Source organism: Pelecanus crispus, chromosome Z, assembly GCF_030463565.1.
Source record: "Pelecanus crispus isolate bPelCri1 chromosome Z, bPelCri1.pri, whole genome shotgun sequence".
Taxonomy (NCBI): Eukaryota; Metazoa; Chordata; class Aves; order Pelecaniformes; family Pelecanidae; genus Pelecanus; species Pelecanus crispus.
Window position 1 is genome coordinate 30,172,670 of NC_134676.1, and position 121,896 is coordinate 30,294,565.

General features: G+C 41.1%; 2 protein-coding genes across 2 annotated transcripts; one reads left to right on the forward strand and one right to left on the reverse strand.

Annotated features, from left to right (window-relative positions):
• The first annotated feature begins 15,498 nt into the window (after window positions 1-15,498).
• Window positions 15,499-17,315, forward strand: TMEM252 (transmembrane protein 252). Its single transcript, XM_009483874.2, has 2 exons — window positions 15,499-15,848; window positions 16,958-17,315. Exons 1-2 carry the CDS (start codon window positions 15,499-15,501, stop codon window positions 17,313-17,315), a joined length of 708 nt encoding a protein of 235 aa, XP_009482149.2.
• A 9,410-nt stretch (window positions 17,316-26,725) lies between these two features.
• On the reverse strand, window positions 26,726-102,090 carry PGM5 (phosphoglucomutase 5). Its single transcript, XM_075726602.1, has 11 exons — window positions 101,830-102,090; window positions 93,467-93,629; window positions 90,817-90,963; window positions 88,210-88,335; window positions 85,492-85,682; window positions 84,439-84,593; window positions 53,716-53,831; window positions 43,692-43,827; window positions 42,522-42,705; window positions 35,870-36,004; window positions 26,726-26,815 (listed from the first exon to the last, which is right to left on the reverse strand). Exons 1-11 carry the CDS (start codon window positions 102,088-102,090, stop codon window positions 26,726-26,728), a joined length of 1,704 nt encoding a protein of 567 aa, XP_075582717.1.
• Window positions 102,091-121,896: the final 19,806 nt, after the last annotated feature.

The following is a 121,896-nucleotide window of genomic DNA, read 5'->3' on the forward strand; positions in this document are numbered from 1 at the left end:
CTCCACCTACTCATTTCCACCTGCTCAGTCAGTGTCAGCATGAGCCAGAGGTGGTAACACATTTGGCTGAACAATTATTCAAGGTAAAATGTTATTATGAGTGGGATCCATTCCCCTACCTGCCCCAGGGAAGAGCTGCATGAGTGCTGGTGCTGGCACTGCTGTGGGCAGCACAGATCAGTGGTGGTGACAGCTTATGCCCGCATTGCCACTGGAAAGCTGTTTGTGAAACCAGACCATCACACTTGGCAGTAAAGCTGCTTCACTAGTTATTTTTTAGCTGGCTCAGCTCACTAATTAGATTTTTTTTTTTTTTTTCATGAATACGTGTGCTGGCATGCTGGAGAGGACGATGGGGGTGGAAGCAGCAATGGGCAGCCAGAGACATGGGAAGCAGCAGCTCCTCAAGATGCCTCTGCAACCACAGAAATAAAAAAAATCTTTCCAAAAAATCTTCCCAAATCTTGGCTGAAGTGCAGATTTTTTTCATAGCTTGTAATTCAACTCCCAAATGCCTAAGTATTATCAACCCCCAAATGAGTATCCATATTTAACTTTTACATCATAGAGATCTCTGTGTTAAAATATTTTTTAGTATCTTTTATTCCACATGGAAGGGCATTTTTCCTTTGTTTGGAATGCAAATGTTATCTGCTACTTGTTCAAAGTTGAACAGTATTTTATCACTTTTGCTCACAAGTCTTAAATATCTAAGAACAGAAAGCTTTCAAATTTTTTGGCAGAACCAGGAGAAATAGAAAAGTAGTCTTTAAAAACTCCCAAATTTACCACATGGTTGTGACTTCAAAATCTAGATTATTAGGTGGACCCTTAGTGCTGTACTGTACTAAGGGCTTTACCTCTTCACTCCGATATTGTAATTCACACAATAAATTTAACAGTTGTTTTACGTTATTGGCTGTGATGATGGCAAGCTTCTCTGGTGGGTTTAGCTATTTTAAAAAATGCTAAATAACTTATTTGTTTTAATGCATTTTGTGTTTGGGTTAGTTTGATATGTATTTCTGTATTTAAGTGTCATGGTTTGATCTCCTTGCACTGTGGATGGAGGGTTTACAAACATGTGTCCATATCATTGCTGTCAAATTTAGCATTACATAAAACAGGATTTTAGAGAACACTGGCACATAGAACCTAAGCAATTACTGGATGACAACAATCTTCTGCAGGTATGCTTTAGATAGTAAAGACAGATACTGATCTGGTCTTCTGCAATGAACAAAAGTATTGACCAATGGCATGATTGAGGGGAGTGAAATATTAATAAAAAGCAGAAATTTTAATAAAATCTTATGCCTTTCATAGAATCATAGAATTGTTTAGGTTGGAAAACACCTTTAAGATCATCCAGTCCAACCATTAACCTACATTACCAAGTCAACACTAAACCAACCAAGGGTAGAATAGACTAAACCATGTCCCAGAGTACCACGTCTACCCATTTTTTGAACACTTCCAGGGATGGTGACTCCACCACCTCTCTGGACAGCCTGTTCCAATGTTTGACTACCCTTTCCATGAAGAAATTTTTCCTAATATCCAACCTAAACATCCCCTGGCGCAGCTTGAGCCCATTTCCTCTTGTCCTATCACTAACTACTTGGGAGAAGAGACCAACACCCACCTCACTACTACCTCCTTTCAGGTAGTTGTAGAGAGTGATAAGGTCTCCCCTCAGCCTCCTCTTCTCTAGGCTAAACAACCCCAGTTCCTTCAGCTGCTCCTCATAAGGCCTGTGCTCCAGACCCTTCACCAACTTTCTTGCCCTTCTCTGGACACGCTCCAGCACCTCAATGTCTTTCTTGTATTGAGGGGCCCAAAACTGGACACAGTATTCCAGGTGTGGCCTCACCAGTGCCGGGTACAGGGCAACAATCACCTCCCTGCTCCTGCTGGCCACACTTTCCCTGATACAAGCCAGGATGCTGTTGGCCTTCTTGGCCACCTGGGCACATTGCTGGCTCATGTTCAGCCATCTGTCAACCAGCACCCCCAGGTCCTTTTCGGCCAGGCAGCTTTCCAGCCACTCTTCCCCAAGCCTGTAGCGTTGCATGGGGTTGTTGTGACCCAAGTGCAGGACCTGGCACTTGGCCTTGTTGTACCTCATACAGTTAGCCTCGGCCCGTGGGTCCAGCCTGTCCAGGTCCCTCTGCAGGGCCATCCTACCCTCGAGCAGATCGACACTCCCACCCAACTTGGTGTCATCTGCCAACTTACTAAGGGTGCACTCAATCCCTTCATCCAGGTCATTGATAAAGTTATTAAACAAGGCTGGCCCCAAAACGGAGCCCTGGGGAACACCACTTGTGACCGGCCACCAACTCCATTCACCACAACTCTCTGGGCTTGGCCACCCAACCAGCTTTTACCCAGCGAAGAGTATGCCCATCCAAGCCATGAGCTGCCAGCTTCCCAAGGAGAAAGCTATGGGACACTGTGTCAAAGGCTTTGCTGAAGTCCAGGTAGATGATGTCCGCAGCCTTTCCTTCATCCACCAGGCGGGTCACCAGGTCATAAAAGGAGATCAGGTTAGTCAAGCAGGACCTGCCTTTCATGAACCCATGCTGGCTGGGCCCAATGCCCTGGTTGGCCTGCACTTGCCTGTTGAGTTCACTCAGTATGAACCGCTCCATAATCTTTCCCAGCACCGAGGTCAGGCTGACAGGCCTGTAGTTCCCCGGGTCCTCCTTCCTGCCCTTCTTGTAGATGGGCATCACATTGGCAAGTCTCCAGTCATCAGGGACCTCCCCTGTTAACCAGGACCGCTGATAGATGATGGAAAGTGGCTTGGCAAGCTCCTCTGCCAGCTCCATCAGTACTCTCGGGTGGATCCCATCTGGCCCCATAGACTTGTGAGCGTCCAGGTGGCGTAGCAGGTCGTTAACTGCTTCCTCATGGACTATGAGGGCTCCATTCTGCTCCCTGTTCCTGTCCTGCAGCTCAGGGGGCTGAGTACCCTGGGGATGACTGGTCTGGCTATTAAACACAGAGGCAAAGAAGGCGTTAAGTACCTCAGCCTTTTCCTCACCCTTGGTGAAAATGTTCCCCCCCACATCCAGCAAAGGATGGAGATTCTCCTTGGTTCTCCTTTTATTGTTGATGTACTTATAAAAACTTTTTTTATTATCTTCCCTCCCCTCCCCCCGAAACTAAGATCTATACAGGAGTCTTCCAGTTTATGTGCAGACATTCTGCATTTTAGGATAACAAGTAATTTCCAAGAGCTCTCATTTTCCTCTTAAAAACACTGATGCTTGTTTTCAGGAAAACATTACCATTTGCTGAACATCAGAAGTCTGAAGAATAAGAGCAGAGTTAAAATGCTGTTTAACAGAAAAGAACTCATTACATGATGAGGTGTTTTGTACCTGAGTATTCAAATAAAAGAGCAAAGTTTCCAACAGCCAAACCCTGTAAAGGTTGTAGGTGTACTTTCTTGTGAGAACATGTTCTCTGTCATGCTTTTCATTACATTGATAATTTGTAGATTGTCTTTGCTGGCCTCAGCATTTCCAGAGAAAATGATCCAGAAGAAAGTCAGAAAATGAGATTAAATGAAGCTGAAGGCAAAAGAAATTACAAAGGAAGGAAGTACCAAAGGATAAGTCAAGAACAGGAGACCATACCAACTTTTGGCAATATGCAGAGTCAAGGGTTAGGGATAAAAGGAAGCAGGATTCCCTTTTCAGTAAGCATGAACAGGACCTGTATAATTCAGGAAAGTGGATTGCAAGCAGACAGGATGGAGTCAAGTAGAAAGGTGAAAAATAGTAAAAAATGTTGAAAAAATACAAGTACTGGATACTCTCTCCCTCTAACATGTAGCTACTTCATTAAGCAAATAACATACTATAAAGGAGGGATAGTCTGCAATGTTTCCAAAGTGAGGTGTCTCATAATAAACTTGCTGATCAGCTTAAAAATAATAAACCTACTTACACATACTGCTTGATACTAATGGAAATGTTACAGAACATACATAACATGTCTAAGATTTGTTTAAATTATTTTTGAAGGATACACATCCCTGAAAAATCCAGTGGCAGAGTCTGGGCGGAAGAACCAGTTCTGGCTACATGCTGCAAGGAAATACAAAGACAGTGCTCAGCAGCTGCATTTTTAGAAGAGAAACTTCTGAAGTTGTACTTTTAATAGCTTTTGGTGGGCTTCAGGCAAATTAACAGATTCAATGATTGGGATGTGATAGTAAAGGCAACAGATATCAGGAGCGTGGAACATCCTACTTATAAGACCTAGCATGGATCAGGTGGATGGAAACAGTGATCTGTGATGGACATGGGTGCTAGGTGGGATTGTCATCTGGGAAGAGGGAGCTGGGGAGGCAGGTCCTAAGAAGTTAGTTGGGAAAATGAAGCATTAGCCATCAAGCTAGCACAAAGTGTCCTGCAGGTGTATGGCTACAGGCTCACATTTTTTCTTTCTGCAGAGAACAAAAAATCAACAGCAGAAGTAAATTAAACTGCTCACACAATGAATTGGATACCAGCTTCACCTTAAACTTTGCAGGTAAAATACCCCTAAAAAGTCTTTCATGCCTTCCTGCTTTGGAGACAAGATGCTGGGAAGGAAAAAGGAAGATGGACATTATTTGTCTCAAAGACAGCACCTTTGTTTTAGTTAGAGTATGTTATATGAGTTCACAAGACAGTAAACTGTGGTTCAGGTTCATCTCTTAACATCAGTAAGTGGACTTCATAATCCTTACAGGGTTTATATCCCCCTCTTATGGAAGCCTATTTATGCAAAGTGTCTTGGGAATACAGGACAGGGAAACTAGCCACTGTGGATATGCAGTCACTGGCATTTGGTTCCTTTCTACTAAGCTATTTTAATAGCTGTTACATTTTTCCCCTCCTGACTGTGAAGTGAATCAAGAATTTCCCTCTTCTAAGCCTACTCACTTCCAGGCTAAATTTCTCCTGGCTATTTTGAATAATTTTTTTTCTTGTGCTTCCATTGCTAATAATTTTTAAAGTTCTTTTTTTTTTCCCTCTTGGCGTTCACTTGTTGATATGTTTGTAGACAATAACCATACTGCCTCTCAGCTTTCATTTTGCCAAGTACAGCATGTCCAGCACTTTCAGTTGCTTCCTGTACAAGAGGCTGTTGAGTCACCTGTTTACTTAATAGCGCTTCTGCACATCTGCTACAGGCTCAAAGGATCCTCAACCAGGATAATGTAAGTTGTTCATAGCATCATTGCCTTTGAGTATGGATATTAACATTTCTCCATCCCTGCAGAAGAGATCTTTCCTGATGCCTCCTACGGTCATATCTGTCTGTATGATGGTTGCGTCACCAAGCTGTGATTGTCATCAGCAGTACTGCAGATATATTCCCTCCTCTCTTGTGAAGACATAAATGTTCTCTGTGAAGTGTTCATCTTTCTCTGTGTAGTGCTGTTGGTTCCTAGGAACTTGAGTCATTCTGGTACACCTCCTGCCTCTTCTGCTCCTTACTAAGAACATATTAGATATTGTTTGCATTTACTCTTCAACTCCTCTTAAGTCCTAAGTTCAAGGTGATCCTGCTGTTTGACTCATCCACACTTTGCTTTCAGTTGAGCTGTCTTCCAAAGAAAAAGTTCCTTTTCCTTATTCCCCCTTTTTTTCCAATTTTCTGTTAACTTGCTACTTTTTTCCCTGTGCCTTCCCTTCCTTGTGTTTTCAATCAAAAGCATTGGCTTTCTTAGCTTCTCTTTGAATGTCATCATATCATCCTCCAGATCAGCATCAAATACCTTAATGATCTGTCCAAAACAAAAAATCTGTGTTACACCCTGTGGTCTCACTAGCACTGACTCTGCCTCCAGCATCACCACCAGCTCTGGTTCTACTCAGCCTTTCTAGTACCAGCCCCATCAGCTGTACCACTTAAAATCTCCATAAACTTTATAAGAATAAAGGTGGCCTTTGCTATCTTTTTCCACTGTGGCTATAGATCCCAGCAAGGGGTAAGTAGTGTGGTGCTGGACCATGAACACAGTTTCTGCCTCCTCTATGAAGCCATCAAAGCCAAACTGATAGCAAGTAAAGCTGTTGATGCATTTGGACCTCCATGCTGTTGCAGACCAGGTTGTATCTTAGGTATGTATGGATCAGTCTGTACCATCTCCTTGACCAGAAATAGTGTTCACTCTGCTTCTCTGCACCTGATGGAAGGGCTCAGCCAATGACTTCAAAAGAGGCCCACCCCTTTCCTGCAGACCATTGGTGACCATCCTAATAGATGCCTCTTCTGAGGTGGGAAGTGCCCATTAGTCTTCTCTAAGTGTGGGGCCGGTGATCTACAAAGGAAGCAGAGTTTGCCCGTGCACTCTGTGGAGCTAGAGATGTTCCTGTATAATATATGGGAGGGCATCAACAAATCATGACAAGCAATGCCAGTACAGTATTCTTTATCAGCCTGAAAGGAGAACAGAGATCCTTCCCAAAGGTGTGAAGTTAGTCAGCTTTTGCAATTGACTGTCCACCTCTACATGCGCCTGCTGATGGTGCATTTCAGATCCTGCAGTCCTAACAGACATTTCCCCTTGAATCATCAGGGGAATATTGCCCCCCTGCGCTCCATTTTTCCATACAGCAGCCATCAATATGTAGGGCTCCTTGCTTCACGCATTAATGAGCAGTGTTGTGTAGGTACTGCCTGTCAGTATCCTCAGTTCTGGTTTTTGAACTGAAAATTAAAGAGCACTAGGACTGTGCTGATACTCTGCTGATGTTCCTAGGTCCACTCACCAAAATGCAGACCTTCATCTCTAACCTCCACCTGCTAGGACTCTCCCTATTATTCTGGCCTCTCTTTCTTTTTTTGTTGAGTATTGCCGAAATATTATCCCTTAGTCATGCCTGTTCATTTGCACAAAAGTGTGAAAACTTTACACAGTGCAAGCTTTATACATGCTACAGGCTGTAGCTTTTTTCCACGTTTCCCCAGCCACTGCATAATTGTGCTAACTGCTGCTTAGGCAGCTGTGCTTATCTCCTCTTTTTTTTTTTTTTTTTTTTCCCTTTTCTCTATTTTCTTGTGATTTCCACCTCCCTCATTTGCTTTGGCAAATCAGGTATGCTGTAAGTGCTGAAAACCTGCTTCATTATAAACCTGACTGCATGAATGATGGACTGTCGACGTTTCCTCAGTTCTGAATAAGTCATTCGGTACAAATGAGAGATGGGTAAACCATTGCAAACAAAAGCACATACCAAAGCATATACTGCAGTTACAGAAACAAATACAGATATTTGTAATTTCTAACATGAGAATCACTCTTGAAAATAATTGATAAAAATTATTTGAAGGTTTTGCTGCCTGGGACCATTAGTTGGTTTTGTGTAAAACCGTCACAGGATATTTCCTCTAAACTATAGCAGTGCTTTTGCATCTTTCCCACTTAAAATTCTGAAAAGTTACACCTATAGCAATTAAAATCTAACTACTTGTTAGTATCTGATATTTGATTGTAGAGCTTAGCCAACCTACTGGAATGACGTCAAATAAGAAGAGTTTCAGGAGGTTCAATCCAATTATGTTATAATATTTAACCATATTTGAAAGCAAATAGGCATTCTTGTTTTAATATTAAACCTTCCAGCACAGACAAACAGCTAGCTGTAAGCTCTTTGTGCTTTGTTGGAACAAGAGCTATCAGCAGTTCCTTCAAAGTTCACTTTTAATCTGCTTTTGACAAAACTGACAAAGCCTGAAGCCAAGTCTGAAGACCTGATTTTGCTCCTGCTGCCAATGGCAAATAGGCATCGGTGCCAACAGGACTGTGCTTCAGTGCCTTCCTCACTGTAAAATTAAAAATAGATTAAACAAGTGCCCAGGCTAGTCCTCACCTTTCCTAGAGGAGGGCAGCACAGTTCACATGGGCAATGTCATATGTCATATGTTTGCATGCTTATCTGAGCCCTGTGTGGAAGTATCTATAGAAGGTATATGTCTTGACTTGATTCCTTGATACAACTGTCCTTGAGGCACCACTGTGTAGCAAACGGTTGGTGAAGAGGAAAATGGAAATGACCGCCCTACATACACTGTAAATCACACTGTGCAGTCAGACAGACACCCTGTTTTACCTATGGCTCTAATTCTTATGCCTAAACAGATAGCAAAGCCCTTTGTTTGGTGATTTTTGGGGGTTTTAAAAGCTTTCTATTTCACTGTACACAAGACAATTTTTAACCCTTAATTCTACAGAAAGAACCATAATGTCTGGCTCAATAGGAATGCATATGCTTTCATAGCTTTCCCAGGCTCTTGAATATCATGTGAGATGTGACATTTTTAAAGATGCGAGTGTGTGACAAATACAGCATGCCTGTATTTCCACTGGAAGAGCCTTCCTTTATAAATTTTTGCAAACAGAACAACAACATCGTCTACTGATATCTTTTTTGACACAGGGAGCTAGCATTCTGTAGAAAGAAATCAAAAAGAAAACCATCGCATCTGCTGAGAATCCCTCATGTTCATTTCAATTTTTTCAAAAAATATACAAGTTCAACAGCCTGGTAGGCCAAAGGTATTTCCATTTTATTTAGAGAACTGTCCCATTTTGTGTGTGATTTTTTTATGACTAGCCAGTCCATAACATCACTCTAAACTATTCAAATGTTATCACAATTACTGTATTTCATTCCTTTAGTAAATAAATAAAACAATATAATTTTGAAAGAATACCTGGAAAACATGAATGTGTAGTTACCAAAAAGCAAATTTAAGTATTTGTTAAAATATTATTTCTTAAAACTCAAGATTTTAACAGTGATTTTAAAACCTAGTGTCTGACTTATCCTTATTTTAAGTATTAGTGTTTATTGCTTCTTTGTTCTGCCCACTGCTGGGGTAGACTATTCTCAACCATTTGAGGAAATTTCTCAGTAAAAACCCTGTAGCTTACTATTTTCAATGAAATTATTTCATCCCTGCTCCTTTCAACTATTTGTAGAATAAATTGAACTCAGTTTCCTCTATGCAGTTTAACCATTCATTCAAATAGCAGCTAGACCTCATAACACCACAAGGTCTTCAAGGAGAAAAAGTAGCCCTAACTGTGTTCACACACCTAGGTTTGCATAGGAATCATCAAATTCACTGGCTGGGAACTGGTCTGTGAAATACAATTTTGATGTTCATATTGCTTCTACTCTCATTTACTCTTAAACTCTCCTATGCTCTCAAAACCATTGTAATTAATTCAGGTATGATATGGAGAAGCAACCATATCTGCAGAGCTTAAAATCATTTTCCATGCCCTCAAGTGCAAATTTTTGATGAATACTAGAATTGCTAAAGAGAGATCCATTGGTAAAACTGCACTGAATTATTGACAACAATGTAAAATACCCTTTGAGTCATTTATTACCAATAAATCATGTCAGTAAGGGTGCTATAAGGTGAAAGAAGAGAAAACCAAAACTGGTTTAAATTCTGAGTTTTCATTTCATTAAAAATAATACATTTCAGATGAGAGCAAAAGAGATAATCTTGAAATTTCTGGTAAAATATCACTTTTAATTTGCAGCAGCACATGATCTGTAATATGGTATTATCTTGTATCATGTACTATCGTATGATATGCAGGTTACACTGCTACATCCTCCATATTTCCATTAAAATGTCTATTTTTTTAAATTTTCTGATTTTAAAGCTTTCCATTTTATTAGTATTGTTTTAAATATGTTTGTGTTTCACAGCTTTCATAAAAATGTGTATTATTTCACAAATTTCTTTTTGAGTAGCATAATTCTAACAACTGGTTTGTGAGAAAACTGCCTTACAGGTTTCAACAGGATACAGGATAAACAATGACCTTTTGAAGTGCAATGCAAATTGCAAAACAATTGCAGTCTTCAAATCGTCCAGTGGAACATCCATTAAGTCCACCTTCAGTCAGACTTCCTAAGAAGTGCTTTTTGTGCATCTGGACTGCTACCTTTTGACCTTGGTCTGCAGCCAGTTCTACTCGGCAACCTTTACACCATGTTAGCTATTCCATTTTCCCACCTGATCTTCATTAGAAGAAACTTTCTTCCTGTTTTGTAAGAGAAATAGGAAATCTGCTAATCCAGTCTGATGCAGTCCAAGACACTCACTGCCAATAAAACAGTCTAGCTGCAAAATGTTATGCGAGTTGAAAAAGGCCAAGAACAACAGTACACAAAATCTTAAGTGACTGAAAATAAGAAAAATAATGGAACCTTGAAAATTAAACTGTGTAATGGGGCCATTTCAGCTTGTCATCTTCTCTTTCTTTACATACCTACTATATGAGATGCAGTAATTTGAAATCAAGTGCTATTTTCAAGGATAAGAACCCATAGCCTGTTGTCATAGACTTAACTGACCTCTTGCAGAAAGCACCGAACCTCTGCAGCTTGGAAAAGTAGGAAGACCTGCAAATGTGAAACAACTGGCACATATATAACTTCCCCATAAAAAGAGCTCCTTTATTTCTTCTTCTCCTGCAGCACTACAAGGGACTAACCCCTCATTCCCCAGTCACCCCTCCATCCACAGCTTTCATGCAATGTTGAGCAGTCCTCTGTTCACCACACCTTGCAGTTGCACTTCAAGCCTGCTGCCTCCCGGGGGTTGCAGGTTCTGCCTTTGCCAAGCTGTGGAACCAGCAGCTGCCACTGACAGGTCTCACTTGCTTCCCCTGAATTTTTTAGAGCTGCTAGGGAACTGGCTGGGAAAGAAAATTAATTTATTTTTCTGAGGCTGAAGTTTATCATGCAAACCAATTCTTCCCCCCATGTGATCAGGCATAGCCTAGTCACTGGTTTCTGATCCTTCTGAGAGTTATAAAAATAATTTAATATTTGTAACTTCTTCATTTAAGGTTTTTCAGAATATCTCTTTTTATCTCTTTTCCTAGTATAGAAAGGAATGTATCTGAATTCTTAATTTTTTTCACATAGCCAGAATATAAGTCCCTGTGCAGCTTTTCCTGTAGCAATTAGCTTAGCCTGCATCACCACAGATATGATGCTGTCATGTTCCAGCTATAAAATTAAAACAAGCAGATCAGTGAGCACAGGTCAATAAATAGAAAGCAAGGAGTAAAAGTTGTTTTCATCAACATAATTATTTTAGTAAATACTGTGTGGTAGCAGAAGGACAAGTGCTACAGAATATGTGAATTACTGTAATTACCTGAACTTTCGATAGCAGTCTGAATAACTCAGTATTTCTATTTGTGTGTGTGGGTAGTCTGTAAGATATGAAAAGATATCAAAAGATATCAAAAAACCAAAGGTAATAAAAATTATTTTGTAAAGTAAAGTATGTTTAACAGATAGGGAAGAAGTACAAATTATACAGGAAAGATGTTATTGTAAATTAAGCTGGATCTGTTAGCCCATGGGGAAAACAAATTGCAGGAAGAGCATTCATGAATATTTGAAACAATGAAGCATGAAACAAAGGTGGTCTGGGAGACAGTCTTGCGCTGCAGGGAGATGAACTGGTAGACTCCATATTAGGCAAGACAGATGTAAATTACATGCCTATTTAAACAGTTTATTTTAATGTGTTTCTGTCACATGCTTACACTTCTGCAGTTAATTTTCCGGAAGAGCAGCTGTTGCTCGTGAGTGGGCACACAACACCACGGACTCTGCCACAGCTCTGAGGGGTCCCACTGTGCCCCACCTGCCTTTCATGCCCCCAGCTTCCACTCTGATCTCCCCTGCATGAACTCCCAGCCCCAACACATGGCTTTACCCCTCCTGGTCACCTCTTTCTTCTGTCACAATTGGGCCACTTCCTTTAAAGACCTGAATTTTGTGAAACCAGTGGCTAAACTAACAGTTTTCCATGATCCCCTGGTCCCTGACGAACCTGCACTTCCACACGTGCTAAGTGGCAGCTCATGGTAGTGTGAATTTGCTCTACTTTATGCCTTCTCCAGTGAAGCAGCTTTTTTAAGGGAAGGGATCTGTTTGTGGTGCTCACCAGCTGCTTTTGCAGCTGAATTTTTACTGTATTTTGCAGCTTGAACCTTACTAAGCAGAATAGGGAGGTGTGAGCTGTATGTTGTAATACCCATCAGTCCCAGGTTAAGCAGCCAGGGGGCAACCTATGAGTGGTATTCAGAGCCCAGCATGGCTTTGGGGTAGCTTCACACCTAGGAAACCAACTCACTAAGAGATGTATGGCCTCCTGCTGCCCCTTCTGGGAGGTCCCAGGCACCCCTCAAGGCCACTCTGGGTCCCAGTCCATGTCATTTGACTCCTTATGGACTGTGTGGGGCCCACAGGTGCTTAACATCAGCTTCCTAGGCTCACTGCCCCAAGGTTATGGATGGAAACACCTAGTGCTTAGATGTGTAAATCCTTTGTTGAATCTAGTCTGATACCTGTCAGACACTGATATTCTTCAGTGCTGCCCTATCTTGTCAAGACAGAGGGAAAAAGTGAGTTGATATCCCTTCTCAGAGAGCAGCAGCTATTATCTATGTATGCCCATTTCCCTCCTGTGTCAACGTCTGTATGTATGCATATGTATAGATAAGGATCTATCATACATACCTCTGTATGTCCATCCTGGCTCAGCCTCAAGGGCTGCTGGAACATGTCTTCTAGAAAATGTGCAAGCTCACACAGTGGAGGATTAACGACTGGTAGGCATCCCCATGAAAGCAGCCTGCAGCCTGCCTGCAGTGCAAGCACGTGAACTGAGCACATGGAAAATGAACTTGTCACACTTACAACCAGTTTCAGAGCAGTACAGGTATCACATGAGGTTGTGCCTTTACTGTGGGATGACAAGAGCAAAATTCATCTTCTTTGTAGGGGGCATTTGTTATAAAAGAACTAAAACCCATCGAAAGTACTAATACACAACATTCACCCTCATTTGACTAAGAAGGAAATACAGTACAGGAGACCTTACTGAGAACAAGATTGACTGTAAACTTCTGCATCACAAAGATAAAAATTTTATAGCTCATTACAAAATATGCACCTGCAAGATTCAGGGGAACATCTATCTAGCGGAGTTTTTTCTTACCATAGGGATCAGAAAATTAACTTGGCATTCAGTTAAGTGTCAGTCTTAGTTCAAATTCCAAGGTAATATTTTTAAATTTTTATTCCAAAAGAAATAGCATAGACCCCACTGCCACATAGTGCCAAACTCCTCAGACAAATAAACAGGTTCAGCTCCTCTGTGTATCTACACTCTGCTAAAATGCTGAACAATGCAGTGGTCTTACCTGCAGCATTAACTCAACATGATGTTTTACTGGATTGTTCCCCCTCAACCTCTTCTGTGAAGGGTGCAGTAAAAGCAGCCACCCTGAGAAATAATACCGCATTGCCTGCACCCACACCGGACTTGTGTGCAGCAGTTCAGCTGCAGGGGAAGCACCCCACGCTGTCAGTGCAGCAGTGGTCTGAGCCTCTGCAAACTACTTCACAGTGAGGTGGAGGATAATCAGTTTGCACTCTCCCAGGCAAAAATGGTGGTACCCCAGGAATGTGTTAAACTTACCAAACTCCAGCCCAGGGTGAGAGCTGCAGCCTTTCTGCCATATGGTGACAGGGGCCAGATCCAGCCTGGAAGTGCCTATCCAGTGTAGGCATCAGTCAAACTATTATTTTGCAACAGGAGAAGAAGCAGGGCTCAAGACTCAGTGACAGGTTTTTTAGCTCTAGTTCTGCATGATGGGAAGTCAGCATGGTTCTTTGCATGGCCGATGCAGATTTTTAAGGGCAGGTGAAACCCTGTCGAGCAGGCCAGCAATTTTGAAGCAGGAGCAGAGGTCCTGACTAACACTGTTACACAGTCCTGGATCTGTGACAGATGGATGAGAAAAAGCGCACTCCTGGAGAGGCAATGTGAGCTTGTTTTGACCTTTCAGGGACATGCAGGTGAGAGGCATGCAGCACTGAGAATCAGGTTACTACCGCTATCCAAAATTTGCTAACCACCTTCCCAGCTGAACTGCATGACTGGAAACCTGTAGCCGTGGTACTGAACAAGCCACAAGCTCCCAAGGGGAAGATTTGCTGAGCAATTTTCATTTCTATTCATCCATGAGCAGGGAGGACAATATATTTCGCAAAACTATTAGCAGGTTTTCTGTGAGTAAGTAGCCCAAACCATAGAGATAAGCATGTAATTATTACCTGCTTCCCCAGCTACATCATATGAAAATATAAGGAGGAGAGATTCTCCATTTTACAGGCCACAATCAAGGGTTAAAGGCATCCAAGTGGAACGTGTACAACAGTTTTGTGCATCCAAGGCATGTGGAGATTTGGTGTATTTAAATATGTCTGTGAATTACTGTTGTTTATAATGATCCTAAGATATCAGTCTGTCATGTCCTTATGCCAGATAGTCACAAGAATACTGACACCCTAATAAGTTACCGGTAAGATGATTTCCTTCTTGTCATAGTTGAGCCTACTTTTTGAATGGTCCCTCTTCTGATTTTCTCACTGTGTGTAATGGACATTTTACAACAAACCTAGGCAAGGTCTGGTTAATTACTCCATTGCTGAAAATATTCAGAAACGTTTTTAGTAATGTTTCAAATAAGGTAGCATTAATAGACAAGTCAAATTCTGATTATAGAGTTTGCTATGCCCTGTCAAGAACTAGTGTGTATACTCTCCAAGAGAAAATCCATAGGTTAATTCTAAAAATTATTTTTTGCATTGGACATAGCAATATTTAGGCCTAAAATCTGTTGGTAGCAAGAATCTCTGAATTTCAGATGTCTAAATATGTTTGGAAAAGTGAGTACAGGTGTTCCTGCATAGCTTGGAACACTGACCCTTTTGAAAATCAGTCAATAAAAATTGCTGGAAGAGAGAAGAGACTAACTAAAAGAATCAAAGTACAATTGAAGCTGCAGACAAAGAAGGAGGTTTCTTGTATGCCTATGTCCTTTTTCAACATTACACAATTTTGATTTCTTTCATTTTATATACTAAATTCACTGATTATATCACATTGCAAGCTAGAAATATATCCATTTTCAAAGGACTAGTAAAAATATCAAGGCAGTTGATAACGTGTTAAAGACAGAAGGAGACCAAAATCCAATAAAGGATGAAAATGTGTGATTAAGAAAGAAGTATATTTTTCCTTCAAACTTTTAACAGGGAGTTATGAACAGTGTTTTTGTTGTTTGCTGCTTTTTTTTTAAGACAAACAAATACAGGTCTCATACATAAACCAACAAAGTGTGTAAACCATTGCAAATTGTGACAAGCAATTAATGCAGCAGTTCAGTACAAACTGCAGAGATTACAGTGGCAAAGCAATGGTGCAGGAAGTTTCTGTTTCCTTCCTTAAAGCTAGTTGAAGATTACAAATTAATCTCAAAAGAGATTATGAGTATCTCAAAGAGTTAATGAGTATCTTAAAACTGACTGTTTCTCTTAATTGTTCAAAGGCCAGTTGGTCCTGAAGTGTATAAAATACCAGTGCATGAAGATGAGAAGCACAGCTGAGACAGTCAGAAAACAAACAGCAGACAGGAACCAAGTGCTGTGCCTGCTAGGAAAAATGCCAAAAGCTCTTTTTACCTTCTTTCGTCTTTTTGTGCTCTTACTCAGTTTCTCCATTATTTGTCTGGGAGTCCTTTGCGTTTCCACAAGTTTCTCCACATGCAGATGTGGAAATAATGAGCTGGCGTTTTATTGCCTGCTAGCGTTGGGGTTCATTGTCCTTGTGACTGGCCTTTTCTGGAGCACTTTCCATGAAGTCCGCAAATACAGAGGCCTCAGCAGCATCTTCATTCAAAATCCCAGCCGCAGAGAGCTGTGTATCAGCACCATAGACAGGTATGTGTTGCACTACTGCTGATGATGAATTGGGAGGGAAGGGTGCTGTTTTGTAAACATACAATGAGAAGAAAGAAACAATACAAGGTGTTTTCAAAATAATAAAAAAAATGTAGCCTTTTTATTATATTTCTATGGAGAGAACAGTAGTCTGAAATTTTATTTGCTAGAGCAGGCAGCAATGTGCAAACAGTAAGTTGTGCTAACAGTACATAAGGTAAGGTATACTACAGGAAAGATAGGAGGTTGCACAGAGTGGTCCAAAGCCATGCATGGAGGGAACAGGTGCAGCTACGCCGACTTCATGGAGCTCTTGCAGGAGCATCATTAGCTCCATCTCAACAGACAATACCAGGTGGGCTGCTGTGAGATACATGCTGCTGTGGGATATGTACTTACATTACTTATTACCAATGAGGTATGCAGGGAGCTTCAGCTCTCTGTATGGTCCCTGCTAAAGTTTTCTTGTGTGATCGTCCTCGCTATTCCTGAGCCAAGTCTCATGCTTTGAGAGAGAGTTTCTTAAACTGATTGGCGCTAGGCCTGACAAAAGTCTTTAACAGGGTCACTGGATACAAATTACTTTCCCCAGACTGTTGTGGAAACAGCACCAGAAACACCAACAATGGGTGCTCTAAAAGCACTATAAAAACAACATTCAGCAAATTTTGGTTACATAAGCAGAAACATGCAAAATGTATTTTAAAACTGTGGAAAACAATTATTAGTTTAATAATAAATAACTCACTAATTTAACCTACTTTGGACAGTTATGCCATTCGTCTTCCAAATTAAACTTTTGTCAAGCACTTGCTGAAATACTCATAAGCATGAGTGTTTGTATGGCATGGGTGGGAACTCTCACAGGGAAGGCTCAGTCTTTTGAGAATGCTGTATTTTAATAAAACATTTTACAGAAAGACACAGGTAATGATCCAAGCTATATCAGCTGTTTTATGTTAATATATTCCATTCATCTAAACCTACTTAGGTTTCCATTTACAGTTTAAGCCTCATCTAAACTTTGGAAACCTAACAGACAAAGCAAGCTCTCTGAGATAAATCACATTTCTCCATGATGTGTTTCTTTTTGGTTTGCTTTTTTTCAGGCCTGACTTCTATCCCCCCTCCTATGAAGACAGCACAGATCCTGAAAAACAGACTTTCCCACTGCCAGTTGCCTCCACATTAAAACAGCAAGAAGTCATCAATATCCCTCCGCCTCTGTATACCAAAAGCAGCACAGAGTTCATCAGTGAAACTAATGAGCAGGAACAGCCACCACCATATGAATTACCTATGCAGCAGCTACGGCAGGAGCAAACAGCTGACCAAGACTCAAACGCCAGGAGGGAGTCAAATTCTCATCCATCCATACAAGAAAACAGTTACCAACAGGATACAGACTGCCAGGGGACCTCAGAAAGAGCAATGCCTGTCAGAATATCTGAGACAGGCAGTGGGTAAAATCTTGCATCTGTGGAGTGGGGAAAACTGGAAGAAGACATGTGTCAGTGATCCCTAATAGTACACCACTTAGGGTGAAACTGCACAGGAAAAGCATTGACCATTTGTATGTCTGAGTGGAGTTGGAGGGGATATATATATAAAGGTGCTCAGTATTTCAAAGCAGAATGCATCTCCATAGAGATAGGTTGTATCTTATAAAAGTCAATATCACTGGCAATAGGAGTTTCTTATGCTGCAAGATAAAGAGGCATCATGCTGTTATCAATCTTAAATGTCTTGTGCCTCATAAGGAGTTTTGGCTGAAATTCCTCATTTGTGGTTTTGTAACATTAGCTGATTTGGGAAACTCAGCTTTTGTTTGGAATTCGTAAATTATTTGTTGTATCTGATTATTTTTGTATCATATGCCTTTCAAGTTACTTGTTTTATTTTGGGGTACTAATAGCTGGTATTTTACTATTGAATTTGTGAATAAATTTTGTATTTAAAACAAATGCCAAGTATTTGTTTATATGATACAAGATGTCCATGATTCAGGATAAGTACACAGTACAATACACACAATACACTCCCCAGCTGCTAAACAGACAACCCTGGTTATGCACACAGCTCCTCAAAGGGAACTAGCAATTGCAGGAGGAAAAACCTTCTCTGACTTACTCCTCTGAGCTGTCTCTAAAAGCAGTTACTTCCACTGCAGCTTACTCAAGACTGTGGGAACTAAAAAAGGGGTCCTGTATCCTGTTTCTGACAAGTGGCCTTGTGGTAGGGAACAAGTACCAGAAAGAAGACAGGCTTGGACTCATCCTTCCTCTGTTAGATGTTTCCTTCCTCCCACAAAATCAATGAGGCAAATTTGCATCCAGGACACTATCATCTATAATTCCAGATGACAAGAAAAATTTCATGGAGGTTGACTCAGATTTAGACCTGCATGGCTGACTATAGTTGGAGTTTTGCTTTTTGTTGCAGAACCAGTGAGACAGAAAAGTTGTCACACTTTCCATACGCCCACATACCCTAAGAGAACAACTTCGGCATTATGGCTGCATATACACTAGAAATGCAAGCCATGGTGGTGATGGTAACAATGGCTAAGGCCAGGGAAGGGAAAATCACGTCAGTTCTTTCTTCCAAAGAATTTCATCTTTTATGGGAAGGACCTGTAAACCTTCAGTTGATGTAAGGAAGAAGAAAAGCAGGATAAAATTGGGGTGAAAAAATTACAGAAAAAGGAAAATCAATTCAAGACAAGTTGAGGAAAAGAAATATATTAAAACAATCACTGGCTAAAAAAAGGTTCCCTGAGAAAGATAGAAGCTGATAGAGGATGCCATCAGCATATAAAGATTTTTCAAAGTGACTGAGAAGTGGAACAGCACAGAGGAGAACAGTAAAAGCCAGAGGAACACTACATTATTTCCAAAACAACTGAAGCAAGGATCTCCTGTGTCAAGTGTCCTTGTTACAGTCTTATCTCCTAGCACTACCATATCCACACCCTGAAATCCCTTGCTTCTTTACTCCATGGCCCCAGATCCCGAAGGCTGCAGGCACTGCACAAGTATTGGTGCAGGGATCAATTACAGCAGATGAGACTGGTTAGCCAGGAGATCTTCCATGGCAAAATGCTTGTCCTGTGCAAGTTCAACCTTATTTTTTTTGCTGTGGGAATCTAACTTTTCCACCAGCTAATTTTCAAAGCAAGTCCACATGAATGGGAAATAATTGAGACTACAGGTAGCTCTGAGAGCAAGCACTGCCAGAACTTTACAGTGATCCCATGCTTTTGTTTAATGACTCACTGACTTTCAGTATGGAGGAAGCATTTTGCATATATGGAAATTGTTTTTTTCTTGCTGGATCATATGTCTGATTAGGAAGCTGAAAGACACTTTCTGCTCTAATATACCCCACTGCATAGACCTAAATTCAGAGGTATAGGATGCAAGGTATGGGATGATTTCTTTCATGTAAAAACACGTAAGTCATTGTCCTGGTTTCAGCTGGGATAGAGTTAATTTTCTTCGTAGTAGCTGGCATAGTGCTGTGTTTGGGATTTAGAATAAGAATGTTGATAACACACTGATGTTTTAGTTGTTGCTAAGTACTGCTTATGCTAGTCAAGGGCTTTTCAGCTTCCCATGCTCTGCCAGGTGCACAAGAAACTGGGAGGGGGCACAGCCAAGATAGCTGATCCAAACTGACCAAAGAGGTATACCATACTGTATGACATCATGCTCAGTATATAAACTGGGGGGAGTTGTCTGGGGGGCAGCAATTGCTGCTTGGGGACTGGCTCAACATCAGTCAGTGGGTGGTGAGCAGTTGCATCACTTGTTTTTCCTGTGGTTTTTTCCTCTTCTTGTTGTTTTCCTTTTCACCATTTTTTAATTATTATTATTATAATTGTTGTTTTTTTGTTTTATTTTTATTTTATTTCAATTATTAAACTGTTCTTATCTCAATCCACGAGTTTTCTTACTTCTACCCTTCTGATTCTCTCCCCCATCCCACCAGTGGGGGGAGGGTAAGCGAGCAGCTGCATGGTACTTAGTTGCCCGCTGGGGTTAAACCATGACAGTCATATAAACCCTCTGCATAAATATGGCCTCCTTCTCTAGTCCCTTTAGTACAGGGAGGGTACAGCACCTAGCGATTTCTTATGTGCTTTCTCGCATTTACTTAAGGTGAATAGAAAGTTGCTCTTTGATCAGTTTGCTATAGGAAATGAGATTCAGATTCTTTCCACATATTTTATGGACAATCAGGTAGAGCTAAACCTCTCTTCCTTTCCCCCAATGCCAGGGTAGTCCTGCAGTGCCCATTTTTATCTCCAGCCTTCTGCAGATGTTTTCAGGTCTCAGTGGATCAAGAAATGTGAAACTGAAGATAACTGCGTCTTCAACCTGCAGTACGGAAGAAAGTATTTGAGACATGAAGGTTATTGAGATAAGGAGAAACTTAAGGTTAGTACCTAATATTTTATTTCAAACAATCTGTTTTTCAGTTTGTCTTTTCAGCTAATGAACTATTTGGCTGTGAACTTAATGGACAATGGTGTGGGCAATTAGCTGAAAAATGTCAACAATCTTAAAGCAGCAAAAGCTTTTAAACTGTTTGCTTTTCATCAAACTTACTAGCATGAAGTCATCTTTGCCAAGAATAGCAGCTGGAAGTTTTAGATTAAAAGGAATTTTCTTTGGACTAAAGGATATGAACTGGTAAAACTAAGCCTTCAGAACAGAACAGGTTCTTTCAGTGTATTGGCAACAACTTCCTGACACAGGTGACTCAGGGGCCAACAAGAATGTGCATGACTGTCCTGATACTTAAAACAGCAGAAAAAATGGGTTGGCATGTGAAGGCCTTTGCTGCAGTGACTGTGAGATGGTGGAGTTCAGGGTCTTGAGAGGAGGGAGAAGGGCAAAAAGTGGGACCAAAGTTTGCAGAGCAGTCTTTAACCTCTTCAGGGATCTACTTAGATGAACCCCATGGGTTATGGCCCTGGAGAAAAGGCGAGTCCAGGACAGCTGTTTAATTTTCAAGGATCGCCTCCTTCGAGCTCATGAATGGTTCATCCTGGCATACAGAAATCAAACAAAGGCAGCAGAAGGCCTTCACGGATGACCAGGGAGCTCCTGACTAAACTCAGATATGAACAGGATGTGTATGGTAAGTGGCAGCAGGGACAGGTGACCCAGGATGAATATATACTGTCCAATCATGCAGGGATGAGATCTGAAAAGCCAAAGCCCACCTGGAATTGAATCTGGTGAAGAAGATGAAGGGCAACAAGAAAAGTTTTTACAGGCATTTGTTCAAAAAACGGGTGGATGTGGCACTTTGGGACATGGTTTAGTGGGCATGGTGGTGTTGGGTTGATGGTTGGACTGATGATCTTAGAGATCTTTTCTAACCTTATCTTAATGAGTCCTAGTTTTACTTCCATTAAAAAATAATCCAGTCACCAAGCCAGGAAACATTAAATTATTACTCTATCCTTAACTGGTTTAGTAGTGGACTTGGTAGTGTTAGGTTAATGGTTGGATTGGATGATCTTAAAGGTCTTTTCCAACCTAAATGATTCTATGATTCTAGGCACATTAGGTGAAAGAGGACATAGAAAAGGCTGAGGTGCTCAATGCTTTCTTTGCCTCCATCTTTACTGGTAAAATCAGCCTTCAGGAATCCCCTGCCCTTGAGACCAGAGGAAAAGTCTGGAGCAAGGAAGACTTACCCTGGGTGGAGCAGGATCAGGTTAGGGAGCACTTAAACAAACCGGACATATGCAAGTCCATGGGATGACTTGGAATGCATGCACGGTGCAGAAGAAGCTGGGCCATGCCATTGCAAGGCCACCCTCCATTATCTTTGAAAGACTGTGGTGACCGGGAGAGTTCCTGAGGACTGGAAAAGAGCAAATGTCACTCCTGTCTTTAAGAGAAGAAGGAGGATCTGGGGAGTTACAGGCTGGTCAGCCTCACCCAGTTCCCTGGAGAGGTGATAGAGCAACTAACCCTAGAAACCCTTGCCAAACCCATGAAAGATGAGAAGGCTGCTGGGAGTAGTCAGCATGGATTTATGAAAGGCAAGTGATACTTTACCAACTTGATGGCCTTCTACAATGAGATGACTGGCTTGGAGGATGAGGGGAGACCAGTGGATATTGTTTGCCTCAATTTTAGTGTTTCAACACCATCTCCCGTAACATCTTCATAGACAAGCTGACAAAATATGGTCTAGATAAGTGGACAGTGAAGTGGATTGAAAAGTGGCTGAACAGCTGGGCCCAGAGGGTTGTGATCGCTGCCACAAAGTCCATCTGGAGGCCAGTCACCAGCAGTGTGCCTCAGGGGTCAATATTGGAGCCAATACTGTTTAACATCATCTTTAACGATCTGGATGATGGGACAGAGTGCACCGTCAGCAGTTTTGCAGATGATACAACACTAGAAGGAGCAGCTGACACACCAGAGGTATTTTCTGCCATTCAGAGGGACCTGGATGGGCTGGAGAAATGGGCCGACAGGAACCTCATGAAGTTCAGCAAAGGAAAATGCAAAGTCCTGCCCTTGGGGAGGAATAAACCCAGGCACCAATACTTGCTGGGACCAGTGGGCTGTAAAGCAGCTCCACAGAGAAGGACCTAGGGGTTACACGCTGGACAACAAGTTGACCACCCACCAGCAACTCACCTTCACAGCAAAGACAGCCAATGATGTACATCCTGGGCTGCGTTAGGAAAAGCATGACCAGCAAGGTGGAGGGAGGTGATCCTGTCCCTCTGCTCAGCACTAAGATGTATCTGGAGTACTGGGTCCAGGTCTCAGCTCCCCAGTGCGAAAGAGACATGGACATACTGCAGTACTTCCAGCAAAGGGTCACAAAGATCACAGGACTGGAGCATTTGTTGTATGACGAGAGGCTGAGAGAAATGGGAGTGTTTAGCCTGGAGAAGAGAAGGCTCAGGAGGGATCTTACTGATTTCTATAAATACCTGATGGGAGAGTAAAAAGAGGATGGAGCCAGGCTCTTCTCAGCGGTGTCCAGTGACAGGAAAAGAGGCAATGGGCACAAACTGAAACAGATGAAATTCCATCTGAACAGTTAAGAAAGTTGGGTTTTTTTTTTAATATGGGAGTGGTCAAACACTGGAACAGTTTGCCCAAGAGTTTGTGGAGTCTCCACCCTTGGAGATAATCAAAACCTAATTGGACATGGTCCTGGGCAACCTCCTCTGCCTGACCCTGCTCCGAGCTGGGGGATGGACTGGGTGACTCTAGTCCTGATAGACTAGATGGTCCCTTCCAACCTCAAGGATTCTGTGATCCCATGGTTCCAGTGAGTACTGCTGCCTTCTAAATCATCTCGGAACACAATGTGCTCCTCATCCTCCCACTAACTCTCTCACAGAAGGGCACTTTTCCCAAGGTAAAATGTAATAACCATTTAGCTTTGCTGGCAGGTGAATTTGCTGGAATTTTATGACTTAGCTCAAATCACATGATGCTAACGAGCAGATGCTAGAAGCCTATGTGGTAAAAAGCCACAACCATCCTCCCCAATGAGACTACACCAAAAAATTTGTTGCTCCTAGTCACATTGGCACCACACTCTTCTACCATTTTCAGTAATTCAGTCTCAGCTATTGTGTTTCTGTAAACTGTTAGTTAGAGTCACCAATTCATACTGCTCCAAATTCGCCCTTATTTCCCCTAGTGTAGACTATTATTTATCTTAGATTGTGAGAGCAGTTACAATGCACTGTCATTAAACAGATGAGATTATACAGGGTTTTTTTAATAAATACTATTAAATCATTCTTAGACTGTTCCCTTCCCACCTTTACTTCCTTTTTCTCTTTTCCTCTCTCTCAAATCTGTTGTTGTGCTATTAATATTCTTTTATCACATCTCTCTTTTTCCTGTTGAATGCAGCAATTTGTCCTCTCCACCACCTGCCACCTCTTTCTCTGCTCCTGGGACCCAACCAAGCCCTGTCTTGGTCAGCCCTCTGCTAATATACCTTGAAATTGTTCTCTGTCTTACTGGTCTCTCTGAATTCCTCTTTCTCCTTTTCCTCCAGCATGCTGGGATTATATCTTTGTATTGCTGGGTACAGAAAAATCTGAGGTTTTGGGAAACATTAGTGCAATCACAGCTGAACAACACAGGAATGTTGCAATCTCCAGACTTGATAAAACTGCTAATCCAACAATAGCCACAGAAGGGTCTGGGTCACTGTCATAGCACCTAGACACTATGATAAGACAAACAGTATTACTAATAGTTTTCACTCTGCTAGATGTATGGTCTGTTTTTAGAAGCCTTGCCTCTTTGTGTAAGTGCGTATATCTTGCTCTTTTCTAATCATTCATCTCTCACATTAATAAGACCTCAGGAAATGCAGCACACTTCATGAGATTATGGCTACGGTCCTTCCTCAAACACATCAGATATAAAGACATACACTGTACTTCAGCCTTACAAAGTTTTATTCACCTTCTTGCAGAGAAAAGCAATTAACTGGTGGAAAATACCCATTGTTACATTTTTTCAATATCACCTGTCTTCATAAAAAAGGAATGGTGAGTTAGGGGTAGGCAAGTTCTGGAAGCCTGCTGTTCGACAGCTATTCAAAACCACACACAAACAGCCCTTTTCTCCATTCCAGTACAGAGGCACAACTATTGTTTCTGAAGCCCAGGACAAAGTCAGTACTGAGATTTTGAAATATATCCTTTGTTCACGAAGTCTGCCTTCATGAAAGCAGACTGCCATCTACTGCAGCTAGTGCTCTAGGGACTTTCTGATAAAAGCACAAGTATGCTTCTTCACAGTCATGATTCGTCCCTCATGAGTCTTCCCACCGCATCTTGAAAGACGCCTGGCTTCAGCACATATTAATTTTCAAAGTGCAAGCCCCAGTCCCAGAAGCTTGGCAAATGGGATACTTGGTACTATAACTAGCTAGTTCACCATGCGATCAAAAATTATTTCATTGTCAGAGAACATGTAAGAGATTTTAGAACCTTCAGAATGTTCTTTCACGCAGTCCAGTAATTTGAACTAGAGTGTCATAATCCATAGTATGTCTACACTTGACCATGTGTGATCCACTAGTTAGGAGCTGACTATCCTTCACTTAGAGGAGTTTGATCTATAAGAAAATGAAAGATTAGATAAACAAGGTTTCTGTAAAGATGAATATTCTTACATTCAAAAGTAGATGACCAAACTGTGTGAGGATGCCATGGTCATCTCCAAAAAAAACTTTATAAAAAGAACTAAAGCCTTAAAATCTCTTTTGGTTTATGGGAATACTTAATGGTAAGGTAGAATACTATGTGAGAACATCAGTACCTCACTTGTTTAGAGTCAATTAAGTAGATAATGTAATTGTATTAAAGGCAGTTTTATTAGGATGCTTGAAAGTGCAGTGTGTCTTGTCCACAATTATGTATTGACAGAAATACAGCATTATTCTTTATTGTGTACTAAGTGACATAGCAATTTTTTGACAGAAGTGTTGAAAGAAATCAAAACAATTTCCTTTGCTGCAATATTATATAAATTGCACTAAAATTTGACAACCACAATGAATTGAAACACACTGCAAAGAGGCAAGTTGCACGAAGTCACCTTGACAAATGATACAAGTGACCACACTGTTCCCAAGGAAGCCAAGCTTTCAAACAAGTCACATGCATAAAGTGTTTGTGTTATGCTTCAGAGCCCAGTATTGTAGCTAGAACTGCAGTATCATTTCACAAGCAGAAAAATGCTGATGTCCATATCCCCAGTATCCTTCTCAGATCTATGCCGGGACATCTCTTCTCCCTTTGCACTCCCCAAATTTTTATTCCATGACCCACTGTTACAAAGAATCCAACAGAAACTGCGTCCAGCTGGTGAATCAGACAAGTACTTCTACTTAATGTATTAGCATTTGTTTTCATCTCCTCTTCACTACACGCTTCATGTACCACTTTGTGGTAAGTGGAGCATGAGTATTCCAATGACTGAAAAAACTTTCATAATAACTCCTTCATGAAAAGTTGCTGAACTTGCAGTGATTACCTTTCAAACACAGTAAGCACCAATATCATCTACTGACATGAGGAATATTGCAAAAGAGCCACATTCCACACCCGACATTGCTGGAAGGACACAATCAGCTTCTATAGCACAAATGCCTCCTTTTGGAGGAAAAAAACCCAAAGAGTCAAAAATTCAGGAAAATCTAAAGGCACTAGTCACATTGATAGCTTTAAAAGCAGGGGTAAAAAAAAAAAATATGGGATAACCCCTTCTTTGGGAGTATGTGCAAGTGTGTATATAACACCACTGCCAGTGTGCATCTGTGAGCAATGGGAGACAGGAGAGGAGGAGTGGTGTCAGCTGAGGAAATAACACCCTTTGCAAAGCCTAGTATACAGCCCCTATGCCTCAGACATGCGCTGTATACCTCTTTGTTAACCAACAAGAAGGTGACAAGGATCCCAAACAATATTCACCAAGTACATCTTTGCTTTGCAACTCCTCCCCCTCTCTCCCTAACTGAAATTTCCCCAACCTTTATCACAGCATTCAAAAACAAGCAGTTTTCCTTTTCTGTCACATTGCTGACAACATTTGAAGGTTAAGGCCTCTTTCTTTGGTTATATTGGTATCTGAAATTAAGATATTGCAGGTAAAACAAAGAATTCAATACACTATTGTATTTGAAGATCAATGCAAATGAATATGCTCGATATTATATTGAATTTTTCTTCCCACCCTACCTCTATCCCCAAGAAAACTTTTAAAATCATACAAGGCACAAATGGCTAACATGTTTCAGCAAGGTCCTCTCTCTTCCTTGCTGTTCCTCTTTTGGCCCTGGTTTAACAATCTTCCGTGGCTTCAGGTGATGACAGTGGGTCCCTTTCGCCCTGTCCTCTCATGAATCTGAGATATTTTTAGCGCGATTGCTATAAGAGGACTCAGCACAGCCTAAAGAGAAAGAAATACATTGAATTACATAAAGCAGAAATATCAACAGACATCATATTTATAAATCCCCCTTTTAACTGTAGTATTATATAATAATAGTAAATAATTTAATAATAATAAACACAGACACACTTATGGTGTGTATATTGTCATACTTGATATAATGAAGTATCATGCTGAGCACGTTTTGTCAAGTATTACACTGACTATACCTAAGCTATGCAGAAAAGAGAAACCAGTAAATACGCTACACTGATAAAGTCTCTATGTAACAGGGACTGTGGAGCTCTTGTGAAACCTGCTGTACAAAACAACCTAGAAATCACAGAAGTAGAATTATTTCTATTCTGATGAGTGGAAGCCATGTAGATGAAATTTTCTTCCTATACATACCTAATCTGTGATGCTTAGGGTCAGAAGGCACTGTAACAATTACCTTAACAGAAATCATAAAAGTGTATTTTGTGTAATACCACCTGTAATTGTATTAAATAGGATAAATTTCATCAGAGGCAGCATGAACTCTCAAGTTTCAAGCTACAGACCTTATTAAATGGCCATATGTATGAAACTGCCCAGATGGGTGAGTGCAGATAATCACTATGATAATACTGAAACCATGACGCATATGAAAACCAAGTAAATTACAATTCTTCAAATGGCAACTGAATCTTCTCTCAGATAATTAAATGATATGCAAAGATAAACTGGAAGAGCTGAGTTTTGTGTGAAAACCTTCTTTTCAGAGAATCATCTATTTGATTACCAAACTAGTAAGGCAATTTTCTGACCCTCAAAGATTTCCCCCTGCTGCCTCTTTCAAATAAATTACATTCTGGCTTTAAACCTGTCAGGTTTAAGAATCAAATCAAACAAAACAGTAATTCTGGAGAGCTTAAATTTACAGATATCTTTTTTAGAAGCTTAATATAATCAATACTTTGAATCTGTTTCAGCCACCTAACAGTTTCTGACAGTATGAAGTGTTTGCTTTATTTATGCAATGGTCAGATGGTTAAATCAAAAGAATGAGAAGACAGACTAACTGTGCAAGCAGAGTCATGGAATAGCACCATGAATGCCACTGGTGTCAAGTGAGTTTATGATCAAACTTAGTTATGCACAAGTGTGAGCAGTCTCAAAAGTTATTCAAAAAGCTCCATATTTGTAGACACCTATCTACTGAATAATCATTGAAGCAGAACACAAGTCCATTAAAGTCAAACATGCTTAGAGAAGATTAATATGCAGAGTACAAATTTGCACCTGTGGGCAAATGCTGCAAAAGTAAATATTAAAATGTGCCAATTTATAAGGTCTGGGCAATATCATTCCTTCCTTCCAGCAACATGGATTAAGGAGAACTGAAAGGAGACCAAAGCATCTGAAGTCCCTCTGGCTCTCTCCTAAGAAACCTCTTTCTTATTTAACCTAAAATGCACAGGAAAATTTAAAAAGCAACCTACTGACAGCTTTACTTGACCCTGCTTTCTTAAGCTACAAATGCACTCTGAAGAAAAAAACCAAAACCAAACAAAACTCTACACAATGCTTTAAAGAAAACATAAAATCAAATGAGTTTATGTGACACCCATTTACATAAACAATTTAGCTGCTGCTCTTTTGCCAAGTCATTCCAATTACTGCTAAATATTCTGCTTGTTACAATCACACTTCTCAACAGAGAAAGTCCTATTTTAGTTCTGTCCTCTCACACTTCAATTTAACTACATTTTCTTCATCCTGCAGATGTAAAAAACCCAAAAGTGCATTCTCTTTGGAACGGCAAGAGCGGGGCAGAATAACAAGGAACTAGAGTTGTATACGCCTTTTAAAAACTCCTTTATCTCTGCAATGAATAGTTTACATTTCAGTTGCAAAAGACAAATCCCAGCCAGAAATCATTTACAGTTTATATGACTCTAGAAAGACTATATAACTTAAAGATATCTTGATTTAAAAATATTTTTCAAATGGGTCTTTCTACCTAAGAAATCATAAAACTTTACTATTGACATGTCAACCCAAAATGGCAATTGCAATTGCTCTGTATGTTAATAACATATTTATCTCTCGGAAACTGTTTGGGAGATACCGCACGTTATCCTTTAGATAAAATTTAAGAACTGAAAATGAACAGAACTGACTTAAATCAGAATTTTGCTTTAGTAATAACAGATAGAAGTTATACCTCTAAAAAAAAACCTAGTAGGAATGATTATTGATACCAGAAAATACATCAAACAAGCAGATATCTAACATAAGGCAAATTAAGATCAAAAGCCCTTTGCTTAGGAATAATCTGTACCAGAGCTGTCAGAGGTGTATCATTCCTGCTTGGCTCATGTAGCATTTTTTTCTCTCTGATATCTTGCAAGCAAATTCCATACAACTCCCTTTCTTCTAGTCAAGTTCTCAGGTAAGATTTGCCCCATGATGCATCCGGTTTATCAAAGGCTCAGGCAGGGGTGAAATGTACCTGCTTGCAGGTTAAAAGCTCAGCGTGTGTCTGGACTTTGGCTTTAGAAAATATTTTTCTCAGAATAGGTGGACAAATACCATCTATATGTCAAGAAACACCTTGTGAAAAAGTACTATGTGTAGCACTTGTACTAAAACTCGCCAACTTTCATCAAAAATTCATGCAGTTCTGATGTAAAATCATCTGTCCAGACTTTGCCTGGAAAGCTCATGAATCTTTTCTCTTCAGTCTCTCCCTGCATCTGCACTGAATTTCAACCTTGTTAGGAAAACCAAATTTAGGTGAGTTTTACACAGTCTAGGCACAGACATTTTCCATAGGTCTCAGATTCACTTTTCCCAGTCCAATATAAGTCTCAAAAACAAGGTGCCCCATCAGGCTAATCACTGAAAAGAATTCTGCAGAATTTATCTGGGAAAAATAAAGCAAAAAAAAGCTCAGACAATGGTAATACCCTCAAATAGGATCCAAACATTTTAGTGAACACCAGCTAACTACAACTCTCTTTTACAGTTCTCAAACTTTGCTCTGTCTTCTCTTACTGTACTGATCTGCATTTTGCATTCAGCATCATGTCCACCAGTGTTATTTTGGGATCTCTCAGCTTTACATATACCCAAGTGAATGTACAGGGTAGAACACTAGGAACACAGGGTCAATCATTTGTATATATGTCAGTATTTGTAAAATATTAAACACTAGACCATTTGCTCCCTGTATCCTAGGATCACAGGGAGAGCCAATGGAAGGCCACCCGAACTGGCCAGTCTTAAAAGAATGGCTACTGGGGACAAAGATCCAGCATCAATCAGCTAAACCTTGTGTGCCTATTACATAGCCATTTTGGCACATGAATTAGTAATAATCAAAATGACACTTCAGACAGTAATTATTTGAGAACAAATGTTCATACCTTGCGACAGATTTCTAAGCAGAGCTGGCTTAGTACTATGTGTTCCAGAATAATTCACTTCCCTGCCCCAATTATTAATGACTCAAAATTAAAGAGACATAAACAAGTGGGTTGGTACAGCATGAAGTCATCAAAGAAGGGCTATAGTTTAACTTCTGGAGCTGTGTAAAGATAGAATATGTGCTAAGTGTTTTCTATCTCTGCATTTTCTGTCTCTAAAACCTGCTGTCAAACCCCAAATTCTACCTCTTCAGCTGCTTGTCTATCAGATTTAGTATCAGTTAAAGTTGTTTTCCAGTTCATAAAGGTAGGCTTGAGAAAAACATGCTTGCAGAATGTTTTGAAGTCACCAAAAGCTATAATTGCTAGTTGGTGTTATTATTATTGTATAAATTATGATAAGCCTTGATGTCTCAGGCATGGGCTAGAAATCCTTTTCCCTCCTAACACTTAAATTCATTCTCAGTGCTTCTCTTTTTATCATTTAAATATTACACAGAAGGTTGCTCTGAGAGGTCAGGGTAACTGAGACAGCTCTAGGTCCTGGAACAAGGACGCAGAGGAATTGAGAAATAACTCCTTCCTTTCTTACCTCTTCCTGCTCCCACATGATTTTCCCTTGCCTCATGTGACTACTTAAAGCTTCTGTTAGCCCTTTGTAACCTGTGTAACAGAATCACTATCACATGAACTAAGGGAAAGAAAAAGAAAAGCAGGAGAGAGGGGCAAATCCCCCAAAGCATGTTTTGATGGCCTTACCCATTAGGAGGAGCTTTTCCTTTGGCTGTAATATACTTTAAAAGTCAAACCAACACACTTTCAAAGGAACACTAAAGTGATGGAAGAGACATGAAGAATGGACTGAAACGTCTACAAAGTGAGCTCAGCAGTAAGATCACACAGTCTGGCACCACAGCTGTACCTCCTGCAGAGCATCTGCCATAAGGGCTCAACACACAGCTCAGCTCAGCTCAGCATGCCTGCTTGGATCTTTCTTGGGTCTTTGGAAAGGTTTATGCTACAGCCACCTATCCTAGAAGATATAAGCAATGTAGATAGCCTGGTTCATCATGGAAAAAACTGGTCTGGCTCTGTAACATCCACGGCACTAGCGGTGTTCACTTTATTAACATGAAGCAGCACACTCTGTATGGGAAAAAGGAAACTGACCTCTCTACTCTTCTGCATGGTCTGCCTGCTAACTCAAATAAAATCACAATAAAGGTCAGGAGGCCAGCTGTTCTGCCCCTAGCAATAGAGGAGGTCAGGCATGAGGGGTGAAAAAGACAGGAGGAAAATGTAAACTGAGTGGTGCATGGAAACATCTATGTTTGCAACAAATTAGCTCTTTTCAAGTATATCCAAAGAGCTTTGAGTGAAGATTAGGTTTAATGAACTCATTTCCTTGATTCATGAAATATAATTAGTCACATAAACTATTTTTCCTATGTAATAGGAAAACAGACTTTCCTTTCCAGTTCCAGCTGATTTAAAATTTGTTCATTGTACAGCTTTGGGCAGAATCAGAAGCTAAATTACCTGAATAGCACAAACACGCTCTGTTACCTAAGAGTGTGGTCAAACAAATGGAAATCTCCATATCCCACCTCCCCTCAAAGAAAATCTTAGGAATTTTAATAGTAAAGTCAAAACTTTATATGATTTCTCTGGACCGTACTGTATGTTTTAATAGCCAACCAGAGCCATGCTAAAAGACCCATTGCTTCAAAAATAAATGAAGAGGCAATAATTCTCTAGTGAACTGCACTTGTGCTTAGGGTTGCAAGAGCCTCTTGACAGAACCATATAGAAACCTTTAATTTTATCCCTGTTAAGTGATACTGGACACAAGGACTCCTGGGTTATTGATTTCAGTTCCCTGCTCTTGGACAAACTCAAACCATGAGCAATCGCTTTATATAATCCCTATATATACACAATCATATATAATCATAATCCTTTCACATACTGACCAAGGTCCACCTGAAAATCAGTTTCTTTTTTCCTCTGCTACTTGCCATTCAAAAATTGTTTCAAAAATTCAGTCTTTGATGATCAAGACACTTTTTATCCCAGTGATTTTTCTTTTAATTGCGTGCCTTTTTGGACAAAAACACAAAGAAACAATTCCTGCCCCAAAATCTTTGCTTGGATGCTGCTAATCTAATGATTCTGTAGCTAACTATCATGTAATTCAGTAGTCTTTGGCAAAAGCAATTGCAGCATTTGTGATTGACTGCATCCGGTTTAAAGAGTGTCTGATATAGACTGCATAGGTGTACGACAGCACCTATTTATTGCTGTTGCAATTCACATAATCAATAATAACATACTGTAAACAGAGCTAGTTAGTCCATATTCAGAACAATCTAGATTATTCACTACACTATTCCCAGAGCACTTATCCTGCAACAGCAGCACAGCTATGTTGTTGAAAGACACATTGGATTTACAAATAAAACAATTCAAAACAACTTTGCATAATGAGTCATTTCTTTCTTGGTCTTCATATATGAAAATTCCTGTTTGAATCTTATCCAAGTTCGATAATATATCCAGGTGGCTAGACAAAGGACAAGAAGATATTAACCATGTGTCAAGATCTGCAAATAACAATGAGTTGATCTATAAAATGAGGCTATAAATGAGATTAAACATCAATAAACTCTTATTTTAGTATTTCATGGCCGTTGAACATATCTCTAGATTTTCCATGTGTTAAATTTAGCACAGCCAATAATTCTATTAACTTTAGAAAAAGATACATGCCAATGCATAAAGGTCTGAGACTTCAGACTGTCGTTTGTTATAATGAACTGAGCTTCCTGAAATTGCTAGTTGGATGCCTGTCTGACTGGTTAAAACCAAAGAAATTGTCTTTTTAAGAAAATCTTCCAAGTCAGCTGGGAAGCAATTTTCTCAGGAATGCACAGTGGTGAGAGGCATCACCAGTGACAAGGAGCATCAACAGAGTGGTATTCCATTCTAAGGGGAACATTCCAGTTTTAGCAAAACACTGGGCATCGTTTTCAAGACTTCCTTTTAGAACTCAATTGCATCACCACTATAAATTATGTAATTTTAAAATGCTTACATTGAATTGTTTTTAATATACTTTGCACAGAGCATGATGGTGATTTTTCTTTATTGGTCCTGATTTTCACTCCTGTTGACACTGGCTTATAGGAAGAACGGAACAACTCATGCAAAAAAAGTAGCCACTCCTTATGTCCCAGGTGACCATGAAGCTGCTTCTGCCAATTCCCTTCAACAGATCGTTCAACAGCCAGAAACCACTGCTATTCACATTTATCTATTACCTCGGACTTCTAATCATTGGCATATTTTACTACTTGCCCTTGGATTCAGTTGTTGATCAGGCAGTTGTCTATGCTTAATTTATTCTAGGTGGAAAGTATTACCAATTAGTTGTATGAAAGATGCTACTAAATTAAGATTTGGGTGACCCTTACATTCATTAATAGCTCTGATGCTGCCAGAGGGATCTATGGTGCTACTGTTTGGCCTACATATAAATTGGAAAAAAAGGTCCTTAAGAGCCTTGCTTCTGTCTGGTTACTAGAATGCTCTTATGGAAGCTGTAACGTTTCTGAAGAAAAATATACACTTAAAGGCAACAAGGCCTGAAAATCAGCTCTTCCTGTAAGATTCATGCAGCATTACACAGTACTGAAGCACAAAGTATGAGGAGAGCTTCACTTGAGCACCACTCCCTTGAATGGTTCCCTGGAGCCAAAATTAAAAGGCACAGCTTTGAGCAGCTCCAATAGCGCTTCACAATAAGTCAGGCTTTCTGTTGGATATCAAAGGTTTAGCTAGATGAATGTTACAAGTATATGCTCTATTGTTTTCTAGTACTTTTTGTTGGGATTCCTTAGACAGGAAACATGTTCAGATCACGCTTTTTGTGTCACATATCACAAGGTTACTCTAAGTCCACTACAAACCTCTAAAACGAACTCTTAGTCTGTCTCTTACCATGACTTGTTTTCATTTCATCTATGCGTTGTCTACATAGCACAAAGAGCCATATTCAAAATGGTCAGCTTAATTGCAACTGGTAAACAATTTGTGCTGTAACAAAATTTGACATAGCTGTGGTGCATTGACATTGGCTGGCTGCCAGGTGCCCACCAAGCTGCTCTATCACTCCACCTCCATTCTTCACTGACCTTGGTGTCTACATAGCTGTTTCTCCCACATATTCTCACTCCTCCCTCCCTGCTACTGTTGCACAACAGTTTTTACTCTTCGTAAATATGTTATCACAGAGGTGCTACCAACATTGCTGCTGGCTCAGCTCTGGCCAGTGGTGGGTCCATCTAGGAGCCAGCACGAACTCGCTCTGCTCGACATGGGGGCAGCTTCTGGTGTCTTCTCACAGAAGCAACCCCTGCAGCCCCACCACCCCCAAAATCTTGCCACATAAACCCAATACAGTAGCAAGTGCAAATGGGGTTGTAGCAGTGTTCTTCCTTCTTCAAAATGTATTTATGACCCTACTAGCTGGATAAACCTGGATGTACAGAACACCAGTAAAATTGCTAAAAAATGGTTGTTTACTCTGTTGAAAGCTTAACATTGTAAGTATTCTATCCAAGCAGTTACTGAGGAGGCAAATTGTTACTTTAAGAAAAAGCAAATAAAATTAATAAATCACATGTGCAGGAATGGAGTCTGCAACATTTCTGGATAAACTGAAGCACTTTTCATGACTGATAGGCAATTGCTGAATAGCGTAAGAAGAAACTCGCTAAATTTATGGTGGGAACCTGGTGAAAAAACAATGACAAACATTTACTTAGGGTTTAAATGCATTTGACAGCTTTTAGGTTTTGGGAAATTTGCATTCCAGTCATGAATATACAACTACATGGGACTTCAAACTACAGGGTTTTGATTTACTACAAGCCAAATGCTTATCCTCTCTTCCATGAAACATCCTTGGTCCTCTCTTGTTGTATATCACAGCGTGAAGGTGTTTTACTGGGAAAAATCTGAGAGTTCAAAATGTGATTTATATTATGAATTGTTTTAGGCATCTGCTGGACTGTACTACAACTTGCTCTCAACCTTCACTCTTCCTAGGAAAGAATCTGGTTATGATATGAGGTAATTCTCAGACAGCTGCAAGTCTTTCCCTTACAAGGAATCCCTACATTGTTTAGACTCTGGCATCCATATTTCCTAACTGTATACTCATTGTGAGGAATCCCTGGGCTGCCACAACTAAGTGATCCCCCTATAACCTGCTTGAAAAATAATTATCTTTTTTTTAATATTGTTGTATAACTCAGATTATAACACTTGCAAAAAAATGAGTGAGAAATTAAAAGTGAAAAGTTAAAAGCAGCGTGGCTTCTCTTAACAGACTAAAAGTCATTGCCCAGCATTTATCACCAGGCTTTCTCAGCTCTTGACATTCCTGTTGTGTTAGATATTACACAAACATATATTAAAACTGCTGGTCCTGCCTCAAAATGTGTACAGTCACACGATCAGGAAAATCATCCATAAACAGAGTAAAAAGGGGTCAAAGTGCTGAGTGTTCCTTCTGATTAAAGATGAAAACTTGTAGCCATTGCTATTACAAAGGAAGTGCATTACTTACTGACTTATTACAATGCTATTACATTACCTGTGGTTCCTTGTTGTGCTGGCTAGGATCCTTTTCATAACTCTCTGCATAGATCCGGAGAGTAGCTCTCACATGGCTAGAAGCACTCATTCTGAAGATGAGCCTGGAAGCATCTGAAAAAATAATCCGCAGCCCCTATGGGAGAAGAAGGAGTAGTATATATGTAAGGTGGCAGTACCTTTACAAATCACAGTTCCCTGATTTAAAATAAAAAGTGAAAGGGAGAGTCATTTGGATGCAATTCCTCTTTCCCTGTAACTTTGGACAACTCACATATTACTCTTTTTCCCCCCCTAAAGAGTAGAAATTATTCTGTGTATTCCCTCCCACTCCTTATAACAAGGACGCTCTTACTGCTGTTTTTATTTTCTTTAGCTGATTTGTTCTTGCTCTGTGTGGCAGAGCACAGCATCCATGGCCTAAGAAATAGTTATAAGATCAGCAAGGATCAGTGGCCTAAGAAATAGCTACAGGATCACAGGATCAAAAACCAGTTGTCAGTAGTGAATACAGTTGCTACCCTTCAAAGACCATGCATCAATATCTGATTACAAGAATTTCAACTAGAGTCTGTAGTACAACTTGGAAAACTTAACTGAAGGTATTAATTAATTTCAAGTACACAAATTAATGCACATTAACTGTATGTAGAATAAAAAGGATTTATTATTAATCAACTGTGAATTTGCTCTTTGCTCCCATCTTCACCTCTTTTTTTTCTTTCCTCCTCTGCCCCTTTCGTACCGTATATATGAACACATTCTTCTACAGACCACAGACCATATACTTGGATCCACAGTAGACAGACTTTCTGTACAGGAAGGCCATTAAGGCCAAAGGACTAAACTGCACAGTTAAATAGTTGTAGTGTTTCAGTACTCCACGAATTCTGCACCAACATGCAGAATGGTGCCCTTAGGCTAAGTGTCACCTCTGCTATGCCACTAAACTTTATTTCCCCTTTTAGTCCTGCTGTTGGCAAATGCCTAGTGCATAAACTAAGATTGTTGCTACTTTTAAGGGGCAATGAACTATTCAAAAATGAGAGAAGATAATTAAGAGAGAAGCATTTTATTCTTCCAGTTTTATCAGCAGCTTGAGAAGACACTGATGTTAGCAACACAGTGCTCCAATATTCTAAAGTATAAGTAGAAACCTTTGTTTCCTCAGGTGTATGCCAAAACATCTTCAGCACCATGTAAAGCATTGTTTGGTTGATAATGACAGAATCACAGAATGGTTTGGGTTGGAAAGGACCTTTAAAGGTCTAGTCCAACGCTCCTGCAATGAGCAGGGACATCGTCAACTAGATCAGATTGCTCAGAGCCCCATCCAACCTGACCTTGAATGGTTCCAGGGATGGGGCATCTACAACTTCTCTGGGCAACCTGTGCCAGTGTTTCACCACCCTCATCGTAAACAAATTCTTCCTTATATCTAGTCTAAAGCTACCCTCCCTTAGTTTAAAACCATTACCTCTTGTCCTATCACAACAGGCCCTGCTAAAAAGTTTGTCTCCGTCTTTCATATAGGCCCCCTTTAAGTACTGATAGACTGCAACAAGGTCTCCCCGCAGCATTCTCTGGGCTGAACAACCCCAGCTCTCTCAGCCTGTCCTCATACGAGAGGTGTTCCTGCCCTCTGACCATTTTTGTGGCCCCCCTCTGGACCCACTCCAACAGGTCCATGTCTTTCCTGTGTAATGCCCATTAACACTAGAAAATATACAACAGGAAAATATCCTTCATGGATAAAGGGTTGGATTAGATGGCCTAAGAGATATTTTCCATCTCTAGCTTTGGTGATACCATGAAACTCTTTTAGCTGTTAGTATGGTATTATATATTAATTTTAACATGTATTGGCAACAGAAATTTATCTAGTAGTCTCAATATGTACAGCATAAGTGACAAACAGAAATAGTTTACATTCAGAAGATTGAGCTTTACAGCCTGTTTTTCTGATATTTACTATTAAGCCAACTTTGTAATGAGATGGTTCAGTTGATGCTGATGGGAGTTTTGCCATTGATTTCAATGGAATCAAGACTTCACCTTGGATGCCTAGAATTACCCTGGCAGTTTGTTGTGATCTGATCCTGTGAGCAAGGGGTTGTCTCTTGCTGATTGCTCATTACACTTAACTTTATGACAGTGAAAAGAAAGAAGATAAATTGAAGAGTTTCACAGTTCTGTGTACAGTTTGTTTCAAATGGTTGTCAAACCCAGGACCAGCAGCTCAAAGTACAGAAAATGGTCAATCAGCTTTAAGAGAGAAGGAAAGGAGTCTAACATATTTGCACAAAATGAAAGCGTGAACATGAGAGCATGTGAGTGTCTCCCTCTCCAAAGACTGAACGGGCATTTTACATGCTCCTGCCAGGCCTAGCAACTCCCACAAAGACATGACTGGCAAGACCACTTGAATACTCTTCCACATACTCCATGTTTATCTGGCAATAACAACAATAACACATTGTTACTTGGTTTAGCACATCTGAAGTCTCTCCACTCATTAAATTATGGTCTTTGGAATAAAAAGGATTTATAAACACTACCCATAACTCTTCCCATAACTTTATGATGCAAAAATGCTCCACCAAACTACTGCATCTGTAGCCAGTTTGATGATACAGATAACGGCACTAGGGATGTTTACGCAACATATACAGACACACAACTAGCATCCAGACAGTTCACTGTACTATTTCTGAGCTTATTATTTTATTCATTTTGCATTTCTCAGGGACACACAACTGACAGTATTGATTTTTACACACGCATGATGACAACTGGTATTTGTCTGTAAGACTAGGATTCCTGTCATACAGCTGAAAATACTCTGTAAAAGGGAATTACAGACACCATGGCTGTACTCCTTAAAAACAATAATCCTAAGTATCAGGGCAAAATCACATGCTGGGGAAACAATGGCCTTTAGAGATGGACTGTCAAAGTCAACTTTTAAAGTCATGGTATTTGTACCTGGAGATTTAGGTTAACTTATTTTTCAGAGAGCTCATCAGCAAAAAATCTGACTTTCGACTCTCCCTTGGAAACAGTGATTTAAGCACTAGCAAAGCTTTTCACTCAGGAAAGCCACAGAAATTAATAGCAGCTATTAAATTTTTACATTCCTCACTTTTTTCTGGAAATTATACCTAAAAGCCATGAGTTACAAACATTTGTTAAAGCAAAAAAATCCAGCCAGGAACACTGTGTTTGTTTTCTGAACCTGCTGTTAATTAACACTGATCAACTACCAAATAAATATGAAAAAGCATTGCCTGGAGAATAACCTGTGACTCTGCATCTTGTGTAAAGAAAAGAAAAAAAAAAACCAGGTTTTCCTCACTTGCTACAGAATACTGAGTCTAACATATGAAAGTTTTCCTTTTTGACATTTTTGAGCTTTTATGGTCAGCAAGGTCAAAGCAAGCTGGTGAAATTGTAAGCAGCCTACTTACTGTTTGTCATGATGGTATTTTGTTCACCTGACATAAGCTCTGTTAATTTAAAGCCACATTATTTTCTATTTCTTATATAGAAGGTGGCAGCTCCATGAAACATAAAACTTTATATGCAGAACTTACAAACCAATGCAAGAGGAAAAGAAAGAAGAGTAACACACTAAAAAGCCCACAGGACAGAATAACTTCCAGTTTTAATAAAATAGGACAACATTTGTCACTAACAAGAATAATGTTTTCTTATGGGAACAGATAATTTTTTCTCTGGAAGGAAGCAGATGAAAAGGTTCAGTACAGCTCCCACACTGAACATCTGCAGATATTTATTTTAGGCAAATTGGGCCTGCTAATGGATATTAATGAGATGTGTGGAAGCTCCAAAACAAAATTACATTCCATAGTTAACCCACTAGCTTTGAAGCCGATGTGATAGAGATAGAGCTTCACAGGGATTTCTCTTTTTTACATTACAATGCAGTTAAACAGCCTACTGATGTATTAGTATCTATGAAGCACTCAGAAAACTAAACCTACTACATACTGTACTATGTAGTTTCATTTCCAGTGGTTTGGGGTTTTTTCAGTTACCAATTTCATAATTAAATAAATAATAATAAATTAGCATAGTAAGTTAGCATGAACAAGACTAAGCAGCAAACTTAAAGCAATTTCGAAAAACATTATTCAAGTATATCACCAGTAAAAAACCTAGCCTAGCAGCAATATATTTGACACAGAGATGTATACATAAATTAGGAACATGTAAAATGGCTATACTTTTACTTCAAAATACTGTGGTTATTATAATTTCTATTTGCCCCTCTACAGACCCTTGACTGTCCCCTAGGCATAGCAGGCCACACTCACTACTCTGACAGGAAATACCTTATCACTGACACACAACTGAAATGTAATTCTGAACAGAGAAGAATTTTTGCCTTATCTCTGGAGAGTTATCTGAAATAACTTTTTTCCAACTCTTCCAATGCCTGTTTCCCGACTCTTGCTCAAACTGAAATGCAAAAAAACCAATACTGAATGCAGAGTCCATTGCAACCCAAATCTAACAAAGAAGTGAGAAAACATTCATGAACTTCTAATAACAAAGCTCCAGAGTTTTATTCTGTGAATCTCAGAATGTAAGAATGCTTCATTAAAGAGATCAAAGTTAACCATTATAATGGGCAACTTGAACTTCTCATCCTTCTAATTCAAATTTCACACAAAACTGCAGCTGGTCCCATTTCTGGCTTTCAGGATCCTCAGAAGCAGCACTGTTATGTCCTCATATGTGCAAAGGCTAGCACAACAGGAAATGAAAAATGAAAAAATGAAAAATGAAAACATTAAAAGTCTTCAAATCATAGAATCATAGAATGGTTTAGGTTGGAAAAGACCTTTAAGATCATCCAGTCCAACCATTAACCTAACATTAACCTAACATTAATTACCAAGTCTTCATGAACAGCAGGATGTTTCGTTTAGTTTTATGCCTTATTATTGCACTGTGATAGACAATATTCATGGGTTTCAATATTCAGAATGAATTAGAAACTACAGTCTGTGTGTATGGTTTGCTGGCTATGTTGTTGCTGTGTTTGTTTTCTGAACCTGCTGTTAATTAACACTGATCAATTACCACATAGCCAGCTTCTCATTCATGAGGCACAGTGCAGTTACACTGAATATAAATCTCTCTCCCCTACCTGCTGGGGAACAAAACTTTGAACAGGCTCCTGGAAACATAGCTGGAAAATCTACATGAAGCTCATGACAGTCAGAAAGAGGCATCTGCATTTACATGAAGAGCAAGCTACCTGAGGAAAATGGCAGCAGTGAACTGTTGTTTCATTTGCATGGATCAATGTCCTCTCTTATTTTATTGTGCTTTGAGAATCCCACTGAGGCTGCAGACACATGGAGCTAGGAATGTGCCCTTGCCAAAAGACAAACTGGTTGAACTGTACTCTCAATAAATATGTGCTTCTCCCTGTGAAAAGACATGCTTTCTGGTCTTACGGGCTCACTTGCAGAGCCCATCTGAAAACAGGCCAAGTCATGTTTTCTCTGTTTGTGTTACATGGTGATATGATCAGCAATTATATTGCAGTTTAGGACAAGGGCTTTGGATGAAAACTAAGGGAAAGAAAAGTGCACTGAAAATTCACAAGCCATTTTTTAAAAGTACAAGGACCACAAGTCTGCTGTGCCTGTAATTTTCCAGCGGACTTGGATAGGACAATATCCTCATATCTTGTTTCAGCAGTAATATGCACAAAGAGAGTAGCTCAGTGGCAGGTGGGCTGCTTATATTTTCTGGATGCAGTGATGAATGTAAACTATAAAGACTCTGAGCGCAATGGCATGACTATTTTTAATGGCTTGTAATATCATTTGCTAGGGTCTGGTGAGGTCAAGTAATTTACAAACCAGAGAAACTAGGACAGTAAAAATAAAAAACAGCATAAAATCAAACACATTTCAATACAAGTCATAGCTCATATTCAAGATGTTTGAATATATATTTACACCTGGCAAAAGTACATAGTCAGTTTTGAGCACATCATGAATTTCAAAACACTGAAGGCTCAGTTTGAACTGCAGTTCTTGATAGCTAAGGAATCTCATTATGGACACAGCCCAGAAGGAACACAGAACTGGTCATTTGGGCTAGAGAAGTCAAACATGCCCACATATGGTACAATCCACTAAAGTCTTCTGCATGCTGTTGGCTACAACAGATATTGTGCCTTAATCATGCAAACCCTGTGGGTCACCAAGAGCAAGAAAATTTTAACTTTTTTTGGTAATGTATAGCAAGTGGAGATTTCAGAGAGAAAACAGAAAAAGGAAAGACTGCCTTTCTACATGACACTTTGCATTTTTCAGGAAAGGGAACCCTCCCTGTATATGCATTGCTGTCAACAGGGACTCCATCCCCTCCTACATTCTCTGTGACATTACTACCTCCAGTTATTCACAGCAAGTGCAAGCTAAACCAGAGCTGGTTTATCTTATCCAGACCGAGCTACTCTTTTAATAGGAAATGCAGGATCTACCAGAGTGAAGAAAACACTATCCTATAAATAAATTGAGAGGTTTGCCAGCTGAACATTAGAAAGAACACTGTTAGAGACAATACGACAGTTGCAAAACTTTGTTACTCCATCACTATAGCCGTACCTGTCTTTTGGTCACACTGCCATCCACAGGATCTATGTACTCAAAGCTGTCTGTTCTTTCCACACTGTAGATATTGTTACCCACAGCAAACTGCTGATGGCTGAACGATTTGTCAGTGATCAAAGCTTCCAGGTCTCTCATTATGAAATATGCTGTTCTGGGTTCCAGTGCTTCATAATCAAACCTTGCACATATATAAAGAAAGTAAAACCAAGAAGTAAGTCCCCTACAGCTGAGAAAACGGTTCTGCTTTCACAGAACTCAATATACCCACAATTAGCAATTTACTGCTTACTTCAAAAATCAGAGGTGGACCGCTGAAGTACTGACTGCAAATTAAACCAGCACACACCTGCAAGTCCTCGTGTAATCTGACCATTATATGTGTGCACCACAGTTCTACACTGGCCACCTGAGTCTGAGTCAACAGAAATCATTTAAAAAATGCACGTTTTCTAAAGTACCACAGAAAACATCACTGACACACAGCTAGCTTTCAAAGATTAAGGACGCAATCAGTGCAGTGCTCAACAGCCAAGTGAAGTAGAGAAAACTTTGCTACAAGTTTTAAGGAACAACTGTGTGCAAAAGACCTTATAGATATGTGAACTCCTCTGGATTAAGTCTATTCTGAGAGAAAGACAGAGACAGAAGCTAAGATGTAAATGGCAGTTAGAAATCACCCTTTTGAGACCTCAATAAAAATGGGTAAATGTTTGGATCTTTGGAGTTCTCCTGAATTAAAAGTAGGTATAGTTCCAGTGATCACTAAAACACTGTCACATGGAAGCACACACAGAAACAAATGCAGGAGTAAATCTTTCTGGGATTTTGATTTTTTTTCAACACCATGTAACGAGCTGTACCTACAGATTCCACAAGTAAATAATTCAAATCTTTCTGCCATTCAATATCAGAAAAGTCAATTACTCATATACTAGAAGTGACATATACATGCTGCTCCTTCAGTAAGTAAATAACTTCTGCTGCTACTTACTCATCAGAAAAAAACTGCCTACAGAACAGTGGCAATGTGTGTCAGATTTTCATTCTGTGGACACAGAAGATGCACACCTAAATGCAGCTGAGCACAGCTAAACAAGCCATGGTTGTAGCAGAATTGTCCTATCAACTGCATAAAGTCCTGTGCCTTTTCCTTATTCTGCTCACCTGCAGTAGTAGTGCCGGCCAAATTTTGTCCAGTGATCCCTGACAATTTCCTCCACACTCTGCTTTCGAGCCGCTAGGATTGACAGCCAAACTAGCACAGCCCATAGTCCATCTTTCTCTCGAAGGTGATCGGACCCTGAAGAGACATACATAAAGCATGTTATTTGGTATCACTGCAAGTCAGAAAACAAGGTAAAGAGGCTGGGCAAATGTCTCATTTAACTTCGCATGTCACATAACAGTAATCAACAGTACTAACCTTGGCAACTCTGATATCTTCCAGACAGACAACCAGAACTAATGTTTAAAATGTGATTTATTTATATATGACAAAGTCCATACTCCTAAGGTTAAATAAAAAGAGGTACAAGTATTTGAATAGAAATGGTAGTAGTGGAAAAATATTTTCAGTCATGGTTCCTGCTCACTGACACACAGGGTGTTCTCACACCTCTGGTACTGTTTCACAGAACCGGGCTAGATATGCAAACCCCTGGGCATGAACCAGAATGTTCTGAATTATGTGAGTCAAGTTCAACAGCATCTCCTTGTCTCTGCAGATGTTCACCTGTCAAGCTGCAGAGAATTAATTTTCCCATTCACAGAATCACAGAATCATAGAATCATTTAAGTTGGAAAAGACCTTTAAGATCATCCAGTCCAACCATTAACCTAACATTACCAAGTCCACCACTAAAACCAATTAAGGGTAGAGTAGCAACCCCACACCTCCTGGCTTGGTGACTGCATCATTTCTAATGAAAGTAAAAACGAGGAATCATTAAGATTGGAAAGGATCTCTAAGATCATCATTCCAATCATCAACCCAACACCACCATGCCCACTAAACCATGTCACAAAGGGCCACATCTACATGTTTTTTGAACTATTCCAGGGATGGGGACTCCACCACCTCTCTGGGCAGCCTGTTCCAATGCTTGACTACTCTTTCCGTGAAGAAATTTTTCCTAGTATCCAATCTAAACATCCCCTGGCGCAGCTTGAGCCATTTCTTCTCATCCTATCGTTATCTACTTGGGAGAAGAGACCAACACCCACCTCGCTACAACCTCCTTTCAGGTAGTTGTAGAGAGCAATAAGGTCACCCCTCAGCCTCCTCTTCTCCAGGCTAAACAACCCCAGTTCCCTCAGCCACTCCTCATAAGGCCTGTGCTCCAGACCCTTCACCAGCTTCGTTGCCCTTCTCTGAACACACTCCAGCACCTCAATGTCTTTCTTGTATTGAGGGGCCCAAAACTGGACGCAGTATACCAGGGGCGGCCTCACCAGCGCTGAGTACAGGGGCATAATCACCTCCCTGCTCCTGCTGGTCGCACTATTCCTGATACAAGCCAGGATGCTGTTGGCCTTCTTGGTCACTTGGGCACACTGCTGGCTCATGTTCATCCGGCTGTCAACCAGCCTTTGTGGCCCTTTTTCATTCCATGAAAAATGAAGATTTCCAGAATATTCATGACCTCCCATCAGGGCAAAAAACAAGACCCTGAAAAAATGCTTCTGGAAAAAAAACCCTAAACCAAAGAATAGCACTTCTTCCCCTTTCTATATTTCTCCATACCTCTCAGTGGTAAAGATGTTTGGATGCTCTAGATCTAAATCCCCTCCACTGATCCAACAGTGGAGACTAAAAACAATTTTGGAATACCCCACAGGATTTAGCACATACTCTTCAGATATAGGAGGCACAAGTTCAAGTCTATTATCTGAATTCAAAAGAGCATAGACTTGATCTTGCACTTCCCATGTCCAAAACCAGAATGCCAACTTGGAGTAATAGGTTGCTCTACAACAGATGTGTAACGTATCTCAACCAGAAATAATCTCTCTGAAGCTAAGCTTTGCCTGTTAAAACGAATGCATCAATCAGCAGAAAGTTTAAATCAAATCAGTATTTTCTAACAAAAGATTGTTTCATGGAAAGGTTCTTGGTCATCTCAGCAAGTGCCCTCTCCTTTTGGACAATTTAGAACAAGCTTCTGTGACAATATGTATCTAACCCAGACTTCCAAAAAATCACAAAGAAATATGCATGAGAATCAACACAAAGCAAGATCCAAGACATCTGATGCTCAGTAGGTACTGATGACAACTATATAAGCTAAGAGACTCAAGAAACTTGAAGAGACATCAAATATGTGGCCATTGCTCTGGCATAGTAATACTAGATTTGTTTGACGTTTGTTAGCTGCAACCTTATCATTTTCTGTCTAGTCACACATTATTGAAACCCTGAGTCCAAAGCAAGTACAGTAATTCACAAGTTTTGTTTCTTCCATGAATTACCTACTGATCAGGGAGGCAACCAGTTGGACTATCTGCGCCCTTAGAATATACTTAGCAAAATCCTCCAGAAACGAATCTAAGAAGTGTGAGGTTGAAAACCTGTTTTATGAAATACCCTCCTTCCTCAAACACAAAAATCCTGAGGCAGCAAGAGTGCTTTGCAGTGCTGTGGTTTTACATAACAGCCTGCAAGGTCTACACAGTCATCTGTCAAAACGGCTGGCTGTGTTTTGCTACTGGCAGAGGACATGGTTCCTGTAATATAAATTGATGCACTGAAGCAGTTAATCCCATGAAAAACTGTCAACAGAAAATTACAGACATATAAGGAAAACAGCAAGACGTGCAGAGAGCCACCGTGATTCCTAGGGCTCGGTCTTGACGTCCATCTTCCAGTCACTGCTGCTGCCTTGGACTTGCAGTCCCTCTTCTTGGGAGAGAGCAACAGTCGCGGTAGCAGCTGCTACTCATAGACATTTGCTAAGAGCCCGTCGTCCTGGGCCTGCCACAGCTTTGCCTCCGACTTCGTCTTCTTGCATTACATTCAGCCCTGGAGGGTGTAGACCTCCAACACCCTGAATCTAACATTAAGGTAGTTAACTACCACAGAGTTAAGTAAATGCAAATTACTATTTCAGCACAATAACAGAGTTGTATAGGAAAGATAACTGAAGACTTGTGAAGAGGAAAAAGACTTACATGAAGATTACATTTGTGTCTTTGAGTTAGATAATGCAGAAAACAAGGACACTGAATATTGTAGATGGATTTAAGAGCTGAGACAGATGGTAATGTTCCTTTGCATTTGCAAAGTAGCTGTCAGGACAGTAGGAATACTTTCTTTCTGCCACTTTTTATCTGCCTTGATCTGTAATCTGTGAGCAAGAGCAGTCGCCCACCACAAAGGCCAGAGCTATGGGCAGGTCCTCGAGGAGCTTCTGTAGGAAGAGCGACAGCTCACTGTTCCCTGCTCCCGAGTCCTGGGTCCTCTGAAAGCATGGAGTACCAACTAATCAGAAGAAAAAGGGCAGGGTTATTTATGAGCTCTCATAGCTTTGCAAATAGCCTTAGATAAGAAAGGAAAACAAATGTCCCTCCACACGAAGTCAGCCCCAGACAATGAGGTCCTCACCTTTTCTACTCCCTTGTTGTGATAACACTCTAGATCAGCTGAAGGATGCCTTCCACAGAAACACCAGCAATATGGCCTATGGATAATAAAGTCGGCTTACTCGTAGGCAAAGCAGACAGCATGGTCACAATCATTGTTATTGTAGCCAAGAGTCTGTCCCCAGATAACGGTGCAGGTTTCTGCCACTGCCACCAAGAGAGTCCTAGAATAGAGCTGTCGCTTCCCACCAGTGCCCATCATTCCTCTGGTAGCAGCAGGAAAAGTCACCAGGTCACCACCGGAGCTGGGGGCTCCCTGGGGACTGGGAGCCCTGGGGTCTCGCCCAGGGCGGCAGGGCAGGGCCCACCCCACTGCCCCAGCCCGGGGCAGCCCAGCCACAGGGCACCAGGGCAGCCGCAGACCCGGGCACCAGGCACCTCCCTGGGACAGGGGTGGGCTGAGGCCAGGCCAGGATGTGGGACCACGCATAGGCCTGGCACTGGGGCCCCACGGCCGGGCAGGGCAGGGCTGTGGGGAGCAGGAGACCGGCCCTGCTGCAGCATCACTGGGGCTGATGTGGGGTTCTGGGCCGTGGGCAGGTGGGGGAGCCCCAGAGGGTTGGGCAGGGCCCTGGTAACAGCAAGCTCACCCCACCATGGTTCTTCCTTTCCTTCTTAACCTGCTTGCCTCTCCTTTCAGCCATTCATCCTGAGTACTGAGAAATTCAATTTCACCTAAAAAGTCATCTTTTGCTAATAGTACCAGCAACTTAAACACCTTAAGTGTCTCAACAGACACCAGCAAGCAGTGGAGACACGGTACTGAGCTAAACACCTCAGCAATTTGTTCCAGTCTAAACAATCATTTATTCTCCTGTTGTGTAACACTCTGCAGACTGCAGGCCAACAAATTGCACAGTGAAAGGCATAGCATTCATTCAGCAAAATGGTCTATACATCATGACATCTGTGCAACGGTCTGAACTGAGCACCAAAGAAGAGATGAGTTTTGATTTAACAAATCCTTCAAGGATGTTTCATTGAACCAAAATGGTCCAGTGAAACATGGACAGAAGAATTTTTGGAAAGCTCTCTGTTGCGCTCTGAGCCTTGTTCTGGCATGGCTTAAGCTCATAAATCTCTATGAAGAGGGATGAGTGTATACACGTATCATTCTTCTGATCCATTTAGCAGCTTTAGCATGTGCTGTGTCCTTGTGTGTCCTTCAGGAGGACATACAGATTGTTGCTTCTCTGCAAAGAGAAAGCATTGGAGGAAAGTAATCCAGAAGCAAAAGTCTGGATGGAAAAGCTGGACACAACCCAATTGTTCCAGAATCAAAAGTCACTGATTAAAAATTCTAGCCTGATCTGAGTAGACAGACCTGTGCCCAAGCAGTGTCTCAGTTCATTATTCTTAATAGGAAGAAAACTGACAACTGAGATTTCTCAGAACTTGTTTACTCCACCTGTTTTATTTCACCAGCATAGCCATCAACTGGGTTACTATATGCACATATGTCATTCTGTTTCTTGCCCTTCTTTCTTTTAGCAAATTAAAATGTATTACTGAAACTCTGTTAGTCAACTCTGTTTTTCACCTACTGTACCATTGTCTGTAGGTGTCTTTGCTCTCTCTCTCTGTCTTATTCCTACTGCCCAGCTGACATGGTAGAAACTCTAGGGAGGGAGCTTGTCCTGCTGCCTCAGTTCAGCTAACACCATTCTTCCTTGCTTTATAAATCCAGTATCTACTGCTGTGGATCTGCAGAGGCAGAGCTGCCCTGTGCAAAGGGATCAAGTAAAAGGTGCCTCGCAACTATGCGTTCCTGAGATTGCAATACTAACAGTCCTCCTGGCTTGCTCAGCACTCTCACCAATAATTCTCACTGATACTTTCAATTGAAATATCCAAGGCATTAATGAATTCCAAACTCTGTTTAAGGAGCTGAAGCAGAAAGAGACAACAGAACAGCAGAGTCAACAAATATTTTTCTGATTATCCCATTATATTTAATTTGCCATCGGTAGGAGAAATTATAATAACTGCAACTACTTCAACAACTTATTTTTAAGTTAATTTGTCATACATTTCTCCACATAACAGTAACAAAAGTTATTTTTTTACTACTGCAACAGTCAATTGCTATGGCCGGACTCCGAGCAAACAATCTGGAAAAAACTGTTTAGAGCATGTTCCCATTCATAAAGAAGTACTTAGCTTAAGCAGGCTTAAACTGAAGTAAAGTCTTGAGAGGCAGCAGCCTAAGAAATAAAGTAAGATTAAGCAAAAATGTTCATATTATGATTTTTCTGATACTGGAAAGCTGTTGGGCATTCAGGCTGTCTTTTACATGTCTAACTCATTCTGTATCTGAGATTTCCAATTCTCATAGAGACAGTGAGCCCTGAGGGTCATATGCATGAACAAAATGTAATTGCTTTTCCCTAAATTAGTCATCTATGTCTAGTGTACTGCGTTCTGTAAATGTGATTTTAAAACAAAAACCTGACTGAAGCAAGTATACAAAATCACAGTAAATAGTTTTGCTTGCACACACTTTGAGTCTTACAAATTTATCATCCAGCAGTCTGAAACTTGATGATATTTTAGGCAAATGGAGATTTAGGGACAATCTGATCTGTTCTTTTATTCAAGTTAATGAGGTTATGCTGGATTTGTGTTACTGTAACAGATAACACCAAACAACTCTTTTAAGGCTTTCATTCATTTCAGCAGCAGCACATTTTTACATTATCCACTAGTTCTTCTTCTACATAATCTTGCAGGAAAAGGCAGCTGATGTTAATAGCATCTGGAAATTCGGAGATAATGCATGCAAATTTATGAAAGATGTGGCGATTACTGAAGTGGCTTAAACTGCAGAAAGATAAATCAGCCACACAGCTCTCCTAATCCTGATTAATAGTTTGCTGATGAAATTTAGAAACTAATTGCTGCTGCTGACGCCCTTCTCTGAACTGTGTCCTGGGCATTAGTCATAGAACAAGAAAGCTACTAACCTCATCTGACAAGCTCCTCATACTGCTACAAAAATGGAAGAAGTTTTTAAAGCATTGGTTGAGGTCCAAGATCAGCTGCCAGAAAACAAGTCTGGGAAACACAGCCCTACGGGATGTTTTTGAAATCTTTTGTCCTTTTATAGCAGAAAATTTGCTTTTATTTACTTGCCAGAGCAAAATCCCTTACATTATAAAATCAGGGCTCTGTATTATTTGGAAATTTCAGCTGGGCTGGATTACCTGGGTACACAAGCAATTGGTCTCCTGTGCTGTTCAGTTAGTTTGATGACAGAATGTGGATCTGTAAAACCCCTTTCTCTAGCACAGAACAGCAAGTTTCTTACTCTGATCAGCTGAATGGTACATTTCTTTAAATATTCCACACTGAAAGCTAAAGAAGTGCCAAGCTTCAGCTCCCTAAATAGATATGATTGAGGGGAAAGCTGTAAAATTGACTCAAATGCCCAATACTGGCAGAAACTGGTGAGGGTCACGCAGCTTAGGACATTACTAAAAGATTTGCAATAAGGTAAATATTTATTGCTAAAAACAGCTCGCATCACTGAAGTATTGGTCATCTACAGACCAGACTGCATTTTACAAGTAAATGTCCTGGCATATGAGATATTTTCAGACAGCTGCATTGAATTGAAAGATGATAAGGAAACTGAGGCAGGGAGAAAAACAAACTTGAGGCATCATAGTCATTGCATAATCACCCTGTAGGCACTGTCACGATTCATTTACACAGTAACTACACATGCACTGAGGAATTTAAATGAAGTGCTCAAGTTGTCTGGATGCCCATGGGATTGAATCTTGAGGGTTCAGATTAGCCTTTAGATGGCGTTGGCTTAAATGGGAGGTCAGGAGGCTTTCTGCACTGATGCTGCAGGTACAACAAAGCTCACCTGACCAGAACATGCCAGGATGCACAGATTAAATATTGCTATAAGGCAGCTCTCCATGATGGCCAGCGATACATTGTTCAAGCACCCTTAGAATTCACAAGAGACAGAATTTATCAGGAAGCTGAAAAATTAACAATAGGATAGGAGAACCTCATTAAGACAGGAACACAGAGAGTCCTAGGAATGCAGAGACTGGTCTGAGGTCCGGAGACAGGAGCTGCAAAATTGGGAAAGAGGCTATAATACAAAATGCAATTGGTTTAGGGCCCTACAGAAGGATACAAGTGAAGGAAAAAAAGACACAGGTAAGAACAGAGAGAAGTTAGAGGAATTATCTTGCCTACCTAGAAGAACAGACAAACTCCAGAGGCCCTTCCTGGACCTCTGTGAGACACCTGTCCCTCTTTCCCAACTTCAGCAAGCACCTGATAGGGCAATAAAGTGAGGCCAACACAGATCACAATGCCCTCAGTGTTTCAGTAGATCAAGCCCTGAAACCATTTCTCTTGATTCCTATATAACTGATCTGCAGGGATAAAGTGCACCAACGCTTGGGACAGCCTGCTTAGCAAGACCTGAACATGCCTTTTCAATGTGCTAGGGAAATCTGATGTTTGGCTTTTTTTATAACTGCACCGTGAAATTTTAATGACAAGTCTCCTTAAAGGAGGCAAGGCTTCCACCAAGCAACTAAAGATTCTTCCCTTCTCCCTGAGACAGAAAGCATCTGCAAGAGTTCTACTCAATGTCACCAGATGAAGATGGTCTAGGAGCCTTACTTCCCATGCAGAAACAGGCCTGAGGCAGTGGTTGTTATGCCATATGGCACATAGAGGCCACCCTGATTGACTTACATACCTCTACAGATAAAACTGCATGCAGCAGGAGATACTGCACTCTGTGGGCTAAGGTACCCAAGATGTACTTCAGCCTATGGGAACTCACCATCAAACTCCTACAAGCTCCTTCCAATAAAAATACACACTTCCCTTTCTTCAGCATGATGATGAAGGCAGGAGTTTTTTCAAAATCATTTGGGTGCTAATGAGGACATACTGATGTCTCAAGACCTCCCAAGTTTCATGGAAGTATTTGGTTTTGGATGAGCAGGAGGAACTTCAGTATTTAGAGGGAAGGGTTACAGAACTGGCCTGGTGAAACAGCATCAAAAAGCAGTGAGAGCTGAAAACTCCCCAGCCCAGACCTCTCATGGGCAAATGGAGATGCAGTCTAACAATGCACCACAACGAATGGCAGTACATTTGAAAGGTACAAGATCTTCCTGCCCCTCTCTCCAAGTTAGAACTCACTCGGTGACCTTGCAGAACACCCTTTCAAAATATCTATTCAAAAGATACATTCAAGGCAATACAAATCTGTGCCAGTCACAGCAATTAAGTCAAGGCATCCAGGTTGCTAATTCAGGTTCCTATGCACAGCAGAAAGAAAGTAAAAATTAATTATTAATTTAAATTATCTTACTTTTTACAGATGGACACCCAAAGAAATGTAACACATTTTTGGTTCTTCCATCATAGTCCATTCAGATACTTACAGACAGTTAACGACAGGCTAACACATAAAATGGCATGTCTATGGCTTAAAGGTATCCTCATTTTAGAAAAGCAGCATTCTGCCCTAGTCGACCTTAACCAACAAACTTAATCTTAGACTTAACTCAGTCAAAGCAAAATGAAATTTGTAACCAGGTTTAACTGCATGATAAATTATTTTCTATGAAAACCTGTAGCCAATGAATTATACACCAAAATGAAGAGCTCCATGGAACCTACATCAAAATATAGAAGAAATTACTAGCCAGGCAAAAGGTTAAGTTATTCGGATATGTGCTCATTCAAAAACACTTGTTACATAACCTTACTAATAAATAAAAAGAAAAATAATTTTTCTGCTAGAATCCAAGAAATAAAAAAAGAAACACTGTGAAATTTATTCAGTTTTTCTTATAAACCAAAACCATGTTCGTGCAAATTTACAGACAACATATTTTAATTGTTTGCTCTAATGCTTTCTGTCAGTACTGAATTCAGAAGGGCCCAAATTTGTCTTTCATTCTGCATTCTTTTGTCTGACTGGTTCTTGGGACAGATAAGGCAGAAATACTTAGGGAAAACACAGATGCTGACATGTAACTGAATTTCTTCTAATGATGGTTTTATCTGAATTTTGGTAATTGTGATGTTCCAAAAAGGGACACCTGCAACAGGCTGGGTTAGACATACCATTAGACATACCAATCCTCATACTTTGTACACTGAATCACATCAGGAAAAAACATGTGATTTTTCCATACAGGCAAAATCCCTCCAAATGCTGTTGCAGTCTGTGAAAAGACTATTATAGGGGAACCAGTGAGACCTTTCTGCATTATGTTCAAGTCAGAAGACTGAGTGCCAGGCACCTTCAAAAGCTGTGTGGGCAGTGATTAAGATTGCCTATGGCTTCTGAATGTCCATCTTCCACATTCTTCATACCTCAAGGTACTAGACACCAGAGTTGCAAGAAGACCCTCAAGATGTGAACAACTGGCAGTTCTCTGTTTCAGCACAAGACACAGTTAATTTGCTGATTCTTTTGTCTTTGACTTGAGACACCCAGGAAAATTAAAAGTTGTCATTAAAAGTCTGTAGAAATTTTTGATTACATATTACTTACCAGTGCCAAAGCTTTCCTCTCCACAAAGTGAGCAACGTCCAGAGTCCATGAGATTGGAAAAATATCGCCATCCTGCTGGTGTCTCATACACAGGAATCTTCATTACTTTTGCCACTCTGGAAAAGACACAATAAAACATCACAGGATTAAGACACTGGTTTTTTTACATATGGCCTGAGATCAGCTGAGGAATATTCTAGGTCTTGCTACATGTCCTGACAGCTGGGCTATAAGTAATAAAAAAAACAAAACAGATCAATGGCATCATTCAAAACCGATCCTTGTCTCAGAACCTGACTTCAACCAGAGCCCAGGTATGTTTACACACTAAGTGTAGTATTTCGGAAAATGTAGGACCTCAGCTCAATAGGATTTACCAGTATCTTTCTCTTGTTATTGAGCAAGAAACAGTTACATCTAGAGATACACAGTTTTGTTACACTAGTATTTTAATGAAAGTTAAAGCACCATGTTGAAGTACCTTCCTTTACAAAACACAGGTGGCCAACATCGATATGCTTGAAAGACACTTTTACTTCTGTTCATGTGTTCAAAGCCAGGACAATACAGGAATGTTTCCATGATGCAGCATCTCTGAAAAAGCCTTCCCAGTCTCAACCTGAGTCTGAACTTTCCCTGTCTCCTCTGATGCACCTATATAAAATACTCCTAGCTGGCTGACCTGCCAGTATTTCCAAGAACCAAATAAACCACTATATAAGCTGGATGTGCTTTCCCTTCCCCAGGCTGTTAACTGGTAATTAAACCTGTCATAAACTATAATGAAAAAATCTTTTCTTGGACTAAAAAACAAGAAAGAAGAAAAAAACAAATCCTCTAAGGAACCCACTACAAAGCTGTGATTTATGCAGAATGAATATTACCATTATTTTTGTTTCTAATTATATTTGCTTGTTTTCATTGTGTGCATAGGATTTTCAGAGCCAACTGGTTTTTAATACAAAAAATATTAATTGAGATAAAGTCAAGAAATTTGACTGACTAAAAAGGACCCTACAATCTTCCTAGGACTGCTGCAGCAATCACACCTAACAAACGTTTCCTGAATTCCACCCCCACAGAAGAACACTTGATGTGAGACAACTTAAATTTTAACTGCAGTCAAGCACAGGCAAAGCAGATCAATCAAAGCGGGATTCAATACACAACACAATCCACCTAAAAGTTACATGTCAAGGTGAAAGCAGTCACCTCCCTGATCAACAGAGACACCTGTTTTCAGACAGTCCATCACACTGTCTTAAAGTAGGTGTGTAAGGTAGATGGGATGAACTCTCCAAATACGCAAATACTGACCCTTTCAAAAGCTGGTACATAAGTGTACCTAAACGACAGTGCAGCCCTTAAGTATTCTCTCTGAAATTGTTAAATTGCTAATCAGCACTGGTATTAAGTCTCCAAATCCACATTTTTTTGTGTGTGTGTAACAAATATCCATTGCTATCTAAGTCTCGTCCTATTCAGCCTAGATGTTCATTTTTATACTTATATATTACATCTAAAAAGAGTGTTTTTAAAATGAGATAGAGTAAGAATTGCTGATACTTATTTTAAAAGAGCTAAAGAGGTACCTGGAGAAAAAAATATTATCAAAATGTTTAATCTTAAACTCAGTTTTCATGTCTCTAGTTTAGAGGTAGAGGCAAGTGTATACCTCCTTGTGTTTATACAGCACTAGCTTTATTATTGGCCCTTAGAAATGCTGCTGTATAAGGGAGGTCATTCAGTGCAGAGATGAACAGGTTTCTGGCTGGCTCTGAAAAAAATCAAGAACATAAAATGATTTAATCTCTGAGTGACAGTAACTGCAGGCTGGGAACAGGACTGTACTGCCAAAAACTAGAAAACAATCAACCAGAAAACAATGGCTAACACGCTGGAAGAGCAAAACCAATTCTCTTGAGGTAGCCTAACAATACAGCAGGAATATTTCTGCTTGCAGAAATGTTCCCATATCCTGGTCCTGTTTTGGAGAAGGAAATCCTTTCCCTTTCACTTTTCTGTATTCCTCTAGTCTGGGGACAAACAGCCTTGGACGGACCCATCTTGAGCAGCACCAAAGATTTCCAGGGACTGTAATGGTTTTCAAAGACTTCTACGCACTAGGCTAGCACCGAAAATACAGATGTTGATTCTGTTGGCATTGGGCTTACTTTAAACTAAGCCTTTCAAAGAAACAAACAAATAAACATAATATGCATACAAACATATACATACAAAGCTTATAGTGAAATATGACATATTGTTCCTTGCAATATTTTTTTGTTCTTGACTCTTAAGATTTTAACAGAGTAAATAAGCAGAAGCACACTAAAAAGTAAGCATACTCTTTTTTTAATTGCCATTTTACTGAACTAAAGAATCGTCACTGGAAGTCTCAATAAATGCAGATTGTGCCTTTATGCAACCTATAGACATTTAAGGTGAATGATCACCCCAGGAAACATGAGAGGTGTTCCCGTAGGAAGATGCAAAAAACTCTCAAAGCTGCAGACTCAGAGAAATAATGTGTTGCATCAGATCAAACAAATAACAATGCAAACTACAGAGAAATACCCTCAGAGGAAGGAAACTTCCTTAACTGGGAAATTGCTAGATCTTCAAAGCCAGGGATGGGGAATGGATTTTTAATGCTCCTACATCTACATCTTTCTTATCAAGAAATACGACTGGTATGACTTCAGTGCACAGAAAGTTTAAAAAAAACCAAACCAAAACAAAACAAAACAATCTTCATTTACAAAAACTTTTTGCTTTACATTCACCAAACTGCTGTCTTGAGACAAAATGACAAAATCAGAGCTTTCAGTCACTGGTACACCAAGTAGCTAGATTTTTTTTAAAAAAAGTGCCAGCTGAGACAAAAGGGTAGCATCTCTTCTGGACCAAAATTTGAAAATTAGTTTACGTACCACTGAAGATTTCTAGCACTACCTAATGCAGCATATGACTTCATGACAAGCTTGAAAGATACTAAGGAAATATTTTATTCTACTAGGCAACAAAATGCTTAGGATGAGGGTTTCTGGAACTTGTAATTCTGCAAGAACAATTGCTGGTGAGTGACAGTAAGGTTTTTGTTTTATCTATAACAAATCACAGATCCATTAAGTACAATCCATAATGTTTTTAGCAATATATCTTCACAGGACAGTTCAAATAAATCTATATATACACAGCTTTTTAAGTTTCTCTTCTTTCTGTACATTTACACTGGAGTCCCACAATCTAGGAGTTAGAAATGGAAAGTCAAGTGGTTACCATAAAGATTTTGGTTTTTATATGAGATCTCTTGGTCAGACAGGATACTACTTCTCTCAGAAAGGGAGTCTTGGAACTGGTGCTGCAAAGGGTTTATATCTTGCAGAGGTCTCACTCATCAGAGTAAATTTTATATGTCCTTATACATATGAGAGATACATATATATAAAGAGATGTATCATCAACAAGATACTGATGCAGTAGTGCTCCTGTAAGGGCAATACCTCAGTCTCTGAGTTCTCTGGATGAACATGTTAGCTGTCAAAAGGCCCAACCTGACAGATGGAATATACTTCCAGAGCAATTCAAAATAAAAAACTGGAAGAAAATACTCCACATGAATAGGTTCATTTTCCTAGTCTATTTGAAGTAAGAGTATTTATGTCTAACCACACAGTTGATATACCTGTGTTTATATGTTCCATGAGTATGACCTATGAAGAAGGAATACAACAAACCATGGACATTCTGGTTCTTGTCACCTCAGACATTTAATGGGACTGACTTCAAACACTATTCTTGCTTGCCTTCTTTCAGCATAAGTGCTCACTACATCAATGAGATTTTACAATACAGTTTCTTCTGTCTGTGTGTAGAACTAATTAGCTCTTGCTAGACTGGGAAACAGGGTATTTACACTTGGACCTAAACTGAAGGGCAATCACCTTAGTTATTCTGCCCATATCAGAGTTAAAGGTATTTCTGTTCCCAGTCTGCTGAAATACTAATTGAAGAGGAAAAAAAAAATCAAAGAAGATGCACATCTGAATATCCCAGATCTTCTTCCTTATACTTCATAGCCATATGCATGTCACCTAACTAGGAAAACAGAGGGTACAGGACCCTTGATAGCCCAAATTATTTTCTTTGGAATTACAGTGAAAATATTATCCTGCCTAAACTGTGTAAAAATATAACTTTCCATTGGAAAAAAAAAAAGTTCTCTTATTTAAAAGGGTTAAAGGAATATCCTTGTGATACCTTTATTTCAGTTTTCCACCCAGTGGAGACAACAGACTATTTTTCACAGATGGGCTAATAAAGCAAAGTGGTCCTTGAGGGTATCTCCCAGTCACTGTGGTTTTGCACTAGCAAAACACCACTGACTTCAGCAGAATTATCCTGACTTACAGTAACGAAAGTCAGAGGGAAGTTTGCTCCAACCTGTTCTCTACAATGCCACAAAAAGTCCTGATGAATACACATCATTCAGATACAACAAATGGCCTGCGGCAAGCTGACTTTCTTGTGCCCAGTGAAAGTTTTATAACTTCTGAGAATAGATCAGTCAATCAAACAAAATTATCCTGCCAATGTCGTGACACCTGTTCACCACAAAGATAAAGGTCACAACACTGGGGGAAGGGCTTTCTTTGACAGGTCTCAGAAACTGTGTAAATGACTGGCTAGAGTCTTGCATTGTAGGTGAAATGCTGGCTAGCGTAAAGTGCCACATCGCATTCATTCTGGAGTCTTAACTTGGAGGAAGAAAGAGATATTTATGAAAGAATCACTAAAGAAGCAGCTATTGCATGTCCTTGCCCCTCTTGTCTTCCACCACCTGTAGGTATCAGCTGCATGTGTGAAAGATGCTCACAGATACTTAGGTGAGCAAGCTTCAAAACACAGACTGGTGTTTCATGGACACATTTTTTTCCAATCCTACTCCCCTCTGTGGAGCCAGCACTGAGGTAAACAAGGTGCTGTAATTTAGAGAGCAACAAGCATGATCCTGCAGAAGGCTAAGCACTCTTGGGCCCTAACAAACAGGAACTGAAGGAATTTGTGGGACAGACATGTGGGCCACTGAAATATAGTGTGTGGTAGCAGCATTTTGTAAGAGATCAAACCTCTGTAATGGCTTCTTTCAGAGTTACTGTCTACAGAAGAAAAAGGTTTCATACTGTGTCTTCTAAATCTCTACTTAGCCACTCAAGTAGACTGTGTTATCTAATCTCCAGCTGATAAAAGCCTCATTTGATTCAAGGCCTGAAGCATATTTTATTTTAAAGACAAGACTATGGTTTGACTGAAACTAAGAAAACCAGTTTTTCTTCCCACTTCTGTAGTCTTTCTTCACACAAAGAATGAAAAATATCTCAAGTAAGGATCTGCATCTGATTTATCAAGAAAATAATTTCTCTAGCTGAAGATAACAGTCTTCACACAGTCTAACCTTGCCATTTGTATTTTATTGTGTTTTATTTGATATTTTACTGCCTGAAATGCTTTAAAATTTTTGTAACACTCTGGATGCTTCTGAAATCAAAACAATTGACATATGTTTGCCTACGTCAATTTTTCCATCCCTTTATTAGAGATCCTGCTTTTGCTATTCTCTAACCAGATAGTACAGTCTTTGCCTTGGTGGACTTACTTATGTGTACTTGCAACCAGACCTAAAATTTCATGGGTTAATTCTTTTTGAGTACTACGACGACATCCAGGATTGAACTCCTATCATGCTGCCACAGTTTCTCTTCTATCTGATCTTTTGCATTACCCCATTCTCTCTCCAACACTCAAATTTCTTTTGCAAATAATTTTTTTTAAACTTTATTGAAAATGTATACACAATATTCATTGCCTTTTTAGTCACCAAGTCGCTACCCCATTCTCACTGCATGATGTTTCCACTTGTTCTTTCTGCAGTCTCTTCCTGTTGATGCTAAAAAGCTCTTTGCTATTTCATTTCTCAACTTTGGAAGGCTAATTCAGCTCACCTTTGGTCAGTTTCCTCTTCATTCTTATTATTTCTCAAGATGCAAGAGCCATGAACTAAACGGTTTTAATTTTTTTCTTCAGTCTCATCTGTAAGTCTCTCCTTCTGCAACTCCAACAGCCTGTGAGGAATTCACAGCAGTAGCAATGACAGCACCAGCACTGGCACCAACTATGATGTGAAATGGATGTTCTGCTTCTGGATGTTTTCACTCTGTCTGCACCACCTTCCCTTAAAAGGCTTCAACTGCATATCGTGCAAGGAGCAGAACTAAAACAACAGTAAGCCCCCTTATATGGTCAAGTATTACAATGTTACTCCTTCCCAGTCTTTAATTTATTAAGCAAAGAGCAATGGAATGCTAAGCCCCTGCACACAACACAGATAACCAGGACATATCACTAAGATAAGATGTAAACTGCCATGGCTGGCAGAGGCTGTCAGGAGCACAAGGCAGAAGAAAAACAGTAGAAAACAAGTTCCTTTTCCTTCTGCTTTCTAGTATGCTACATCTCACGGAGAAAGATCATAGAAACAGAAATCAATAAACAAAAAGCATCTGAAGACACTTCAGCTAAAAAGGATCTAAAAACATTTGGGTTTTTTGGTTTTGCTTCCTCCCCACCCCTGCAAAGCTTTAACTCTAAAATGCTTCTGCAGGTGGACTAAAGGTACACTGAATCAAGCTCTGATGTTCAGGGGTAGTTTGTGTCTTGAAAACTGGTAACTTCAGGTGGATGTTTTTTGCTGACGATAGTTCTGAGGATGGTTATGGTTTGCTAATAACTGCAGAAATCATCTTCTTGTTAAATTCTATTCAGGACAATTTGAATTCCCTTTCTATCACTGGAGCCTCTTGGCACTCATGCAGTATAACTGCAGTGCCAACTGTTAGAATATTCTCTCCTGCCTCTCAGTCTCACATTGGCCTTTCCCTGTGTTCGAAATCTTTCAAGAGTAAAAACTAAAAATTATCCCAGCAGAAAGGCAAAGTCCTATCAGCACATCCTACCCTGCTCATGCCTTGTAACGCAGAGCAACCATCCACACTAGAAACTTATTTGAGCTACATGGAACACACTCATGTTCAGCACAATCACCACTATATTCCAAGGACATGAACTATTGTGTGGAAGGTCAGCCCTCTGGCTTTAAATTCCTAAAACAAATTAATTTAAAACTTACTATCTCCCTTTGGGTCCTTCAGGTTCATTGGACTTTTTCTGTCTCCTGTAGGAGCAGACTTGAAAAGGCTTGCACCATCACAAGGACAGTCAAAACAATCATCATGGAACTTGGGCTCCCAAACATACACACAGTGGGGCCCTGCAGTTATTTACACTCCTTGTTGCCACCTATAGGCCATGGTGCAAAGACACAGCTCAAGTGTTTCATACTATCAAGTTTTCCTGCACGCAGACTCTGTAATACCTCAGTCAAATGTTACAAGCACCTTGTGCAACATACCGAAAAGACGGCATTTTTTAAAGTACTTGAGACACTTTACAAAATAATGGTAAATTAATTTATGTCCCAATCCCAACAGGCAACTTTCTGATTCAATCCCAGCGGGTAAAAGTAAATTCACATGCCTAACTTCATAGCCAGCTACAGAGCCGGGGAGCACTGCAGAACCAAAATGCATTTGTAAGTAGGCCAACAGCTGCAGCACAGCTCTGCTTCAAATCTCTGAGCAAGGGCTGCAGAATGCCTCTGCCTCTTCCCTGCTCTTCAGGGAGTAAGCGCTCAAAGTAAAAATAGCCAGCGCAGCTCCTTGCTGAGTCTGCCTTTGCCTTCAAAACTAACATGATAATCCTGTCCACTATGGGCAAGAGGTGCAAGGATACTTTTTGTGGACACTGGACTTTAGCCTAGTCTCCCTAATTTGCTGTGGAGTGAACTGTCACTGATGCAGAATTCACTGGTGAATGGGGACAGTAAATGCACCTTTAACAAATACACGAAGCAGATGGCATGCCAAGATGGAATTTTTCACCCCATATTTGCAAGCGCTGCAAGTAGGTTATTGTCATAGTGATCAAGATACAAAATTACTGCCAATGTTAAAACTATCAGTAGCATGCAAGTTACATCTGTATTATCACAGTAAGATTGTTACCATCCCCAATTTGTGGGCTCTATAAGGCATGAAAGAACCTTTTCCTGACAAGTTAAATCACTTCTTAGAAGTTGCACTGGAGGAGACCTCATACACAGGCTTAGGTGTTAAGGCCTTGAGTACAGCTTTGGCTTATAAGTTCCTCTCTGAAGTCTGGATAACACAGAGTCCTAGCAATGAGATTCCATGGGAGAAAAAAGTTCTCTGAAGAGCTAAGTGCTTCATTCAATTTAATTGAAATTTGTGTGTATGGAAACTAAGAATTTTCCTTCTTTTCAAGGAAACACAGCATTAAAGAAATCCCACCATGACAAACTGGACTTTATCAGAAGCCTCTCCTTCAGACAGTAAACTGGCCAATGAGCCTACAACATCTGTTTCTGCTCAGCCAGACTATCATGGTACGAACAGTGCTGTCAGCATGAAAGCACTGTAACTCAGACTACAAAACACACAATTCTTTGCAGTCTCCAGAAAAAAAACATGAAATCCCCTCTGTCAGCTTTTAAAAAAATCTCAGTGTTTTGACAGATTTTAGCATGGAGCAGATGTTCAGAAAAGAATCAGAAATGGACACAACTGCTAGATGCTAGACTCTTGCACAATAATAAAAAAATTAAATTCAATAAATACTGAGTGGGTGGTGTCTGCTATGAGTAGAGCTACTAAGAAGCACTTTCTTGAAATTGTTCTTAACACGGGAATTAACCTGTAATAAAAACATTAGTAGGTCAAGAGAAAAAAATTCTTCCTGCCTTTTTTTAAAAGAAAAGTTAATTTAATTATAATGAGAAACTTAATTCCAGAAGATGTGTTTGTGCTCTTATTACAGGCAGTGGAACCAGGTCTTATGTGAACTCACATCTAACTGCTAGAAATGATTCTGTTACTTTTTACTAGGAATTAGTTGAGTGTAAAATTCTGTTTCCAAACTATTAGTAATTTTACCCTTTTGAACACCTCACATGGCCAACAGTTGTCCTCACTTTCTCTCCCGTTGAATGATACAAGTCAGAATGAATCCACTGTGTTTAAAACTAACGCAGACTGTCAACCTGTATGCCTGTATCTGGACTGAGTTTGCTAAAAGCCAGAGTTTATTCTAAGTACAATATTTATACTAGTGTCCTTTTCTGCTGTGTGTAAGGGAAAACACAGACATCATGGGATGAGAAGGGACAAGTCTGCAGCATTCCTCAGGTGCAGCTCCACAAAATTCATAGCCCAAATTTTTGTGTGAAGAGAGGACTAGAGTGATATAAGTCCTGCTGGACACTCACCAACCATAAGCAGCTCTGAAGGTGCAAATGACTGTAAAACATGCACCATATTGTGCGAATAAGCACGGTTCAGGGATCTATAACCTCATGGCGAAGAAGCTCTCTGTTAAGCAGGAAGCCATCTGGTCCCATCAGTGTGGCACTGTGCCCCCGTTGGTTGGTCTCCTTCACAGGCTGGGTTTGGTGCTTTGCTAGCACAAACACACAGGCAGCGGGACTCTAGATAGTATCTCTTCACTGCTCTGTATTATACCATGTAAACATATGGGCTCATCCAGGCTTCTGGGAAAAACACTGCACTGTGTGAAGTAAGCACGATTCAGGCTCTGCTGAATTACTGCACTTGTATTTTCCTCAGATGAAGCAGCGTTCAGAGCGTTCACAAGCTCTACACAATTTCAAACTACAGTACTGTCTGTGGACATGCAACCCAGCCTTCTGAGTTGTGTTCCTCCTACCCCTTCCACTGCCATGTCTTCTGATGTCTTTTCAGCCCTGCTCCAGCATGCCACCCACACTGAGATCTATGAAGAGAAGCAACCTAGGAGGTTCGTGCTAGGCAATGCTGACTCAGTCACAGCACATCTTCAATTTCTCCTTTACAGGACGACAAGTGTTTTATACAAGGGCTCAGTGCCCAAAAGTAATGAGGATAGTAGATAATAAAACAGGGGGAAAGACAAAACATTGAAGTCACGGAAAAACTAGCACTTTTGTGCAAAATTTCTTTTTTCTATATTTCACATTGATTTTTTTCAAATAAACATTTACAAAAGGCTTTCATATTTTCATTCAGATCTCTGGGGGTCTCATGAGTCCAAAAGTTAAGTGTGCTTAAGTATTTTGCTGAACTGGTGCCAAAAGGCAGAAGTTAACTATTTTGCTTTATTGAGTATTAAGCACCCATTACAAAGCAAGACTAGTTATGTGTACTGTAAGACCTGTTTCCAAGAAATCTGCTAACAAATCCAGCACCTAGCAGACAGAAATACTGCTCCTTATGAAGAGAAAAAAAAATTATGCCAAGGTGGATAGGTCTGTGTAAATAAAGATAAGTTGGAAGGTTTATTGTTTTAAAGGGAGGGAAGAAGTAATTTCAAAGTGCAAAAATGGATGTGTTCATTCTCTTGTTTCTGATTTCTCCTCATTGTGTGCAGTTATATAGAAAAACAGGATGCTGCAGACATACCCTATAAAGAAGCCCAATGATTCTTTAGTGTAACTAAAGTCATCTGAGAAGCTTGTCTGTGCTGAGACTATAAACTGCATGTGTTCCTCCTGCCTAGCCCCTGCAGACCCCTCCTTTGCCTTTAACCAGAAGTACCAATATGAAAATTCTGCCTTTTATATGATTTTATTTAACCTTGTGCTCAAGGCCCATCAAACAGATTAGCTTGACCAGGTATCAGTCATCACTAACAAACAAACTGTAGCTGAGACAGACTCCAAAGTTCACAGGAGGAAGGCCAGTTTGTCAGATCAACATGGGGGAAGAAAGCCTTCTAGAATAAACAGTTACTGAATGTTAAGAAGTTATTTTTCTCCTCTGAGTCTCTGCCCATATGGATTCAACTCACTTATGGTGACTTTCTAGCAGTCTCCCAAGTCACAGGGTGATGTTTAAAAGAACCTAAAGATAGCTGGTTAAATAAGGAGCACGTAAAACAGGACTCCTTAAATTGGGGCATGAGTAAAAGGCACAGGAGGAACTCAGTAGACTCCTTGCCCATTTTATCTTAGGTACAGGAATACTCTTAGGCATGCTAAAGCATTGCCAAGACTCTCATCCATTCATTAGTAACTAGCTTTTAGTATGCTGAATGATCCATTTGGAGAATTTCCAAAAAGATATTGCCAGGCTTTCCACAACTCTTTCCAGTGAAACAAAGAATTGACTTATCTGGTACAAATAACAAAATGCTCTGAAAACATGACATGTGGAGCTTGATCCACCCTGCATTTGATGGTGGCTGTAAGGATAGAAAAGGAAGGGTCTGATGGGTTAGGTTAAGCTGCAGTTAAATATCATTATGGTAAACTCAGCAGGACATTCTACAAATATTTCATTCTAGTGAGTTATAAGAACTTAAGTTCACTCTTTAATTATGCTGGCTGAGTGATACCCACCACAAAGACAATTTTTGCAAAGGAGCAAAGTCAGATTTAAACTGGACAAGGAGCATGCAGCTCACAGACTGGTAACAATGTCAGTAAGATCCTAGAACGGGCAAAAGCAAGCATGAATCAGGCCTCTTAAGCATTTCTAAACAATGGGACAAAGAGCAAAACAAACCTTGCTTGTACAGACTTTTGACAAAAGGAAACTAAGAGAGCTTTAGGTGTACCCAATGGGGAGCTGATTTATTTGAACAAGAGGAAGTAGTCTTACAGATCTATCAGCTCACAGTAGGCCTCCTGAGAACATACAGACTGGTATGATTTTAGACCACAATTTCTTGTGCTTCTGAAGAACTACCTAACCAAGATTCAGGTAATTAGGAGGGGTGTACAATTAGCTCTTCATTCTGGGAAACTCAAGAACCAAGAACTGGTGTGGACCAGTGCATGAGGGCTGACAACCAATGCTGTCTGGCCCACAAAGGATCTATCTTTATGATCACATCATGCCCAGTCTTCCCTAAGAAATCAGTCTTCACATGGGAAGAAAGATACTGAGAAAAATATGACACTGGGTGACTGCAGAGGTAAAACAATCCAGCAGACTACCCCAGCAGTGAGTGATCAGCCAGTCAGAACCAGCTGCTGAAGAACTTAATTCTCCAATTTACAAATAGATCTATGACTAAGCTAATTTCCTAACATAACCCAGCAGTAAGTGTATGGAGACATTTGCTATATCTATACTATTTCTCTCTGGAATCACAGAAAGATTCTGCAGGCCAGTCAAACCACCCATAATGCCTGCACGTTGACACTAAGGAGGCTCTCTAGCATACTACAGGAAACTCATAGCATGCTGTGAGTCTACCCATCAGAGGAACAATAAAAGGTATTGTGGAAACAGAGATAGGTAGTGGCACCTTTAGCATGCCATCTGGGACTCTATCCACAGAGAGAGTTCTGTCAGTCTTGGGCAGGGGGGAAAAGTGATGAAAACATGAAAATTCTCACTGGTCTCCCAGCCACATCAGCTAGGGTAAAAAATTATTTATGCATTACAGTCGCAAACTATATATATGGGAAGTTACTCTTGTTCCCTTTCATATAAATAACACACACACCCCCCATGTATAATATGCAAGTTCATGAAAATGCCATCACTGCCTTTGAACTGTATGTTTCCAGGAACCCGAACTTACGAGTTTGAAAAGTTCTAACAAAAAGTATTACAGTAACTAATGTTGTTTTCAACTGTTTCTCTTGGTTACAAATGTTTTGGAAAGCTTTGCACAAGATGCAGTCTGTGTAACTCTTTCTTATTATGGGGTTGTTTTCTTCAGCGTGTGGGATGCTAACAGGTGTACTCATCATGATGTTCCACACCAAATGCTGTTCTCATGTTGCTTTAGTCATCAGTTCGAGATTCAAATCCAAAATGCATAACTTCGCACCCTCTTTTGTAAATGTTTCAAGAGTCAACTCCCAAAGGAAGTATAACCTTCAGGACAGAGTGCCTGTGACTCCCTGCCTTGTGAAAACATCATTGTCCCCTTCACACAAGCTCTAATAGAACGACTAGAAACAGCTGTTAACACATACAGTATCTAGATATGGCAGCACTAAAAGTAAGGATAAAGCAAGAGACAAGAGCTGCTTTGCTAAAGACAACTAGCAAACACAAGCGTTTCTATGAGTATACAATGAGGGAGAGATGTGCTTTGGCAGCAACATATCCCAACAGAATTTTGTCTTTCACATAATAAAATCAGTTGGCACAGTGCTCAGAGTCCCTGTGAGGTGAAATTAGAATCACAGAATCATAGAATATCTCAAGCTGGAAGGGACCCATAAGGATCATAGAGGCCAACTCCCTGCTCCTCGCAGGACTACCTAAAACTAAACCATATGACTAAAAGCGTCGTCCAGACACTCCTTGAACTCTGACAGGCTTGGTGCCGTGACCACTTCCCTGGGGAGCCTGTTCCAGTGACAAATTGCACACATATGTACTGTAGATCCACACAGAATTGGAGGTTTGATTGCAGAGTTCATAGTACTAATGAAGAAAAGTCCAACCATCTGGCAAGCATGTGGCCATGCTCTCCAGATGTGCTGCAGTAATCCCTAAGGTTATTCATGCCCTTCCTGGCTGAGACACAAGAATCACTTTTCATTACTATTTCAGCTTTCATATGCCTACAGAATAAGTTAACTCCTCCTTGTCAGTAAATTAAAAGACGAAGGGAATGGATGTTGATCAGGTATGATGACTTCTAGCATTTTCAGTGAAATTCTACATAACAAAGATAATTCCTTTAAAGACGCCAAGCTTATTTTAGCCTCTGAATTCTGCCATGGCTCAGCAGCAGAAAGATTATGCCTTGTTCTAGGAAAGATACTGTACACTTTTTCTATGACTGCAGCTGACTGTATTAGACAGTCTGTGTCTGTCCCATTCCCAACAGCATGGGACTGTGACTGTGTAAGCCCTGGGAGCAAGGCAGGTTTTTTGACATATACATTCAGAAGAACCACTGTCACTGCTATGCTGTAGTATGCTGTGTTAATAGCCTGCCTTGTTACTGGCTTCCTGAATACAGCAGGCAGGAGGACAATCTTCTTAATGCATGGAAAGAACAGAAACAAACAAAAAGACCCAGGTTGTTTAAAGCAAGCCTGTCCCTGGAAAAGGAAATTCACCTACCAATATAAGACACACCTGAGCACAAAATTACACAAATGAATTTCACTAGTGGACTTTGTCCCATTAAGGATTTGGCAAAAACTTGCAACAATAAAATGTCAGAGGAGTCTGTAACACATGCATACTATGGGGAAAAAACACAAAGCTTGAACAAGGAACAACCAACACTCAAAGCTTCCACACCTCCCCGCCCTCAAAGAGGCACATTTTCTGTTCTAGCCTTGAGTCCTGCACAGTCACTGCTGCATACAAAACCTGTGAGTTTTCCACAATAATGACAGTCTATGAAGGCAAGGGGGAAAATGTTTCATAAATTCTCTTATTCTATAGAAACTGTCAGGGAGACTTTATTACACCAGAAAAGAGAAGAGATATAATAAATGGGGAAAAGGGAGAGGTATTCTCCTTACATCCTTCTGCAGATACTTACTGAGGTGAGCCTCAGTAATGTCATCACTAATGACTGGCAAGACCTGTAGTCTTTTACAGGAAATGCAATAATCCTATGAACTAAGCACAGGGAAAAAAAGATCCATTAACTTAGGAGTACATGGCCCCAAATCATTAGCCTTTTTAGGCTTATTACAATGAGGTCAGCTGGTTCAAAAGGCACTGTGCCTATGCTCATTGACAAAGATGCAAAACATATGTGAATATAACCACAACATGTGGTACAAAACTCCGTACTGACAGCAGTTCAAATTGGGGTTTCAGTACTCTGGAATGGTCTGAATAATAGAGAAACAATAGCTTTAGGTACATATCAGAAGTTACTGGTTGCTTCCACAGCCTCTTCTTCACCTCCCAAGTACTGTAATACTACATCCATCCTCTCACGCAGAGTCAGAAGGATAGCTCAGAAAATGATCAGGAAAAAACCAGTGCCATTTCTCCGGCTGGGTAATTCCTTGGTTTAGACGAAAATAAAAAAGTACATCATTTAAGGCAACATCAAGGTTTTCTATGCATCACCTTGCTGTTAACCACGCTAACTACAAGACTGCAAGAGCGCAGGCAGGCTCAACAGTCTTGGTAGCATAAGGACTTTCCAGCAAAGGTGTCTTCATAGGGCCACAGCATTATAAAATAATTCATTGGAAGTGACCATGGGAGGTCACTAGTCCAACCTCCTGAACAAAGCAGCGTCAGCTATGAGATAAGACGAGGCTGCTCATGGCTTTAGCCAGTTGAACATTGAACAACTTCCTTGTTTCAAATTATTATCGTTGCCTCTTGTACTCCCACCATGCATTGCTGTGAAGTGCCTGGCTCCATCTTCTTGACAGCCTCTCTGTAGGTACAGAGCGCTGCTGTTATGTCCCACTAAAGCCATCCTCCTCCAGGCTGAACAAACCCAGTTCCTCCGCCTCTTCTTGCACGGCCTGCGCTCCAGCTCCCATCTGTCTTGGTCATCTTATGCTGAACTCGCTCCAGTTTACTGATGTCTTTCCTGTAGGGGGGCATCCCCAAACCAGACACAGTATCTGGAAGCGGTTTCAGAAGTGCTAAGCAGAGAAAAATCACTTCCCTCACTCTTTGGGCCATGCTCTTATTCATACAGCCTGGGGTGCTGCTGGCCTTCTCCCGTTTCAGGACACACAGCTAGCCCTTGCCCAGCTCACTGCCCACCAGGGTCCTGATCTGTCTCTGCTGAGCTGCTCCTCAGCCCCTCTGTCCCCAGCCTGCATCACTGTAGGGCTCTGCCTTTTTAGGGGCAGGATTCACAGTTTGTCCTCGCTGGATTTCATCAGGTCCTTGTCCATCCATTCCTCCCAGATGTCCAGGTTCCCCTGACGGTCAGCTCTGCCCTCCAGCATACCAACAGGTACCTCCCCAATTTGGTGTCATCTGCAAATGTGGTTAGAGTGCCCTCCAGCCCCTCCTCCAGACCACTGATAAAGATGTTAAACAGGACAGGTCACACAGAACAGACCCCTGCAATACCCCACTTTTTACCAGCTCATTAACCAATAGCCCTTGAGCCTGACCACCAAACCAGATTTATATCTAGTTGTCCACCCATCCAAATCATAAATTCCTGAGTTGGATACAAGAATAATGTGGGGCACATTGTCAAAAGCCTTGGTAAAATGGAAGTAAATTACATCTGCTGCCCTAACCTCATCAACTGATTCAATCGATCTACCACCCAGGCAATCAGGTTGGCTAGATATGATTTATTCTATTAGCTCCCTAATGATGCCATTTAGATTCAGATTTCCTTCCTTACACTAGTTCTGCTTTTTCTATCTTGCAAACTGTTCTGTAGAGAGTGAGAATTAGTAAGTGCTCTGTGTGGTTGGGATACTTGGCTGGGAAGGAAAAGGAAGAAAGCAGTTTCACAACTTTGGGATAGTGTTCATAGAAATGGAGAAAATTAAAAAGGAAGAAGAAACTGTAATATGCCACAGAAATAGACTGTTACTACAGAATCGCAGACTGGTTCAGATTGGAAAGATCTTAGGCCTCTTTCATTTCCCCACAAAAGGAAACAGAAGACAATGTTTGTTCTCCTCCAAAATTAATCTGACAATTCAAGTGACTATGACTTAAAGTAAGATCTGCTCTAACAGGACTCTCAAATTTCTTCAAATAATGTTAAGTACCCTGGCTCTGTCACAGTCTTGCAGAGATCTTCTTCAAAACACCCAGAATGTAAAGAACAATTTCCTGTCTTCTTAATTTGTAAACAATCTAAGTAATTTAGCAGAAGATTATACTTTAATACACATAAGAAGTAGAATTTTAAACACATCGTTTTGAAATTCTGTGCCAGAAAAGTTTTCTTTGAAATGAGCAGGAAGCCTTCTCCATGAGGGTCACCCATTTACAGAAAATCCTTTGCTGGGAGAGGTTGCTCTTGGGCTGACACCAGCTGTGCTGTCCCGCACAGGCAAAACATATTCAGACACGCTAATCCACGTGGGAGCCTTTCTAGGTTGAAGCATAAAATAAGACTGTGTAAGCCCTTGAAAGAAAATGGGCCTTTATTTTAAACTTTCTTCTAGTAGTCAAAAAGTCTTTTGTAACTGACTTGCTGTAGACTTCCTCAGATTGTTTTAATTAAAATGCTTTTGGACTTTTTTATCAGGACATTTGTAGGAACTCCTGTTGTTTATTCATAGCTGTATACTTTTGAGATATAAGACAGACACAGCACTAAGAAAACTGTGGACTTTCTGCTACCCAACATCTGTCTATTGCACAGTGCAAAGCCTGCTCAGAATGGTTTGCAAAAAGTTTATTTTTCTCAGGTAGTTTTTCACATGAGGCATATTAAGCCCAGACAAAAGTCTGTTTGTTTGTGAGAACTGCAAATAAACATATTTCTTGACAAGAGTGAATCAAGTTCACAGAATATATTTATGTTCCACCAAGCACCAAATCTTGCCTTCTCTAACTTCTGTGGACAAACTGACCTCATTTACAGCCAAAGCTTAAGCTGGAAACAGAGCACTGCATAGTTTTCAACTCATCTTTTCCTTTTAAATGAAGAGAGCTTTCAATACACCTTTCTGTACTCAGTACTGAAAGTTGCACATTGCACAACCAATGAACCTGCTCATTTTAGGCTAAGTAGCTACAGCTGTCCGCTGCAGGCACAGGCCAGAATGCAACTAACTGAGAATAAGAGTTGTATGTCATGTAAGGCTGCTCTGATGTCTTTCCGGTAAGGGGGGATCCCCAAACCAGACACAGTGTCTGGAAGTGGTTTCACAAGTGCTGAGCAGAGAATAATCACTTCCCTCACTCTTCAGGCCATGCTCTTATTCATACAGCCTGCCACTGTTAATAGGGATCTGTTGCCTTCAGGCTCAGAATTCACCAGCGAATCCCTCTCAAACCCAAAAACTGTGTTGTGTGCCAAGTAAAAGGAAGTAAGCCACAGGACTGCCTAGCCTCTCTTGCCATTCATTCATAAAGAACACAGATTTTTCCACTGATATTTCACAGGACACTGACATGTTTGCTGTCCTTTTCTTCACAAGCAATGAAATGCAGCCACTGAAGAACACAAGATGCAGTATCAATTGATTCTCTCCTGGGAAGTTCAAAAGTATGCAATACATAGAGAGAGGTTCATTCTCATCTTTGGCTGAGAAAGTATCTGAAAGCTGACTGCTGTTGTTCTGAAAGGAGTTAAGAATAAACACGTATCCCATATACATCCAAAATGTGGCCTGCCGTGACCACAGTGGGCAGCATGTTTTCATCAGTGCAGGCTAGGATAATGAAACACTGGATAGCCAAGAATACAGTGGGCTTGCAACAGTCAAATATACCATGCTATACTAAAGCATACCAAATCCAGCATCAAAGAAAACACAAAGACAACAAAGACAGCTCCTTAAAGATATCCTTGAAAATATTTGCACTGATAAATCACCTCCACTGCTTAAAAGCTATTCAGGGATGAAAAGATAACAGCTAGATTACAAGCACGTTGTAGAAATAAAACTGAGAGGCACAGCTAATGAAAGGACATCAGTGTCTTGTAATGACAGTTGCTTTTTCTCCACAAATCTTTTCAAACATGTCATACCTGTGTAAATAAAACATTTAGCTGCGTAATATATTTGAAAGCCGATACAGAAAAACTACTATTCTTTACTACATACACAATATACAGTTATTTTTAATATCGCAATGTTATCTAAAAAGTTACAAATTCTGAACAGATTTCCCATCATGGTGCTCAACAACTTTGATTACACTTCAAACATGTTAAATTGTATTCATGAAGGTTGTATGCCGTTGTCCTTCTGCAGCATTCCAGAAATAGAACTTGTCCTTCTGCTCCATCTAATTTAAAACCTGCTTGTACGTGACATAGACTCAGTTTGACAGAGGTGTCTTAAAAAATTCACAGCAAGCCTATTCCAGATAAGAGAAAGTGAGACTGACTTATCCTACTGAAGGAAGATAAAAAGAGTGAGGTCACGACTGGCATAACTTGAACAAATCACAGTCACAGAGTGAATGCAGTATCAACCATGTAGAAAGATGTATTTATAACTTGGAGAAGTCTTTATGTTGGAATAATCCCTTAAAACGCAACAGTAAAGGACATCCACACAGAAAAAGAAATACACTGCACCTATCCTGCTTCTGGCACAAACTTCTTCATTAAAACAGATGATCAACAATACAGAAGAAAAGCCGATAGTTGCAAATAAACAATAAGCTACAGATTCACAAGAAAAGACAGACAAAAAAATCCACGCAGAATTTGTAAATGAAGAATTCCAGGAAATAATGACAAAGGTACAAGTGGAATGTGGTGTGCTGTTCTCCATGGCCAGAGGTGTATGTTTCTCTAACTGCTACTGCTTGTTAAATAGTGATAAAAGGCTCTGTCCATTAGTTCATCCAAAAACTTTTTTCAGTGTTTACAGAGGAAAGGCTAAGCTTTACAGGAAGAAGCAGCAGAAGCACTTACACTGGACAATACACCCCTCAACAAAAACATAGGAAGGGTCCAGTGCTTCAAAAGGAAAGAAGGTCTCCTTGAGCCTGCATTCGCTGGTTGAGACCTGGGTTTAGAACACTGACTCCCAACAGCACTGTCCTTGCCGGTACCAGGCCCTGCGAACCACTTCCAGAGGAACAGTCAGCCTTTCTTTCTTCACCTTCTCATCAGTCTATATCAATTTTTGTGCATCGTTTGACTTTGACATAACACAGTACGCACTAGCCCATTATTCAAGCTTCATTATGCCCTTGTGCTTTCCTTCTATTATAACTGTGTTTTAAATGACCAAGAGAAATGTTCATTATTAGTTAGTGGAGATAATTTGCTTCTCTAGTGCTTCCAGCTAGGAGTGAGAGACAAAAGCAAACTGATGTAAGCTGCAAATGAAGACAGGACCTCTTATTGGGCAATTCCTACCAAACAGCCAACTCTTTCTTTGTTTCCTAATTCTCACAACGAGGTAAAAAATCCTGGAGCAGTGTTACTCCTCTCTAAGCAGTAAGAGAGAGCAACCCACCTGACAATAATGAGTAAGGAGAAATCCAGCCTTTGCCATAACTGGGCAAACTTGGCCAAGTAGCTGGGCAAAATAACTTTAAGAAGACAGTTAGTTGAATTAATATTTTTCATCCTGTCTTGGTGTCATTCATTGCTGTTTATAATGTTTGGGGCTCCTGTCCTAAAGAAATGAGCATACAGAGCCATTTAAGCAAAGCTTCCAAGTTGGAACCCACTCTAAACCATCACGGTGAATTTAAGACTTTCTTGCTACCAGTCAGCCACCTTCCTGCACCCAACACAGCTTGTTTAGAGCTCGTAACATCTCTGCCATTCACTGCATGAAGACATTTCTTTAAACAAGTCACAACAGTCACTGTCACTGCAGGCTCCCTTAAAACGTGCCTCTAGCTGACCAGACAGTAAATGGACCATCAGCAGACAGAACACTGATGTGTCAAAGTTACATTAGAAGACAGACTACCAGATGTAAAGTGGCAGCGTTCTGCATGGTAAGGTGCTTAGCTTTGCTCAGGGTCAGTATAATCACAGCACCTACATGCTGTTGAAATGACCTGGCTGTAGAAACAAGGTATTAGATAATGCTAGCCACAGGAGTATTCTCTCAACAACCCTCTTTTCCCGTACCAACCTGACTGCTATTTTCCACACCCACCCAGATTCGTAATTCCTACAGAAACAATTTTTACTCACCCTTGTGATTCTCATTTTGTAGACCATTAGCTAACATCTCAGTACTTCATTTCCTTTCCTGTTACGCAGACATCAGATAAATCAGAATACAAGGATATGAAAAAAGAATAGTTTGTTGAACAGGATACATAGCTTTGCGTTCCCCGCAAGAAAAAGTACACCAACCTAAGGGTACATATTGCCAGAGAATTGAAGTCTGGAGACATACTGCCACAATCCTGTTTATGTTGGAGCATATTAAAGCAGATGTTTCCTGTCAAGTGTTACACTCTCCCTACAGTACATACTAGTATATTCCAGCAGTCACTTCAGGCAAACACATGTAAATGTTAAACATCTTGAGTGAATTGTCTTGTAATCCACTGCTCCATTGGTTAATGCAATATTCCTAAGCAACATTTAGAGTCCTCTGGATTATTGCTTCCTTCTGTCTGAGTTTAATAATGCACTGTGAAAAACTATTAAACAACACACCATCATGCACACAAGTGAAAAGGCATCAGATTTTCTAAATCCTTTCTTTCAAGTACTATGTATGTTTTGGGGTTTTTTTATAGCTAAGGAAAAGCTCTAGTACAATGATTTAGGCTAACCTGTGGCCACACAATATGGGTGCACCATAAGAAGAGGAGGTTTTCATTTGCTCTCTAGCATAGACTTCAGGACAGAGGCCCATGACCTCAAAAGACAGTAGCCAAGCGGACAGGAATTGATCCCTCACATGAGAGCTACTCGTATTACTAAGGTCCAGAAACAGGCCAAAAGAGGCAGTTGGGTACACTACACTAAGAAGACTAATTTTGTAGACCAGATCAAAGTACACCTTTTAGACAATAGCGGGGCTCTGGCAACCAAAGAAGTGCTATCCCAGAGACGCAGTGACGACACCATCAAATACAATGAAGTATTTCTAGCAGAATTCATCCTTCTCATGAAAAAAAACAAGGCATGTTAACATACAGGATCCTTTTGGCCATCATTATCTCTGTTTCCCCACTCTAGTAACATCTGTTGGGAAAAGATTTCCAGGTGTTTTAATTTTTTACGGAGTAGTGACTATTATTAAATCCTAGTTAGATGTGCCTGAAGTTAGCATTTCCTAACTTCTTCAGGAAGACTAAGAAGTAGAATATGTTTCTTTTTTTTTTCCAGGCACTATTTCTGCTATCCTACTGCACCTACTACTACAAAAGTTGCCATGTCCTTTTTAATCGTCTTTATTTTAACACAGTTTGTCTGTTTCTCGTGTTAGAACAAGACACAGAAAATAAGAAATATCAGCACTCAACAGCACAGTAGAAACCTTTTTTTAAGTACTCTGTTTAAGTGTGCTTTCCCTCCCTTGTTAATAAAGTGTTGTTCTCATTCTTGTCCGTACTATTACATGATGTAGATAACAGTTGGCCTGAAAGCCATTTTCCTTTATTTATTTCTTCTAATTCACTAACAAAAAAGACTTTTCAAAGTATTTTTAAACAACCATTCCCATGGAACTGAATGGTACTGCACATGCAGTAAAGGCCAAATTATGACTAAGTCAAGCTGTCATACTTCAAGATTAAATCTAGCAAGGTAAGTGGGACATGTGTAAGAAACCCATGTAGACTGGTATGAATAAGAACAAAACTTACCACTTAATCTTTGTATATAAGAAGGTCTGCTATACATCTACTACCTCACATGGAATATATGCTAATTTGAATGCATGACAGTCTAGATATGAGAGAAATATTTAAGTATTTAAGGGATTTGTTTTAGATGTTGCACTGAGTGTACATGGCAGGGTTTGCCAGCGGGGGGCTGCAGGGGCAGCCTCTGTGAGGAGGGGCCGGGGCTGCCCCATGCCAGACACAGCCAGTACCAGTCAGCTCCAACAAACCCACCACAGGGCACAGCTGAGCCCAGCAGCCAAGCTGGTGGCCCCCCTGGGAAAACATACTTAAAAAGGGCAAAAAGCTGCCCAGCAGTGAGGACTGAGGAAGAAACAGCCCTGTGAACACTGAGGTCAGAGAAGAGGGAAGGGAAGAAGGAAGAGCTGCGCCAGGTGCTGGAGGAGACATTACCCTGTGAAGCTTATGGAGAGAACCACGGCGAAGCACACGGATTATTTCCTGACAGGAAAAGCAGCTGGTGGAGACCCCACATTAGACCAAATTTTTTCCTCAAGGACTGCAGCCCCTGAGGAGAGCCCACACTGGAGTGGGGGAACAGTGTGAGGAAGAAGGAGCTGCAGAGGGGAGCTGTTAGGGACTGACCCCAAGCACATTCGCCATACCCCTGCGCCGCTTAGGGTGGAGGAGATAGAGGAATGGTGAAGTTGAGCCTTGGGAAAAAGGACTGGGGGGAATGTGTTGGTTCAATTTGTGGGTTTTCTGTTTCTCACCATCCAAATCTATTTTAATTGGCAATAAATTTAATTTTTCTAAGTCGAGTCTTTTGCCCATGCCAGTAATTGGCAAGTGATCTCCCTGTCTTTATCTCAACCAATAAGCTTTATCATCCTATCTCTTTCCCCTGTCCTGTTGAGGAGGGGCAGTGAGAGAGTGGTTGGGTGGGCATCTGGCAGCCAGCCAACCAGGCAAGGTCAACTTACCATAAATATCTGGATATGTATTTTGATATCTATTTTAGAAGCTTCTAACAAAATCTTTAGCATTGGTATAACTACAAATAGTTAAGAGTTGCAAAGAAAGCAAAAGCCAAGCAGTTTTCTGAAGTTATGCAAACAGGGTAGATTACAGCTCATATCAGATGACAATCGGTAATATTACACTCAAAACTCCTTACTTATTTCACTAAAATCACTACTTGGAAGTTCATTAGGATTTATTTCATTAAGTCCCTTTTGACCAATACCCACAAGCTTTCACTGTCAGATGTTTCACTCACTGTAACAATTCATACTTTCTACTATACCTAGCAGTATGTAATACAAAAGTCTTCTTCCAAAGACAAGAGGGAGGTGAGGGATGAGTGGAATTCTTAAGAAAAGGACACCTACCCTCAGTAGAAGAGGAACACATTGGTGAACACTTAAACAAACTAGACATACACAAGTCCATGAGGTCTCAGGTGCTGAGAGTCATTTCAAGGCCACTCTCTGTTTTCTTCAAAAAGGTTGTGGAAATTGAGAGACCCTTCTGAAGACAGCAGCAAGCAAATAGCACTCCTATCTTCAAGGGTGGCAAGAAAGAACATCTAGAGAACTATAAACCAGTCAATCTCACCTTAATCCCTGGGAAGGTGATGGAGCAACTAATCTGGAAATCATTTCCAAACTCATGGAGGACAAGAAGGTCCTCCATGAGTAGTCAGCATGGTTTTATGAAGAGGAAATCATCACTGTCCAACCTGATAGTCTTCTGCAATGAGGTGACTGGCTCAGAGAATAAGGAGAGAGCAGTGGATATTGCCTATCTCAACTTCAGCAAGGCTTTCAACTCTCCCTCCCATTACATCCTCACAGACAAAATGATGAAACATAGAACAGATAAAGTCAACAGTGAGGTGGATTGAAAAGTGGCTGAATTCCAAGGCTCAAATGTGCACAAAATCCAGCTGGAGGCCAGTCACCAGGGGTGCCCCCCATAGGTCAGTACTGTGGCCAATACTATTTAGCATCTTCATTAATGACCTGGATGATAAGGCAGAGTGCACTGTTAGCAAGTTTACAGATGGTACAACACTGGAAGTAGTAATATACCAGAAGATTGTGCTGCCATTCAGACAGATGTCAACAGGCTGGAGAAACTGGCAAACAGGAACCTCATGAAAGTCAATACAAGGCAATGCCGCCAGGCTCTGCACATGGGAAGGAATAATCCCTGGCACCAGTACTTACTGAGCGCCAAACAGCTGGATAGCAGTTCCTCAGAAAAGGACCTGAGGTCCTGGTGGACCATGAGTTGACCATAAACCAGCAATAAGCCCTTATGGCAAAACAAGCCAACACCCTGGGTAGCATTAGAAGACCATTGCCAGCAGGTGGAGGGAATTGAGCTTTCCTCACTACTCAGCACTAGAGAGGCAAAATCTAGGGTCCTGAGTCCAGTTCTGGGCCTACTGGAGCAGTTCCGGAAAAGGGCCAAAAAGTTGACTATGGGATTGGAGCATCTGTCATACTAGGAGAGGCTGAGAGAGATGGGATTGCTAAGCCTCAAAGAGAGAAGGTTCAAGGGGAAAATCTTGTCAATGTGCATAAATACCTAATGCGGGGTGGGGGGAGTAATGAAGACAGAGCCAGACTCTTCTAACAGTGCCCAGTAACAGGACAAGACACAACAGGCACAAACTGAAAATCAGGAAATTTTGTCTCTACTTATGAAAAAATTTTTCTACTCTGAGAGTGGTGAAACACTGGCACAGGTTGCCCAGAAAGACTGTAGCGTCTCCATCCTTGGAGATACTCAAAATCCAAGTGGGCATGGCTCTTAGCAACCCACTCTAGTTGACCCTGGTTTGAACCATTGGCCTAGATGACGTCCAGGCATCCTTTCCAGCCTCCACTATTCTGTGATTATTTCCTTCTTTTCTGCCAGAATTAATAGTCACGGTACAGTTTTTAAATTAATTTTCAATGTTTTCTTTCCAGTGCATGACCTTGAAGCATGAGCTTTATAGGCAGATATACTAAAGGGTTCTGTGACAGTTGTCCCTGGAGCACATAAGACTAGTCCATTAGAAACTAATAAAAGGGATCAAGAAACCAAAAAAGCAATAGATTTAAAGCATACACTAGTAAGCAGTAACCTGAAACCTACTGCAGGACTTCAGCAAGCAGTGTTATCCATTCTTTCTGAATGTTCTACTCAAGAGCACAAAATATTTTCCTTATTGATTTTATTACATTGGAGGTGAGACATACAGCAGCAAACACAGAGAGGATGCTGTCCCTTGCACTAAGCAACATGGTGTCTGGTATCAGACATCACACTTTGGAAGAGAAAGGATTTTGCTTCCTATTGCAGAAGTACAGATTGAGGTTTTAGAATTTTAATACTAAACATTATATTGTTGTGCTAATTCTACATAGAATTACTCAATCTTTCTTCCTTCTTTTTGCCTCATTGTATTGGGAGTATTCTTGTCCTTCCAAAAGGTTTTGGGTTTTTTGTTTTTTTTTTTTCTCTTGCAAGTTGGTTAGTTAGTCCATGGGAATGGAATCATGAATGCCTTATGCATATTCTTTTACCCCAACTGTCCCACTGTAAGATTTCACTGACACTAGTGAAACTGTCCATTATGTTTATAGAATCATAGAATTGTTTAGGTTGGAAAAGACCTTTAAGATCATCCAGTCCAACCATTAACCTAACATTACCAAGTCCACCACTAAACCAATTAAGGGTAGAGTAGCAATTTCATGTTTCCTGGCTTGGTGGTTGGATTATTTTTAATGAAAGTAAAAACTAGGAATCATTAAGATTGGAAAGGATCTCTAAGATCATCAGTCCAAACCATCAACCCAACACCACCATGTCCACTAAACCATGTCACAAAGGGCCACATCTACACGTTTTTTGAACACTTCCAAGGATGGTGACTCCACCACCTCTCTGGACAGCCTGTTCCAATGCTTGACTACCCTTTCTGTGAAGAAATTTTTCCTAATATCCAATCTAAACCTCCCCTGGTGCAACTTAAGGCCATTTCCTCTTGTCCTATTGCTTGTTACTTGGGAAAAGAGACCAACACCCACCTTGCTACAACCTCCTTTCAGGTAGTTGTAGACAGCGATAAGGTCTCCCCTCAGCCTCCTCTTCTCTAGGCTAAACAACCCCAGTTTCCTCAGCGGCTCCTTGTAAGGCCTGTGCTCCAGACCCTTCACCAGCTTCGCTGCCCTTCTCTGGACATGCTCCAGCACCTCAATGTCCTTCTTGTATTGAGGGGCCCAAAACTGGACACAGTATTCCAGGTGCAGCCTCACCAGTGCCGAGCACAGGGGCACGATCACTTCCCTGCTGCTGCTGGCCACACTATTCCTCATACAAGCCAGGATGCTGTTGGCCTTCTCGGCCACCTGGGCACACTGCTGGCTCATGTTCAGCCGGCTGTCAATGAACACCCCCAGGTCCTTTTCGGCCAGGCAGCTTTCCAGCCACTCTTCCCCAAGCCTGTAGCATTGCATGGGGTTGTTGTGACCCAAGTGCAGGACCTGGCACTTGGCCTTGTTAAACCTCATACAGTTGGCCTCGGCCCATGGGTCCAGCCTGCCCAGATCCCTCTGCAGGGCCATCCTACCCTCCAGCAGATCGACACTCCTGCCCAACTTGGTGTCATCTGCAAACTTACTGAGGGCGCACTCAATTCCCTCATCCAGATCATTGATAAAGATATTAAATAAGCCTGGCACCAAAACAGAGCCCTGGGGAACACTGCTTGTGACCGGTTACCAACTGGACTTAATTCCATTCACCACAACTCTCTGGGCTCGGCCACCCAACCAGTTTTTTACCCAGCGAAGAGTATGCCCATCCAAGCCATGAGCCGCCAGCTTCCCAAGGAGAATGCTACGGGACACTGTGTCAAAGGCTTTGCTGAAGTCCAGGTAGATGACGTCCACAGCCTTTCTTTCATCCACCAGGCGGGTCACCAGGTCATAAAAGGAGATCAGGTTAGTCAAGCAGGACCTGCCTTTCATGAACCCATGCTGGCTGGGCCCAATGCCCTGGTTGGCCTGCACTTGCCTGTTGAGTTCACTCAATATGAACCGCTCCATAATCTTTCCCGGCACCGAGATCAGGCTGACAGGCCAGTAGTTCCCCAGATCCTCCTTCCTGCCCTTCTTGTAGATGGGCATCACACTGGCAAGCCTCCAGTCATCAGGGACCTCCCCTGTTAACCAGGACTGGTGATGGATGATGGAGAGTGGCTTGGCAAGCTCCTCTGCCAGCTCCCTCAGTACTCACGGGTGGATCCCAATCTGGCCCCATAGACTTGTGAGCATCCAGATGGAGTAGCAGCTCATTAACTGCTTCCTCCTGGATTATGGGGGCTCCATTCTGCTCCCCATCCCTGTCTTCCAGCTCAGGGGGCTGAAAACCCTGGCGATGACTGATCTGGCTATTAAAGACAGAGGCAAAAAAGGCATTAAGTACCTCAGCCTTCTCCTCATCCTTGGTGACAACGTTCCCTCCGACATCCAGCAAAGGATGGAGATTCTCCTTGGCTCTCTTTTTGTTGTTGACGTACTTGTAAAAACATTCTTTATTATCTCTTACAACAGTGGCCAGACTGAGTTCTAGCTGGGCTTTTGCTTTTCTAATTTCCTCTCTGCATGACCTAACAAGATCCCTGTACTCCTCCTGAGTTGCCTGCCCCTTCTTCCAAAGGTGGTAGACTCCCCTTTTTTCCCTAAGTCCCAGCAAAAGCTCCCTGTTCAGCCAGCCCAGTCGTCTTCCCCACCATTCATCTTACAGCACATGGGGACAGCCCGCTCCTGCACCCTTAAGACTTCTTTCTTGAATAAGGCCCAGCCTTCCTGGACTCCTTTGCCCTTCAGGACTGCCTCCCAAGGGACTTTCCCAACCAGTGTCCTGAACAGCCCAAAGTCTGCCCTCCAGAAATCTATCGTAACAGTTTTGCTGCCCCTCCTCCTTACGTCGCCAAGAATCAGAAACTCTATCATATCATGGTCGCTAAGCCCAAGACAGCCTCTGACCATAACACCTCCCATGAGTCCTTCTCTGTTTGCAAACAGCAAGTCAAGTGAGGCACCTCCTCTGGTAGGCTCACTTATAGACACATGAAATTGGAATTCAGTTCAACATATATATGTTTGAACATACATAGTTCAAACCTATACTGAGAATCAACCTCTCTGTTAGCCACTCCTTCAAGCAATATATTGCATTTCAGACAATGACATTCTATGATTTTACTGAAAAATACGTCTTATAGACAACTACCTTTCCTGGAAGTTCAGCAGTTTCTTACCGTTGACTTCACTGAGAATCCTTGAAGACACGATGGTTCAATAACTCATGCAGTGAACCTCTGAGAAAGGTGTTTATGATACCCCTTTTACTGTATTCCAATCCATGTAGCTAGCCAATACATAGGAAAAGTGACTTGCTGAAGATGAACTACTGCCTGTGAATTCAGGTCTAAGCTGGGCTCTTCAATGAGTGAGTTCAGCACTGGCACTCATAAGTTAAGGAGGTTATACAATTTTGGCCACCAAAGATGAGAATCTCTGGACAACATTATGGCATTTTGACAGAAAAATTAAAATTCAGGTATTTTGGGTTATCATGTGTGTAAATGAGTCACAAAACAAAAGTGACCAACTTTGAAAACATGTAACTTTTAAATCTTCAGGAAAACAAAGACAACCACAAAATGAAAGAAAAAAAAAATCTAGTGTCCTGGATACAGACTGCAAACTTCATAATAATAAATATTTGTAACAAAGGCTGAGAAAGTATTTACATCCTTCCATCATTATCATTTGCTCAGTTTTATTTAATAATCAGACTTAGCTCCACAGAACTAAATAAGGCAGTAAACACCATGAGACAATCTGTGCTCCAGAAGGTCAAGTAAACATTGTCAAGAACACAATTCAAATAGCCACAGTGTTATTGAAGGGTACTTCATTACATCCATTCTTTATGGCATATTTACCGAACTTTAAGAAAGACAGACAAACATATTTAAATCTCACTGTTTCTTCAAGTCTTACAGCAATGCAGATATCCTGGGTTTTATATCCAAAACAAACCTCTATTTATTTTATATAGTATTTCAATATAATGGTAGCTTTCAATGAGATTTTTGGATCTCTAAACAGTATAAACAAAATACAGCAAACCCTGACCTAACAGTATTTCCCTAAACTAGACCATCTACCTACAGGTAAGTAATATTCCCTTAAGACTTTGTCAAGCATTAGAAGAAGCTGCTAGCTCTGAATTCAGTAACTTTCAGAAATTTCCTCAATACGGAAGCACCCTAATATCCTTGCTTTTCAAAGAGGAATCAACCTTTTCACACAAGCTACATTTCACTTTTAAATTAGTTTCCTGATTAGACACAGGAGCAGCAGATCATTCTTGTGTTAGTAAAGCTATGCAACCAGATCAACACTGAGGCACAATTGACTCAGTGAATGCTCTTTCCACACAGAATATACAAGGCAATAATATCTAGCTTAATCATCTTATGCCACTATTTACAGAACATTTAGGCCTGCTAAATTCAGCTGCTAACACAGGACGCACATCCAGCAAATCTTTTAAGAGCAGATTAGACTTGTCAGAAATAACTTTAGGTATACTTTTAACCTGCCCTGAAACTGGGAATGGATTCTATGACTACCTGCAGTCCCTTCTGGGACATTTTATATCATAATAGATGATATATTTCAACAGCTTAAAATAAAAGGAGTTTTTTGTTTGGGTCTTTCTAATGCTTGTTTAGTACTGAATTAGTACTTACTCTGTTTTAAACTTCCATGACTTTCATAAGAAGGTCTGCTACATTAGGCTGTAAAACATTATTTGCTAAGAAAAAGAGTAAAGATATTTGGAAAAGGAATTACCAGTCAAGTGTTTGCACTCTCAAAAAGATTTAGCCTATTTATTTCTTTTCCAGGCTGCATTAAACTATTTTCAGGTAAAGGTTGGTAAAATTAGTGTAGGTAAGATCAAAACATCATCAAAACTAGTTAAAACAATAAAGCACATAAAGATTGTGAAAATTAGAAGCTCTTATCAAAACACTTCACAATTTTGGAATTGCTATGTAGTAGAAAACAGAGAGATAACTAATGTAATGACCAAGGTAATACAAATAAATGTTTCATCTTACTTGTCCAGGGCTGTGCTAGTAGGCATGCTCCTGCCAAATCCTCGGACACCCATCTGACAAAAGTATGGAATGCAAGACAAATTGGCAGCAATTATAGCCAATGAATCTGACGCATTAACAAAGAAACCATTTTGGCCAAGGATCATGTAGCGGTCCTGAAGAAGAAAAGCAATTAAAAAAAGCATCTTAAATTCCATGTTTTGGGGAGTGGTAATTTCTTTTATTACACCCACGGTAGGTAGGGAAAAAAAAGAACAGGCTTTGGGTTACTCACATCCCTGTTCAGGCTGAATAATTTATTGCCATCATCGTGGCAGATTTATAATCTCGCTATCACACCATCACTCCCTCCAGCCTTGCAAATCAAGCTCCAGATCAGTCCCTAGCTTCAGCCTCCTACATGGCACTTCAGTAAGTCTGTTCCTGCCAGGGAATACTTGTGTAGGAGGATCTTTTTGTCAATGACACACACTATATGGGGAGTAGGAGGGTGTTTTGTGTTTACAGACAACAGAAGACAACTTCTGTTGCTCAGAACCTTTTCATCTTTCTCCCACTCTGTCAGGACAGAAAGTTGTTTCTGTAATACTTTGCTGTTTATAATGCTGATAATACGACATAAAAAAATTAAAACAAACATATTATGATTCAGTGCTTTATTTAGCTAAAAATCCCTCAATTTACGATGTTAACCAAAAAGTGCTTAACTTAGTTACTACTTACTGTGACAAGTCCGTATTATCTATATATACCGTGTCTCTTCCTAACCAGGGAATAAAAATGTTACACCAGTACAAGATAAAACCAGCCTAATATTTAAAGAATTCTCATTCTGCATTCAAATCCTGCTTGATTTGCAGTCATCTGCAGAGACAAATTACAACATATGTGTCTGATTTATGGGTTGCAAATGTTATCATCTGTACCTGAAAGTAATATTGCTTTCAGCTTCAAGGGCTTACTGAAAAGCAAATAAATTATACTTACATGTCCCATATCTGACCCCAGACAAAACAACTATGGTGAAACCTCCAGACAAATCAAAATACTTACTCCATCAGCATCAAAAGCAGCTCCAAATCCATACTCGCCACCTCTCATAGCCTCCAGCAAGGCAGTTGCATATGTTAAATTGGGATCAGGAGTCTGTCCACCAAAATCCTCCAGAGGAATACAGTTTATGGCAGAATTTGCAGGAGCTCCCAATTCATCACACAAGATTCTTCTCACATAAGGTCCCATAACTGCAAGAACAGAAATCTGCCATGCAATCACAAAAGCGTATGCTTGACATTCAAATTTTTCACAGCACCACAGAGACTTGATACATAACATACTTTCAGCAATTCTACACATCTGTCCTAGCAACAAAAACCAAACTATTATTTCACAGAGGAGTATATCATTGTCCCACCACTAAATAATCAATTGGCAATTCAGCATTAAAAATACAGTGGAAGTGAAAAAGTAATCACTGAAAGATGGAAATTTTATTTACCCATTATTAAGTAAAAAAATTATCATACACATAAAGGGTTTTTTCTCACTAAAAATAAGATGCTATTCTATGTGTCCTGGAATGCAAACAACAGTTTAACACATAATAGCAAGGAAAGTAAACAGTAGAGGAATACAAATGGGAAATAAACGTACCTCAACATTCCAATTCATCTTAAAATTACAGCATGTTTGTCCACCGAAGAATTTTACCACATTTGAGTTACTACCATGTAGATAATATATAAAAACTTTCTCAATAGAAAAACTAACTCCAGAATAACTTCTTTATTTTGTTAAAGATATGGCCAATATGGCCAACTAAGACACCAGCTCATGTTACTATATATTGTAATTATATGCATTCATTGGCTGAACAGACCCTAACAACTGACTGAGCTCTCTGCATCCCTGAGGCAGGTGTGGACAGGTCACTCAGAGATAGAAAAATTCATAAGTGATTACTCGCTCTCTCATGCTCTCCCTTTCTCCTACCTTATTCCCAAATCATGCTACCTGGAGCAACTGTAACCAGAGGTAAAACTATGTGAGAAACCTGTGTTCAAGAAAATTCAGATGTTAATTCTGTAAAATGTACAGTAAACAATGATTCAGGTTCTTAGCAAGAGTAGACTCGGGAAAAATTACTCTTTTCTATGCCAATGTTAAACTATCAATGCCTACAGGTATTAAAGCATATTCCAGAGGTGCAGAGCTAAAACAAACTTTGGAAGACAGTTTGTCCATGTACACATGTGGTCCTCTCAAATGTTCACTACATTGTGGCTGGTGACTCACTTTTGGCTAATGCATCTCATCCAGAAAGTCTTTTGATCCAATGCCACCAAGAGAAGGACAAACCCCAACTATCTTTGGTAGATTTCTCCAGTCGTTATTCACTGTTACCCATAAACATATGAGCTACATTTCAATTTGAATTTGTCTGGCCTCAGCTTCTCACTGTTGATTCTTTTTGGTATTTTTGGGAATAAAGACTGAGAAATAATTTTTCTGCAGGAAAAAAAAACTTTCTCTGTTGTATAAACAAATATTCTTGTATACACTTACTGTATGTGTACTATATATTATACTATGGCTCCTTCTCCACCAAGACACAAAGCCATAAAGCCAATTCTCTATCGCCTTGTAAATAAACAAACTCAGCCGTTCAAAATTTTTGTGATGCATCAGTTTTTCTAACGCTGAGCCAGACTATGCATGTTTTTGACCATGTGTAAAATTTTTCAACACTCAGTTATAGATCTGGACATCAGAGCTCTATGAACTATTTGAGTAACATTCTCTCCAGTACTGTACTGACAGGAGGCAGTGCCTTCCTCATTGTTCCCTCTGCGTTGTTCAAGGACACCATCTGCCCTTTTGCTACAGCCTGGCAAAACTGGGTGTTCACACTGCCTGCATGCCCACTATAATCTTTTGAACAGTGACCATCACACTGTACTAGATAAAATGCTTTACAAAAGCTTTGTAAGTCTACCCAGCTCCCTTTATTGGTCCATTTTTGTAATTCCATTAAACAATGAAACCTGGTTTGTTTGATGGAATTTGTTTTCCATAAGATGTTGAACAGCATTACTTACATTCCTATCCTTCAAGTCATTATCTGTAGAAATCTTTATTTTTTCATGATGTAGCCTAAGATAGATCTCATGCTGATCTATGTTTCCCCAAGTGACACAGCTTACAATTTTTTAATATTGGCACAGAATTGGACCCCTTGCTGTCTTCTGCGACACTTTCTTTCATCTTGCCCCCAGTACACTGAAATTTTTTAACAGTTAATGATAATGAGACAGAGGTCTCAGCCAACTCTTTAAGGAGTCTTGGGTGCAATTTATTCAGCCTTAACTAATTTTATACCATTTAGAATTTACTCTTGGTAGAGGCAGCCTTGTGACCTTCTTGGTTACTGCACATTGCAACATACTTCATCACCCTCTCATGGCAAGATTACCTCATCCTGCTTGCTTCCAAATGCAGAAAGAGAACACTTATTGGACACATATGCCTTCACTTCTTTATCAAGAAAGATAAACCTCTTCGCCTAGTAAGGGACCTAACCCACTGTTAAGATTGCCTTTGTTACTAGCATAATGTTCAATTTTATTATTTCTTATTACCCTTAACCTTACTAAAAAGTCTAACTTGTATATGCTGTACCTTTATTGGGAAACTATTGCAGTGTACCATCTCTACTGGGAACCTATTATAGTGTACCTACAATTTTGTCCGGATAGCAACTTAAGTTCATACCTCCATTCATGGCATCAATCCTTATTTTAATCTGGTTGGGTCCGGTCAGCAAATTTCTGATCGCATTGAAGTCAAAGATACTTCGAAGGAGATTGAGGTAGATATCCACAGAATCCACAATTTCCACTAGAAAAATTAGGTAGAAAAAAATCACTACATGGGAAAATAACTCTTTCAGCACACTTCCACAAGCCAATGCAACTCAACTAAAATCAGAGCGTGCAGCCTCTACATAATATGGATTTCCCCTGAAGCCCATGGAGGCAAAGTCAAAGACTTCCACTGATTTCAGTGAGTGTGGCTACCATCAAGCTTTAAGCTTTGCAGTTCAACAGTTTTGCCTGCTAAAGGACTACAGTGGTAACCTAAGTTGACAGTTCCTATTTCAGTGAAAACATTCATGAGAGTATATTATACCGAAGAAAACTCTTTATTTATCATTCACTATATCACCGAACCACTTTTCAAGATAAACAGGTCTATTCTCAGAGGATGGAAGATGTCTTCACCAAGTTGAAGCCACACATTCTATTCTTCTATCTGACAGCAGTATCTATCTGCACCCTTCCATCAAGAGAGATACACAGCCTATTCTTCTCAGCTTTGGCACCTGAAATACCTGTCTCCAGTTTGTTGTCAATCTACCGCTATACTTTTGCATTTTATATCTCACTGATTTAGGAAAGTGAGGCTCAGATACAACACCTGTTTTTTGCTAAGGTCTTGCTAATTTTAATTCTAAGTTCATAAAAGCAGAGCGCTGTAATTTTTTTAGTTCTTTTGGATGTAAAACATTAAACTAAACTGAATTAATGAAAGTGAGTCTGTCATAATGAAAGCAGTTACCAAACAACTGTTAAAAGCATGCTTCTCAGTCATCTTGGAACATATTACTTTTCCTGATTAAATTAAAAAGCATATGTTATACAAATGTCTTTTTATCAGTTAAATGAGTATCAAGTTAAATTATTACTTAGAATACCAGCCAGTTTCCCTCAGAAACACTGACCTCACCCTAATGGTCTTCTTTACGATAACATGAAAATGACACAGACATTTTTTGAGCCTGAGAAAAACATTTAGAATAGATTGCGACAATACACTTGAATAGAGAAGCAAAAAAAAGAAAGATTCTCAAGGGTGAAAAACAACCTGTAGAACCTATTTGAAATTGAGTTAATTCTATGGTATATGTTGAAAGTCTCAAGGATTCACTAAAATTACATTACTGCGTATCTTCTATGCCCAGCTCCTAACAATGTTTAAGTAGGCTCTAAGCTTTACATATATGAACAAATGCCTCAAATTTAGTGGAGCTGCTCACACATGTTAAGATAAAGTGCACGTAGAATTAAAGTCTAAAAATTATTTTAGCTCCTGCCAAACTCAACTGGTTTACTCTCAATTGTTTCAACACCTCTGTGGCTTTGATTCACAAGATTTAGTTCAAACAACCAAAAAAGTACAAACTTTAAAAACATCAGATAGTATTTTAAACCACTTTTTAAATTATTTTCATTCTTTCTGCACCTTCATTCTGCATTCAGGCTGGTGTAAACTACACTTATTCATGCACTTCTAAGCCAATTACATTGCTTCAGTAGGGATCCCTGGCAACTCACTGTCCCAGGATGATGTATTCTGGGAAGAGATGATTGGGAAATTATTTTTCCTTAGAAAAACATGCAGACAAATTACAATTATTTTTAATCTATTTTTATACTACTGGGGGGGGGGGGGAGGTCTCATTTTCATTTAGAAAAATACAATTCAGAGAGATTGAAACATTGAAAAAGCAAAATTTAAAACTGTGGCAATCATATGATTCCAGCATGGTGCTACAGCTTAATTTTCTGTGCTTTTTGTTTGCTTAAAAAGCCGAACATGTTCTTTGCAATCAAAAAAAATCATAATTTAAGGTTTTTTTAATCAAAAAATTTATTTATAAAAATGTACTTTGTCTCAAAATATATATATTTTGGTGGAAAATAAACTGGCTTTAATTCTAGGACACCAGAGAGTTCTTGAGGCCACACAGAGTTTTACAGTATTTGAAATATTGTCTGAACCCCTTCCTTTGCTTTTGACTCCTTCAGGACAAAATGGCTGTGTTCATTTTAAATCAAGTGTAGGCATAAAAGTATTCACGTGCTTAAAATTAAACATGTGCTTAAGCACTCCCTTTACATTTGGAGTCACTGAAGTATAGCGCCTTAACCATCCCACAACTTTTCAGAAAGTGTGAGCAAAGAATGAATAAACTGAGACTCTTGCGAGCTCTTTTGTCAATTAGACTTCCATGAGCAAACCATTCCTAGTCCAAAAATGTTTGTGTTTGGTGTTTAACTACTAGCAAGCCTAGGCACATATATTTGGCAAAGTATTGGCTAAATGATGAGGCCTGATGCACTTAAAAGTCTGTAACTCAGATTCCTTATGTGCAAAACAAATGCAACACTTACCTATACTGGCTAATATTTTGAGAACAAGTAATAAGGCATTTTGAAGAATTAAAGTTCTGTTTAAATAATCACCCATTATCATTCTGCAGCAATTCTAATATTCAGAATCAAGGAATGTAGAATGCATAAAAGCACACGTTGATACCTCGGAAAGGTTTGAATTTGTTCTCCAGATCGAATTCCTGTCTTCCTAGGCGTGATAAATCAACTCTGAGATCAGGACAAATGGCATATTCCTCCAAGGTTTTACTGATTTGATAGATTTTATCTGCAACCATATCTGGAGCAGGTCCTACAAGAAAAAAGAACATGTTGGGTCATTTCTTTTAAATGAAGGTTCCCTACTTAAAAAGTGAGTGTGATAGCAAGCATTTTTCTGAATATATTGGAGTTATTAAGGAATAAACCCAAAGAACTACAGTAAATAAGGTCTTTTCTTTCAGTGTAACACAGGTGTAAAACATTTTTTGAAAAAATATAACATGGAAATACAGGGCAATACTCACAACATTTTGATTCACATACAGTATTTAATCAGTCATTATCCAGGGCAGGGGGGATAAGGGAATCAAAAAACCCACAGCCACCTTTCTTTGGGTTTATTGCTCAAAGCCTGCCATTTTTTACACTACATGGAATCTTAACATATGTATTAAAGGAAAGCCTGTTCTTCAGCAGCAGTTTCTGGTGTTTCATAGGGCTTTCTGCAAACGCACGCTTGTGAAGGTGAGATAGCTTTGTGTTTCACATTATTTCATTAGACATAATTATCATTTTAAAAAGTCTTACCAGTTTGACAGTGGTGTTCTCTTGCAGTTTTCCTACAATGGCTTAATAAAATGTATCTTTTTTAGAATCCAAAATACCTTAATTGCTTAACAAGCAATTATGACCTGGAACAGTTATGTCATTCAGAAACAGAAATCACATCTTACTTGTGCATTACTTTTATTGCCAAATCCTGAAGATTGGCTCTATTTTTAAAGATTTACTGTCAAAGTTGCAGATTTGATGTAATAATTACCAGATGAGCTATGCCATATGTAGTGCAAGAGCTAAGTCTGAGTTACAACAAAAGTTCTTTCTGGCTTATCTGACACTTCATTGCTTACATTAAGGCCACACTTCCACTCTGAAAAATTACTTCCTTTATTCTCTTTTACGTGCTCTCTCTCCTAATCCAAAGATTCAGCCTTTTCAGTGCTAACTTCCCACTCCTCTAGCAATCCTGCTATATTCAGTGCAGCTTTGCCATGTAAATTAGTGCGTTCCATCTCAGATGCAGTGTACCAGAAGTTCCAAGGCAATAGAATACGTAACAGTCACTTAACTCTTAATTTGGCTTAGAAAATGACTTCTTACTCGTCTAATCCAAACCCATCCAAGGGCTGAGGACAGGTTTCATTAGCTCCAGATCATCCTTGATAGATGGATGTATATTGTCTACTGATATTTCCAGCTAAGGAGATCCCACAGATCTCTGCGTTCTCTCCTACAGCTATAGAAACAAACCGCTTCTGCCTGACCTGGATCTGCAAAACAGACTGAGTGAGAATGCAGAGCAACAACAGCCTTCCCTAGGAGCTTGCCATACTGCCTAACCATTCTCTTAGTTCAAAAGCCTTGTCCAATACTTAACTCACATTTTCTCAGCTGCAACTTAAACCAACTACTTTTCATTACACCCCTGCTGATTATCATAAATAATTGAACCTTGTGACCTGCGCTTGAGGACTGTTTCATATTTAAAGCTTAAGAGCATGTCTGAATTTTCTTTAAAAAGGCGAAGTAATGCCAACTGTTACCCATTTATCAAACAAATTTTAGGTGTACGTGGTGTTTTAAAGTTTATGGAGTGCTAATGCATCTAATGGTTTGGCTCTGGTATGTTTGTTCTGTGACCCTGGCTTTCTCACTGTCTGACCTTACACAGTCCCTTTAATCTCTCTGGGATTCAAGCCTATTCTGTTTATAAAATCATACCGGTTTAACCATGCACGGTTTTCAATTAAACAAGGGACAAGGGAGAAGCATCCCCTTCTCAAGTTCTCCCACCTTCAAAATGGGGAAGGAAACACTATTTTAAAAGTACTTTCAGTTTTTAAAGATGGAAAGCACTCTACATGTGTGAGGTATACAAGGTGTCAGCAGTTGTCACCATGATGTTTTATGGGTGTACACAGATCTGTAACATAAAACATACATAATGTATAACATACCTACATGTGTTAGCTTGCTGATTTTGGAAAACGAGACACTAGCTATATACACAAATTCCACTATTCAAGAGTGGAATTGCAGTAGATAAAATGGTACAACCCTCTCCCTGGATAAGAGCAGTTATTTCCCGGGTAAACATGAGAAGTGCTTTCTTCCATACAAGACAATGAGTTATACTGCTTACAACACTTCTGAAATTACACGCTTTAAAGTAAATGCCAAGACAAGCAACACAGAAATATGAGCAAAACAGAGCTCCCTCACAGGCGTCTTTATAAAAGGATCAGAACTGTTACAATGATCTGGCAGACTACATAACACGCTGTAAAAATGGGATGGCAAACCTCTTGTTTATAGAAATCTTACAGCTACCACAAGAACTTCAGTGACTTCATGCTTATTGTACAGACCCATGTAAACAAATACACTCCTATTACCGAAATAAAAGAGGTATATATATATTCTTCAGTTTTAACAGAATAAATGAAAAACACACTGTTAAAGTCAGCTAGTTATCCTTTTCAGCATATTTTCCAAGATGCAATGTTGTAATGTGTTATTAAAAAAAAACCTACCTCCATTGGCAACCTCAAACTTGACTCCAAACTCTCCTCCAGGTCCCCCAGGACTGTGGCTAGCTGTTAGAATAATTCCACCAGCTGCTTTGATCTTTCGGATGATACATGAAACAGCAGGTGTGGATAAGATACCATTCTGTCCAATAACCAATCTGCCAATCTAGGTGGAAAAGGAAGTCAAAGTACTCTGAATGGTACTAAACTTTTGAAAATTAATAAATAAACACACACACACATATAGGTATACATGTATAGGATAGAAATTGTAAAGTCCTAGTATGGAACCTATTCTTTTGCAGAGAAATACACATACATGACTTGGTTGCACACTAATCTGGAGAGCAGACAGAAAATATTGTATGCTGGCACATTTAAGCCCAGTGGCCTGTGTACTGACAGTAAAGCAAGAGCACAGCCATGCTACCGATTTGTAAAGTTCCCAAGCATAGCACTGGGCTATGATCCTGCTAACAAACCTTTCCAGGTATCCCCACGAACCAGCAAATCCCCTCAAATATCAACAGTTTAGGGCTGACTGTTTGTTTGCAGTTTGCAAGGTTGGGGCTTTAACTAGCACAAAAGAGAACAGCAAGCAAATTGCCTTTCATGGAGCGGCCTTTCAGTGCAATCACAAATACCACTGCATACTAGGACCTGTAATCTCTGCAAGTCACATTTCTACTACCAAGGCACCCTTGGATGTCCTGCCCTACAGAAAGTATTGCTCCTCCTCCAGCCATCAGTGAGTGACTCCTTGACTATTCCAGATGAAGAGGGTGTGTTTCCCAGGGCAGCACTGAGCAGGGGAAGTTCCCATCATTCTTTAACTAAAAAGAGCTTTCAGGTGGTGTTATTAAACACTGACTCAATGTGTTTGGTATTATGTGCAGCTCCACTGCAAGGTTCGAATTTCAAAACCTTGCCTTCATCCCCTACACAGATACTACAGTTTCAGCTCAACATAAATAATCCAGGAGCCAACCAGAAATGTATTTACAAAGAAATATGAAAGAATTCCAGTTCCTGGGAAACAGGCAGATACAAAAAAAAGAGGGGAGCAGGGAAGGTCAGTGTCACAGATGAGAAATGAGGCAGCTGCATGTGGAGCGTAAAAGGATGTTGCCAAAGTTTGGGGTTTTTTAATACCCTCACTTAAAAAAAAAAAAAAAACCACAACCAACCAAGCAACAAAAAAAACCCCACCACTATTGAGTAGTAATTTGGGAAGGAGTAGGGAGGAGGAAGGGAGGGTCCTTCCCACTCCCCATCTAAAAGCAGACTTGGAGTTCAATCTCAGATTTCCTTCTCTAGTTTGAGGGAGATTTGATAGCTCTACTCCCTCTGTGGCAAAGCAATAGCACAAGAGTGTCACTACCTGCCTCCTTTCTATAAAGAGATGTTCCTTCGTATACAGATGACCTTCTTCTGGTTATTTAGAAGTGGCATTCCAAATAATTTCAGAAAAGCAAGGGATTAATAGATGATTTACTTAGCCTGTTTCTGTTAACTACTTTAGTTCTTAGGACATTGAAATGTCCTATAGAACATTAAAATTATCAACTTCTAAAGCAAGAACAAGTTACTTTTTTGCTAACCCTCACAAAGCACAAACTGTGGTTAGCCATTTCTCTTTCACTGAGAACTACAAGATCTGCTTTCAAATTTAAAAAAACGTGCAGAACAACGCATTCTGTTAACTGAGATTTCTACCTCAAGGTGCAGGATGATTGCTTGTCTACCTGGTTCTCTTTTCACAGTTTTGCAGATAATTTTAAAGCCTATGGATTATGGCTAGAAAACTGGAAGGCTATGAAAATTATAAGTACAGTTCATGGAAAATCTTCAAGGTTCATTTGACTTCTTGCTACTATTGGGAAAACATTTTGGTTTACTGTCTTTCTGTCACCCAGGTTGGAACAATTCTGAAGGGAATGAAAAAAGAAAAAGTTAAGAAACAAAAAATTTTGGTTTCTCATTTTTCTACTATAATGAAAATATTTTCCAGGAAAAAGAAGTATCCTTTCCAGAAGAAAAAATGCAAATCAGCAAAATCAGATTATTTTAAAGCAGTGCTGCCACTGACACAGTCAGTTGGTGAGGGTGGAGTCTACATACAGTTAACACATATACCACACAGCTGAACCTCATTTATGCTCACTTCAGTGATATTGAACAATTTTACTTCCTATTTAAGCCTAGCAATACAGTTTCATTAACTTATGACTGAATGATTAAGAGCAATACCATCTTCCTTATAGACCGTGATGCCAGCTACAACATAAATACCTTTCATTATTTGTGGAACAAAACATACCAGTGAATACAGTTTTCCTTGAAGAACAGATTAAATGTTATGCTTGTGCACTGTGACAGCATTTACTCGTGAGACTGTATCGCTTTCTGACTTCATGTCTCTCCTGCCTTCCCACTCTTGCTTCTCCCTGAAAGTACACCTAAGCAGTAATTTACAGCACATGTATTTGAAAATCTCTCATTTATCATGATTTATAGACCTTAGGAGCAACAATAGAGGTATATTTCCTCCACTCCTAGCTCCAAGCCAAGTGAAGCAGCTGATTAAATGTTATTTCACTCATTACAGAACAAAATCGGTATCTCTCTTACCAATCAGACTTCTTCAGATTTATGCAATGTTCTTCCCATCTTTTAAAACTCTTTTAAATCTCCAAATGACACTTTTACATTTTATTTATTCAACTGTTTTGAATATTAAACTACTTCAAAAATACTTTCTATACAACCCTACTTGTTACCACAGAAATGCAATTCCTACATTGTGGAGCAAGGAAGGCTTTTTTTTTTTTAAAGCAGAAGTGCTTCCAGTTGTTGTGGGCTGACAACTGACAGACACACTTTTACCTCAAAAAATGCATAGGGTAAAACTCCATCCATCAGGAGAGGCACTGAAATCACTAGGAGCTCTAGCACATGCTTTGACACACTTTTAGAATGAAGCTCAAAAAAGAAAACTTCACATTAGCCACATAATTTACTGTTTTATTTAAACCAGTGCCATGTACATAATTTGAAAGAGAAATAGAGATTTTTTTCAAATTGTTCTGAATTTGAGTATGTCCTTTTATGGCTTCTTTTCAGGCCATGAAGCAGCTTTTGGACAACATGCCATGTCTTGCAAGACTGTTGTATTTATGCTGTCATTTAATCACTATTGCCAATTGCACTGAAGCATTAGAAAAAACACAGAACATTGGGAAATAGACTTTAACAAACTCTCATCCAGTCTATACAACAGTCTACCCATGTACCTTTATTATGGAAAGAAAAGTATGATGAAAATAAATACTGAAAATGTTTGTTTTGAATATTGTCTCTCCCTTTTCTAAACTATGAAGCATGTAGAAAGCTAGAGCAATGACTCAATCTTCCAAATACAGCTGTCAGAAATGGATGCCAGCTCTTAAAACAGTACTGTGTATGGGTAAGCAAAAGGAAGATGACAGGAATTACATTTTGCAAAATGCTTGAAAACAACACTACTGAATCTATGTTGAGGTACTCAAGTATAAATTCATTTATACTTGCGTACAGACTTATCATGAGCACGTTCTCTGTACTTCTAAATCTAAACTAGTGAGTTTTAGATTTCTGCCTTCATGGACACCAAAACTGTTTTTTTAAAGTAAGTAGAATACTCAGATTATTCAGAGTGCACAAATTACCTGGCACTATCTCTTCACCATGTTTTCTTTTTTCTCCTGTTCAACAGATGTTGCACAAACCAGTTTTTCCATTTCTCTGGATGCCAAATACTAATAAGAACAGGAGTAATTTGCTTCACCTTCAGCATCTGTCACAAGGCTATTGTTTCTACACTACTTAGAAATATTATCTTTTATACTAATTTATATACTACTGAAATACTGCAATATTTAGTATTCTAAATTAAGGATGTTGAAAGTGAAATTACATGAATGATACACAGATACTTGATTTGCAGTGACTAATGCAAAGAACTTTACCTTATGTGAAGGTCTTCAATGCTTTTACAAAACTCCGTGAGGACAATGCAGGCCTTAGAAGTATACACATGCTACCCATTTGCCTCTGTTCTCTTCATTTCAGTGGCAAGAATGCACAACCTCATCCTCTCTCAGCCCAGAAGCTGTTCCTTTTGTCTCTGAACCAAATACTAAACTGACATTTAATTAGTTTTAAGTAATGAACACCCAGATTTACAGACTTCTCACAGTCTGGGCTAAAACAGTAACCAAATAATGTCCATGTACTGACTGACAATTAAAGTTCCAGTAATATCCTTCTGAAAATCTTGGATAGTTTCATAGCATGGAAAGATTATCTTTGGAATTCAGAAACTTGCATGGCTACGAGATCACAGGCATGTAATGTCTCTCCTAATACTGTGCCCCTACGCCATGCCATGTTCTATTTTGTCACTCTGCTTTTAGTAGCAACAGCAGAAACAAAGATCATCATCCTCAGCAAACTGTTACAGCTGAAAGAATAGTCACCCTAACAAGTAGTTTACAAGAACATTTTTATGCAATATTACCACTTGCAGCTGTGCATTTTCAGACGATTCAGTTGATTATCATGGAGTCACTTAATGCTTTTTTTAATTATTTTTCCCAGTAATCTCTCACATGCCTCAGTCAATTAAACTTGAAAGAACATGAAGCAAGCAGATTATATCTTGGACAGCATGGGGCTGTGCCTTCCTGTCTTTTTACTATAGTATCCTAAAGATGACTGAGTGCCATGCTGAACGTAGAAGCAAATATACCAATCGTACAGGTCCAGGGAGGAAGGGCAAGATTTGCACGGAAGACCATGGAAAATAAAAACAACGTAGTCTTATAAAGAAGACAACTGGTAAACTCTCTGCCATCTCAAACTTCTACAGCATTACTAGCAATACTCCACGATCTCTCTAGGATGTTGCTATGACTAGCAGCCTCTGATCTGCCACTGAGTCTCACACATAGAAGCTTCCTATTTAAACCTGTCCTAAACCTTGCATCAAAAATGAGACACCACATCCAGCTGATGGGTCTAATGGAACACTTGCATTTAATTCGTAGTGGAACTGTATTATAGACGATGGAGCCTTTTACCTCAGTTCTTCCAGACGTTAAGGTACAAGGACACTACTACTGACAGGACACAGGTGAAGAGGGAAGTAACGCTTCAGACACTCTCCTACCACCCCACTTTGCAAAATCGCTTGATGCAACCCAGAATGGTACAGGACCTCTGTCTGGCTTTCCTCACACTCCCCCACCCTCCCATGACATGCAGGCCCTTACCCAAATGTGTTTGCTACAGCCCCAGCTGTGTGAGCCATTGAAAGGGTGACCCTGGTTAGCCACCTTCAGCTCTGAACAGGAAGATTTGGTGGAGCGTGGGCTGATTACAGCTGCACAGCATGGACCAGCCTGTAGCTGTTGCCGCCAGTGGAAGCCTACGCAGGCTATAGCTGTGGAGTGTGTTCCTGCAACCCCAAGCTGGAGGGCATGAGCCAGAAGAACTGAAGATGAGAAGAAGGCAGGGCAAGCACTGGCAGCTGACTGGGCAAGGGGCCTCATCTCATTCCTTGTACTGGGGCCTATGCCAACTGTGCTAGGCTGTTAACACAGGGGGAATGTGGGGTGAGTCACCAAATTAGAACAAGGGGAACCTAGCAACTCTAAAGGGCAAGACATTTACAGTTGATAATAGAAAATCCCTTTTATTTTTGTACTCAGCGGGCACAATTAACCATAACACTCGGTAGGTGTCTTCCAGGAAGGAGATACAAGTTCAGTTTATCAGCACTATGTGGCTATGCCTCTCCTGGCACTCTGGGATGGCTAAAGGTTTTGAATGCAACTTCAGGGCTTCCACACATTTCATCCGATCCTGCCTACACCAGCTCACTTCTTTCCTTGCGATACTGGCTACATGCCTTCTAATGACATTAACTTCATCCAAAGGGAAAGTTCTTTGCCCTCAGGAGTATTCCCTTCCTCTCGCCCTACTTATGTAGCGCAGGACCAAACAATGCCTTCAGGGAGGTTTGGATATTTTCCCAGCAGATGTATTTTAACAGCCAAAGAATAAAACATACAAAGGGTATTCACTAAGTAAATGTGCGGCTTATGCATTTACAGTGTGCTTGAGAGAAACAGGGGTGAGAGTGAGCCCAGTAAGGACAGTAGAGAGGGGGTGGACCATTAGCACATGGAAATAGGAAGCCTTTTCAGTATCAGTAGCACCCCACCAGCTGGCCTGCTGAATTTGTGAGGACTGTGTCATTAATAGGAGTATCGTGCTTGAATTCAGATATTTGTGGGAACTGTGAGCAGAAAAGCTTGGGTTTTGGCTTCAGAAAACACTAGGGAGAAACTGTGTTTCCAAGAAACTTGCAATAACTTTAGAAAGGGGGAGCACTACTACAGCAAGGTGCCAGAAATATGTCAAACTGGAAATCCCCTGAGGTCAAAAAGACCTAATCTTCAAGGGAAACAGAGCAAAATGGGGAACGCGACAGAAGCAGGAGGAAGGAGGCAAGCTGACAGGTCAAGTGAGTCAGGAATGAGTCCTGAATACAACATAACGTGGCTGACAAGCCCCTGGTCTTCTAAACCCTAAACTTCTTGTCTTCCTCAGCACCTCAGTCCTTGTGGTCTCCTTATGGTCACCTTGTGGCTGTAACCCACTCTGTAGCTCCTACCAGTGTGCAAGGGCAGGCAAGGACCTCAGCCTCGGCAGGGCAGCTCTTGCTGCAGGGCTCTTGCTTTAGCTGTTGCTATGCTTTATCTCACCTGGTCAACAGGTGCAATTCCAGCCGGGAGGTTTTCTTCACTGAGGTACATGGGGGAAGGTGCTAGGGAGCAGCACTCCTCCGGGCCCCATCCTATGCTCCTTGCAATGCCCCACAGACCAGCCCGCTCCTGCCTGCTCTGCGCTCGCTCGCTGCACACTTGCTCCCCACCGCTGCGGACAAAACACCACCGCGCTACCCTCACCAGTGTCCCCAACTTTGCCAGTGTCCCCCCCGACGGCCCTCCTCACACCCTGGGCCATATAAACCCTGGCCTTTACCAAGCCCCTGCATGAACGGTGACTTTGCAAAAGCTAGCCAGTACGTAACACAGCTGGTCTCTCTGAAACCTCAGGTATCACTCAGCATCTGCGTGACAGTATCAGTGTGATGAGAACGTGCTTTAGAAATGAATTTAAAATACTCATTATTTATACCAGGCTGGCTAATCCATATAGCTTGTATGTGACAATAAATCAGCAGAGAAAATTCAGGCACATACGGAGATTCATTTCAAAGTTGAAAGGAACTGCATTTAAAGAATGGAGCTTTTGAAAAAAATTAAGAAAAAGTACACGCACTACAAAAAAAAAAACCACCCAAACCCTATAAAATTGTATCACTTCTTTTGCCAGATCTGGAGAATCAATTTAGCCATCGTAACGACAGCCAGCAGCTCCAGCTCTGCTTTGAAGTAGAAACTTCAAGCCTACATTAGCTGGTAATTCCAGCCTTCTGTACATACACACCGACACATGAATGTGCATGTATCTATCAGAAGACATCGGTTTTCTTTCCAAGCCCCTTCCTATTTTCAAAACTGCACAAGAAGAGCTGTAACCCATCTGATCGCAGAGGTATTTGCCACTGTTGTCTTTTTGCATTTTGTAATTTGTTTGCAAGCAAACAACAGAGAAGAACGATTATTTTCTCTAGATGCAGCCAAAATGCTGAATTCCTCTTGCTTCAATAATACCATTTGCCTTGAATATTTTTAAAAGATCGCGAGCAGAAGACACACGCCTGATACCTTCGTTTCCCACATATGTGTTTTTAATTCTGCTATGTTCTCTCCTGCAGAGTCAAGCGTGTTTTCCAGCTCCCATTCCTGCCTCCGCCTAAAATAAGGTGTGAAAGCGTACGGCAGGGCCAGCAGCCTCCTGAGGTTATCGCGACCACCACCTCCGTCACACATAGACAGAATTGGCGGTGCGGCCCGAAGGACGAACGAGCCGGCACCGGGCCGGCCCGGGCACCAGACGGGCAGCCCGAGGAAACGCCGCCGGACGCCAAGTTCTCCTGATCCTTATCCGCCCGTTCGGCGCTGCCCGGCTTACGGCACCCAGGGGCGCTCCCCGCTCCCCACGGGCCGGCTCCGCGCCCCCTCACCGCAGGGCGGAGCCGCCGCGGGCAGGGCGCTGCCAGGGGGCCCGGCGGGACGCCCGCCCGCGGCGGCCCGGCGCCGGCGGAGGGGCCCGGCAAGCGGCGCTGAGCGGCAAGGCCGCCCCGCGGGGACGGCGTGAGGCAGGCGGCGGGGGCCGTGAGGGGGCCGGCTTACCCCGTTGGCGGCGGCCATCTGGACGACGATCTCGATGGCCGTCTTGCTGAAGTACCTGCCGTCGCTGCCCACCACCATGGTGCAGCCCTGGCGGTCGCGGAGGTCGACGGAGGAGAGGAGGCTCTGCACGAAGTTGGGCAGGTAGTTGCGCTGGCTCTCGAAGAGCCCCGTGGGCCGCCGCAGCCCCCCGCCGCCCGTCGGCCGCTGGTCCTCGTAGGGCGCCGTCTGCACCGTCAGCACGGGGATGGGGGTCCTCTCCATGGCGGCGCCCCGCCGTGCCCCGCTGCCGCCCGCCCGGCTCTGGCTCCGCTGGGGCGCGGCAGCCCCTCACGCAGGCTGCCTGGCCGGCGGCGGGGAGCGGGGGGGGCGTTTCCCTGCGGCGGGCTGCGCGGGGTCGGCCTCCCCGACGGCCGGCCCCCCCGACGGCCGGCCCCCGCGGGGCCGGGGGCGGGCGGGCTCAGCCCTCGGCGGCCCGCCGGCGCGGGAGCCCGGCGCCGCGGGGGAGCCGGGGCGGGAGCGGGCTGCGCGCCGCCCCTTCCCCCGCCCGCCGGGGCCCCCGCCGGCGCCTGCCGCCCGCAAGGACGCCCCGGGGCTTGCCAGTCCGCTGCCAGCAGCATGCGGCGGCCCCGGCCAAAAATAACCCTGGAAGGCGAAGCCGAGAAGCGCGGTCTCCTGCCAGCGATGTAACCGGAGGCAGGGGGGAGAGGGCGAGCCGGCACGGCACACTTGCTCGGGGGGATCACGGCTCTGTCAGCGCCGCAGCCGTCCCCGCCGACCCCCGCCGGCTGCCTCCCTGCGGCCGGCAGAAGGGCAGCGGCCGCGCCCCGGAGCCGCCTACCTGCGGGCGGCCGGGGAGCGGCGGCGGGCTCTCCCCCGCGGCAGCACCTCCCGCTGAAGGCAGGGGGTCGCCTTCACCCGCACCTCGCTGGGGGTCGGTCCCCAGGCTGGAGTGAGGCCGCCGGGCGGTACCGTACCCTTCTGCAGGCGAGAAAACAGAGGAACAGGCAATGACAGAACGAACAAGTCCTGTCACTGCCCAACCTTAAGCCAGGGGAATCGATTTCTTTCTTTCTTTTTCTCTGTACGGCTCGAAAGCAAGGGTTTTGCGTAGTAAGCAAGCCTACAGAGGGGTTTGGGGGTTGTTTTTTTCGCAGCAGGAGCTCAGCACTACAGGAAGGGTCCGGTCTGATGGTAGGATAACTGATCATGCTGGTTTCTGTCCAGGCTTACTCCCTGTGAGGCCGAGCAACCCTCTGAAGATGTCTTTCCCTTTGAAATACTCTAAGGTGTTTCATACGGATGTGGTGAGGCTGAGTTCATTGACATATGTCTTCATTCTGCAGAGGTGGTGGCACTGGCAATTGCGAAGATGCCTGACATTTCCCAGTACAAGGGCTGTGTTTACAGATGCCTGTGACTGTCAAACATCAGCTGAAATTTTCCGTCCAAGTGCTTGTTTCACACTGGGCCTACACAACAACATTTTGATGGGACAACTCTGTTGGCTGGGGAGTTGGAAAAAATACTCATGTAACCTAGATGTCATTCATGTGCTTAAGAGATCCCTGGTGTAGACCTGCACCTGAGCAGACAAAAAATATTTGGTAAGGCATTCTTCAGGTCTCTATGAAGGATTCTGCTCATAAACCACTCAGAAGCATGATGGACTGTCACGGCTCAACAAGACAACACGTTAGCTGCATGACAGGAGGTGGCCAGGCAAACATGAGGTAAAATGCTTTTGTCTGTTACATAGACTAGGAGCTCATTAAGAGTTGCTGGGAGTCACCTAATGAAAGGTAACCACAGGAACTCAGTGGTGGTGTTGAGACCTATCTCTGCAGACTCTTTAGTGGTTCGTAGCAGATAGAGTATGACGCTCTAAGGTTCGATTGTCTGCTACTCATCCATCCCTTTGGCAGTGACCGCTGCCTTCATAGTAGAATGCTATATGTGCTACAATAGGTGAGGCCCAACAGTTTAGTTTAAATAAACTAATCCACTGAAGCAGGTATAGGAATTCTAGCTCTGCTGAAGGAACACCCATGTACTGGGCCATATACTCTGGAAAGAGGGCCAGAACAGATACAGGGAAGCAGTAATCTCTTCTTTCTCTTTTGTTAGACCTCCTAGTCTGTAGTCCTATTTGTGGCTTCCTGTGCCTATTCAGAATTTTAAATAGCAAAAGGAAAAAATTCTGCAGTATGGAAATGACAGTTCTCACATCCCTAATGTAAAAAAGGCGTAGCTGTAGATGAGGTTGTTACACCTAAAACAATTTTGGGCACTGCCAGTAATGAAGCCACGACATACAGTCTGCATTAGTGAAAGCTGAAATGGAATCAGATAACTCCCATCTACCACAGCAAGTATCCAAGAAGGAAACAGCAACAAAGGTCAAAAGCACTAGAAACAATGGATGATAAGTTCCAAATGCCAAATAAAGGAAAACACATAACCAAGTCAGAAACAAAGTAATAGTCTTTGAAATAGAGAATTGACTGCATTTTTCATATGGATAGGGGAAATGTGTTCAGCGTTTGGAAGAAAATATGTCAGTTTGAATCAGTTTTGGAAATTCTGCAAACACTGACGTTCCCAGAATGTACATTTAAGAGGGACAATCAGTGACAATTTTCCAGAAGTGTTTGTCTTCACCCATATAATTCACATAAACAGTGCTGAAAAATAAAAGTAATTTGTGTTTTGCAGTCTTTTCAAGCATCACCTTGACAATGGCTCTACCAGGAGTGTAATGGGCTGTAAAGAGCACTGTAAGTTTTTTAGTTCAAACTCAGGCTCTGTGTGAGATAAGTCCAAGCAAAAGTTTATGTGACCCCTGTTTTACTGTGAGTCCTATAATACTTTGCAAAACTCAGGTTCTCCCTGTCATGCTATTTCATGAGAAGCTCGGGTTTTGTTTAAAAAAAAAAATTACCAGCCTTCACTGTAGCAGTGCAAAGCATGAAAAAGTTAATGTAGAGCATTAGAACATTCTAGTACAAAAGCTGAAGAAAAGGAACAGTTTTCTACCTTTTTTAATAAATGCTTCAATTTTCAAGTACCTGGATTAGCATTATGTTGATACATTTATACATGGGGATGCGCTTTAAATTTTTTTTTATAGCAACGGAAGTCCCACAAGCAGTTCTGCTTTCAGCAGATTTCACTGAGAAGTGGAGGTCTCTGTAAATGGCCAATATTGCAGTTCATTAAGTGATTACTGCTATGTATCTCTAATGAAGGAGTAATTATCAATATGAGATGATAGTAAAAGCCTGGAATGCCTTCTTGGAAAACAACAGCTAAATATATTCCTAGTGTTACCGTAGTGTGTTGTGAGTTAGTTTTTAAAATGTTGTTAGGGTAAAAGACAACTTAATAGAGTGATGGCATACATGTTAAATTTTTTCAATTTCCTAGTAAAACAATGAGCTTTCTGACTGCCAATTTTGCAAGCTTGGTTTGACATCTGTGCTATCTACTTCAGGAACATTTTCAACCCGTACTTTGTTTCTTAAATCTTTTTGATTCCTGAGCCTTAAGATGTTTACCATAACTCATTTGTCTTGTGCAATTGACTGAGTCAATGTTAATTACTTTAAGAGCCATAATTTTTGTGTTTCCTCAGCTTTTTTTTTACCGGCATTCTACTGGTGCCTTTCTTTGTCCCTTTAGGTCCAATTTTTTCATGCACTGAGCTGGGCATTGGGTTGTTGCCTGTGTTGATTCAAAGGAAAGAAGTGCGTCCCACAGCAACAGAAGCCCTCTATAGCCACACAGTTACTTCTAATTCAGTTGACCTAGTGACCGAATAGTTTTGTGCATAGCAGAGAAAATCAAGATAAATATCCATTTCAAAACTCTAACAATATGCCTCCTCAAATTAGTGCTTTGGATATCTTAGAATCACTAGCAATTTTTCATTTTCCAGTGTTACTGACAGGCCAGTCCCATCATTCTTGTTTTCAACAAGTAATTCCGTAGAAATACTCAGGCAAGCGCATTGAATGCTAGGCCAAGAAGTGTTATGCAAGGGTATGAACAACAGATCCATCATGTGATGGATCTTGCCGATGTGGGGAAGAAGCAGAATCTGAATACGGACCCAAGCAACTGTCTTTGTCCCCACTCTAGTCCTGCCACACTTAGTTCAGCAGCTCCATGTTTTTTAAGGCAGGGTTCTAGCCTCCGCTGCCAGGACTGGGACGAGCAGGGGAAGCAGCTGACACTTTAATTCTCCTATCGCCTTAACAGCAGCTTGGAATGCGACTCACCAGCACGGGTCAGGAAACAAAATGTAATTCCTGGAGTCGAAGTAAGCCCTCTCTCCGGTCCTGCAAGGGGGTATGCAATTCTTCTCCTCTGAGTATGTCGCCTCACTAGCCAGAGCACCACTCTACTTATTTACACAGCTTGCTTAGATCTGTCACCTGTTATCCACTCCTTGTAGATTAAGGGAAATAATAACAGATGTGTTAAAGTCGTACTCCACATGCTAGGTTTGCTAAATGGCCGTGTAGACCAAAACAGGCACTGCCATGCAACAGCTTTTGCTGGATGTCTGAAATCCAGGATATCATGGATATGCTGCTGCACAAATTACAGCTTCTCATTAGGCAGCCTGTCTAGATTGTCACAGGGGGAAGCAAGGGGTGGAATAAATGCTGCATTGATAATAAGGCTGTAAGTAATATATGATTTGAGTTTTTCCCAGTATTGTTTAGTAAACCTTGTTTAACAGCTGCTAGATTCAATCATTCAAATAAGCTGTAAAATTTGTACAATTCTTTGGGCACATGCTAGCCACCGATGCTAGGAGTTAGGACATCTGCAGAGGGCATCTTCTGAGAAGAAAGTCTGTGTTTTTCACTTGAGTTCATGTTGGGATTTATAGACAGATGTGAGATTATTTTTTCTGTGTGGGAATTAAAAATAAATTAATACCAGAAAGTTCGGGATAGAATGGTGAACGATCAGCACATGCAATGTTTGTTGCTCTCATTTAATTAAGTACACGTTGGGAAGTAACATGATTCAAGGGTGGAAAGAGCTGTGATGGGGTTTGGGAAGGGAAAGGGTAAGGACAGGAAAGAGCTACACAGTCTGCTGGTCTACTCTCTTGTGGGAGAAGGCAGTTAGAGAGGACACTCTGCAGTACAATTCCCTCCTGCTACTCCATAAATATGCTTCAATGTAGTTAATGCCGAGAATTAATGTAGCAGAGATGTAATCCCCAGAAAACAAAGATGTCTGACATGGATCCCATGTGAGTTCTTCATAAAATCTGGAAATATATTTAAGCCATCTACAATGCTAACATTCTCATTTTGCAATTAACTAATTAAATTCCTGCTCAGGAAGTGACAGATTCTCTGAGTCCAGCACAAGCTCTGTGTGGAAGTGCTGAATATGGAAAGATGCTTCACACCCTTAGTTTTGTCCACTGTCAAGAGATTCATACTCTTTCTAACTGCAGATAAGTGAGTTAATCTTACTATATGTAAAATTAAGTGTGCAGTCACCACAGTCTTGCTAGACTATGTGATGGAGAAATATTCTGTTTAAGCTGTTTGTGCTGCCAAATAAGCAACATGTCGTCAAGGACTAATTTACCAATGGCTTATTCCATATACACTGTGGAAGCCTTACACTTCCATTTTTGGCTATTTACCAATTATGTCACAAGTTAAGAGTGGAAACTTTATCCATATGATTGGCCTTCTGGCACATGATACGCAAAGAATAAAATCCAACCTATAAACAGGTCCTACTGCAGCAGACCTGCAGATTCCAGGTCTGATTTTCAGAGGTGTGAGAAATAGGCACTACCACGGCATCCAAATAGAGTGACACAAGATTAGGCACCTCAGGCTGTAACGCTCAGATGGCATCATATTCTATAACCATGACAAAATACGCTTTACACATACTGCCAACTGAATGGCCTCTTCCACATGATCACCCCACTTGTGCACTGCAGAATCCTGGCAGACAAATTGCTTCATGGTCCACTCCTTACAAGCTAGCATGTTCTCTGTGTTTATCTTTTTCAGTGGTGGAATTACTGAGTAAAATGAAAATCTCAGTTGAGGCACAAGGGTCTGATCCTGGGAGCTGGGCAGTGATAATACAGAAGTGAAACATACATTCTGAAGTATATCCTGGCTAGCTATCTACCAGCCCTAGAGATGCTAGGTAGTAAAAGTAACAGACAAAATGCTGGTTTTCTTGCTGTACTAGCAGACGGGTACATGAAGCAGAGACTGAATTTATAGTATTTTCCATTTTAAAGGAATTTTAAATTCAGATCCATTTTAAAAGGATCTGTACTATAAATATAGGTCCATCCATTTAAAAAGCCTGGGATTTTTAATATAAAGCATATATACAAAGTTTAAAAACGCAGAGCAGGAAATGTTCCCCTGACACCCCTCCTGATAATAAAGACATCTGAAGGAAGATACACACTCGATGTAATGATTGTTTGGTACAGGGATTCCTTGTCTTACATGCACCGGCTTCTACAATAACATAGCAAGGTAGGAAAAGCAAACTGTCATCACCCCTGCTCTCAGTCACAGTGTCTCTGACAAGGACTCAAGACTAAAACTATTCAGGAATGCAACAAAAATGGAAGAAGAAAGCAGCATGGAAAAACAGCTCCTTGGAATGTGGGGAGAAAAAGAAAGGATTTTAGTACCAGTTTTCTTTCTGAGGTTTTGGGGAAGTCACAATATATTAAAGTCCCTCAGCTCACCAACCATGTTCACTAGCCTTTTAGAAAGCACTTCGAGACCTAGGGATTAAAAAGCCCTATTTTAAGAAAGGGTCCCAGACAAAATTCCAGTGATTCCTCAGTAAGTGTCAATATCATGGTTTTGAACACTTTGCGTAGTTGCTTAAAGGTTTCCTTTGTTTGTTTTTGCACCACTGAAAAAGACATTGTTAACTTCACTCTTCACTGCCTGCTGTTTCTGGCCCTGCCATTTGGGGGAATATTACTGGACAAAGCACTTGGGATTTTTCTCTTCTTAAGAGTTCCCCTCTCTCTCATGTGAAGGGTCGAGTAATTTTTCAGCATACATACTCTAAATTCTAGCTGACAAATTGATTTTGCCAGGAAACTTATTTTATCTTCTGACTATAGCTGGTGAAAAGAAGTAGAATTTCTTACAGCAATATACTGTGTCTGCTAGAAAACATCTCCATATTCAAGTGGCTCTGATTGTTTCTTTGGCCACCAGTGAGGTTAGATAGGCATAAAAGCAGTACTTTAAATTGATTAAAAAAAAAAAATCCAGAAAGAACAGTTGACTTTAAGATCCAGAAAAAAAAAATCAGACAAAATGAGTCAAAGGTATAATTTTAAGATGCCTCAGGACACCTGCATCTGAGTCCTGATTTGTGGCCGAGAACCCCACGCAGCTGCAGGTGCCACCAGCAATATGGAAAGTGGTCGAGCAGCGCCTCCTTCTGTGAGCACGTCTGGTCTGTCTTAAAGTCTGCTCTTTGAGGGTCTGTCCACAGGAAAAGTCTGATTCCACCCCCCCCACACCCCCCCTTCCGTAACCTACCATATCCTCTGGCTCATTGCTGAGAAGTTCTCTCTCAGTTCTCACACCCTGCAAGCCAGGAAGGGTGCTTAATTGGGGTTATCCATTTGGATGTATGTCTTTGGGCACTTGTCATCAGATAAACTAGCCTTTCAGTTTTGGTGTGTCTTCTGCTCCTGGTCTGGGCTGGCCTTTCATCTGGCCTTAGGTAAAGCTAGGCTAACTTCAGATTTTCTTATTTAGATTCTGTGAAAGTGTAAGTAAGTGGAACAAAAAATATTGATGCAGTCTGGAAAATGAGTGCAGCTGTACTCAGCAGTTGCAATAGAAAGTTAAGTAAAACAAAGTATAAATTGCAGGTGTTAAGTAGGGAATTTCCTTAAGATTGCCAGAGACACTGAGTTAATGTATCTATTTATACCTGCAGTCCACATCTGGGTTGAGGTCTTTGGAGCCTGCTGCTGCGGGTATGAATCTGTTGTAGAACTGGCTTGAACAAGTCTGTCTTATTTAGACCACAATGCTTTTAGAGAATTAACATGCTGCTTGCTTTCTTTACTCTAGATTTACAAGTCCTTTTTCCCAGGAGGCTCCCCATGAACAGAAGTGGAGGGCTGTTTCTACCTACCAGTTTTACTGAGGTTGCTGGTTTGACTTGCTCTGGTTGGCCTTTGCCTGTCAGGTTTTACTTTGAATCAGATTATGTCAGTGATACCACTTCCCTTCCAGCCTCTCCCATGGCCACATGATTAATGAGCAAACACCCTACCAAAGCTGTGGTTTCCTGGGGTCTCTGGACCTCTACTTTTAGGTTTTCTCCAGTGTTGAAGCTATTCCTGCCTTAACACAAAATAATTCTTCTAGAGTGATCTTGGTCCAAAATTTGCAAACTTGTCTTCCAGCCTTCCTAAGATTCCATTCAAGTGGAAGGGCTGGAAGCATACTTGAAAACATATGAGAATTGAACTTTCTCCTTTATAATACAGATTATTATAACACAGATAGTTAAAAAGAAGTTCACATAAACTTGGAAGTGGGTCTTTGTGGACCTCATATCACTTTTTCATAGTGTTATCTCTTAATCAAGGGTGTATTATGGCACTCTTTCCCAGCAGTGCTGTATGCATCCTTTCTTGCACACCAAACCTTGGGCAGAATGCAGCATCCCAGGTTTAACATTCATGGTTTTCCTCGTTTTCTGCTGCATTATTGGACAGTCCTGTCCAGAGCATGTGCCATCTAACAGCTGTCAGTGTAACTGTCTTTAAATGATGCGAAGCAGGGATGTCTTATTTGGCAATTCTTCAAAGACTATGAATTGTTTCAGCTTTATTGATATCTACAGAGCTAAACCAAGCAATAGGAGCTGTAACGTACAACACCATGCATAGTATATTACAGATGTGAATGATACCTCGAGATTTCATGCATCACTGTCCATACTGTAGCCCCAAGAATACCTGGGGGGGGGGGGGGGGGGAATGAACTATAATGATAACACTCTCTGCACTGTGTTTGAAGAGGATGGTTAAAGTTATCCCTCTTCCTATGGTGGTGGAGGTGGAAAGCTAAAGCTTATCTTCTCATGCACCTTTGACGTCATCATTCAGTCTTGCCGTGATGTCAGCAAAGTCCTTCATCAAAAAAATGAAGTCAGAATTCTCTTAGTTTTAGAAGAAAGAGGAAAATATTTGGCAGGAAAAGATCTCACTGTGATTTCAGAGTGAATCATCAGTAAAAGGATACAGGCTTTTTATTCTTCATAAATCCTCTCCTTTACTACCTGGAAAGCACATGAAACCAAAATCAGAAATAGAATTTCCTAGGAGAAAGCAGAGCAAACAGTTGCTAAAATAAATTTTACCACTAGATGGCGGCAGATACTAGTGTTCTGTGACGTTTTCTTTCCCGTGAGCTGCTCAGTTACTAGAAAGCAAAAATAGGCAAAGAAATCCTGTGCTAAGGGAGGAGCTGGGATAAATCCCCATTTGGAAACAATTTCTGTTCCCCCGGAGACAACAGCAGAGTTCTTCATTGAGCAAAATTCACTTAGTGGGCTGTAAATTCTTTGTTTCAGCCCAAGTAACATGCTGATTTATAGTCCTAACTTTGAAGAGTGGTCCTCTGAGATATTAGGCTTTATGATTTTCTAGTTTGCAAAACAGAATTCCAGAAACTGTGTCAGCTTTGGTTTTTACTTATCTTCCTTCAGTTCCTCTAAGGCAGATGCTGATCCCACAGGGATGTTTTCAGGAGCAAGCAGCAGAATTTTTAGAAAGAAGGAAATAAAAATATTACGATAAAGAAATTTTGTTTATTTCAGGCTATTATTTATGAGCAACCTGATCTGGTTGAAGATGTCTCTGCTCACTGCAGGGGGGGTTGGACTAGATGACTTTTAAAGGTCCCTTCCAACCTAAACTATTCTGTAATTCTATGATTCTATGATTCCATGATTCTATGATTATGACTGGGTCCTTCTGGAAAACACAGTTTTAATGTCATATCAACACAGCCTTTGTTCAGATAACCCCCAATACATTGATGGCAGCTGTACCACTGTAAGGAAGGCATCAGAGTTTCTCAAAAAACAAGCAACCTTAAATGGATAATACCAAAGTTCAGATCCTAAGGAAATGGGACTTTACTTCAGCTAACTAGCCTTTCTTTGTGTTAGGGAAGGAACTGCTCCAAAAGGTATCTGTAGAAGAAAGGCTTTTTGAAGAAAAAAAACGTAGAAGAAGGGCTTATTGTAAGGTAGGCACAGTTTTGGCAACAGGAAGAGTCAGCCACAAAGATGCAACCTTCTCTACTCATCCTCTGCAAAAAAAAGAGAAGGTGTTCCTACCAGAGGGAAGCCAGCCCATAAGGCAATTTATATACTAGGAAAGTAAAGTTAATTCTTAGGAAAGCAGAGTAAATTAATACAAGCAGATTTGCCTCACACTTGGATTTCTGAAGGATAGTTTTCTATTAAAACTTAAAGTAAAAATGGGTATATTTAAAGTTTTTAAACTCAGGTTTCCCCCCTCCCCAAAGTCTGCTGTCATATATGAGGCTATCCATTCCTCAGCCCTGTTAACTAATCAGTTTGACAGCAGCTAAAATAAGGAACTTGTGAATATTGACACTCAGATAATTTTTAAAGGTACTGTATAACATATGTGACTTTTCTGGAAAATATTGTAGAGGAAAATATAGAAATGTGTAAGTGAAATCAAGTTTGAAACCTCAAGGACTTCAATCCATAAAACCCAGAAATACTTCAGAATTAGCAATGAATGTGGGCAGTCATTGCTTATAAAATAGGGTGCAGACACAGTGGATGTTTCCAGGGATAGAGCAAGGGCAGAAGAAAATGCTGGAGAGAGAAATGACAACTGCCTCTGCGTGCTAGCACAACATTTATAATGATATGCTGCTGGCCCTAGCTTACTCCCTAAAAAGCAAGGGGCAACTGTACTGCTGAAATTCCTAAACTGTCCTTGGCTGAGGCTCACTGCCCCAGGAAGGTAAAAGCCCTATGCTGGCAATGGGATGACTGCTCTTTTTACTCAGTGCAAAATCCACATCCTGCACAAGATGTTACTGGACCTTACTATAACACGTATTGTCCCTCCAGACTGCTGGAGAAAGAATTTTTGGAGGTGTTTAATGGTGTGACTCAAAGAGAATAAATGTGAAAACCATGGTGTTATGACTTGATTGTTAGTTCTCTGCTGCTTCTTTTGCACTTGAGGTTCCCAAACTGGTTTACAAAACCATTGTACATGACTAGCAATACAGTGACCACAGCAAGCAATTCCTAACTGATGGGTAGCTCATATTAGACTCAGGACTTTAAATGCCTCTTTGGGAAATGCTCAGCCTCACAGCACACAGCAGCACAATCTCTTTCCCTACCAAAGGACTTAGGATGCCAGAAACAGCTCTCGCAACAAGAGATTCCCTGTTGTAAGCTACACAGCTGTGTTCTGGCCTTCCCAGAAAAATATTTGACTGCCACAATTACACTGCGCAGCAATTGGCGCATCTCCCGAATAATAAACACTAATTTGTAATTGACAAAGGTTTATCTGACCCCTCAGCTAATGAGTGAGATACAGGGACAGTCTCTTTCCTTCTGCAGAGAAGGAACAAGTTGGTTCACTAGAAAAAGTAGTGCAACTACAAGACTTATGGGTTTAATGAAACTGTTTTATGTTTATAAATGTTTATAAACACACTTTCATGTTTAGAAAGCCTGAGTGACTCTTTTAAGTAAGCACAGAAAATGTGTGTTTTCTTTTCCCTGCCACGTGCCATCCTTTGCATAGCCATGAGTCTTACAGTTCAGTTAAAGGTTTGCACACAGAAAAGACTCAGACCCTGGGAGACAGAACAAGGTACAGACAGAAATTTATTAGGAATTGGTCTTATCCAGACCTGCAATCTTGGAGCAAGTGTGAAATACATGTGGGGCATGCATCTTGTGTGAAATGTGAGATGAGCAAGGGAGATGTGTCCGAGGGAGAGTCCTGTGTGCTCTGGAAAGAGAGAAAGAAGTAGATATGAAATGTAACATGGCATGTAAAATGCAGTGCACCCAGAAGAGAGCGGGTGCTTATAACCAGCATTGCATCCCAGTGATACAGTCAATGCCCAGCCACATGGAGATCCACTCCAACAGGTCCCCGTACATGGCTTCGGGGAGAGCTCCGCCACTGCCCACCCCTTGCTCACCTCTGCCACCACAGCGTTGGGTGGAAATACCATGATTTCAAGTTAGTGAAGCAGATGCACTGTCTGCCAGCTGAGTGCTGAGACAGCCTCAGGAGAAACCCAGGAGGGCAGCGCAGAGGAGGGCCCACCATCTCCCCCCACATCCCGTGGTTTGGGGGGATCCCCCACCCGCAGCTGTTGAAGCGCAGGGGGGGAGCCAGCACCACCCACTGCCAGAGCACAGGGATGAAAGGTAAGGCTCCTTCGCAGAAACAAGGGGTTTCAGAAGTAGGTGTGATTCATGCGATTAACACTTACTCAGTTGTATGGGCTAAATTACTGTTCTGCAGTGGGTGGGCATACTCCCCTTCTTATTGGACAAAATGAGTATTCCGGGAGTGGGTACTCTGAAAGGACAATCTTGGGTAGCTAGCTGGGGTAAATGGGAAATCGGTAGTTCTGCTGTTACAGGAGCACGTCATCCCCAACAACATCCTTCTCTCTAATTAAATTAGACAGATACAGATTTGATGGGTGGACTGTTCGGTGGATAAGGAATTGGTTGGATGGTCGCATTGAGAGGGTAGTGGTCAATGGCTCAATGTCCAGATGGAGATCGGTGACAAGTGGTGTCCCTCTGAGGTCCGTACTGGGACCAGTGCTATTTAATGTCTTCATCAGTGACAGAGACGGTGGGATTGAGTGCACCCTCAGCAAGTTTGCAGGCAACACCAAGCTGAGTGGTGCAGTTGACACGCCAGAAGGACGAGATGTCATCCAAAGGGACCTGGACAAGCTGGAGAGGTGGGCCTGTGTGAACCTCATGAGGTTCAACAAGGCCAAGTGCAAGGTCCTGCACCTGGGACGGGGCAACCCCCAATATCAATACAGGCTGGGGGATGAACGGATTGAGAGCAGCCCTGTGGAGAAGGACTTGGGGGTACTGGTGGATGAAAAGCTGCGTATGAGCTGGCAATGTGCACTTGCAGCCCAGAAAGCCAACCGTATCCTGGGCTGCATCAAAAGAAGCGTGGCCAGCAGGTCGAGGGAGGTGATTCTGCCTCTCTGCTCTGCTCTGGTGAGACCTCACCTGCAGTACTGCGTCCAGCTCTGGGGCCCTCAGCACAAGAAGGACATGGACCTGTTGGATCGGGTCCAGAGGAGGGCCACAAAAATACTTAGAGAGCTGGAGCACCTCTCCTACAAGGACAGGCTGAGGGAGCTGGGGTTGTTCAGCCTGGGCAAGGGAGGGCTGCGAGAAGACCTTATTGCAGCCTTTCAGTACTTAAAGAGCGTTTATAAGAAAGATGGGGACAAACTTTTTAGCAGGGCCTATTGTGATAGGACAAGGAGTAATGGTTTTAAACTAAAAGAGGGTAGATTTAGACTGGATATAAGGAAGAAATTTTTTTTACAGTGAGGGTGGTGAAGCACTGGAACAGGTTGCCCAGGGAGGTAGTGGAGGCCCCATCCCTAGAAACATTCAAGGTCAGGTTGGATGGGGCTCTGAGCAACCTGCTCTATTTGAAGATGTCCCCGCTCATTGCAGGGGGTGGGGGTGGACTAGATGACCTTTAAAGGTCCCTTCCAACCCAAACTATTCTATGATTCCATGATTCTGTGGTGCTAAAGGCAAATTGCACACGATTAAGCCTACAAATATACTACAAATAGCCCCACCCCTGCCTAGTGGTTAATATTACCTGTTAATATTCATTAGTATAAGCTACTTGTTCCTGCTATAAAACCTGTGACAGAATTAATCAAACAAACAGAGCAAGGGGGTATCAGAAAAAAAAAAGAAACATTCACCATATAACAGCCTGGGGTGGCCTGTTAAAAAAACCATTGATTATTGGGGTTGATATAAAAGAGCTGACCTTTCCCCTGCCTCTACTGCCAGCATTGTAGATATAGTCAATACAATAAATTGACATGCTTTTCTGTGTGGGGGGGGTGCCAGGTATAAAACATGTTCTTTGTGATCACAATACAAGAGCAAGATAAATCAAAGTTTGCTTTTACCTGGGGTGCAATATATTACACCTTTAACTGCCTGTCCCAAGATTTTAAACTCAGCCCCACCATTGCCTTTACCGTGCTAGCTAAAAAACTGGAATCCACCATCCTCCCACCTGAAGTAACTGTTTCTCAACATACAGCTGAAATGTTAATCAGAGGCCCAGATAAGGAAATAGTTCACCAAACTGTTTTTAGGTACTCGATGGACAGGAGGGCGGAAATATGGCAGGATGTGTTTCAGCAGAGATACAAAATATTCTGGCACCTTCTGATTAAAAAAAAAAAAAAGAGTTGTGGGTTTTACCAGGGTTCTGCGGGTTTTGGAGTCACACATGTCAGGTGTTTGTATTCCTGCAAGACCCCCCATGAGACTTGCTGAAGAAAAACATGGGGGTTTTAGGAACAAAAATGTTGTGAAGCATCCAGTGCTTTAGAAGATGAAATTTTTACTTACCAGCCTATGGGGCCTGTCCTCTCAACCACTGCTTTACACTACAGGATATCAACAGGGATGATGGCAACAGGAAGGGCAAGGTGAAAAGGACTGCCCTGCTACCAGGGCATGCCAAAAGGACATGCCAAAAGGACAACAGCTGGCCAGTTTCAGGGAAGGTAAACTACTATGGAAGACTGTATTTGTCCCTTAAAGTGAACACCGGAAGGCTGGAAGTGCACCCTCACAGGAGCAGGAATAGCAGCATGGGGGATGTGCACCCCACCTGAGCTGCAACTCACTCAGCTGCCAGTCTGCTGCTTTTCCCCAAACCCGAGAAACACCTCTGTCAACAGGTCACGGTTTAAGAATAAAGAAATGCAAACCTGGTGTGGCTGGGATGGAGTGTATGGATTTTCCACCTGTGGTGGAAAGGGTACAACAGCTGTCCCACCTCCCAGTGGGAATCCACTATGGGGAGTAGAACACTGGCTAAACCAGTGGCAAACCCCTGTGACAAGTCCCATACAAGGGGACAACAGGGGTACAAAATCCTGTCAAAGCGAGGTAAAACCAAAGCCCTGGAGCTGAGGTCATGGTTAAATGTGCAATTTCGTGTCCACTGGGTGACCCTTGTTTCACAATGGAAAATAATAAGTGCAGGATGTAGCTGGCACCGAAGGCAGTAGGCCAGCCATAACTTCAGCTTGCATCATGCCCAAGACCTACAAGTCTTATGTCCAGGTTGTCTTCTCTTGCAGGAAAATGCAGAGTTCCCTGACTACTGTGGGAATATTGGTGGCTGGGGCATAGCCCCAAAGCCATCTCCTGTGGGTTCACCTTGCTCGTGGAGCAGCTCAGGTATTGAAGATAACCACTACCCAACTTCACAGCTACAGTTAGACTCTGCTCTGCTGCTGGTGTCTGGCAACACCTCTGTGGTAACAAGACATGAGTACGTGATGGTCTGGGGGAAAAGTATCCATCTTCAATATTATTTGCATCAAAGGCAATATAAATTGTAATGTGATGTGTTTTTGACCAAACCACCAAAAAAATTGTTAGGTAACCTCTCACATGACTGAGCAGGAGATACCTTATTTTGCACCATTTAACACCTTAATAGTGAGTGGATTAATCTTCAATATGCTATATAACTCTCTTAAACTAAGCAACAAGGTTACTCAACATCTGTCTGAAACTGGAAAATGCTTAGGGGAAAGAGAAATAATTATTATATACAGTAGTATTACACTGATTCAGTTAGCGAGGTGGAAACCACCCTTATTCAGCATCATCCAGATGGTATTTTTAAAGGCTGGTCACTAAAAGCTACCAATGTACTGTGAGTGATGTTATAACTATGTTAATAATCATTGTATTGTTATTTGTAGTAACTTTATCATTGGTTTGTTATCTTAAAACTCAAAGAGTACATGTGAATAAAATATTAATTCAAGTTAAATCACACACTGAACTGTTATAAATTGCCATGTTTTCCATTATACATGTGCTCACTCTCACAGTGCACAGGCAAGAGGGCTGGTCATTCACACAACAAATTAGTGAGGCTCACAGTGCAACAATGGTCAACAATGGTTAAATGTTGGTCTGAGCCCAGGGACTGATCAAGGGATCAATGAGCTCCTGCAATGGGAGAAGGGCCAGGCAAGGGGCAGGCAGGGGCTGGGCAGGGACTTCGTGCTCATGAAGCTCAGGGAAGAGTGACTGGCCATGGCTGTTGCAAAGGAAGATGAACTTGGCTCTACATAAAGGACCCAGAGGGATGTCTTGAGACTCAATAAACATCTGGTTGGAAATTGCTGGACTTGGACAAATAGTTTGTCTTGTTTCTAAATCTACATCTTCTAAAAAGCATGTTGTCAAAGTGTATGGAAAATCTTACCCACCAAGGAGGTGTTTCATCCGCAAGCATACCTTAGCACTGGACTTCCCTTAACCTGCCAGGCAATTAGCACAAGCTGAAAGTCAGCTTCCAAGGAAGTACGAAGCTCTGATCCTCCAGGGACTGCCATGAGTGTTGCTCGGTGGCTACCCTGGTAAACAGAACCAGTCCTTCACTTTGACAAACTGCATACGACAGACGCTCTTGAAGCATGCAAAAAGATCTAAAAGATTTTGAATTCTGCAATGTTTAGCCTCAGTTGGCTACTGTGAGTAATGTTTTTTCATTAGAAAATCAGTCTTGGATTTATATATAAAAAAATCATCTTGCTGCAACAGGATAGATGACCATAGACACAATGCAGAACACTACTTTGATACACTCCATGAACATGCCAACATTTCTCTTTCAGATTTATTTTATTTTATTTATAGTAAAAAAATATAGAATCAGCACTGTGAATTTATTTCAAAAATTACTGACTTGATAGGAAAAAAAGGAAAAGCCAGAGGTTCTTATGGCCAAAACCCATAACTGTGTGATATCTGATCTGACTTTCCTGCATGTTGCAGTACAACCTATCGTATTTCATCTGTAACTCCAGGAATGCAATACCAAAGAACAGGAAACACAAAGCATATTCTAGAAGGATATCCTACTTTGACTTAGGACCTCAGGTAGCTGAGACTCCAGGTTGCTTCAAATAGTTAAATATCTGAAGAAAACTTCAGCTTTCCACTGCTCTGAATGTGTCTAGTTCTGGCTGTGGTCTTCAGCTCTGGTTGTGACCTCTCCTGCTAGACTAAGAACACTTCAATCTGTGAAAAGTCTTTCACAACAGTGATTAAAATAACTGACAAAAGGTGCAGACAGAAAAAAAAAAAACCCCAAACCTAAAGCATAGTATTAGAAGGGAAAAATGAAGTAAATATAAAAAGCACAAGATTTGGGGTGATTCTGATAGCTAAAAGTTACTTCTAGAGCTGTTGAATTCATCTTAGTTCCTAGCAGAAAAAAACAGAAACCAGCAATCTCCACTTTGTCAAGGGGTGAAAATTCTGATTTCTTCAGCAAATTGAACAGAGTATTTTAGCACACCAGACAGAAAGAATTTTCATCAACTTTCCATGTTCCTTTTGAGAAGTCTGTTCATTTCTTTGTGCTCTCTTCTGACAAAAAGAGGCTCCAGAAGACAAGCTAGCTTTAAAAATGTCACCTGCTAACAATGCCACTAAGAGAATTGTGCCATTATTGTGAATTAAGCTATTGTAATGCAGGCCACCCCTTTCAACTAGCACAGTTGAAAATATTGTATTTTTCCAGCTATGTATAACTGTTCTTCAGCTGAGGTTAATGCTCTTATAGGTCAGTGCAAAGGTGATCCTCCTCAGTGCAGTGTTAGACCAGCCTGATGTTCAGGACGACCCGACCTAACTGGTTTGACCTGGCACTGAAATGGTTTAGGCAGCACTGGCTGGAGCCCTGCTGCAGGGAAGATGGGCATCTCCAGGAGAGGTGCAGTAACTATTCACACCATGATAGCTTCCCCCCCACCCCCACCCCACACCCCAAAGTGACCGTGTCAGTGCATCCTAAGAAAATGTGCTGAAAGAGAAGGGGGAGGAAGGATCAGCCGGGAGACCCGCCAGTGAGAGGGACAGCCCTTCTACTCGCAGGCTGCTCTGCCCTGCCCTGGGGCCACTCACAGCATTTAGCTCGACAACAACCACATCCCTTCACACTGTTATAATATTATAATGGTGTTACGTTGTTATACATTGTTAGCAGATAATGGTAGTGTTGTTTTTTTAAAAAACTTTCTCTGTAATGAAAGATTCAATGCTGTGAATCTGAGCAACCTCTTGTGAATTAAAACAAACTTCTGCTCTGGGCAAAACATAGAGAACTATAGTCTTTCGTGTTGCATTTAACTGAAAATGAAGTCACAAAAATACCAATATCTTAGTAATCTTAAGAGTATAAGAAACATTGTTAGCTGCTCATTCCTATTAAGATAAAGTTTCAAACAAGAACAGTACAGCAAAAGTAATAAAGAAACCAATTAACAAGCTAACTGTGCTTGTAGGTGGGATTGAAATCCTGTTAAGAGAGCCATGTGAAACTAGTAGATATGTCAGAATACATGAGCAAGGACTGTAAGATCACTGGGACTTTCCACTATGCTTGAAGTCTGGAAGCATTTGTCTATATTTTAGACCAATATTTATGAGTAAATGTAAGTGGCAAGTCTTTTACTCATTTCTTAACAAGCAATACATTTCCTAGTCTGCTTGATGCTTGATGTGTTTGTCATGGTTTAGCTACTCCTGCTAAATCCAAAACACAGCACTATGCCTGCTACTAGGAAGAAAATTAACTCTATCCCAGCCGAAACCAGGACACTGTTACAGCTCAGTTCTTTTCCCAAAAATCTCCATGGACGTCTGTGGATGCAGGACTTAGGCTACACTGGAGCCCCAATACCTCTGTGAAGCTGCTGGCCCTAACTGGGCTTGGACTTCCTCTTCGCTCCATTTGCCTGCCGTGTGTCCGTGGCTGGAAGAACAGAAGGACCATATGGAGGGCACTGGGATGGGAGTGTAACCATGCCATCCTGCAGCACGGCACTGCCACTGCCAGGAGCAGGCCATAAGCTTTGTACTGAGTGCGCAGGGCCTCAGGACTGAGGTTTGTTACGCCTGCTCTGGCTGATCGTTCCTTGACCTGCCCGCAGCTTGTTTGGGTTACCTGTGACAGCAGTTTCTCTAACTGACCAGGTGTCAATTACTAATTTGTTTCACTTTCTTATCTTTGTATGTTACAACCAGAGCAGTAACAAGGCGCCATTCCATGCAGAACGTGGTATTTATGACTGTAACATAATGATGCAGCGTAGAGAAACACATGCCTGATACAGTACCAGTGGCCCGGAGAAGTGGAGACAAGGATGCTGTGTAGAGGAGTACAGGCATGGGGTGACAAGAGATGGAGCACAGGCCTAGTACTGGAGATGCCACAATTCACCCACGGTCAGTTAAAACAACGCAGACCTGGACCTGGATAAAACTGGGTTTAAGGGTAAAATAAAGAGAACAAACGCATGGTATCTAACATTTGTAAATGTATATAGCAAATTGGGATGCAATGTGGAGCTGCAGAGCAGCAAAGGAAGAGCAAAGCGTGGAAGCAAACATACAAAAATGACAGAATCATAGAATCATAGAATCGTTTAGGTTGGAAAAGACCTTTAAGATCATCCAGTCCAACCATTAACCTACACTACCAAGTCCACTCTAAACCAATCAAGGGTAGACTAGACTAAACCGTGTCCCGAAGTGCCACATCTTCTCCCAAGTAGTTAGCGATAGGACTAGAGGAAATGGGCTTAAGCTGCGCCAGGGGAGGTTTAGGTTGGAAATTAGGAAAATTTCTTTATGGAAAGGGTGGTC

Coding starts and splice junctions, on each gene's coding strand:
- TMEM252 (XM_009483874.2), top strand. CDS start 15,499: ATGAGAAGCACAGCTGAGACAGTCAGAAAACAAACAGCAGACAGGAAC. Junction 15,849..16,957: donor TGTATCAGCACCATAGACAG/GTATGTGTTGCA, acceptor GCTTTTTTTCAG/GCCTGACTTCTATCCCCCCT.
- PGM5 (XM_075726602.1), bottom strand. CDS start 102,090: ATGGAGAGGACCCCCATCCCCGTGCTGACGGTGCAGACGGCGCCCTAC. Junction 88,336..90,816: donor CAAATTCAAACCTTTCCGAG/GTATCAACGTGT, acceptor TAATTTTTCTAG/TGGAAATTGTGGATTCTGTG. Junction 26,816..35,869: donor AGCACAACAAGGAACCACAG/GTAATGTAATAG, acceptor CTTTCTCTTTAG/GCTGTGCTGAGTCCTCTTAT.